Source organism: Bactrocera tryoni, chromosome 3 (genome assembly GCF_016617805.1).
Source record: "Bactrocera tryoni isolate S06 chromosome 3, CSIRO_BtryS06_freeze2, whole genome shotgun sequence".
In the NCBI taxonomy this organism is placed as follows: Eukaryota; Metazoa; Arthropoda; class Insecta; order Diptera; family Tephritidae; genus Bactrocera; species Bactrocera tryoni.
Window position 1 is genome coordinate 33833518 of NC_052501.1, and position 144179 is coordinate 33977696.

General features: G+C 34.4%; 3 protein-coding genes across 12 annotated transcripts; 1 reads left to right on the forward strand and 2 right to left on the reverse strand.

Annotated features, from left to right (window-relative positions):
- Positions 1-19929: 19929 nt before the first annotated feature.
- On the forward strand, positions 19930-84418 carry LOC120771833 (dopamine N-acetyltransferase). 5 transcript variants are annotated; one of them, XM_040100074.1, is made up of 4 exons: positions 19930-20115; positions 79648-79818; positions 82417-82569; positions 83307-84418. In XM_040100074.1, exons 2-4 carry the CDS (start codon positions 79687-79689, stop codon positions 83739-83741), a joined length of 720 nt encoding a protein of 239 aa, XP_039956008.1. In that variant the 5' UTR covers positions 19930-20115; positions 79648-79686; the 3' UTR covers positions 83742-84418. The 5 variants fall into 5 exon arrangements, with proteins under 5 accessions (XP_039956008.1, XP_039956009.1, XP_039956006.1 ...); XM_040100075.1 differs by lacking the exon at positions 19930-20115 and adding an exon at positions 20134-20157; XM_040100072.1 differs by lacking the exon at positions 19930-20115 and adding an exon at positions 42249-42271.
- Positions 84419-101351: 16933 nt separating this feature from the next.
- Positions 101352-102421, reverse strand: LOC120771377 (dnaJ-like protein 60). Of its 2 annotated transcripts, none has more exons than XM_040099338.1 (5): positions 102305-102421; positions 102129-102240; positions 101868-102070; positions 101668-101814; positions 101352-101609 (listed from the first exon to the last, which is right to left on the reverse strand). In XM_040099338.1, the coding sequence occupies exons 1-5, from the start codon at positions 102355-102357 to the stop codon at positions 101441-101443; spliced, it is 684 nt and encodes a 227-aa protein (XP_039955272.1). In that variant the 5' UTR covers positions 102358-102421; the 3' UTR covers positions 101352-101440. The 2 variants fall into 2 exon arrangements, with proteins under 2 accessions (XP_039955272.1, XP_039955274.1); XM_040099340.1 differs by having other exon boundaries at positions 101353-101591.
- A 3390-nt stretch (positions 102422-105811) lies between these two features.
- LOC120771125 (rho GTPase-activating protein conundrum) lies at positions 105812-140764 on the reverse strand. Of its 5 annotated transcripts, none has more exons than XM_040098977.1 (10): positions 140527-140764; positions 110306-110639; positions 110181-110248; positions 108450-108620; positions 108300-108388; positions 107882-108154; positions 107588-107822; positions 107160-107504; positions 106582-107100; positions 105812-106527 (listed from the first exon to the last, which is right to left on the reverse strand). In XM_040098977.1, the coding sequence occupies exons 2-10, from the start codon at positions 110457-110459 to the stop codon at positions 106303-106305; spliced, it is 2079 nt and encodes a 692-aa protein (XP_039954911.1). In that variant the 5' UTR covers positions 110460-110639; positions 140527-140764; the 3' UTR covers positions 105812-106302. The 5 variants fall into 5 exon arrangements, with proteins under 5 accessions (XP_039954911.1, XP_039954912.1, XP_039954913.1 ...); XM_040098978.1 differs by having other exon boundaries at positions 110306-110642; XM_040098979.1 differs by lacking the exon at positions 140527-140764 and adding an exon at positions 136202-136353.
- Positions 140765-144179: the final 3415 nt, after the last annotated feature.

Consider the following 144179-nt stretch of genomic DNA (forward strand, 5'->3'; position numbering starts at 1 on the left):
CACCGTTATCGAGTCATAACTCAAAATATCTATTTATTTATCTGTTAAACTAGAAAATCAATCATATTTGAGTGAGACGTTCTTAAAGAAGATTTTCAACATTATGGATGACTGTGTTTTGCTTCTCCTCAATATTTGCCATTTTTCGAGTTGTGACTTTTTCTGTAGTTAGTGTGCGATATATTGTACGTATGTATGAACCTACTTCATTTGGCTTCTTCGAACGTTGAGATATGTATGTAGTACTTGTCCAGAATTTCACGTTGCTAAATAACTATTTTATTAACAAAGCAATAAACAGTTCGAAGCCAACATCAGCTGATAAAAATTATTGCTTAAAATTACTTTTATTTATTAATACTATTCGGGGACTGTATCTTTCCAATTATGATATTTTACAAGATGACTCTGATGCAATTGCTTTGACTTTTTATCAAGGAAATTTATGAAATGTATTCATTTGCACATATTTTTTAGATGAAGTGTAGTAAAATTCCTTACAACGGACAGTCCTTCATACAAAACCATTCCTATAACCAGACATGAATTCGTTCCAATGACCGGAAACGGATACTATTTTGGTAATATTTCGTTCAATGTATCTCTGATAAGCGGACAAGATTATCTAAAATGTGTCAAAAAAATTGTGTACAATTTCTAGTTCTCTTTCTTAATTCCAATTAATTTGTGTTACTTTGCGATAGTTGTAAGGTGATTATTCGGTTTTGAGGAATTTCGCTGTATATAATAATGTAGTTTATAACTGCTTAAAATATATTAGCTACAATTCTTTAAAAACTTTCAAAATAGGCTCCTTCTGCGTCGATGAAGCGCTGCCAGCGCGATTTCCAAGCATTGAAGCCGTCACGGAAGGCATTCTCCGGAATAGACTTGAGAGCAGAGGTGTATGCTGCTTGGATTCCCTCTGTCTTGTCAAAATGCTTGCCTTTCGTCGGCCTTTTCGGACAAGGAATTCAAAACTTGGGGGTCACTTTCACACATGTTCAAATTTTCTTGACACACTTCCACTCGCCGCAATTTCTGGTCGTCAGTGAGCGCTTTTGGAACCATCAAGTGCTCCGTCACAATATCATGATCACAGATTTTGATACATTTAATATCTGGGCAATTAAACGAATACTTGTCGACGGTCTAAGTTCAAAAATTTGCGCACACGAGTCATATTGTCGGTGTTTGTCGAAGTCGCAGGTATCCCAACGCGGTCTTCATCAGCGACCTATTCCCGTCCCTTCAAATAGACCTGATGCACCACTCACAGAAACATGACGCGCAAAAATGTTGACGTTAAGATTGGAAAGTCATGGAGTATAATGAAATCGTTTTCAACAAGATATGTATATAAGTATGTACATTGTTATGTTCATTATCTCATTGTTAGGGCTACTCTTATTTCAGAACCTAAGTGTAAAATCTCACAATGTTTCGACACTTCGACTTTCGGCTCGCATGCATAATGTTGTCCAGTCGGTTTGTGTGCTAATTTTTTTTACGGTATCGTTATACTACCAGAGAATGTTAAGGGGTCAGTAGGGTAATCTGGCCTGTTTTTGGAGATTTTTTTTTTATAGAAATTTTTATTCTACAATAGAACTTTTTTCACATTTAATAAGGTATATCGTGGTGTGTGTAAACAAATTTTTTCGGAATTTTTTGATGACATCTGTCGGAGAAATGGCTGGGTGAATGAGATGCGTTCTTTCACCGGCGGACACGATTTCTCATGTTTGGATCATCTGAAACACAAAAACTCAATTTATTCTTGAAAAGTATGTGAATAGTTATCGTCCCTACTAGAATCATGAAAAAATTTTGATAAATAAAAAAGTAATTTAGGTTTTTTTTTTTTTAATTTTTTCCCATGTTTTTTTACATAAATTTTGTTATAACATTGTCAATAAATTATAAAAAATTATGTATTTAGTAGGGACGATAGTCAGGCGTTTTGTGAACATTTTAAGAAATTAAGCAAATCGGTTGAGTGGTTTGACCGGAATCATGTCCGCCAGTTTAAAAAGGTGTGTTTTTAGAAAAGCGCGTTTAAAGTTTGAGGTCTGCACTCCGAGTGCTCCGAACGTCGAGCGGTATTATTATTGTTGGGCCTTTTTCGAAACCTTCCAATGGTAAAGTGGGTTTCTGCATTAATTTTAAGGGTATAAGGGAACAGAAAATGCAAAAAAAAAAAATAATAATTGTAAAAAAAGATTACCCTACTGACCCCTTAATGAATATTCATTATCTGCTCATACATATACGTACAAAGTCATATATGACATATGTATACCCTTAAATATGTAAGGGCTATGTTCGGGTGTATCCGAACATTTTATACCCTTGCAACTTACAAAGGACAAAAACCTGAGATGCTGGAAAAAGTTTGTATTACACAAGTTTGTTTGCGAGGGGCAAGGGGAAGTATATAAGCATCAGAAAACGTACATTTATGAATTGATGAGTTGCTGTCGTATTTGTGTAAATACGCATAAATCATAGAAAATTCAATAAACCTAAACATATGAACATATTATTCTGTTATCTGTTAAGATTCCAATTAACAAAATAAAAGAAAATTTAAGTTTCATGAGTTTTAGGATTCGAACTTAAATGCTCGTATTCGCTTTGAGATTAACTCCGTAAGGCTTAAGACCTCAGCTACTTCAATAGCCGAAACGAGGCCGCTTTAACCACAGTTTTATTATTATCCCTTGTCAATAATCATATTGCTCACCCATCGTACATATGTACATGAACTGAAATATTTGTTTATTAAAATTTAATTTTATTATAAACTCTAAGATTTTTACCAGTAATCCTCCTGTTTAATTAGGCTTAAAAATCTTTTTATTATTATATCTACAAGGTGCGTTCCAAACTTTTTGAATCTAGCGCCCTACTGGTGGCGCCATCTATATGTCGACTAGTGCGTTAGAATCTGCTATTTTTATCGATTGTCCAGTGAGAATTTCATCACATTTCATTGATTGGAAGTGAAGTTATTGCGTTTTAAGTGTCAGTATGTTTGTGTGATCGGTGCGAAAATGAGCTTCGAACAAAGAGCCAACATTAAATTTTGTTTTAAATTGGTAAAACTTTTACCGAAACGTTTCAATTGATGAAACAAGTTTATGGCGATGATTGCCTATTCCGTGCCAGAGTGCACGAGTGGTTTCAACGTTTTCAAAGTGGTCGTGAGGACATAAATGACGATCAACATGTGGGTCAATCAAAATCCGTGATCACCGGAAATTCCATCGAAACTGTGCGTGAATTCATCAAAAATTAGCCGAAATCATCATTGAAATTCATGGAAATGGAATTAAACATCTCCAAACCTTCGATTTATTGCATTTTGACCGAACATTTGTGCTTACAAAAGGTGTGTTCCGCACAAATTGACTGGCGACCAAAAATTGCTCAGAATTCAACATTCGAAGGACGATTATTTGAAAATCACAAAATCACACTTTAACCATTAACCACTCCCCGTATTCGCTTGATATGGCACCTTTCGGAAAAATGCCTTTGCCAATTAAAGAAAAGCGTTATGCAGACGTAGAGGCCATTCAAAAGGCTTGCACCGGCATACTGGCGGCCATACCGGCCAACGAGCTAAAACACTCGTTCGACAGGCTTTTGGACCGTGCAAAAAGCTGTATTGAAGCAGAAGGAGACTATTTTGAATAAAATAAATGGAATTGGAATGAAAAACCATTTGCTCAGTTTTTTTCTTTCAAAGTCCTGTTTAATTTGTACATTTGTACAATTGTCAAATCATAGCAGTTTTAGGGTAAATTCTAAGTAGTCAAGCGCATCGATAATTCATATAAGAATATTCGTTGTGTCTATTTATAGCCTTTCCCCGTTTCGCTCATTGCGTGGTGTTTTTCCTTACGAAATTATTTTTTCGATGTTCCGTCATACGAAATTTAGTACTCAAAAAAATTTTATTTAACATTTGCGCCTTCTCTATTCTTTAACATTATCTGGTTCTACTTAGCTGACGGATTTGAGACCTATACGTGATGGTGTATTTCAAGGCAGCGTTATTGCTTACTTACTTAGTACAAATTAAATATAAGTTTCTTTTTTGTAATGAATTCATTAAAATAGATCGTGTTATATCCAAAAATAATTTTTTAACATTGTCTTTATTTTCAATTTTATCTGTACATATAATAACCTCACTTGGTATTGAATATAGGAAAATCGGACTAATGCAACCCACATAAAATAACATTAATTGAAAACAAGTAAGGAAGAACAGTTCGGTTATGACCGAACATTTCATACTCTTGCAAATTGCACTAACCAGTCTTAGGAATCTGAAGGTACTTCTCTAATTTTGGTTCTGACAATTTGAAAGAGTATGAAATGTTCGGTTATACCTGAACTTAGATCTTCCTTACTTGTTATTTAATATCTTCCAGTAATTTGACATGGACCAAGAGCAAGATAAAAATCTTCATAACACATATTTTTTCCAATATTACGTAACCGCAATTCGACTTGAGGGTTGTTCATGTCAAACAACTTAGCTAGAAAGATGATAGTAAAATCTTTTCTATTAGGTGGTTACTTGGTGGCCTACTTTTTCCGATTTAACTATACATATGATTAGATACCAAAAGAAATGCATCTACGAAACTTTTTATAACACTTTTATTAGCTCCCCCTGTATGTATGAATGTATGTTTGTAACTTCTGGCTGAGCAAGTGTTAACTTGAGTAAAAATTGATATACATATCTTGATGAAATTTCCTACATATGTATGTATATTCCCCCGTAATCAGATCACTGCCACGACAGCGAACCGTCATTAAACGATACCGAATTGTAATTTGGTAGAGAAAATCCCGAAAACAAGGGATACCTGTTGGCTGACATTTCTTTAAAAGTGGGCGTAGCTCTGCCCCCAAAAATGAAAATCCTTCAAACCACTGAAAATAATTCAAATCGCTGAAGGTGTTCCACATTTTTCGATAATATCGAGCTTACCAGTTCTTGTATGGAAAACTTTCACATTTGACAATGTATCTTCACCAAATTTGGTATAGATTATTTTCTAAGGCAAGAATGTAATCTCCGAAAAAATTGTTCAGATCGGCTTACTATAGATATAGCTGCCATACAAACTGAATGGTCGGAATCAAGTTCTTTTATGGAAAACTTTTGCATTTGACAAGATATATTTACGAAATTTGGTATAAATTATTTTCTAAGGCACCAATGTAATCTGTGAAGGGTATATTAGCTTCGGTGCAGCCGAAGTTAACGTTTTTTCTTGTTTTAATGGCCTTAAGGATAGGATCGTATTATATTTACATATAACATAACTGATGTTTCACAAATTGATTTCTAAAGTTTGATAAAGCGCTTGGTAGATTCCAAGGACAGTAATATGAAATTTCTTAAAGACAGACCCTTCAACCGATTTCTTAAAATAAATTGTGTACGAAATTAATTTCAAAAGGCACTTCCAAGATCAAGTGGTACTTGAGAGTTGAATTAGTAACATTAAACTGCTCGAATACGCAAGGTCTAAAAATATTTGTACAGAAAAAAGTTATGTGAATATTGTATACGAGTATTTATCTTTAAGAATCTCTCACTAAAAATTGAATTTGTATTGCTTTATTCTTTTAGTTAATTACTTTATACTTTTATTTTATTTGTCTAATCAGAAATACAATTCTTGTAATCTCCGCCGTTTGCATACGAGTACTGTTATCATGCTTTTGGCAACTGTAGTACTTTGTTAAAATAGCGACTATGGAAACAGCTAAGTTGCCATTCGATAACGAGTGCGGAATTAAAAATAGAAGACCTTGGCGTCGTTGTGAAAATCCACTTGCTCATTCCTTTATTATAATGTGGCTGGTGATGGTTAACATAAAGTTCTGAAAGATTTGAAAAAGTTTTTGAAATAATCAGTATGGCATAGTAACATAAATGCTGAATGTTGTCCGCCAGGCGTAAAAACAACCCTCCCCTGTCGGAGGCACGTTTTATATAAATTAAGCCAACTGATAGTTATTTTCCCAAGTACCAAAATGCATCAAACTTTCAGAGTTGGAGTGTTTTCGTCCATGCGAACGTCATGACCTAACCAGCGTAGCCGCTATCTGTTAATTCGCTGAACTATGTCAATGTCGTCGTATATCTTATCGTTCCATTGAATGCGATATTCGCCAAGACCAATGCGCAAAGAACCATAAATCTTCCGCTGAACCTTTCTCTCGAAAACTCGTAACGTCGACTCATCAGATGTTATCATCGTCCATCCCTTTGCACCATATAGCAGGACGGGAATAATGAGTGACACAGGTCTTATTCTGCGTAGGATTTCCAGGCTGACGTTATTGTTGGTGTTGATACTTTTTTCAAGATAGGCGAAATTATCTACGACTTCGAAGTTACGACTGTCAACAGTGACGTGAGAGCCAAGTCGCGAGTGCGACGACTGTTTGTTTGATGACAGGGGATATGTGTTTCGTCTTGCCCTCGCTCACTACCAGACCCATTTGCTTGCTTCTTTATCCATTCTGGAGAAAGCAGAGCGCTGTTGTTGAGGCCATGCGGATAGACGAAATTATCTACGTCTTCGAAGTTATGATTTTCAACACTGATGTGGGAGTCTAGTCGCGAGTGTGCACTTTTATAGATGATACTCGTAGTACCTTCCCTATTTAGTTCTGCAGCTCAAATTATTTTCTCCAAGAGCAGATTGAAGAAGTCGCACGATAGGAAGACGCCTTGTCTGAAACCTCGTTTGGTATCGAACAGCACGGAGAGGTTCTTCTCGTTTCTGACGGAGCTTTTGGTATTGCTCAACGTCAGTACACAGCCGTATTCGTTTTACGGGGATACCAAATTCAGATATCGCAGCATAAAGGCAGCTCCTTTTCGTGCTGTCAAAAGCAGCTTTAAAATCGATAAAGAGGTGGTGAATGTCGCTCCACTTTTCATGGATATTTTCCAAGATTTGTTCCTATCAGTTTGTTGACGGTGGCCTATAGTCTTTCACACAATACGCCCGATAGAACCTTTCGTGCGATGTTTAGAAGACTTATCCCACGGTAGTTGGCGCAGATTGTGAGGTCTCCCTTTTTGTGGATTTGGCAAAGCACACTTAAATTCCAATCGTTGGGCATGGTTTAGTCCGAGCATATTTTACAAAGAAACTGATGCATGCTGATATCAGTTCTACGCTGCCGTGTTTGAATAGCTCGGCCGGCAATCCATCGGCCCCCGCCACTTTGCTGTTCTTCAGGCGGGTAAATGCTATTCGAACTTTTTCGTGGTCGGGCAATGGAACGTCTGTTCCATAGTCATCGATTGAGGAATCGGGATCGCCTTCTCTTGGCGTTATACTTTCGCTGCCATTCACTAGGCTGGAGAAGTGTTTCTTACATAATTTTAGTAAGCTCTGGGCATCCATCACTAGATCACCTAAACGTAAGGATTTTGAAATGCCGCAGTTCCCTTATACCGAGTTGTTGACGAGTGCTCTCAGAAAGCAGAACTGCAAGTCGAGTAGAAAATCGTTCCTTGTGTTTGTTGGCGTGCGTTTTTTGCTGCACAGAAGCGGGTGCGTCTCTTGGCTGCAACAAGTTAGTGGTCCGAGTCAATGTTAGAACCTCGGAACGTCGCACGTCTAAAACACTGGAGACGTGACTTCCGTCTATCAAAACATGATCGATCTGGTCGGTGGCTTTTCGATCCGGAGACAGTCAGGTTGCTTGGTGAATTTTTTCATTGTGGACAGTGGCGTAGCCATCTAGGAGCTAGACGAGGCAGTGACGCGGGGCCTTCAAGCTCAGGAGGCCCTCGAACATTTACCAGAAGTCCCATAGAACTGAACTTTTAAAAATTTCTCCCATTTTCAAAATAAACATGACAGGTTGCAACCCCACTTTAATCATGACAACGCAGTTGAGAGAAATTCAAAAGTTATGCCTAGGGAATTCTTCTCAACTCTTTCTGTAGATTGGCAGTGTTGTCAATTTGACGGATAGTAATATGTATGTTTTATAATACTAACGGTGATAATTTTTCCTGGGATTCTACCTTCGACACTTGTATTGTTTAAATAAATTTCTCTTTGAAATCATGGATACTTTTAAGAAACCCAGTGGAACATTTAAACGTACCTACTTCTTGAGCACAATATAGTAAACAAAAGTTGTCCAAATTTTATAAGGTTTTTATTCAGTCTTCTGCAAGTACATCCGGTCAAAATATGTCTATTAATAGTGACTTAAATAATGTTATAACTGCAGTGTTGGTTGAGATTCGACATTTATCGCAATTGGAGGTACCTCCGCACACGTAAGAGCGGAGGGTTTGGAGCAACCACAGACCTCTTCATTTTTCGAAAATGTGTACGACAAAACTTCTTATGACTTGGGAAACTTTACGAACAAAATATCAAGCGATAACGAAAAACGTCAAATTCTTGATATGGGACCTTTGCAGCCTTTAGTACCTTTTCCAACAGACATCAACCAGAACAATAGGTGTTTTTCTAAATCGTACCACGTTTCGTGTTCTAAATATGGGCGAGTAAATCGTTGGTTGTGTTATTCCAAAATACAAGACGCTGCCTTTTGTCAATCCCGCTGGTTATTTGCTTCACAAAGAAATAATGTTTGGTGTACGGGAATTCGAGATTGGAAGCATTTATTAGATAGAATTAAACAAAACAATTGTTCGAGTGGCCATTCAGAACAATGGGCTGTGTATGAATTTTGGAAAAAAAACGATACTAATACTATCGACAAAGAACTTGAAAATGAAACTCGCAAAGAAGCATTATTTTGGAAAATGGTTCTTCAAAGGTTATTCGACATCAAACTTACCCTAGCAATGTGTTCTTTGGCTTTGAGAGGCCATTAAAACGACCTAAGTCAGGAAGGATACCACGGAAATTGTCTGTCCTTTTAGAGCTTGTCGCCCGATATGATCATATTTTGCGGCTAATTCATGCACCGTGTATTGAACAGCAACAAAGCAGCCAAAACTTTACAAAAATGCGACCTTCAATTTGGGTGAGGCAAGTAAAGTTTTAGCAGAGACCAAAGCAAAGTTGAAAATTTATAGAAATGATATTGAATTATTCAAGTGCAAAGCCAGTGAATTTGCAAGAAAATTGGGATAAAAGGCAAAGAAAAGTTAAAAACAAAAAACATTTTAATGAATTAGCTGCAGATCACTGTATTCCAAACAGAGAAAAATATATAAATTGATATTTTCAATAATAGTACAGACACAGTAATATCTTAATCGTTTTATTGGTATGACTGCAGTCTGTCATATATTCGATTTTTTAACACTAACATTTTTATTATTATGCATGTTGATGAAGCAACTTTATTACAAAAGTGTGACGAATTCCAAAAAAAATATTCAGATATAATAGGCCCTAGTTTTTTACTTCAATTTATTAATTTTACCTCAACTAACCACAAAATATGTAAGGAAATATTGAGCAAATACGGAGTGCTAGAATGCGACCTTGCGGAAGTATTTACAGTAATGTTATTATTCTTTACAATTCCTCTCATTTCTGCAGCAACTGAAAGGTAATTTAGCAAATAAAAAATTATTTAAGAAATAATATTAGTCAAACTCGACTCAATGGTTTTGTCTGGGTCAAATGCGACCTCTTTACAGTAATTCGATCCTACTTGACGCCAAGCGATAGCATACAGGAATTCCAAGTTCGACAATATTGAGGACATAGCCAGGAGACCTAAATTCCAAAGCCGTAGAGTGGGGTATGCCAAACAAGGACTCGAGAAGAAAGCGCATTCTAGAAATGGCTGCGCGCCTAAGTCTAATAGTGCTCAACACGGGAAATGCAACCACGTTTAGAAGACCGGGATGCGAGGAAACAACACCAGATATTACTATCATAAGAACGCATGGCAGGTTCAATAAAGAAATGGAAAGTCCTGGAGGATTACACTATCGATACTGGAACAAACGCTAACCAGTACAGGAAAAACACTGCAACACCCATCTAGCAGCCCCCCAAAAAATGCAAGAAAAATTGTCGAGCACTCAATGCTTAACATAACGAGAATCTGTCAAAAATCAATGCCCACAGCAAACATAAGGCAGCAGTTTACTGGTGGACTGAAAATATCGCCCAACTCAGACGCACATGCCTCCGACTTACCCGATTACCTCAGGCTGTGGTGTGGTGGTGGTATAAAACTAGAGAAGGGTCACGACAGATAGCGGTTATGTCAGGAGTAGCACAAGGATCCATTTGAGGCCCAGATTTATGGAACATTACTTATGACGCTATATTAAAACTAGAAATGCCAGACGAATCACATTTTATTGGCTACGCGGACGACATTGCGGCAGTAATCTCAGCAAGGGATGCAGAAGAAGCGCGAAGATAGCTGAACCAGGTCATACAGACACAAGCATGGCTCGACGCACACAACACACAACCTTCAATAAGCCCATACATCTCGAGATAAGCATGCACACAACTACGGATATTATTCACAGAAAGCAGTAATCTACCTAGGCGTAAGACTGGACCCCAGACTAACCTTTTAGTTACAAATTTTTCATTGGGGCAATTTTTACGTGGAGTCCCCAAACCCAACGCAAAACCCTATGAAGGGGATGCTTCGCCTTCTCACTTTAGCTCTCCTTTAAACGGATATTCTTTGGCTACCCAGAGGATATTTGGTCTAGGACCGGAAGTGGTGATCTGCTTGAGCTATATGTAAAATAATCATTTCTGGCCACTCCGAAGTGAATGGCAATCACAGAACTTTCCTCACTTGCGTGAACTTCTACAGGTGACTCCATCCCCCATCCTTAGGGTGATTCAGTTTTATTAAAAACACAAGCATACTAGTCGTACAAAGCCTTCAAAGACGGTCGAGAAATCGTTGAAGGACCACCTTGACCTCTTCAAATGATAAAAATATTAAAAAATTCAAAGATATGGTGCTTGAAAATCGTCAGGCAAGTGTTAGGGAAGAATGATTTTAATGATCCCGATAAAGCTAAATTCTTTTCAAAAAGAGTACGATTGTGACCGAATTTAAAGTCAAAGACGCAATGAATGCTATCGATCAATCACCGTTTGCAGCAGTTTTGGCTGCGTGTGTCGCTGAAGAAGCTAAAGGCCATCACAAAAAGTGCTTCGAGGACTGGAAAAATCGTTGGCATAAGCGTATTACATTCTGGTGGGGATCACTTTGGAGGCGACAAAATATATATTGATGAATGATGAAGTAAATATTTGGGGTTTTGTTTATAATTTCCGGGTACTGTTTTGTTACAATGTACAAGGGCTTTCCAAATAAAAAGGACTTTAACTCAAAAGTTTCAATTGAAAAAACAAGTTTATGGCGACGATTGACTATCCCGTAGCAGAGTGCACGAGTGGCTTCAACGTTTTGAAAGTGGTCGTGAGGACATAAATGACGATCAACATGTGGATCAATCAAAATCCGTGATCACCGGAAATTCCATCGAAACTGTGCGTGAATTCATCAAAAATTAGCCGAAATCATCATTGAAATTCATGAAAATGGAATTGAACACCTCCAAAACATCGATTTATCACATTTTGACCGAACATTTGGGCTTACGAAAGGTGTGTGCACGGTTTGTTCCGCACAAATTGACCGACGACCACAAATTGCTCAGAATCCAACATTCGAAGAACGATTATTTGACCAAAAATCACATTTTAACCATTAACCACTCCCCGTATTCACCTGATATGGCACCGTGAAACTTCTTCCTTTTCGGAAAAACGCATTGCCCATTAAAGGAAAGCGTTATGCAGACGTAGAGGCCATTCAAAAGGCTTACACTGCCGGCCTTACCGGCCGAGAGCTAAAACACTCGTTCAACATGCATTTGGACCGTGCAAAAAGCTGTATTGAAGAGAAGCAGACTATTTCGAATAAAATAAATTGATTTTGTCGAAAAAACCATTCGTTCTGTTTTTTTTAAGTCCTGTTTACTTTGGAACCCACCTTGTATATATAAACCTTGTTGTCTGAGCCATTTTATCTTTCATATCAATGTTGTACTTATTACTAAAATTAATAAATTTCTTGATATCCAGAAAAGAAACCAAAGCATTTGATCTTGAATAATCATATCACAAATAACTGGTGATACTGAATACTGCATTAAATCGATAATGAAATTTATTTCATTATTTTCATAATTTCGTGATTTGTGACGATTCGGCGCATATATTAGTACCATTTTATTCTTCTATTATATTTTTTTTTCTGGACACTATTTTACGATTTCTCTACTAAAATTACTCTATTGAATAAGTTGAATTGATCATAAATCATCACATACTTAATTCAAGCAACTGCATTTATAATCTTCCACTCAAATGACTAGTGTATTGAATGTGTTGATAAGAAAACGCAAAATAGTGTTAGGCGTTCAAATATATGTATTTATTAGCCGTTAAAAAAATATTACCATAAATATTATAACTAGAGTTAGTTTACAGATATAAAATTTAAATTTATGTTTAATAGATTATAATTAAGAAAAACTGATTTTTGTATGTATTTATCCGAACATTGGCCCGACATGGTTCTATCGTTTTTCTGGTTGCCTTGTTCTTGCAACTGTTTCCTCTCAGGTATCGTTTTCTGTTTTTTCCTGTTAGGCATATTTGGGTGAAAGGCAACACAAACGTTCATTTCGCCGGTATAATTTTTTATACGATTTGTGATCACAGCAGAAGGGTGAGAAAAAAATATTTACGGTTAAGGCTTTATTTCTTGTAGGACAGCACTTATTATGGTCCACACTAATAATGCGCTATTTCTCTTATTTCTAAATGCATACCTTCTTTACTAAGTTTTTAATTAAATGTTAAATAGTATTTCCTGTGAACTCAATTCCCTTCAGACGATTTCCGTTTCCTCTCAGCAAGTGCGCATGTCCAAAGTGCACATCCAATCGCACAAGTAATTTGAGTGAATTAAGTTGAGTGAAATTTTAAACCCTCGGAATTTGAAATGTAAGTAGTAGTGAATATATGTATATAGTACTAAATTATATTGTAAAGTTAAAATAATATGTTATGAACAAAAAAGTAAAAGCAAATAAGGAAGACCTAAGTTCGTTTGGAATCAAACATTTTAAACGCTCGCAATTTGCAGGGGCTGACAAAACTTTATATTAAACAATTTAGCAAATGAATTTCGTATTCGTTATTCGACGAATAAGAGAATAAATAAATAGATCATATTTGGTATAATAATAACTAAAAATATAAATCATATGCTCACATTGTTTGTTCAATAAATTTTGTTTTTTGCCGAGATAATTATACAAGATGCACACACATTAATCTAACTAACACATATCGCCATATTCATTATAACAGTGCTTTGTACATGCATATCAACATCAATATTTATACCCTGAACAGGGTATATTAAGTTTGCCACGAAGTTTGTAACACCCAGCAGGAAGCGTCGGAGACCCAGTAAGTATATATTTAAATGATCAGTATGTTGTGAATGGTATATTAGCTTCGGTGCAGCCGAATTAACGTTTTTTCTTGTTTCTACTAGCCATTGACAGAAAGCTAATAGAAATATTTTCGCTTAAGGGGGGATTCTTGTATAGGATTTTGATAAAATCGATTTTTTTTGCATATCTTGAATGTTTAGACTTTCAAAAATATGACCTTGGAAGGATTTTTCAAAATTCTACTTATTTTCGGAGATACAGCCGATTTTGTGACGTGGCGTCCGTGTTCACTAGAATTGTCTCCTAAACTTTAAACGCGTTTTCCTCAAACTGACTTTTTCGGAACGATTCCCACGATTTCTCAGGTGCTACTGGACCGATTTACTTGAAATTTTTATAGAGTCTTCTTTATAGGCTTGTCTATGGTTGGAACTAGCCCTTCCCCAAATTTTAATTTTTATTATTCTAGGTTAATTATCTGTTTTTTTTTTGGTTTCAGATAACTAAAAGGGTTGAAATCATGGGCATGGTCACGTGGAAATTTTTAGACCCCCCACTTCGCCAGCTCATAATTTTTGAAATTTTTTTACTTTTTTTAGTTTTAAATTTTTTTCTGTACTCTTCTAAAATTAACAAATAACTAATAAAAAAATGAATACTAATAATATTAATTGCCTTTTTTTTACGACACTTTAAAAATTACCTGAAACTCATGCTTCTAGACCAGAATACCCCCTTAAATTTATTGGGATATCTACCAAAGGGACGCCGATGCAGCGTCACGGAAAGCATTCTCCATAATAGCCTTGAGAGCCGAGGTGCATGCTGCTTGGATCCCCTTTAATCGGCCTTTTCAGACAAGGAAACAAAAAAGTCCGGGGGGGGAGGGCTCAATTTTTTTAGGAAGAGTAGCCCTCAAATGGGCTCCCACCAGACGAACACAACGTAGAACATTATTTGCTTGACTACGTTTTCGGTTTTCAGAAGACCGCCTTTGGTCCTTTTCCCTATAGTTCCTCTGTAGCAAAATAAAGTAACCGATGCCTTCATAACTCCTTCCTCAATCGGGGAACATCCTTTGTCGAAAGAGGGGAGAGGCACCTTTGGGATCTTATACGTTCTAAAATCATTTCAGTTTTATTAGGGATGATGGCTATGCCGTTTTTATTTACCTATGTTGAGCTACCCTTTGTTTAGCTCGCAGACGGTATTTAGGAATTTTCCTTTTAACATAAGAAAAACATCGTAACGACTTCTTTTAGTATGTCGTTAACCACTTAGATCCAAAGCAGTGGGGAAAGTATTTCACCTTGCGGAGTTCCCCTATTAACCTTTCGGGATATCTTTGCACTGCCCCAACCCACTACGACCGAGGACTCTAACCATCGTCGCCGGTCGTATATCGTTGAAAGCCCCATCGATGTCGAGAACTGTGTCTACAGCAAATTCCTTGTGCATAAGGATTCCCTCCAGCCATGACATTATATCGTGCAAAGCAGTGTTGACCCACCTTTAAGTAGATTTGCACATTCATCGTTTTCACTCTGTATGATGAAGTGTTAGAGAATTTCTAGCAAGTTAGCTGATATACTTAGCTCCAATAGTTTGTGAGATATGAAGCACACAAAGTCTACGCCCACTTGCTAAAATTGTTTATACCACATGCTCCTCAACTTAAGGACCAGTGAAGAACGAAGTTAACAGAAATTAATTCGTTTTCTCACACTGATCGCTTTGATATATAAGTATGTATGTATAGAAGTATGTATATGCCGATCAACTGAATATGTTCACATAATTTTTCTTGCATTTAAATGAATTGTTCATACATATGGAACACAAACGTTTAATAACTCAATGGAATTATACCAATAAACTTATTATTAGTGATGAGTCTTAAATCAAAGATTACGATCCGGAAACAGACGATAAATCGGGAGAATATCGTGGCAAAATTGAACCAAACTCCGGCGTGGTGAACTCCGAATTCCTTTCGACCGGCCAAGCTGTCAACAAATGTGCTACTATTTGAGTGTTAGGCCGGAATTGTCGACCAACAACTCTTGGATTTTGCCTGATTTAGCTCCTCGTGACTTCTGGCTATTCAGCAAACTCAAGCGACCCCTCCTGACCGTTTTGAATCAGCTGAAGGCATTAAACGTTAATAGCTACGCGCATTGAAAGCTATTCCGGAAACTGACTTTAAGAACTGTTTCGAGGGTGGTTAGAAAAAACGAAAGCACAATTGTATTGGAGCCAAGGCAGTTTAATTTGAAGGGGATGGCATATATTTTGAAGAACAAATTAAGAATTTTAAAATGATGATCAAAGTCTTACTATTTCGTGCTCTTAGTAATACATATATGTATATAGATATATAAATATATTTTTATACTCTTACGACATGTTGATAAAGATTATAAAAATTATGTTCTCCTAACTGTTGGATGGAGTCATGTGTAGAAGTTCACGCAAGTGAGGACAGCTCTCTGATCGCCTTTCACTTGGGACTGGCCAAAAACGAATCTTTTACTTATGGCTCAAGCAGCTCACGACTTCCGGTCTTTGACCAAGTATCCTCTGGGTAGCCTAAGAACATCCGCTTGAAGGAGAGCTAAAGTGAGAAGGCGAAGCATCCCCTACACAGAGTTGTGCTGGGCTTGGGACTCCCCACGTAAAAAATAATATGGCAATGAAAAAGAATAAACAGCCTCGGAAGAGACCCCCCTTTTGATGACGAACATGGCAAACAAAATAAGTACTGCGATTTAACCTGGAATGTCCGGTCCCTTAATTGGGAAGATGCCGCGGGCCAGCTGGTTGATTTCATCCACCCCGGTGGATGAACTTCTAGCCTCAATCCGCATCAAAGCGAAGTTTTTCACTATATCGCTGATCTGCGCCCACGCCGCGACGGAAGAGAAGGACGATGTGACCAAAGATGCTTTCTATGAGTGTTTGGAGCACACCTATGAGAGCTGCCCCCGCTACGATATCAAAATCGTGCTTGGCGACTTTAACGCCAGGGTGGGCAAAGAAGGTATTATTGGCACTACGGTCGGTAAATTCAGCCTCCACGACGAAACATCCCCAAATGGGTTGAGGCTGATTGACTTCGCCGGGGCCCGAAATATGGTTATCTGTAATACTAGATTCCAGCACAAGAAGATACATCAAGCTACCTGGCTGTCTCCGGATCGAAAAACCACCAACCAGAAAGATCATGTTGTGATACGGAAGACACGTCTCCAGTGTTTTGGATGTGCGTACACTCCGAGGTCCTAACATCGACTCGGACCACTATCTTGTTGCAGGCAAGATTCGCACCCGCCTCTGTGCAGCAAAAAATGCACGCTAACAAACACAAGGAAGGTTCGACGTCGAGAAGCTGCAATCAAAACAGATAGCTGAACGATTTTCTACTCGACATAAGGGAACTATAGGACGGCATTACAAGCTCCTTACGGACAGCTGCAACCGAAATCATTGGTTTTCGGAAAATGCAAAAGAACAGCTGGTACGACGAGGAGTGCCGTGTTGCAACGGGGAGAAAACAGGCTGCCTACCTCGCAAAGGTACGACCGACCACATGGGATAGATACCGAGAGTTGAAGAGGAAAGAGAGACGCATTTGCAGACAGAAAAAGAAAGAGGCCGAAATTCGTGAGTATGAAGAGCTTGACAAGCTGGCCGACAGGGTAAATGCTCGAAAATTATACGAAAAAATGCGGCGGGGAACAGAAGGTTTCAAGACCGGAGCATACTCTTGTAGAACCCCCAAAGGTGATCTAGTCACCGATGCCCAGATGCCGGCTATAATCGCGTAGGCGGTGACTACGCAAATAAAGAAGAAGAACTGTAATTAAGTTAGATAGATTTTGTATAGACATATGTATGTATATATGTAGATGCTCAGACCGATCAGTAACCGATGAATTTCGCCTGACTATCTGGCCGTCGGTCCGTGTAAGCTGTGACTTGCGTAAAACTTGAGATGGCGTAATACTCGACCAATATTAACTAAATTAGGTATATAGTAATACGTACTTTAATAGTTCTATCTTACAAGGTGAAAAGACCGAAATCTTTCATTTCCCAATATAAAAATCGAGAAGTAATTAATGTAACAAGATAAAATTTTGCACGAATAGGAATTGTCTTTGAAATATGCTACCTTAAGACCAAAAATTGCCCAAGTCGAGTCGAAATGCTAAAGCCTTTAGGTACCGAAATGTCTGAGTTATATAATTGAAATTCAAGGATAATCCTTTCCTGACAATGGCATGTCTTTGTGTCAAAAATGGGTTAAATCGGGTCAAGTACCCTTATCCCCATATAACTAATACAAAGATTTTCGAACATTGGGGGATTTCATACTACATACATATATCGGTTAATATGTGAGTTATCTCAATGAAAATGGGAGAGCATGTTTTACTCATAACAGTGTATTGTTGTGCTGAAAAAGAATAACTTTACTCTTTTTGATTGGTGATTGTGTGTGAGGTACTTTAATGAAGCCTGGTAACATTTTATTGGTCTGTGGCACTTTGATTGTATCTCAAAGAGGAATTCCATCTTTTCACCTGTTTACCATAAACCGTTCAAGTTGTTCAAAACTTGTGATATTGTAATGTATCTAAATGGACAAGTTTTCTTAAAAATTATGTGGTTTAACGCTGCATTAGAATGGAACTGGTCTATACCTTGGCCTAAATCTCATATCACTAAGATAACGAATTCCGAACCTATGGTTGACGTCTACCACGTCAACAACATTATGTTAAATTTAGCCTCTTTGGTCGAGTTATTAGCACATATTACACATATCAATTGAAGAGGTTTTTAATATAATTATAGCTTTCACGAATTTGATTTGATTCTTGCAAGATGCAAGAGTATAAAATGTTCGGATCCGATTCCGAACTTAGCCTTTTCTTACTTGTTATAAATATTTATTTGAAGCACACGAAATGTCCCGGCTCAAGATCCTGTGAGATACATACATACAAGGTCTGCCGCAAAAGAAACAGGACTGTTAAAAAAACAGCAAAAAATAAATATTTTTCAAAAGTTTTTTTTTTTTATTCAAAGTAGTTTCCTTGTGCTTCGACACAGCATTTAGCCCGGTCAATTAGCATTTCAAATGAGTGTTTAAGGTTATTTTTCGGAATGCTCTTGAGAATATCGGTCGTCGCCTTTTGGATAGCTGAAATGTCCTGAAACCAGTGTCCTTTCATGGGCGAATGAAGTTTTCCAAATAGATAAAAATCCCAGGGTGCCAGAACAGGTGAGTAGGGTGAGTGATTAATGGTTAATATGGAGTTTTTTGTCCAAAAAATCAGTGACAAGCGTCGAGCGATGACACGGCGCATTATCGTGCAACAGGCGCGGTATTGTGGTCGAGCACGACGAATGCGTGACAAAAGACGCTTCATAACACCAAGGCAAAACACAGCATTAATCGTTTAGCCAGGTGGGACGAACTCTCGATGTACAATACCCTCGGAATCGTAAAAACAAATCAGCATTGTCTTTATTTTTGACTTCTAAAGACGACCGACTTCTGATCGTCACAAAGGTCCTCACGACCTTCTTGGAATCGCTTAAACCACTCATGCACATTACTCCGGGACAGGCACTGATCACCATAAACTTTTTTCATCATTTGAAATGTTTCAGTAAACGTTTTTCCAAGTTTAAAACAAAATTTAATATTTGCTCATTGTTCAAAATGCATTTTACGACCGATGACCAAAAGCTGTTGTCACTTTTTGATCGATAACATCGATTGTAGTTATCCAATTGTCTTCAAATTTTTACGAAATGTCCACAAGAGATCAAACTTTTTATTTCATATACCCACCAATAGGTGGCGCCACCAGAAATAGTTGTATTTAAAAAGTTCTGTTTCTTTTGCGACAGACCTTGTATATACACACTTTCCACCAATCTGTATTACTTCTCGAATCACTTATCGCTAAATTACCTAACTATGAGAATTATTTTGCCATATGTATATACACAACACTTGAGCTTATCTAATGTTCACATTCGCTATGCTGATAAAATCATTTCCCTACACATGTTAAGTCTGTATGTATGAGTGAATTGTCGTGCACAGAACTTTTTGTCAACTTAAATTGTCGATGGCTTTCTTATCATTTAACATACTGGGGAATGCAAATTGAGTGAAGTCCGCGTTTTAGTGAGGCGCGTTCGAGCATTTCGAGAGAGCACTTGAGTTCTGCTCAATGTCGCTTGGGTGGTGGAATGAAAACTATGTAGTATACATATACAACCATTTCGTGCCTAACTTTACTATCAGCGCCGTAATCAGACATCCCTTGTTCTAATGGAGAATGCCAACTGCTGGGCCAAAGCTTATCACCCAGCCCGGCACTGCTTCATTTCTGTGAGGTTGAATTGGTTTGTTTACTTCACAAAAATTTTAGTATCAAACTCGGCGCCTTGGTAGTACATCGCATCGGTAGTATTTCTGAAATCTAATTGTGTGTTTTAAAGCTTTTTGACTTGTTTCGAAATATTTCGTTGCCATTTGACGCAAACCGTTACCTTTTCATTTTCATTTAAACAGTTATGTAAGTATTAGCAACTTTGCATATAGAATATTTTACGGACGGGTAAGTAGTGTTGACATATTTTGAAGTTTTTACGTTGATGAGTTGTTTGAAATGTTTACTTAAGTGCTACAAAGTGGCAAATTGTGTATGACAAAAGTGACAAATCATCATCCTCCAATTAGCGGTAATGTTTTGAAATATATAATAACTGAAATCATTAAAATGCTTACGTATCTCAGTTCGCAGCTGATAAATTCAAAATATAAGTGCATAAACACACATTTCAAAGTTCGAGGAAGTAAGCAATTTAACGGTATTGATTTACTGGTATATAACTCACTGACATTATTGGTAATATAAGTGCAAACGCAGATATTGTCTATTTATAAGAATTTATTTAATTTGCGACATGCTCGAAAACCGAAAAATCCAGTGAAAAATCGCAAACTTCAAAATCAGCTGTTCGACCTGCACTTTTGAAAGTGACCCTATTTTCTTAATTAATTTGTTAACATTGATTCGCCCAAATTTAAACGATTTTTTTGCTGTCAACTTTTCAATTAGTCGGCGATCTTACCTACATATGTTGCTTTGCTAAAAGGAATTATACTTTTCAGCAGAAGCTTTAACTTCTTTACCATGTCAAATCTCAATTTGCGCTCCCAACTTCTTTTACTTTGCTGAGTATTTTGCATATTGTCTGATCACCACCTAATTGTCCTCAAAGTGTATTGAAGCGAAACCATTCAATCGGGTCGAACTAAAAAACTCAATTAAACTAAGAATTAAAGAAAATATAAATAATTTGAACAAATAGCGCCGCTATTACTAAGTTCAGTTGAAATTGCCAATCTAAACAAGAAAAAACGTTAACTTCGGCGGCACCGAAGCTAATATACCCTTCACAGGTGCATTTCTTTTAGTAATTATGTGTTCAGTTTGTATGGAAGCTATATGCTATAGTAATCCGATCTGAACAATTTTTTCGGAGATTACATTGTTGCTTTAGAAAATAATCTATACCAAATTTGGTGAAGATACATTGTCAAATGTGAAAGTTTTCCATACAAGAACTTGATTCCGATCGTTCAGTTTATATGGCAGCTATAGTTATAGTGATCCGATATCGGCCGTTCCGACAAATGAGCAGCTTCTTGAAGAGAAATTGACGTTTGCAAAATTTCAAAACGATATCTTAAGAACTGAGGGACTAGTTCGAATATATACAGACAGACGGACGGACAGACGGACGGACAGACGGACAGACAGACAGACAGACAGACAGACGGACATGGCTAAATCGACTCAGCTCAACATACTGATCATTTAAATATATACTTTATAAGATCTCCGACGCTTCTTTCTGGGTGTTACAAACATCGTGACAAACTTAATATACCCTGCTGGGTTGCTAAAACCGAAAATTTAGTAAAAGTTTTATAAAACGTAGATTTTTTGTGTTGAAATAGTGCAGGGGTATATGTGATAAACAATTTTGGAACTCAATTCGTAATCAGGACACCTCCAATACCCCACAAGGCCTCTTAGAAATCAGTCGAAAATATTTCCTTCAGATTTGTTGAGTAGTGTAACAGCTGCAAACTTTTAAACGAAAAATTAATTCGATTCAGTTATTGCTCATGAAAAGGTGAATAAATAATAAAATTGAAAAATGTTATAATTTATATTGAAAGAAATCTCGTCAAATGTGTGGAAGGATCGAAAGTACCTCCTAGGTATGTTTATAAAAATTATGCGCAACTCCATTTTTTTAGTCGACGGTAGTTATCAATGATGCAGGCGAAATGTTTTTACGTTGGACTAGCGCAACCCAAAATGTCTATAGTTGCTAAGGTCGCAAATGACTGAGGAGGAGCAAAAGCTTCATTTTTTCAAAAAGTGCATTTCCACGAATTTCGCAAGATTTTCTACCATGCCGAACTGGGGTTTGCAGCAGCAAGGGGCACAGGCGGGCTAAAAATTTCGTTAAAATGGCCGTGGCCGCCGCCAACTGATAGGTTTAATGTACATATAAACCACATTGCTAAAGTTACAATAACCGAATTCGTTGAAGATAAATCCTATAAAAACGCCTACTTTTGTTACTACGAATAGCGTGATAATAAAATCTAGAGTCATAAAATTTTACACCCAGGATGATACAAGAGAGCATAATAGGTCTACTTTCCATATAACACAATTTTAAATTCCATATGATTATTTTACTTTCCGGTACACAAATCAAGCACCAATGAATATATTCAAATAAAAGTTCGAAAAAATTTTACTTTTGAGGTATGCTATGATCTAAAATTGTCAAAATCGGATTATTACTCTTAAAGCCCCCACATACGGAATATGGGGACCACAGTGCGTATGGTTCTTTTTGCCGTATATATCGGTTAATGTGTGAGATATGTTATTGGAATTCGGATAAGGTGTTTCTTTGATAATAATGTACCCTTGTCTAAAAATGGGATGAATCAGCTTAATACTTCCCTTGGTCCCACATCCTTATATAAAGAACTTCCAATGAAAATTTGACTTAGCCGCCATATAACTGATATTTGAGGTGTTTGCGTCCTTTCAAGTACAATACGTTCTATATGTACTTATAATGTTTTAGGTTGCTCAAAATATGTGGTTTTTAATGAAATCAGATTTATAGGTTTTCTTTAATGTTATAAAAATATATTAATGGTTTGGCGCTCAATAAAAAATCACATTGACTCTATAAATATAGCCTCTTCGTTTGAGTTATGTCCTAAACATATAATATTATTTGAGGATGATTTAAGTATAATTTTCGCTGACGAGAAGTAAAATGTGGTAATAAAACTTCCATAAGTGAGTTCAATAGAGTGATTCAAAAAAAAATTTTTTTTTTCGTTTCGTACTCGGAAAAATAGGTTCCTAGACACCTCTAAAAAAGCCTCTCCAAACATGAGTTTTTAATTGTAACGGGAAGGTCTTCCTACATACAGTTTTCTATTTTTTCTTATTATCAGATAGAAAAATTTATATCTCGCTTCCAATTACTTGAAATTGATTTGATTTCTTGTTCCTAAGATTTTGTTGGAAATTTAATGCTCTACAGAAAAGGTCTCTTAAGATTTTTTCGTAAACCCAAACGTTTAAAAGATATTTACAGTTAAAATTTGATTATTTTTGGGAAAATGTTTTATTTCTTATGAATTTTATAACTCAATGAAAAAAAATTATTATGAATGATGAAACTCATAATTCTGTAGGAAATTTACTGCTCTATAAAAATGGTCTCATATGATTTTTCGATTAAGTTAAGCGTTTACGAGATATTCATCGTCAAACATCAATGCATATTAAGGTGGATCAAAAAAAAATAAATTTTTTTTTCGTTTGATACTCTGAAAAATAGGTTCCTAGACACCTCTAAGAAAGCCTCTCCAAAAACCTTATTCATACCATATCATTACCAGTTTCAAAACTTCAACTTAAATGGAGTTGGTTTGTAAATAGGGAATCGAAGTCCTTTTCTGATAAGCATGTCGGTATGATATTAATAAATGGAAACAGATGATTTGGTTAAATTTTAAACTTGTTCTTTTTATTACGAAAGAAATTTGACTAAACTTTTACGGAGTCATGAGTGTTGAGCACATCGCAGGCAAGGTGGTATTGGGCAATTCGGAAACCACTAACAACCAACGCGACCACAACAAATATATGTACATACAACTCCATACACCCTCTTGCTATGTCCAAGTCTGGCGATATACTGTCCGAACTACAAGTCATTTCCGTATGATTGTTTATTTTTAAGTGTTGGGGAGAAATTATGTATACAGCAAGAATAGGTAGTGACTGTCAAGAAAACAATTCTAATATTTTTTATTAAAAAATATTTATGTTATTACTCTGTTATGCAAGTATTTTTTTAGAAAAATATCGAAAGCTTATTTTTTTTGGATTTTGGATTGAGTGAATACTGGCAATGCTTCGAACAGAGTGTTTGCTCCAAAGTATCGACCCTTGCGGAGGCAATACTTTACCTTCCTTGTTTACCATTATTCTTAAGATTTTGTGCCTTTGGTTTTTTCAAGCCTTAAAGCCTTTTTGACCAGCTGAAGGAACTTTTAATTTTGTACCACTCGTCTGACTTTAATAGCAACATTTCTGATACACATGTTTCACCAATATTAAAATATATACATATGTATGTATATACATACGCTAGCATTTAAACATACATATCAAGTGTTGGTTTTCAATTAATTTGTCGCTATAATGCAAGCACTTCGAATGCCATGTCCTTATACAGATTCAATCAATGCTCTTTTATTTATTAATTCTTTTTCACTCCGTCTTCCTCATCAATCTGCTACATTTCGATCAGCCATGCACGTGATTGCTGACCACATTGCACTCTCCCATACACACACGCATACACGTGCCAAAGTCATACAAGTATTAAAGCCCCTAAGAGAACTGTGACATTCATTGTATCGGTGATTCGACAGCCTCAGCTGAAACAATTTTGCCATTACTTGGAACAAAGTTTCTATCATTTTCTTAAAGGTAGTGTGCCAAAACTGATGTAAAGACACGTATAAATGTGTGACTTTTCATCTCTTTTTAACACATCGATATTTGGAAGGAAGCTTTTCGCTCGAACATCGCTGACCATAAATCTATTATAGCTGAAAATTGCCTGTTCTAACTGTACATTTTTCACAAATGAGTGTTTTTCGCTGTATATAATATAAATTTGATTTCTTTAATAAATGTAAAACTTTTGATTAAAATAAGTACATACATATGTAGATATAAGAAAACAATGCATCAAAAATATAAGGAATTTTGAAATAAAATTGTACTTAATTTCATGCTGACTGCTCCCAACAACCCTGAGTGCATAATACTCCAATTCATGAGTATTTCACAATTGAAAAATGCCTTAATAAAAATGAAAATTAACTAAAAATATTATAATTTAATTAAAGCTCCCATCTCACATAACCAATATAGGTGTAATGGTGAACCCATCAGAAGTTTCCTGTAGGGGCTCGACTGACGCAAATATTTCTATTTTCAAATAAGTATACATTCGTATATACTGGCTTGTTTGTACTTCATATAGTACATAATTAAATTACATACTCGTGTCCTAGTAGGGAAATTAATAGATTAGTATAATTCTCTCTAATCCAGAAACATTTTCCTATAAAAACTTTTATTTTGAATAAAAATATTAGTCGATATGGAATCTTAACCTGCACTCACATCCCGTACGGCATACATACAAGTACATACATACATACATATATGTATAGTCTAGTAGAAGTAGATAGCTAAGATAAGATTAGATTAAGTGTCGAGCTTTTTAGTGCGTCTGACATGGTTACAAATTATGTATAGAACGGTTTCCAATGAGTTATATTGGTCGGCTGATGTTTTTGCTCTAAAAATTTTATCAACATGTGTTTTGAACCGGTATGAGATTTATGGGTTTCTAACTGATAAAAAACGTTTTCTAACTATTTGAGCAAGAAAATGTATTTCTACTAGTTGTAAAGTAATCTAAAACTAGTTAATTTTACTGCGGCATATGTATGTATATACATACATACGTACATACCAGACACATGTATGTATGTAATATCCGTCATTTGAAGTGCCCAATCCTGGATTACAATGTTATTCCAATTATTTCACTTGGATTAATATTGTATCGAATAAAGCAGATTGATCCTTTGGAATGTGAGCTGCCAAGTGTTGAAGCTTTGTATGGGCATGGGTACATACATTTGTATGTATGTGGTTGTGTGATTTTATTTACTCGTACTTACGGTACCATATACATACATACATATGTATGTGAAAATAAATGGTTGCTTGTACACTTTCTCCACGGTTGGTTGCTTCCAACATACTATGTATATGTACATACATATGTAAGTATATGTATTTGATTTTGTGAGTTTGTAAGTTCATGGTCATTCACAGAAATAACCAGGGTCAACGGGATAGAAGAAGCAGTTAACTCTATTTGGATAAGCCTAATGAGTATATGTACATATATATTTTCAATCAGATTGAATACATAAATATGTATGTATGTATTGTATGTACATATGTATATCACTAAAATGACTTAAATCTCTGAGGATAACATTTGCTTGAAAAAATAGTTGAAGGTAATGTAAACAAGAAAAAACGTTAACTTCGGCTGCACCGAAGCTAATATACCCTTCACAGGTGCATTTCTTTGAGTAACTATATGTTCAGTTTGTATGGAAGCTATATGCAATAGTAATCCGATCTGAACAATTTTTTCGGAGATTACATTGTTGCCTTAGAAAATAATCTATACCAAATTTGGTGAAGATACATTTTCAAATGTGAAAGTTTTCCATACAAGAACTTGATTCCGATCGTTCAGTTTATATGGCAGCTATATGTTATAGTGGTCCGATATCGGCAAGTTGAATTCTTTCAAGATAGAATGCTGATACCCCTGTCGCTATCTTTAGTTTTTGAATATTCTAGATCGGTTTTACTATTGTGAATGGTTAAAGGTAAACAGAAGAAAGTACAAATTTACTTTTTTTATTTTAAAAACACAGGACTTAAAATCAATTAAAGTAATTTATAGAAAAATATTTATATAAAAGGAACGTTTTTTGACGCGAAATATTAATTTCTCCACCAAGAAAGAAATATTTTTATGGCACATGCGTTTGAAGACATGTTAGCGCAGGGTTGTATCACAAGTGCTTACCGTTTGTTTGAGTTTCTGGTAGAGTTGTACGATTCGCTGAGTGCACATCATAAAACGTACAATCATAAAACGTTGGACAAAAAAAAAGAGAAATGGAAAATCAAGGAGTAGGACCTTCAGATATTTGTTAAGCTTGTTGCGCTGATTTCATCCACTTTAGGCAAAAGGATAGACTGTTATTTCAAAGAGGCTCATTTTGTATTTCGTTGAAATTTCCGGAAGCTCTGAATGATTTATATTAGGTATATGGGGCTAAGGTAAGTATTGAACCATTAAAGACATAAGGGCATACGTCGTCATAAAAAATATTTTCCCCGAATTTCAATACTGACCGCTATGTTCGGTAGAATTCAGTCATATATGGGCAGCACATATTTGGTGTCTGGGTCCTTGAAAAGTTGTAGCCTGATTTCAACAATTTTTGGGGCGTGATATGATTCATACTTCATTATACGAGTAAGTAGAATACTTTGAAGGCATTATTTATGCATAGTTATATTCTGATAACTTTATATATATATATATATACGTATTTGATTTTCTAGTGTGGGTGTCTAATTATGACACCCGAGTCTATAAAGCTCTTCTGTGCCTCTTGGCTGCGTCCAGTGAGCTATCGCATTTTTAGTAGTCCTCAACAAAACCGTCATACGTACATACATACTTATATGCAGAGTGGTCATGGTTACTATTGTTTTTTACCCATTTTCACAGTGTATGAAGAAACGCTAAAAAAAACTCTTTCCAGCAAGTTTGGTTGACTTGGCTACAGGTAGGGTATACGCTCACTGTAAGATTTTTGACCAACAGTTGTTCCTAGATACATGAGTCCCCTCAACTAACGTACCTTAATTTTAAACTTAGTTACGACTCTTTGTAAGTTTTCGTTTTCTGGCATTTAGGTGATACAAAAGAAATCAAAAATAATTGGATTGAGGTTCATGCCGTACTAAATAGTTGTTAAATTACCTATAACGGCCTAGACATAAGTATGTATGTAGTACATATGTAGTATATTCTGATTTACAATTTATGATTGTAAATATACACATACATATACATATGTATGTAAATGTATACATATGTTTGTGTGTAATTTACTAAAGTGAGAATACAATATAAAACTCCTGACTTGTATATATTATATAAATGTATAAACAAATAATAAATTAAATTTTTTTCCTTCCAGATCAGTTAAATAATTTTACTGCATGACAACTTTCACTTTCTAAAAGGAAGTATTTGCTAAGAAATTCTTCAACTGAATTATTCAACTAGTTATAGTATGTACTTATGTACATATGTATGAAAACACCAAATTTGTTTACAATATTTTTTATAGTTATTGTGTCTCGCTTATATTATATTTATTTACATATACGGTATACATACATACATGCTTAATTATTCTTGGCAAAAAAAGAAACGCTTTTTTGACAAATGTATGTACCTACCTATGTATGTTTACGGAGGTGTGCACATATACAAATAAGTATGTAAGTACTATATGTACTATGTAGATGCAAGTAGTAAGTAAGCATGACTTATGTTAGTATGTATATTCGTAAATAAATTTAATTGTGCGAGAGTGTAAAAAAGGAATAATACATACATATAAATATGTCAGTTTTGTATGTTATGCTTTTTCCTTCCATTACAATTTAGTTTCTAGAGTATCACTTTGTAATTTATCTTAAATATGTACATATATATGTATTTATACCCTGAATAGGGTATATTAAGTTTGCCCCGAAGTTAGTAACACCCAGAAGAAACGGCGATCAGCATGTCGAGCTTAGTCGAATTAGTCCATGTGTCCCTCTGTCTGTATAATCGAACTGATCCCACAGTTTTTGAGATATTGAATTGTAATTTTGCAGCTTTTCTCTCCAAGAAGCTGATAATTTCGGAACCACCGATATCCGACCACTATAGGGTTTAGCTGACACACAAATTGAACGATCGAGAGCATGTTCTTGTATGACAAACTCTTTTATTTAACGACACATACTCACGAAGTCTGGCACGAATTATTGTTTATAGCAGCAGCCCAATTCCCGATAAAATTGCTCAGATCGAACCACTATAGCAATAGCGTCATATTAAATGATCGATCAAAATCAAGTTCCTATATAAAATCATTTGTATTTGTGAAGGGTATAATAGCTCCGGTGCAACCGAAGTTAACGAGTTTTAAGTACTAATAAAATTTCTAGCAAAATCTGATAAATTATGGAAAGATTTGGTGTCTTGCTTTAATATCTCATTAGTTTCACTTATCTTATCTGTCCTTGTCAACGGTTTTCGTTCGAAAAGATAGAGTTACTTTTTATTTAATGAAATTGATAAAAACAATTAAAAGTTAAAAATAGCTGTCTTCGATTCGGCAAACCTTACTTTTAGAGAATCGTTCAAATTATAGTACTTGTGGTGCAGATTTTCTCAAACGCATGCGCCATAAACCAGTGGGGGATCCAAGGGAAATAAAACTAGAACTAGTTCGTGGTGTCACCTAGCGTCAGTTGACACCACGAACCACAAAAAACATATAGACAAGATGCCGCTTGCGACTATCGAATGCCCCATAGTTTCGATATCGCTGCGGGCATACATACATATACATATATATGTCTCATACTGTACAATTGGTACTATTGAGTATAAAAACACTCGACGCATGGTGACGTTTCATTTAAATCCGTTTATCTCGCCAAAAACGCCTCAACTTGACTGTCCAATAGAATCACGCTATGCCCAGCTGAGCGGAATCATCTGTATAGTAACTATAAGTTGCCCAAGTTACCCATTTCATTTTCGTCAATTTTTGTGAAGCCAAGAAAATGGCGGAAAAACTGGATGTTGACGAAGCGAACATATGGTCGACAAACGAAACACGAAAATTACGACGTGAAAACTTGCGAAGATTACTACAGGGTCTCTGACATACCTCTGCTGGATACCATCAAAGAAGATTTGGAAGCTCGTTTTTCACAAGAAGTTTTGGATGGTTACCAATTGAGTGTGTTGCTCCCAGAAAAACCAAGTCTTTTAAAAGAAAACGAAATCGATGATCTAATCGGATGCTTGTTAGAAAGATTCGGGAATCTTCTGGATGATGAAAAAAGCGTACAAAAATTGAAATTCAAAGGTTAACTAAGCTACTGGCAATGTCACTGGCAGCAGCAACAAAAAATTGAAGGCAGCGAAATTCCAACTTCTGCACTGGAAACATTAAGAAAATGTGATGTCGACATATTCCCAACAATCCACACATTTCCGAGTATTCTGCACACTTCCCGTAACAAACGCGAGCTCTGAACGTTCTTTCTCTTATCTTCGCCGCATCAAAACATGGCTTAGGACGACCAAGCTTCAAGAAAGACTAGTTGGATTAGCGTTGCTTCATACGCATCATGACGTCGAAATCACCGCCGATAAAGGCATCGAAAGATTCGCAAAACTTGGCAGTCATCGTTTTGCGTTATGAAACACGCGATGTAAAAGGATTTTTCTGTTTGAATTTTTAATAAAATGCGCCACTATGTAATGCATGCATATGGTTGACTTTTCGATTATAACCACTTTGTTTACCTAAAAATTGGAATTGATAATTTTTGTTTCATAATTTGTATTGTATTTCTCTCGCAATAATAAGTTTGAAACCCAAATCGAAGGATAAATAAGTTTGCCACGAAGTTTGTAACACCCAGAATAAGCGTCGGAGACCCTATAAAGTATATACAACAATGTATATAAATGATCAGTATGTTGAGTTTAGTATGAGTATGTTAGTCTTAGTTTGTCTGTCTGTCTGTCCGTCTGTATATATACTACGAACTAGTCCCTCAGTTTTTAAGATATCGTTTTAAAATTTTGCAAGCGTCATTTTCTCTTCAAGAATCTGCTCATTTGTCGGAACTGTCGATATCGGATCACTATAACATATAGCTTCCATATAAACTGAACGATCGGAATCAAGTTCTTGTAAGGAAAACTTTCACATTTGACAATGTACCTGCACCAAATTTGGTATAGATTATTTTCTAAGGCAACAATGTAATCTCCGAAGAAATTGTTCAGATCGGTTAACTATAGCATATAGCTGTCATACAAACTGAACGATCGGAATCAAGAGCTTTTATGGAAAACTCTCGCATTTGACGTGGTATCTTCACGAAATTTGACATGGATTACTGCTTAAGGTAAAAATATAATCTCCGAAAAAATTGTTCAGATCGGATTATTATAGCATATACTTAGCTTCTATACAAACTGAACACATAGTTACTAAAAGAAATGCACCTGTGAAGGGTATATTAGCTTCGGTGCAGCCGAACGTTAACGTTTTTTCTTGTTTTTCTTTATGTTTCCAGTTACTTTATACAAGTAGTATGTGAGCTATAGTATTCGCTAGCAAAACTTTTTTCGTAAGCATATTCAATTCCCTTTTCCTATTAGGAGAATGCGAAACTTTCGCTCAAAGTTTTCGAATAAACTTTGCGTTTTCGACAAATCGAAGAAAGAATAAAAGAAAGAGCATGTTTCTTCTTTTGCCATTAGGCTAATGACTTTATATGTATGTACTTATGTTCATACATACCAATTAGAGCTGAAAAATTTAAGAGATTACATTCAGATGTATATAGACACTTATGTGTGTATATACATATGTATGTATGTGGTATATAGAATACTATTTGGATGCGAATTTCCGTTTAAAAAGCTTACTTTCCACTCTTACTATTTAAGTAAAATTAAAATGAGCCAATGTTCCCGCAAAAAATTGTCAATTTACATAGAAATACGCTCTTTGTAATACCTGGGCTCATCAGATAAGCATCAGCAAACTCATTACAAAAGCGCATAATGAAATATTGGCAAGAAAGCAATAACGGCTAGAATATAAAAAGTAATGAGCGTAATAATGCTGGGCGAAAGTATATATGGCACACCCCGTGACACAACTTTATCACCACTACAGTTGACAAATTAAAATACGTATTTTTTTTGTTTTCAACCAAATTTATTTTAATCTTAGTATTTAGTTGGATCTCTTTTATTTTCCAACAAAGCAGTAATCTTTGAGGAATGCTGTTTTTTAAGTTGTTAAGCGTATCTCTTCTGACTCTATTCAAAGCTCTCAAAAATCCATTCTTGCTCTCTAGGAAGGAAGCATTCTTCTTACGCCAAGTCCTAGCTGCCCTGCTTACATTAATAGTCGCGTTGTCCTCCTGGAAAAGCCATCTTTCTTCCCGTTTCTCTTGTAGAAAAAGGTAGGAGATTTTCTTGAAGGACACCCATATACTCTTCATTGTTCATAAATGTCCACTGGAAAACCAGTGGAAGCGTATCTTTACAAGAAAAATCATTCCACACCATAAGGCTGACGCCACCGAAATTTTAGAAGAGTAGATTAGTTCCTTCCGTAAGTCCCTCCAGTTGCATTGGAACCCATCTGAACCATCTTCGTTAAATTTTTTTCATCAGAAACAATTACCTGTAAAAATTTACTTAGCGAAATCCAAAGCAATAATTTTTTTTGATTACTTACCTGACCCCAGTTAAGCATATGTTTTCTCTACCCTATTCGATACGGGCAACTTTATGACCATTGGTCAACTTTGGAACTGCTTTTAATTTTTCGTTTTTAATGTTGGTTCACATTAGAGATAACCCTATTTCGCGGTACGCTTTTATTTTGTCCATTTCTTTCAAAGATATGTAAGTATTTTCCTCGGAGCATGTTCGGTTTTCTTCTTTTTTGTATACCACTTCACTTAAACTCGCTTTTTAAACTATTCAACAATTTCAGCATTCCTTTCAATTAAACAGCCAAAAAATCAATGCTCAGATGTTGGTAATACAGTTGCGAAAAAATCATGAAATGCATTTTTCTGGGAAATTCTAAAAAAATCATATTAATAATGCAAATCAAATGCTGTTTTTCGTTGCTAATTGTGGCGCCACTCATTTTGCAGAACCTTATCTTACCTTGCAACCAGACGTTCTGAACTCTTGGCTGATGATTATAATCTCGCAACTCGATTTGTAAAAATTCTGACATTGTTACATTAAATATTTAAGTAGTTGCCTAGTTACAACAATCACTTACTTGAAATCGACTTTAGCGGTTTTCTTGTAAGCACCGGTACGTATGCAAATATATTAATGTGTGTAAGAGTATGTACATATACGCATGTATGTACTTATGTATATATGTATATGAGACCTCGTAGAAACAGTCTACCGTGGCAAAAGAAAACATCAGATGCGCAATCTGACAGCATTTTTTGCGTTTATTCCGCACATCCGTCGTTTTCCTCTTTGCCTTTTGTGTGAAAATTTGCATAGCATTTTGTTGTTGGTAGAGAAGGCACGCTTCCCACCGGTGCACCGTTGGAATGAGTTGGTTGACTGTAAAAAAATCAATCTGTCAACATGTTTACAAAATACTTCCTTTTCGAAATTATAAACATCGTAATGGTCCTCCTCTAGCCTCTTTTTAAGCCTTTGTTGTTTTTGCTGGCTGCTCGTCTCGTTGCTGTCGGTTTATTTGATGATGACAGTTTATTTCTCCGGTAAGAGGGCGAAATGCAATTGCTACGTAGCAAAATTCAGCATGCTCTCATGATAGAACTAGCATTTAATGGACCACTCCCGTCGGTAAATATAAAGTGGCAACAGAAAACAAGTAACAAATATCAAAGATGAGATATTCCGAAGATAATTTATTTACAAATGCTAACTTTTCGGTTGTCACAATCGCACGAAGGCGAAAACGACCGCGAATTGCCTTCTCTGTTTTCGAACATAATATGCATTCACTTGTTGATAGAATAGATAGTGATAGATGGTACACGGATCAAAACACTGTGGGGTATTTTTTACCTTTGAATGGAAGAATGTTTGCCTGAGTGTTCAACCCACTGCCAACAGATTTTCACAATAATGTTTCGAATAGGAGAAAAGCCATTTAAATTGAATTGCAGATGGGGCAGAGCGCACTGGAGGTAAAAAATTACTTTATACGAGTTCGTTTATACTTTCTCTGCGTTCGATCTTTAAACAAACTCGCACAGCAAAGATGAGGTCTTACATACATAAAGATGAGATGTATACATATGTACATACATATGTAGTTAAATTGATTTTTAAAATAACCGCCTTTTTATTACTTAAAGTTTTGAATTTGTGGATTCACATTCAACATGAAATTAGTTTTTTTTTAATTATGAATGACCACAATTATAGCCACTGCATATACAAATAAGGACGAAAACGTTGTTGCTGCTAAAATAATGCAAGCGATTGCACTTAATTTGATTTTGAAAATGATTAATACAAATATTTTTCAATCGAAAAAATAATCAGTGTTCAATATCTAAATCGAATATATTTAAAACTTAAAACTTATTCATAGACATGGGGAAAGTCAAACTAGTGGGAAGCTGTAGTCTGCGTAGGCCTGGTTTTTTGTGACAAACTCATTTCTCTATTCAAATTGTCAGTCAAAATGGGTGCTTCAAGAATATTTCCCGTGATCCTTTTCATGATCAAAAGTTTTCTTCCACCTGCACCATCGAAAAATTTATCGTTGCCATTTAAATCTTGCATTGTTCTATGCAATACTTCGAGCGGTTGTTGATTTTGGCATTTTACTAATTTATTGTATTGACTTTTAAGGGGGTATTCTACTCCAGAAGCATGAATTTCAGGTAATTTTTAAAGTGTCGTAAAAAAAAGGCAATTAATATTTTTACTATCCATTTTTTATGGTGTTTTTATTGATATCTTAAGAATACAGAAAAACAAATTTTACAAAAAAATATGAACAATTAAAATAATTGCAGGTGGGGGGGGAGAGTCAGGTTTAAAAAAGTGGCGCAGCCTGGTGACATTGCTTCTGACTCTCCTGGTGGTCTGAAAAAACAAATCGAAGGAAATTCTTAATCAGTAAATATTTCGGGGAACACGATTTTTTTTTGTTTTGAAAAATGGCGACTGCCTGAAAATAAAAATCATTTTTTACGTTTTTTTTTTTTGAAATTCCTGAATTTTTTTTAAATATTAAAAATACAAATTTTAACACTATGCTTATGGGAACGATAAAGGATCATATAAAGAAGGTTCACACAAAATTTCAAGTAAATCGGTTGTATAGAACTTGAGATAATGCCGGCACCGTGTGGAAAAAAGTAGTTTCGTGAAAAACGCGTTTAAAAAATTCGATACGGCCGAACCGGGCTAGGTACTGCGTCACTAAAGTAACTGTAGCTCTTCAAATAATTTTAATTTTTAAAAATCCTTTGAAGGATATGTTCTTAAGAGTCTAAACTTTAAACATATGGAAAAAAAATCTAATTTTTCAAAATTCTAGAGTAGAATACCCCCTTAACATAATTGAGTTGCAAGCTATTTTATCTTTTAAGTTGGATCAAACGGAATACAACGTGCGAAAGTTTACTAAAATCGGTTCAGAAGTTAAAGCATTTACCACAGACAAAAAGTGACAAGTAAAACCTATAAACTGCCATTACTAATCACTAAATCAAAATAAAGAGCTGAAATTTTTCTAACATCTGGATTTTCGAATATACGGCTGACTTTACTCCATATGATTGGTGATGGTATGTACTGTACCTTAATGAAATCGAGGAGCATATAAATATGTAGTATGCGGTACTAGCAAAAATAGATAATATCAGGTGGTATCAACTCCCACATATATTACTACTTGTACATAATATAATGATTTTCGTTTTTCTAACACACCTTATGCCGAATGTCGGTCAGTGTATGAATTATACAAGTATAGCATCCTCTGGTTGACGTTTTCGCCCATTTTGCAAGTTGACTTTCTCGTCATCAGCAATAGACAAGCGGCTTGAACATATCGAAGGAACCGAAAAGCGAAATTATCTAGTGCTACTAATAATCTAGTTGTTAAGTAAAAATGAATGTACCTTGAAATAAACCATCTGATCAAATTTGACCCGGACTTGCCTATTTAAACTATGCATGAAAACCTAATTATTAAACTATTTTTCCAACTTTTTCTATGCTAAACTCGAATCAAAATTACGAGTGGAGGTCGTAAAATAGATGCTTGACAGCGTAGCTGAAGATCCTAAATTCATCAAACATATTACTAGTGGTGACGAGACGTGTATTTGTAAAGTTGACGTCGAAACTGTCCAACGAAAACGTGAGAAAACCGAAAACAAGAAAAAACGTTAACTTCGGCTGCACCGAAGCTAATATACCCTTCGCAGGAGTATTTCTTTTAGTAACTATGTATGTGTTCAGTTTGTATGGAAGCTATATGCTATAGTAATCCCATCTGAACAATTTCTTCCGATATTACATTGTTACCTTAGAAAATATTCTATACCAAATTTGGTGAAGACACATTGTCAAATGTGAAAGTTTTCCATACAAGAACTTGATTCCGATCGTTCAGTTTATATGGCAGCTATATGTTGTAGTGGTCCGATATCGGCCGTTCCGACAAATGAACAGCTTCTTGAAGAGAAAATGACGTTTGCAAAATTTCAAAAGGATATCTTAAAAACTGAGGGACTAGTTCGTATATATACAGACGGACGGACAGACGGACGGACATGGTTAAATCGACTCAGCTCAACATACTGATCATTTATATATATACTTTATAGGGTCTCCGACGCTTCTTTCTGGGTGTTACAAACTTCGTGACAAACTTAATATACCCTGTTCAGGGTATAAAAAACATAATTCGTTGAAGGCACTGAAGGCCATTCCAGCCTAGGCTTACAAATATAAGGGAAATTGGACTAAGTCTTGGCATGCATTGGCTTAGGAGCTTACTTCGAAGACGAAAATAAAGACTGGTATACAAATATGTACGTCATAATTAATTTATTTTTGGTTAGTTCAGGTTAAATTCGTATACTTCGCGTATATATCCATATACAATTGGATTCGTTCATACTGCTAAATTATTGTGTGGCACCAACACTTTTACCTATAAACAGTTTAAAATGGTGTTCTAAAAAAGCCTAAGAACTGATTTCATGAAATCAGTTAAGCCAAATCGATATCAAATTTTTTACAGTGTTTTCAAATTCACTACTATTTTAAACACAATAATCTTGATTTAAAAGAATCATATTATACTATATGTATTGTTTTATTTATGCATATCTAGACTTTGATTTTAGCTAAAATTATATACTTATTAAATTATAATACAAATTAATTCAAATATATTTAATTCGATATACATATTTAGAATTTCATAAGCTGTGATACGTATCACAGTTAATCTGCTAAAAAATTTAGGACAGCATTCAACATGAAACATTTTTGTTGCAATTTCATTGCTTTGATGAACAAATGGCAAGAATGGAATTTGCGATAAAAATTTATCTCATACCTACACACATTATATTGGGCTTGTAACTGCAAAAGCAAAACGTAGTGCTCGTAATACCTACATACCGCTCATACACAAATAAACTAAATAAAGGGGGCTTGTAATATTTACTAAATGTGACACGATTATGTCGGTCTGGGGCAATGCCATGAGCAGTATCAATTTCAAGTACAACAATAACACCAAACTCACTGTGTTGACTATCATGCCCTCCGCACAAAGTGCACAAACAATCGACTACAAACTTCCTTCCCGGCAATCTGGTGCAATTTTGTTGGCAGCAACAAGCAACAATAAACTTGAGTTGGCTAATCTGTGAGTAGAAGAGATGCTAAAACCAACAATGGCGATGAATTCACCGTAGGCTAGCACATACATACATATGTATGGATTGTGTACACATTCATATACTCTTATGTATTTATGTACATACGTATGTATGGACGAGTATAAATAAGCACTAACAATATTCGGAAATTTCGAACAGACAATGACGGTTTCAATTTAAAGTATCTGAAATAGCAATACTCGTATTGGTGCATGCACATCAACGTAAAAAGGGTTTCTGATTTTGTATATTATGTGTGAAAACCGATGTAAAGTTTTGACTAAATCTGACTCGACTTAGCGGTTATATTGTCTCACTATAAAAATACTCACGGCGAGGTATCCACACAAAGAAACTTCAAGTATAATCTTTTAACTAAATTAATAACGAGAAACCTCATCATGTACTGCCCAGCAGCTTAAGGTTGTTTTATACTTGTAATTCACATTAAAATGAGTCAGACTAAGCCTCAATTCTACTACATGTTTGACTTACCGATAAATTTAATTCCACTTTATTATGCCCTGAACAGGGTAGTTTAAGTTTGTTATGAAGTTTTTTATCCAGAAGAATAAATGGGGGTACTGTATATATGTACATATATATACATATGTGTATATAAATGATCAGAGTAACAGGTTGAGCCAATTTAGCCATATCCAGTACATACGTGAACTAGTCGTTCAGTTTTTGAGATATAGATCTGAAATTTTGGACATAAATTCTTTTTCCCTATGCTTTTTTTATTTCTCGGAACAGCCAATATCGGACCACTATAGGATACAACTGTCATACAAACTGATCGATCAAAATCAAGAAAAATATATTTATAAAACCTCTTTTTTATTTATTAAGAAACCGTAATTAGACTTTAAGGTTGTTTTAGAGTATTATATTTTCGGTGTAGCCGTAGTTAACGTTTTTTTGTTTTTATTCCAAATTCAAATGCACACAATATACAAGGTGCGTTCCAAAGTAAACAGGACTTAAAAAAAATACAGAACAAATGGTTTTTTCGGCAAAATCAATTTATTTTATTCAAAATAGTCTCCTTCAGCTTCAATACAGCATTTCTTGCACGGTGCAAGAGCATGTCGAACGAGTGTTTTAGCTCGTTGGCCGGTATGGCCGCCAGTATGCCGGTGCAAGGTCTTTTGAATGGCCTCTACGTCTGCATAACGCTTCTCTTTAATTGGCAAATTCATTTTTCTGAAAGGTGCCATATCAGGTGAATACGTGAAGTGGTCAATAGTTAAAATGTGATTTTTGGTCGAATAATCGTCCTTCGAATGTGAGATTCTGAGCAATTTTTGGTCGTCAGTCAATTTGTGCGGAACACACCTTTTGTAAACACAAATGTTTGGTCAAAATGCGATAAATCGAAGGTTTCCATGAATTTCAATGATGATTTCGGCTAATTTTTGATGAATTCATGCACAGTTCCGATGAAATTTTCGGTGATCACGGATTTTGATTGGCCCACATGTTGATCGTCATTTATGTCCTCACGATCACTTTGAAAACGTTGAAGCCACTCGTGCACTCTGCTACGGGATAGGCAATCTTCGCTATAAACTTGTTTCATCAATTGAAACGTTTCCGTAAAAGTTTTACCAATTTTAAACACAAAATTTAATGTTGGCTCTTTGTTCGAAGCTCATTTTCGCACCGATACACAAACATACTAACACTTAAAACGCAATAACTTCACTTCCAATCAATGTCATGAAATTCTCATTGGACAATCATTAAAAATAACAGATTCTAACGCACAAGTTGACATATAAATGGCGCCACTAGGGGGCTAGATTCAAAAAGTCCTGTTTACTTTGGAACGCACCTTGTATGTATGTTATTAATAAGGGTGATGGCGTATTTGGATTGGATTGGATCAGTGGCGTAGCTACAACTTCGGGCGCCCGGGCCAACGATGTTCTGCCGCCCCCCCTTTATCTATCTACCTACAAGTTTCATGAGGTGGTTCGAACAAAAGTGAATTTTTACAAAATATCTTCGATATTAAGTATATAAAATTTAGGAACTGGTGGTGGAACTTAGGTGTAGCTTCACAAACTCTGAAATTCCAAAATTCTCACAAAACGGTTTTTGAGGAAATTGATAGTAAATTTACAAGGCATCTTATTAAAAAATTTTGACACAATTTGCAGGAATTTTTGCCCGAATTGGAGTTTTTAAATACCATTTTTGAAAATTTGGAGAAATAAAATTATTTGTTACATTCAAAGCATAGGGTAACTATGAGAGTGACACGTCGCTAGACAAAGCTAGAAAAGTGCATCTTTAAGTTCTATCACTATTTTTAAGAAAGATATAAGCCAAAAGATATAAGACAAATTCAAAGACTGAAGAGTATTCGACTAAAAATTTATATTTTTCATTGTTATTCAGATTATTACATTGTGAGTGTACAACTCATTATCTTTTATAATAAATTTTGTAAACAAATTTGTGGAAGTATTTTTCTGAATATTAAAAAACAGCGAAGATCGTTTTGCCGCCCCCCAAGACGTTGCGCCCGGGGCGACGGCCCCCTTCGTAAAAAAATAAAGTTTCTTGGCGTAAAAACAGCAAAGTAAGAATATGTACCTAACATTTAAAATTTGAACATCGTTAAACTGAATTATTATTAAAACCCTCTTCAAAAAATCTACGCTACATTACTTCATACAGTGAACTATTCCAAATATATTTATAAAGATTTTTACTTAATTTTATTTATTTAAATTTTTTTTGGATGTTTTGGATTTCCATGTAATCTATATGGCAAATGAAAAGCCAGGAAGCGGCATCCTTTAAAGGGGAAAGGTGGATTTCAGAGGTTCGAAAAAAGGGTATGCTAACAGCAGATCACATATTTAAACAGTATTTCGTGAAAATATTATTTAAAAATTCCGAAAACACAGCCGTTGGTACCTCTTATTTCTTGTGTGCGAAATTTTAACAAAATCTCTTTATAAATTTTCTAAAATTAGTATCCACTGACTTAAAACATTAAGCTGCGAGATTAACTCGACATATGTACCTGCAAAGCGCTACAATGACGTATATCACTTATAATTTTACTCGAACCGATTTGATATTGTAACAGAATATTTAAAACATCTCGTGTAGTGCTATTTAATAAGACAAAAAATTGATATTTGAAATCTATCAAACCCCTTATAGTTAGACCAAGAAGTAAGATGAATCCTATTGGAAACGAGTAACAATTTATCTCGATTTCTTGTAAAACTACGAGTCCTATAAAAAGTTTGTATGACAATATTGTAGGTAAAGAAAAGATCTGTGGCTTTTGCATGAAGCCTTTTCGCATAATCAAATATTAAATTTTTTGAGTTTTTTATTTAAACCATCTTTTCCACCAGTTTCATCTCAAAACTATAGAAAAGGGATGCTTTGATGCTATTCCGCTTTTATTCAAAGTTTATTTTCATTTTGTTTATTGAAACTTAAAAGCTTGTAAGTATGGTGTGCATATGTGGAGGGTGATTTATTTAACTACAATATATGTGAGAGAATATTGAGATCTTTAAAAGAGTTCATGACCGTTCACAAATGTTCCACATGATACTTTACAATTAAAGCCAGGCAAAGCTTATGCCGCCCCTTCCATTGCTGGCCCTGCAAATATCGCAGCTTCGATATCCGAGAATTTTGCATTGTGCTGCCTTAACTGCTGCTTCCGTATGGGGCCTTGGTGATATCACATACGCATGCGCTTCCTTTACTCGTGTATCCACACATTCACACTTTTATGTGTGTGTGTGTGTACACACACAGTTTTCACTTCACTAACTTTAAAGCGCATACGGTGCACTGCAGCCGGTGCCTGTGTGGACGGACAGTACGGAAGAGCGGAAATTCCAATTTAGCCATTGGCGATAGCAAATTCAACTATAACAATAGCAAAAACCACTAAGGCAACAATGGCAGCAGCTGCTATTTTGGTTTTGTTGACACTTTTGTTGTTGTTGTTGTGCTTGAATTATTGCAGCCCATGTATGTGTGTAGAATGTGCATAAATGGTCCACCAACTGCGTGGTTCGCACTCTCGTGCTGTGTTATCACTATTTTGATGCAATGTGGACTGGATGCACGTTGTTGCGTTGGGGCCCTGCTGCTTGACGACGTACGGGTAGGTGGTTGAGTGTGTGGATGTGTGACTATATGTTGTGATGTAAACATTTTAATTGGTGACCGTATTCCCATATCCATTCCAACTTGCAAATGCAATTTATTCGACTGTTGGATATTTCAATCCATCTGAGTGCTCTCTGGGACGATAAAATGATTTTGAAGCGTACATATGTATGTATGTATGTATGAGAAAAAAGTTCGTACATACACACATACACATATAAATGCGCTTTATGAATATTAATCTACCTGCCGGTGCTATAGTGATAGCAGAAATATATACTTTTGGAACCTAAGTGGGCTACAGTCTACTAGCGAATAAATTTCAAAAGAAAAAAAATTAAACAATTGCGTTTGATATTTCATTTTGTTTTGGTTTAAGGATTCATAATTTGTTCCTTTCGGAAAAGTTTGTACGGCGTACAAGGACATATCGAGGTACAATTCCAGGAATGTTTAATGATTGATGGTTATAAAATTTGGAACTTATTTTGTGCAACTTAAGAGAATGCAAGTAAGTAGACATATTGAACTTTAAGCGGAAGAAACTTCAACTTGATGCGAATTAAAATAGGCAAACAGCAACGATTTTTTTTTGAAGATTTCCAAAAAAAAGTGACGATAGAAGCGTCCATTTTTATTCATCGAGGAATGAGTCGATGCAAGTATGTATCGAACAAAAACGAATTGACAGCAGATTTCCAAAACAAATTATAAAATAATTTTATTTTAATTTTAGTAAAAATTTTTGTTGTTTACGAACTGTAACACAGTAATATGTATGTATATGTTTTATACCATTAGAAAGTATGGACTTCCACGAACATACATATGTGAATCCTACCGACTTCTTAGGAAACTTTGATATTTTGAAAAAGGTTTTTTCGATATTATGTCAATATAAGGAGAACTAAAAAATATTTTAAATAAATATTCGAACATAAAAATATAATTTTACACCAAATTTCATGGAAGAAAACAAATGTTTGTAAAAGAGAAAAATGAAATATCAAAAAACTGGGTTATGTGAATTTTTCACATAAATTTTGAGATTATGTGAAAAAAGTCTATACAAAAGTTATAGATTTTTTCATTATCTTCAACATTGCCATTCAACTTTTTTCTATAGGACTCGTAGTTTCGCCGGAAATTGAGATAAATCACTCCTAGCACATAAAAAATTCAGCCACGCCTCTCCCCTTCCTTTTCCCGATCTCAGATTGCCCGTCAATTTTTTTTGTCAGTTATTTTATCTTTTGTTCCCAATGGGTTTCTATGAATTTCTTTTTTTAATCATTTTAAAAGGCTTCTGCATAAATCTATATACCATATCCTTGTGAATAATTTTTCTTTTATTTAATTGTTTGTGATTAGAAAAATTATACGAGCACTGTTTTTCTATTCTTTTACACACAGAAACACTGGTGTATATACTTTTTAACATTATTATTTGGTTTGAATCTGTGTCAAGATCAATAAAATCTTCGTGCAGATATTGATCTAAACGCTGCACATAATGCTCCGAGTTCATTTAGGAAGAAATGAAACATTTGAATTAGTTTTTCTATATTTTAAGCCTTCCCTCTCTATACTCTAAAGCAAGGATAAAAAATTTTTGTTTGTGGCGCGCTTTCACCAGACGCCAAAGTTGGTTTTTAAGTAGTAGTATTATGGGTATGGCTTCTCTCTCATGTATATATAATAATAACGGCGAATACCGAATTCTTATCGATTATTCATTACATCACATTAGCCTACACCCCCATTTATACAAATACGAGTAAATAAAGGCCCATTTATATACAACTTTCCTTGCTTTGCGTGAAAGTTCATACTGAAGCAACGAAATGCAGCAAACAAAGGATATGCCACAATGAACGCTTTACTTCCAGTGTTTCTCTGTAATAAAAAAGGCGATTGTTGCTGGACAAAGCGTATAAAGATGAGAGTTGCCCAACATTGTCTTTGCCGTCTCGTTGAAAACTTTCTATGTGTCTGACGCAAAGCGAAGCCAAAGTTCTATGTGAATTGACCATAAGAATTTTTTATACTCTCGCAACCAGTTGCTTCTGAGCATTATAGTTTTGTTCACCTAACGGTTGTACGTATCACCTAAAACTAAACGAGATAGATATAAGGTTATATATACATAAATTATCAGGTTGGCGAGAGAAATTGAAATCCGGTTGACTGCCTGTCTGTTCGTCCGTGCAAGCTGTAACTTGAGTAAAAATTTAGACATCATGATGAAACTTGGTATGCAGGTTCCTTAGTACAAAAAAATTTGAGTTCGTAGATGCCGTGCGAACAAATCGCCATTAACCGAAAACCTATAAAGTGCCATTACTAAAATTCGCTCAGCACGAATATTGCAAGAACTCCTAACGATAGTTTGAAAATGGAAAAAATTCGGATGGAAATCCCGTTCTTTCCCCATTTAACGGTACTGTTCAAAACTACTACTACAAAATCGCGAAAAATCGATAATTAAATGCGCCAGAAACATAAAAATTTTCCGCCGGGATAGCATGATAAGGCTTTATAGGAACCGTGGTAAAAATTGGACGATGGGCGTGGCGCCGCCTACTTTTTGGTGAAATTCCAAATCTCGGGACCCTACCAACCGATTTTAATAAAATTTGGAATCTGGCATTCTTTTCACATTCCTATGTTACGTTGTCAAAATTAGCGAAATCGGACAATAACCACGCCTACTTCACATATAGCACAATTTTAAATTCCACTTGATTCTTTTAGTTTCCAGTACAGAAATCAAGAAGCAACTAATATAATGGGGTTCAACTTTGCACAAATAATTCCTTCAGGGTGTGCCACTTTATGACAAAAAATTGTTCAAAATATCGGTCAATGTGTGATATATGCAATACAAATTCAGACTAAATCCTTTTCCTGCAGTAGTAATTCTGTGTATCCAAAATGGGTGGAATCGGGTCAATACTTCCCTGAGCCCCCATATACTTAATATGAAGATTTTCGAACTTCCTGGTGAATTTATGCTGGATGTATGGGCTAATATTTGAGTTATCTCAATGAAAATTTTATAACGAATTTGACTCATAACACTATATGTATCTTTGTAAAATGAATACAATTGGGCGAAAACTTCACCTAGCCTAAATATGACCATTACCTGGATATTTGAACATCCGAATACATATGTACATATATACATAGGTCAGTTTATAAGGTATATATGGTGTATGCACTTGTATATATAAAATTGCTTAGATTCCGATCCTCTGGTTGACTTTTTACATCGTAAGGTATGTATTTCCCTGGCTTTGATTCCAGCAAGTTGAAAGAGTATAAAATGTGCGGTTGCATCCGAACTTAGCCCTTTCTTACTTGTTGTATTTTGTTTAGTTGGATTCAGTGTGCGCACACAAACTTTCCAAATAAAATATGCTAATTTCCGCTGGTGTGCACTTGCAAAAGCTTTTGATTTACATTATGTAATTGAATGCAATTCAATTTACGACGTGTTTGCTTTTTAATCCCCACTTTAATTCCATTTGCATATTTATCATTTAATATTAAATGTAGAAATATCATCTGAGGTACGAGAATTAGAAGGAAATTTATTGAAATCGAAATATTTTTATACTGTCACGACAATAAAATATACTTAATAGATATGTTCACTTAACGTTAAAGATCTGAATTATAAGATGTATTGAAGAAGCATTCTATCTGTCCACGCATCCACGCCCCCGAGACTCTCTTCCTGGAAAACAACAAATAAACATTAAGTACGAATGAAAGGAATGAAAATGTAATCCAAGAAGCTATACCCACGATCATTTCAAATAATGTTATATAAAAGGTAAAAACGTAAGTGTTAAAATTAATCCACCTCTTAAAATAAAAATCTCATACCAATGCTAGATACTAATTTTTACTCATAATTTTTACTTAATGTTGTATTCCAATGCTGATCACTTCCAAGTAGACCTAATCTCAAACACGCTTCCCGATCAGTCTCGCATTCATTCTCATTGATAGTTTTTAAAGCTTTAAATGAAGTTTGGCCTTTAATTGTATGCAATTACAATCTTAGTACTAGCACACGTAAGTCATAGCATCTTGGGCGTACTCGTTCATATGACGAGGACTGCAGGTGTACGAACATAGCTGGCAAAATCACAAATTGGCCAATATTTGCCGCATTTCCATCATTATTAATCGCATCACGTTAGTGAATATATTCCTGGGCGCGTAGCTTTCGTTGATTCAACCGAATAAAGAGAAGACGTTCACTTTCAATTTTTGCGTACATGTCGACCACAAATTAAGGTAATAGTACGCGGCATTTTAACAAATGATTAAATTCATTTCGTCGGATCATAAGGCGTTAGTCATAAAAGTTCATGCAAGAAACTTTTTTTGTTGACTCATTATTTAAATTCATCTTCGCCACGTGGAAAAATAACTGATTACTGTAATACATCATATGATCGGTGCGTTTCCGCAACGCGTCGAAGGATGATGATATCGCGTCGCTCGAATTCTGTTACGACCATAACGTAATCCATAACCATAACCACTGCAACGTTGTCTTTTACCGGTGCATTAAATCGCCGCCTATGCTCCCCGAGTGGTGTTTTGTCTGCCCTGGTCTAGAGCTATTTTGAATGAGCGTATGATGCTGTTACGTTCATGAAACCTAGTTTGAAGTTCTAAGACGATTTCTCGTCTCACTTCAGTACTGAATGCCCAACGCCGATCAGCTTCATTACCGGTGAAATAAATTTGTAAAAACTTGGGATCTTCATCTTGAACTGGGTGCATCCAATTCTGTGGTAAATTTCACCTTGCACTTTAAAAGTGGGAATGTAACCGGCATTGTTCACTATGTTGGTTGCTCCAAAGGACGTCATTTTCAAGCATGAATTCACTTTCGGATGTTTTTAAAAAATTGTTTGGAAGTTGAAGTGCGCTTAGAAATATAACTTAGAATTGGCTCAGGTGGCTTCATTAATGGTGACAAAACAACTTTACCGTTCGAACAGCACATTCCAGGGGATTCTTTAGAGAACTTCAAAGCACCACAATGTGTACAAATTTGTTCTTTGCACCGATCACTACGTCCTTGTGATTTCTGTAATCATCATCTTTATGGTAGTTGAACGTCGCAGGATTTAAATCCATTTTTTTTTCGTAATTGAGCTATTCGGGTGGCATCACAAAGGACTAATTTGTTAGTCTACGTGGGATCTTTGATCAGCCATCTTACCTAACTTCACCTAACCTAACCAAACCTATTCGGTTACGATAGACATCAAGTCTTTGCGTAAGTTTTTGGATTGTCTCGGTAGCTCGCGATGAAGATTTTGTTTTCACTATCTTGTTGAGGCCGTGATTCATGCTCTTCTTTAGTTTCTATATTTCTTCTTGTAGATATTTTGTTACGATTTTTCTCAAGGCGTAACTCACGTTCATCAGCTGTTTTATTTGCTCGTTTTTCCTTAACATTCTTTTGATTTGGAGGTTTTTTACCAATACTTGTTTATTTTTTGGTGCCATTTTTTATTTATTACAATGATTATGTGAAGAAACATGATTGGTGAAGAAAAATACATTTTCCGTTGCAACAATCAATTGAAAACGCATCAGTAATTCCTAAAAATCCTTAATTATTTACTTTAATATAGTCCATTGTACTTAAATATGTTTCATATTGACATATGCATATGTATGTATATCCACAACGCATGTGTCAACACAAGTTTTGGTTATAAAACAATAGAATACTATCATAGTAAATATAAACTGTATTTGACAGTTCAAAAAGTGCTCCGATTGTCACCAAACTTACTCGGGATTACTAGTCAGGTCAATCTTAAGATTTCCTGTAAGTTTCATTGAAATTGGTCCAGTCGTTTCGGAGCCTACCCGGAACATACAGACATACTTTCTTTTATATATAATATAGATAGATAGATTCTAGAGTTGTTGTAGAATTTAATAAAAAAAACCGATTTTTTGTAACCCGTAAACCTATGTAACCTCTTAATATTTTCTTACAAAACCAATTCCTATAACCGGGAATGACCGGACACCAACACTATTTAGGTAATATTTCGTTAAATTACCTTTGATAAACGGATAAGATTTCATAAAACAATACATTCAGTTTTTGATTTCCCTTTTTTTTTATTTCTTATTAATTTGTGGAGTTGTACGACAGTTTTTAAAGAATTATACGCAAAATGATCAAAGCAAGAAAAATGACTTGCGCCGCCGTTTAGTTCGTGTTGGCTTAACGGACATTAATGGCATTGGCTCGCATTTACGAGGTTTTCCAATACGGATTATATGACACTCCGCCATGAAATTGGTCAAACCTTTCTTTACACAACTCATTTGCATAGTGTATGGGGGGCATTACGCCCCAAATACCGCATTCGTGTGTGTGGGTTTGTGTTCTAGGTGTCGTTCCGGTCATTTTTAATATGTATGCCAGGATCTGTAATTTTTTTAAATTGAATTCAATAATGTTTACAATTTCATCATTGAAAGATATACACAAGAACAACGTTTACAAATTATTCAATTTTATTATCAAAATAATATTTCTTCAATTGCAAATTGACAGTTTGGTGTGATTTTTGGTCTGGTGGAAACATCAGTCTGTACTTTATTCGAAATGAATCTGGTGACACCGTTATTGTCAATAGAGAGTGGTATAGAACGATGATAACTAACTTTTTATGGCCACAGTTGGAAGAAGTTGATCCAGACAACATCTGGCTCCAACAAGACGAGGCTTCGAGCCACACAGCAGTTTGGAGTTTCCATTATTTTCAGAAATTGTGATATTAAATGGTCTCCAAGAAGTTGTGATTTAACATCATTAAACTACTTTTTGTGGTGATATTTACTGGTTTTCAGCAATAAACTAGACTTTAGAAGATAAATTGAATGGCATACGATTTGATTTAGTGGAAAAAGTACTCGAAAATTGGGTCGATGAATCTTGTTCCTCTTAGTCATAGAGAAGTCATAGAGGCCATTTGAATGATGTTATGTACAGAATTTAATTGTATCGATTTTACTTCACATAAAATAAAAAAAACATTTGAATTCCATTAACGATTGCCGCCAGGTCTAATTACTGGTAGAACATTAGCATCAAGCTTGCAGTGCACTACATGGTGCTCATTTGTTACTGTTAATTATTTACATATATTTGCGAAGCATAAATTTTTATGTCGAACTTCAGCACGCGCAAAAAATTAGTCACAAGCTTGCTCCTAACCCATTTAACGGCACTCGTTCGAATATGTACAACTCGTGAAATTTACGACTTTCGAAATAAATAATGACAATCGAGCGAAAACAAATAAAAAGTGGCATTCAAAATAAGATCAATTTAATTTGTAACGCATTTGACTTTAGTAGATTAGCGTAGTCCGGTGGTCATGCCATTTTAATGGTTATCCAAACGTCACGACTATTTGCAACTGCAAAAACTCGCGTGTGCCCGGCCGTTTTCAAGAAAAGCTGCAAAACTATTTCTTCCGAGAGCGGCGACGTAGACGTGTTGTTATATATGTATGTGTGTGTAACATGCCCTGTAATGCTAGAACGAACTCGGTTGCATGTGTGCGTATGAACATATGCATATGTATGTATTACTCTATGGTAAACTCTTAGGATTTACCTGAACATGAACATGCATATGGGGTATTCCATACCAAATCGACCACTTTTCAACCCGACCCCTTTAGATTTTGCTGAAACTTATCCATCCTTTTCTACCCTTTGAAAAACATTTTTGGGAATTTTTTCAAAATTGTTTGTCCAACTTTAAAAAAGTTATGAATTTTTCAAAAAAATGGCTTTTTAATTTTCAAATAGCCATAACTTTTGTAGAAATTGACTTTTGGGGACCTTTTTTTTTAAATTTTTGCTTTTGAATGAACTTTTCGAAAATATATACGAAAAAAATGTAACACGATCATTTATATAAAATAATCGGTTTCTTTTTAAGTAAAATTGTCATTTTTTTTAAGTTCGCCATATTTTTAATTTATTTTTTTTTTCCCTCGAAAGAAACTTCAATTAATTTGACAACTATCCCTGCTAATCTCGGAGTGTGCCGATTTTTTTTTATTTTTTTTTTTCATTTTTGAAAATTTGACAATTCTTTTCAAAATAAATTTTTTTGGAAGTTCGCCACTTTTTTTTCCTCAAAAAAAACTTCAATTAATTTGACATTGTATTTGTTACACATTTTTTGGGGTAAGGGAGCGGACAATGCATTTTAGTTCATCGATGTTGTTGACACAGCAACGGTATATGCCACTTGAAGATCCCTATTGTTGTAGTCTTAAACAATAAACACTTTTTTCCTACTCTTGTAAAAAGTTGCTACAGAGTATTATAGTTTTGTTAACCTAACGGTTGTAAGTATCAACTAAAAGTAATCTTGATAGAGATAGGGTTATATATGTATATATAAATGATCAGAATAGCGAGAAAAGTTGAAATCCGGTTGACTGACTGTCTGTCCGTCCGTCTGTCCGTCCGTCCGTCCGTCCGTCCGTGCAAGATGTAACTTGAGTAAAAATTGAGATATCTTGATGAATCTTGGTATGTAGGTCCTTAGTACAAAAAAAAAATTCGAGTTCGCAGATGGGCGTAATCGGACTATTGTCACTCCCATATTTTTTTTTTTGAAAAAATGGGCTTGGCCCCGTTCTCTAATAAGTTTAATGTATATATCCCTTAAACTACTAAAGCTACAACAACCAAACTCGTACAACACGAATATCACAAGAGTTTCTATCGACAGTATGAAAATGGATGATAACGGATAAAAAGCCCCATATAACGCTATTATTCAAAACTACTAAAAGCGCGATAAATCAATAACTAAATGCGTCCGACAATGGTATGCTGTATGTCAAAACTGTTGGTTCGGACCAATATTGCCCTTAGTCTTCATATAACTAATATAAAGATAATCGAACTTCCGGGTGCCTTTGTACCACATATATCGGCCAATTTGTAAGTTATCTCAATGGAAATTACAGAGCAGTTTCACTCATAACATTATATCTTTGTGCCTAAAATAGATACAATTGGGCGAAAACTTGGCTTATCTTATGACTATGTAACAAATATCAAAAGGTTGACGTTTTACATCTTACGACAAACTCCACATAAGTACATATGTACAAAGCCGATATCTATGCACATATAGAAATGCATGTACATACATAAGTCCATGCCTCTGATTTGTACATATGTAAATAAGGTTTGTACATATACAAGTATACCCACATATGTATCATTCAGTAACTATGTAGTTACGAAGTTAGAACAATTAAAATCAGCAAAAGCAATGATGAATGTGCTCGACTCTCGATATGCAAAGATCGAACGATTGAGTGTAATGGGAGCATGTTTAGAGATTGAAGTTCCGGTAAACCGTTTGACAGTGGCATTGTTGCTGGGAGATCAGACATTAAGACTGCCAACATTTTATTGCATTAGTCGGAACAGTCGGCTGGTTATTGGGATGCTTTGTTGTTTTCGTTGGAGCTGTGTGGAGTCAGATGCAGTAGAACACCCTCTACAAGTCGTGTACCGGCTTATTCGCTCATTTACTGGTCACGAACTTCTAGTTGCCTTGGCAAACCGGCAGCACTGGCAAGGCAAACGGCACGTCATTACGGACTTTGATTTTATTCTAAACGTTTTACCTTCGTATTCGTACTGCACTCAAAGGCAGACCGTGGAAGGCCAGTGGACAATGTCAGTCTAATGTGTCAATACTGCACTGAACGAAGCAGATACTTTTACAGTTTAAATTAAGTTTGACATGTCATAAATTTATCGATGGAGTCATCAAAGAACCATTTGGAAGTTCATGCAAATGTGTGCATGCACATATTATACATAAATCCACATGCATAAAAATATGTATGTATGTTTTCATTTCCGACAGCTTTGGCATACATTTCGAGTTGCATGTATGTAAGTACTATACTTATTTGCGTCGGCGAAACTATCCACGATTGGAGTTTTGCTTTACCTTATCTACATAAATATTACTTTATAATAATATACTAAGCAAAAAAGTGTGTGTACAAGGTAACAATAACAAATAAGGAAGGGCTATGTTAGCGTGCAACCGAACATGTTATACTCTTGCAACTTGCAAGAATCAAATTCCTACCTTAAGGTGTAAAACGTCAACCAGAGGATCGGAATACAAGGTACGTTCCAAAAAACAAAAGAACAAATGATTTTTGTGGCAAAATCCATTCATTTTATTCAAAATAGTCTCCTTCAGTTTCAATACAGCTTTTTACACGGTCCAAGACCATGTCGAACGAGTGTTTTAGCTCGTTGGCCGGTATGGCCGCCAGTATGCCGGTGCAAGCCTTTTGAATGGCCTCTACGTCTGCATAACGCTTTCCTTTCATGGCCAAATACATTTTTCCGAAAAGGAAGAAGTCCCACGGTGCGATATCAAATGAATACGGGGAGTGGTTAGTGGTTAAAATGTGATTTTTGGTCGAATAATCGGTCACAAGCGTCGATCGATGAGACGCCGCATTTTCATGCAACAAACGTCGTCCGTCAATTTGTGCGGAACAAACCGTGCACACACCTTTCGTAAGCCCAAATGTTCGGTCAAAATGTGATAAATCGATGTTTTGGAGATGTTCAATTCCATTTCCATGAATTTCAATGATGATTTTGGCTGATTTTTGATGAATTCATGCACAGTTTCGATGGAATTTCCGGTGATCACCGATTTTGATTGGCGCACATGTTGATCGCCATTTATGACCTCACGACCACTTTGAAAACGTTGAAGCCACTCTTGCACTCTGCTACGGGATAGGCAATCTTCGCCATAAACTTGTTTCATCAATGGAAACGTTTCGGTAAAAGTTTTACCAATTTTAAAACAAAATGTAATGTTGGTTCTTTGTTCGAAGCTCATTTTCGCACCGATAACACAAACATACTGACACTTAAAACGCAATAACTTCACTTCCAATCGATGAAATGTCATAAATTCTCACTGGACAATCGATAAAAATAGCAGATTCTAACGCACAAGGCGCCACCAGGGGGCGCTAGATTAAAAAAGTCATGTTTACTTTGGAACGCATTTTGTGCAAGCAATTATATATATATATATAATATATAATTATATATACATATATGTATGTATATACTCATACACTGACCAAAATATTCGATATAAGGGGGTATTCTACTCTAGAATTTTGAAAAATTCGATTTTTTTTCATATATTTAAAGTTTAGACCCTTAAGAACATATCCTCCAAAGGATATTTAAAAATTAAAATTATTTTAAGAGCTACATTTACTTTAGTAATTTTGATTTCTTGACTAGAATACCCCCATAAGGTACGTTACATATACATACATATGTATATGCGGTACCTATATGGCAGTTGGGGGCAGTATCGACCTGATTTTAGCCAATACATACTACATACTATTAACATGTCACATTCTAATAAAATGTTCCTTGAGATTCAGATAGGTACTTACCATGCCATCACCAATCATATGGAGTAAAGTCACCCGGATGTTATATATTTGTAATATTAGGGCTAGAACAAGTTTTAGCTTAGGAAGTTCTATAATCGTTGCATTAAGTATATGAGAGTTAAGGAAATTGTGGAACCGATTCAACCCAGTTTTGACATACAGAATACCATTGTCTGGAAAGGATTTTAAATTTTCAATTATATATATAACTTACACATTGACCAATATTTGCGGTAAAAAGTCAACTATAGGTGCAGGGGTATATTTGCTATCTGGAGGCTTGAACGTTTTTTTTTTTTGTGTTTGTATTTAATACATAATTTGGATATTTATATTAATTGCGTCTTTATTTGTAAACTGGAAAGGTAAGAATCAAATGAAATTTAAAATTGTGTGACATGGGAATGTGAGAAGAATGTCCCGTACCAAAATTTGGTTTTGATCAGTCCAGCAAAGTGAGCGGTTTCAATCTTATTGTCCAATTGTCCCCGACTCCTATAAAGCCTTCTCATAACATCTCGGGTGTAAAATTTATGTCTCTTTTAGTAGTTATTAACAGTCCCGTTATGTGCCGAGTGGACGGGGTTATTATCCGATTTCATCCAGTTATAATGTGTGCCGATAGGAGCTCTTAATTGATTTTTTTAATTTGGTGCACAGTAATAGCATACTACCTATTATACTCTGTAGCAACATGTTACAAGAAATTATAATTTTTATAAAATTCAATTTATTAGATGTGCTTTATTATTAATCATAAATTCAGTTGAAGTTCCCTAACTCGAATCGGCATAATGCAAAAAACTTCGAGTTATGGAAGGAACGAAACATACTCATACAGACGAATAGAAAATCTATTAGAAAAAGCAACAACTGCGAACAAGTACATAAGTAGAGCAAATATATTCTTCTTAAGTTGACTAGGAAGTCCGATATCTCTTATGTTTGAAAATTGAAGCTACGGTCTTTAGCGAAGATTAGAAAAGATTGGAAATTTTTGTAGAAGAGACTTAAGTGCGTTCCGCGTGGAGTTTATTCTTGAGCTTAGGCTTTGAAATAATTGTGCGTTGGCGGATTCCAGGGAATCCCTTACGTGCTAATTAGAATTCATAACTGGTGATTGTGGTGGTGTTCGAAGCTACCTGGAATCATTGCAGAGTAACCATGTATGTCTGCTGTATGCTTCAAGTCGTCATCCTGTTTGCCTATTTACTGGATATACGAAGTTTATAACACCTAAAAGCAACCCTATAAAGTACATATGTATATAAATGATCAACATAAGGAGGTGAGCCGATTTAGCCATGTCCGTATGCCTGTCCGTCTCTATACTCGCAAACTCATCCTTCAGTTTTTGAGTTATCAATCTGAAATATTGCTTTGGCTTGCATTATTGCCTATTCTAATCTAATCTGTGGTGCAATCTGCGAAGAAATTGTTTAGTTGTCATACAAACTGACTGATCAAAATTAAGTTCTGGTAAGGAGTAATTTGCATTTTTGAAGGCTAATAAACCTTCGGTGTAACCGAAGTTAACGTCTTTTCTCTGTTTTATAATCATAAGTGAACGGTTGTTATTCAAAGTTTTGCTTAATTTTGATCGCAGTGGACCAAAAAGTTGGACGATTAAATTGAACTTGTGTAATGCAGAAACTAGGACTGAGGTATTACTAAATAAATGTGAAATAATCCTTAGCCTCAACAGCTGCATAAATAGCGTGATAATAATAAAAAATACTTATAATTTGTCAATATGCTACTATGACCTAGCATTATATACATAGCATGCATATATGTATGTATGTTCGTAGCATTCAAGCAATTTGCATAAACCTGGTCTGAATTTTTAATAGTAAGTCTGTTTGGAAAGAACTCGCCCTAATTGGCATGTGTAGATGTTTGTAAAAATCACGGAACTTGGTCTGTGCAAAAGTATACCTTGAGTTATAAATGTTAAAAAGTGATGGTCGTTTCGTCATATCCACACATACATATGAAGTCCTTATTGTAAAGCTGCTTTATTTGTTATTTACTTATGTAATAGATTTGCTAGATATTGAATCTCGCTGCACAAGATTGTTTGTTCGTATTCCCCGTCGCTTAAGATTATATTTATAAAATTCCACAACTTGCAACACCTTTCATTTTATTGAATTTAAAATTACATTTTATTAAATGGATTTGCCGCACCTTACTCGCACCACCTGTTTTGACTTTGAATAAAAGTTTGTATTTTTCCATGGGTGTAAAGCTAACAGCGAAAAAGAAAACTAATAAAATGTGTAATAACAATAAAATAAAATAACAAATTAATGTTCAGAAAATAATATACATTATTTACATCTTGACGGCAAACACCTGGCGTTTTAACTACCGCTTAAATACTAGTCACCAAAAACAGTGTTGCCAACAACAGCGTTAAGAAGAGTTTAAAATGTATACTACAATAAACGGAACATATAAATTTATAATATATATACATACATATAAAGAGAGCTCTTTTCCATTTAATATTGGAAGATGCGCAGTAAATTTTATTAAAATGTTTCACATTTGATAGATGCGTCTGGATATGTTTCCTTTATTTTTCGATCGCCAAATGTATGTAAACTGTTAGTTTTAAGTTTTCTGTAAATATTTTCTTTCATATATGTGACCTGGTCTACGAGAAGGGGGCTTAGGTGTCAAAAAAAAGGAGAACAATTAATGAGATAACGAGAAACTGACGATTATTTTTAACAGCTTTTCCCAGAAAACTAGTTTTCGCACGTTAGCCCACTTTTCGTAGACCAGGTCACATATTATTATAGTCTAAAAGATAGATTTGAACTCTCACTTGAACGTGAGCGTATATACATATAGTATAGCATAATGAATGATAAGGATGGATTAGACCAATAATTGTGGCAAGTTTGGTAGACCTTTCATGAAATTTTTGTTTGGATTTTGGTCCGAGCAATTGCTTTGTGAATTTGTATTTCTTTATAAATATGTTAGTTTTTTTAAGAGAATCTTTTAAGCTTTGAATATTTAATCTGATATTCGGTGGAATTCAACAAATCAAAGGTCATAAGAATCGATCTTGATCGTTGTGTTATTTATGTGGATTTACTAACATACGAGTATGTATATGTAAATACAAATCTACTAACTATATGTATATTATATAATATTTATTGTTATGACCTTTATCTGGCTTTGTAGTAATAACTTCTAAAAACAGTAAATTTAAATATGATGATAACGGATATTATGTATTTCGCTAAGTTACTTTTCAGAATTGATTCAACTTAATGACAGTTCTGTACGCCTTTCTCATTAAAATATAATATATTTTAAGAAAAATTATTGATCGATAATTAGATAACACACTTTGATAATCGTCTCTCCCTAATCTATCAACAACAGAATATGGCAATTGTTAATGGCGTAAAATTGTATTTGCATTTTACGACGGGTCGCTTACAAATTTCCATACCCTAAATAGTCCAAATTGGAAATTTCCGTATTATTTCTCATACGACAAAATTGCACAAAACTGGAACATACATACAAATGTATATGGAAAATGATGCGTAATCGGTCTGTAACAGCACTTGTCGCACATAAAAAAGTTTGTAGTACAAGTACTAAATAGCAAATCCTTTCAGCGAAACAAATTCAATCAGGATGGGGTATTTTAATACTCAGGCGCATATTTTCAATCTTTCCACTCTGCTAGTCACTGCTATATTTATGGTCACTCTGCAATCGAATTGACTAACGGACTCACGATTGATCACATGACTTTTAATATTACTAATATTAATGTATGGAATATATGTATGTATATTTTAATAAATGTATAATATTATCATGACCCAGCTGCTGTTATATTTCACGAATTATGATAGATATGCAAATACGTTTATTAAATAAATATGCAAAAGTCACTTTGCTGCAATTATATCGAACTTTTTTGCCAACTGAACTCGTAATATGCAGTTTTTATGGCAGTTAGTACTTCTTTCCAATTTAAGCTGTTCACATTTTTATACCCTGAACAGGGTATATTAAGTTTGTCACGATGTTTGTAACACCCAGTAAGAAGCGTCGGAGACCCTATAAAGTATATATAGAAATGATCAGTATGTTGAGCTGAGTCGATTTAGCCATGTCCGTCTGTCTGTATATATTCGAACTAGTCCCTCAGTTTTTAAGATATCGTTTTGAAATTTTGCAAGCGTCATTTTCTCTTCAAGAAGCCGCTCATTTGTCGGAACGGCCGATATCGGACCACTATAACATATAGCTGCCATATAAACTGAACGATCGGAATCAAGTTCTTGTATGGAAAACTTTCACATTTGACAATGTATCTTCACCAAATTTGGTACAGATTATTTTCTAAAGCAACAATGTAATCTCCGAAGAAATGGGTCAGATCGGTTAACTATAGCATATAGCTACCATACAAACTGAATGATCGAAATCAAACGCTTATATGGAAAACTTTCACATTTGACAATGTATCTTCACCAAATTTGGTACAGATTATTTTCTAAGGCAACAATGTAATCTCCGAAAAAATTGTTCAGATCGGATTACTATAGCATATAGCTACCATACAAACTGAACACATAATTACTAAAAGAAATGCACCTGTGAAGGGTATATTAGCTTCGGTGCCGCCGAAGTTAACGTTTTTTCTTGTTTAAATTTACACTTTGCAACAACATTGTGTAGGGCTTCTGAATGTTTTACATGCATGCGAGCAGGAGGTCTACCATGTAAAATATACATACATACATACTGCTGAAATTAATACCAATCAAATTCGAATAAAATTATTCAAAAAGAGATCTACACACCACTTAGTAAATTCAATAATTCAATGTGAGAAAATTTGCAATTTCAATAAGATAAAGAGTTATAATTAAAGCAGACCTATGTATTTCTCTCGGCTGCGATAAAGGGATATTATTCATTTATCAGATAGTTGTACCACAATATGTTAATTTTGTTTTATATTTCGAGTAACAGTTAAGATGAGAAAAAATTTGTTACATCAACTTTTTCTCACAACCAACGGTTTTACTATGAATAATAATCAAAATGCTAACTATTTGCTTTTCTCTAAAAATAGACTAATACTAAAATACTTTTGTCTTGCGTAATGTATGTTACGACAACTTTTTTTAAAATAAAATTATTGAAAAGTCTGTTCGTATTTCTAATCAAACTTCAACTTAGTTTTTTATATGTATAATGAACTTTGTGGTTCAAAACCATTTGATGATGGATGTTAAGTTCCTTAGCGATGTCATGGCTGCTTAGGTGACGATCGTGGTCAATATTTTCCATAATTTCATCAACTGTTTCAACGACAGGACGACCAGAGCGAGGTGCACCTTTCACATCGAAATTTCCAGAACGGAAGTGAGCGAACCATTGTTGTGCAACTCGTATACGAACTGATACAGCATTGTCTCCGTAAGCTTCACAAATTTCATTGGTAGCTTGCGTGGCATTCTTACCTTTGTTATGCAAAAATGTCCAAATTACTTGGTTATTTTCGCTCATTTTTGTCCAGATGTAACTTTTTTTCAACTTCCCCGAATTTAATTTTTTTTATTAAATCAAGCTTAACCTCATCTTTCCAACACTATATGGTATGATACAAAGTGATTGGTAGATGATATCTATTGACAAAATTCGGAAAGTCTTTTTCGACTAACCAATATTTAGTTCATATTTACGTTACTTTTGATCACTTCCTGCCAATCAAATAGTTTTCAGAATCAGCTCAAACATTACTTATAAACTAAGCATTTTGTACATACAAGTCTATGTGCGCCTAAAAAAATAAATATTCTGTAAAGGAGGATATCTGCCAGTAGATCTAGAATTTTATAAATATTTGTAATTGATTTTAACATTATCTGAAACCAATTCTTGTTTAAGCGAAATTTCTACCTTCAAAAAACTTTACTTCACTCAGCGGTTATAAATCGGAACCAACAGCAAGCATGTTTTAAGTATGCAAAAGATTCCACGTGACACCCATTTTTGATTCAAATACCATTTTATTTGAAAACATTAATTATACTTGTAGTAGAATTTACTACATGTTATGTAATAGCTTTATGGTTGCTACAAAAATCTATAATTGACTTTTACTCCAGCTAAAATACAGAAAAACTACAACCGTGAGCTAAAATAAAAAAAGATAATAATAATTAAGTAAAATTCTGAATGCTGAGCTGGAGAGCTGTCAAAAGCATGATTTACTAATAATGCTTACTGCTACTACACCGGACAAAAAATTGCTTCGAATTTACTAGCTGAAAGTTGTCTGTGGTCTGTGATAAGCACGAAATATACAAAATTGATTCCCGTTGCTTTGCGCTTTTTTTTAGAAACAAATAAACAGGTGTTGATAATTCCAAAATAAATTAAAATTTACCAATTTGTGAGCCATTTGCATGCCTTGATTGGATAAAGATGTGTACATACATATATACCTAAACATATGTATATGTACATAGGCACATGAGTCATTACGCCAATCGGAAGATTTTGAAGATTTTATGGGAGAATTTACATATTGGTTGTCAAAAAAGTCTTGCGGTATTTTCGCTAGTTGGCGCTGAAAGCGCGTAGTTCTAGTTTTATTCGTCGCATCGGGTCATGCTATACCTTTTTGGAAAGCTCATTTCACGCGCTAACACGTGTTTGATTGATTGTCGTTTCTTTTAAGTCGTTCGTGAGTTATAGCGTCGCAAACATGGAGCAAAATAAAGAGAAAATGCGGCATATTTGACAGTACTACTACGATAAAGGCAAAAATGCATCTCAAGCCGCCAATAAAATTTGTGCAGTTTATGGACCCGTTACAGTTTCCATTGCCACCGCACAACGATGGTTTCAACGTTTTCGTTCTGGTGTAGAGGTGGTCGAAGATGCGCCACGCTCCGGAAGGCCTGTCGTCGAAAATTGCGATAAAATCGCTGAATTGGTCGAAAGAGACCGACATAGTAGCAGCCGTAGCATCGGTCAAGAGCTGGGCATGAGTCATCAAAAATTCATTTCAATTTCAATAAAAAAAAATTCAATAAAAATACCGCAAGACTTTTTTGACAACCCATTACATCAATTATTTTCAGTCAAATTTTCAATGGTGTTGCCAACCCCAAAACTGAAGATTTGACAGATAATTAAACAGCTGAAAATGTTTAAAAAAGAGCCAAAACATTTTGAGACTGTGTTTTTTAGGCTGTTTCGTATTAATTTTGGATTGCTAAAACCGAATTTGATAGTAAAAATTTGCCAACACGTAGAATTAATAAAATGTCTAAAATAGCCGTACGTGATGGATACATTTCGAACTCAAATTCATAATCCTGGCACCTCAGATATCTCACAGACCCTTTAGCACATCAGTTGAAAATTTTTTTTTTCGGATTTGTTGAGCAGTGTTATTAAAAGGAACATTATGTTTGATTTATATATATAATATATATTATAAGACAAACATGTTATGGCCAAAACTGATATGCTGGGCACAAGAAAAAGCCAGTAAGTCAAATCTATGTGAACTCGTTAACAAGCCATAGTTTTACTGACAATTATATGGCTTTCAAATAGCATTTTTGTAATTAGATGAAAGAACATTACCACAAACTCTCCTTTTCCTGGCTTTTGGTAATTATGAAAAATGCATTTTAAATAAATTTAACTTTGGGCAGACGCATACGATATCTATGGTTGATAAGAAGGTTTTAAATGTTATGAATACCATTTTTGTAGCGTAGTGGCTAAACCACAAATAACTGAAGAGGAGAAAAACGTTTCAAAAATTTAATTTTACTCAAATATTTTTTACTATATCCCAAAAAATAGGAGATTCTAGCGACACTTTATGGTCAAAACGCTCCTTTCATTTTACTCTTACCAAATTGTAGCTTGCGTCTTCTAGTTTCGGGATTTTATTCCACGTTCTCAACAGAATTTTCAACTTTCTATGCATGTTTTGGTACAAAATAACTGATTAAAATAGTTTAAAATTATAAATACAATTTGTTACCAATTTTCCGTCTTCTATTAATATTTTTACATCTCTTCAACCGAAATTTCTTTTGACGGGTTGAGTTGATATCGTTAAAATAGAATTTCAAAATTTCAACCAAACTTCCTTCAGTTGGATTGATACCTCAATAGGTGCCACAATTATTAAAAAAAAATATTATAATTAGTAGTACAATAAACAAAGTAAATTATTTAAATATTTTGTTGTTAATTTGAAAAGTTAGACACAACTGTTTTATTGTTGATGGTCATTGCAGTGACCAGATGGGTTTTGATAGGTATCAATTAGAAAAACTGAGCTCCCCACTATCTTCGGGCACAGAAATTGTTTGCGTTAACCTTATTGCCATAAATAAATTTGGCACGATATGCTTCAATTCGTTTGAATAAATTTATTATAAAACGTGCAATGGTGTGCTGTTATGGGCAATTTTTCTGCCAATATCAATCCTCCAATACCTTTTTTTAATTTTTTACAATGTTAAAAAACTAGCTGTGTATGCAAGACCATGCAGCTGATCAATATTAGATAAAAGTCAAAAAGTTTTGGCAACTTCTTTCAACTGATCGTCTTATCTTTCATCGATGGAAGACAATACAGTATCAATAACGGCCAAATACTTGGAAATCAATTATAAAATTTTGCTTAGCATTGCGAATTGGCTCAACTTTCCTTTCATAACAGTTCTTCAAGGGAACTGAAATAAATTTAATTAAAAAAAATATGTAAAGAAAGTTTGTCAAAATGACGCCCTCAAATTCTTAGGCCCTAGGAATTGCCTAATTTGCCTATATTTATATCGATTAGTTTTAGATGATACAAACAACCGTTAGTTGAACCCTGTAGCAACATTTTTCGCGAGAATAAATATAAATAAATTACAAGATTTTTATATTTATGTATATTAACAAAAACTTTACTTTATATAAATACATACATATTTTCGTCGTATATGTACAGTGGCGTAGCTACAACTTCGGGCGCCCGGGGCCAAGGACCGGGACCTACAAGTTTCATGAGGTGGTTCGACTAAAAGTGAATTTTTACAAAATATCTTCGATTTTAAGTATATAAAATTTAGGAACTAGAAGCCACGCAAATTCTGAAGTTCCAAAATTCTCACAATACGGTTTTTGAAGAAATTGATAGTAAATTTACAAGACATCTTATTAAAAGCCATAGAAAAAACCCATTTTCGCCCTATATCTTATACACTTTTGACACAATTTGCAGGAATTTCTGCACGAATTGGAGTTTTTATATACCACTTTTGAAAATTTGGAGAAATAAAAGTATTTGTTACATTCTAAGCATAGGGTAACTGTGAGAGTGACACGTCGCTAGACAAAGCTAGAAAAGTGCATCTTTAAGTTCTATCACTATTTTTAAGAAAGACATAAGCCAAAATATATAAAAAAATTGAAAAACTGAAGAGTATTTGAGTGAAAATTAGTATTTTTCATTGTTATTCTGATGATTACATTGTGAGTGTACAACTCTTTATCTTTTATAATAAATTTTGTAAAAAAATTTGTTGAAGTATTTTTCTGAATATTAAAAAACAGCGAAGATCGTTTTGCCGCCCCCAAGACGTTGCGTCCGGGGCGACGGCCCCCTTCGGCTCCCCCCCACCTCCTAGCTACGCCACTGTATATGTATAATATCATAATAGTCAGCTTTATATGCTGTTGAAAAAACATTTAAATTTCTGTTTTTTATTAATGACAAAATGATACCATAACATCTTACTTAGAATGCCAAAAAATGTTCACCGATTTCAACTCAAAGTTAATTGTGCGAAATTAATTGCATGAAATATTTTAATAAAAAGTTAAATTTCAAAGTAATGTAAAATGGTGAATAGTGTAGTCACTGACAGTTTAAAGTAATTAAATATCTGTGACGACTTAAACATAACATATTAATTATACCCACGTAGTATAATTACGACGGTGCGAAAAAAAACACGCACCTCCATACGTATTATCATTAATTAATGTTGAAAACAATCCAAAAGTCGCACCTGGGAAGAAGTGGATCTGAAGCAAACTACGGATTAAATGAAACACGCTTCGCATAATTTGTTTACTAGTTCAATTTTAAACACATACTCACGCTAATCACTGAGGTGTGGAAAGTAATTTGCTACAGCAGCAATAATTTGACGTTTGCCGTTTTCATATTGACGACTTAATTAATCTTTGGCTGTCAAATTATCAAACATACATACGTTTCTTTACAGACAGCTATAAACACCCATTCAGTTGTACTTATTTATGGTAACATGTTCGAATTAGAAAATAATAGTAGGTATTATCAGGTGGCATAGCTGCCCATAGACTCATGAGCCATAACCACCATAATGCGCCTTAATACGTGATTTAATTGATGACAGGTGTCGAACACGCCATAAAAGCTAGCTATAGCCAATGGGACCGACGAACACATCACGCGTCATGTATGCAAATACAATCGAATTATTATATTAATGACTGTTCCTTGCGGTAATAAATTGTAGACGCTGAGTTTGGTCTGGTTTTTGAAAGCATCCGTAAATAACAGGAAGAATAGTCTTCGTGTTGCTGAAACAGATGTTATAAAAAGCATTTCAACACGTGAAAACATTTTCTTACAAATTATTGACCATTTAAACATTAGTTTCGAGAATTATGGTGCCTTTAGCGTCACAAGCAAATCCATTCAGAATGAACACAAACTGGAAAGCGTCACACACTAGGAAGGCACAACATCTCCATTCGCAGGATAACAGTAGCGCAAAAATTTCTAAAGACATTTTGGTATTATAGCGAGTTTTATGATTGCAAATGTATTTACTTATGCATCTTTGGTTGGCACTCGTAATGCCCTACAAAGTACAGTCAAAGGTGCTTATAGCGAATCTCAATTGGACAAAAGTAAACTTTGCTATACATATAAGAAAATTCGTAATGCAATTGTGTTAAAAGAATGTACAGTTTTATATAAAGTAATACAATAAATGGGATTATTTCCTCCATTTATGTTCAAGTGTTTAGTAGAATTGACTTTCTGTAGAATTGTTTGTGGTTAAGGTTATTACTTTGGTACACTTGCAGTGATATTGAAGTCATGTTAGGAGGAAAATAAGCAGCAAATACCAAGAATGGGGTGTATTAAGTTTCCAACGAAGTCTATAACAGTTAGCAGAAAATATCGCTAACACTATAAAATATATACGAGGGCTGCTATATATATTCTGGCCTAGGGCAACACTAAGTGTTGCCAGGTGCAATCTGACATTTCCATTGGAAAGTTTGACATTTTTTAGCATAACATCACTCAGAACGTTTTGTCATTTAATCGTGAATTGTTTTATTTACAGGGAATTAAAAAATTCATCTCGGCCAAAAAATGGAATTAACTCGTGAACATTTTCGTGCGATCATTTTTCACAACTTTCGACGTGGATTATCACGACAAGAGTGCATCGATGAACTAAAATCTTTGTATGGCTATGAAGCACCATCCTATAGCACTGTGAAAAACTGGTACAACGAATTCAATCGTGGCCGACGCTCGCTCAAAGACGAATTCCGTGAAGGTCGTCCAAAAACAGCCGTTGTGCCAGAAAACATCGATGCCGTACGTGAACTGATAATGCAAGACCGTCATGTAACATACCTTCAGATAGAGGCATGCCTATGCATTTCTCCCACCAGCATACATTCGATATTGCATGAACACCTGGCCGTAAAAAAGGTTTGTTCTCGTTGGATCCCACACAATTTGACAATCGCTCAAAAAGGGCTCGTGTGGGTTGGTGTAAAGAAATGCTGAAATAATACGATCGCGGTGCTTCAAAAGACGTTTATAAGATCGTCACAGGTGACGAATCATGGATCTATGCGTATGAGCCCGAAACAAAACAGCAATCGACAAAAAAAAAAAAAAAATAAAAAAACATTTTCGTTGATAAATATGCCTATTTACATTATTAGGCCAGAAATATATATAGCAACCTACGTATAAGTAAATGATCAGCGCGATGAGCTCAGCCAATTTAGCCACCATATGTGTGTCCGACCATATGTGTCTTTGCATATGTTTTGCACCTTTTATCTCTAAGAAGCTGCTCAATTGTCGAAATCGTCGATATTGGCAATTATATAGCATAGAACTGTCAGGCAAACTGAACGATCTAAGTCAAGTTTTGATTTCCCAATAACAAGTAATTTAAGCTTCTGAAACCCAGTCATATCACAATCAACGTTTTCAGTTGTGATGGTGACGATTGTATTAGGGAGATTGAAAACTTGGTTTTCGAGTTATGGGTCTAGAAAAAAATCGGAGTATAGCAAAATTCGGCGCAATGAACTTCGTTATAAGGAGAGCAAAAACTTCTGAAAACTAATTCATTATAAAGAAAACTTCGTTGTATCTAATTTCGTAATAGGGAAGTTAGACTGTATTAACGATTTTAAAATTTATTATTTGGTAAAAAATGGAAGAGACACCGAGTTTGTCTTATGCCTAATGTACAAGTAAACAAAAAGTAAATATAAATTGAAAACAATAACCTTATTATTCGAAACATAACAAATTGACAACTTGTACGATCAACTTTAAATCTGCTTTGCACAATGGCGATGGCATGACAAATGCTAACCGAGCTTTTAGCACTCTTTATTTAAGACCTGCGAAAGCGATATTAAAAGCATAATCTTGAAAGATATTAATTAATCGTATCTCACCGAACGCGGCTTCATTTGCCAGAAGTTGATCATGGACATATCTAATCGCAAACCTTGCAATTATTACAAATCAATTGTTCAATTTACCAATCGCGAAATTCGACAATGGGCAATATTTCTTGCATTATCGCGGTGTCCCATCGAAATTACCGTTGTTCATATATAAGTATGTTTGTGTCGCAGCTTAAACCTATGTTATTATTCCCCACAAATTAAATATACATATTATATATACAAACATATATTTACCTACGTACAAATGTACGTATTTGTAGATATATCTGTAAGTACAGTCGATTTGCATTTTCAAATAATGTGCAATTATTGAGGCAGGTAACAGAAGGCAACTGTCTATGTAGATTTTGAATTCCGTTAATGCTATTGTCATTTACTGGCATTGTCACCCGCAATAGTTTGCAGTGTTTGTCTATTAATTATTAACTTGATGTGTGGCACACCGTTGACTAATTATTTTGCCATGTCACCCTAGCATACGCATACATATGAGTGTGTTCGTACATACATTGGGCGCTGTCAAGTTGATAGATGACAGATCGCAGAAGTTTGCTTGCAAAAGCGGCCGCTCCACAAAGGCGGCTATAAGCAGTTGAAGGTGCGGGGAAACCGCAAAATATGACAAGATATCTGTGCGACCTGTGTGCGAGTGCATGCACTTCTATTTTGTATTTAAATTTCGTTAATGCCCAAATGAGCAAATTAAAGCAAATCTCTTACATACTTTGTGCATATGTAGTATGTATGTATGTGCCCGTCGACCGTGTCTGCGCTGGTAATGTCTCGTAAATAAGCAAAACTTGACAGTCGTCGTATCTGCACGCAACGAACAGCGACTACCCACTCTGTAACTGAATCTATGAGTAGAAAGAAACAACCTAAAGTATAGGGACATTGATCCGTATACATTATCCTTGTACTTGTTTTTGCAAGTTTGAGGTTGAGTTATTCAAATTCATCTAAACAGGTTTAATTGCAACAACCTGCAACTAAAAAAACTTAAGCTATTAAAAGACATAGTACTCTGAAAATTAAATCTTTTCATTCTTTTGAAGTAGAAATTTAACTAGAAAGCGGGTAAAACATAGAGACTTATGTATATATGTAATTAGGCACATATGTACATATTTCAAGAATACACAGTGAAATTAATATTATACTAAATTTCCGATGGCGCTAAAGAAAGTTCCTCTACTGCTGCAAGATGCCGGACATAAAAATTAAAAATTCGTTTTAAACGAAAAGATATTCTCCATACAATAAAAAAAAATCAGAAAATGGCAAAATTGCGGTGTTTTTAAAAAAGAATTTATTGCAATTTTAGTCGTTGTTGGGCTGGCAAAATTCGATATTTCAACAGATAATCAAATCGAAAGGGGGTTGTATGTAGAATTACATATATATAAAAGAAACAGAAAATAATTTCATGATTATTGGATCATTTGGCTTCGAGTTATCACTGCAGCAAATTCGAAAAATGCTGTTTCGAGAAAAAACGCGTTTAGAGATGAATTGATAGAGCTGATTGAACCGAGCGGCCAAACCAAGGACAAAGGGATGCCCAACTTATTCTAGTGGAAGAGCGCCTCAAAATAAGCGTTTTTTATATCATTGTAGCCAGATCGGGCAAAATAATGATTTTTAGGCATTTAAATTAAAACAGCCAACATTTATTACGATTGTAATTATTATTATTATACTATATATTCGACTTTTCATATATGGCGAAAGAACTTAAATCCTTTTTTATGATTTTATGGTATATCAAAACAACTGACTTTTGATCTTTCAATACTTAATAAGGTGAATTAAGCCTGCTAGTTCGCAGTTAATAAATGTTTTTAATCAATTGTAATTGAAAATCAATTCTAATATTCAAATCACTCCGTTTTTGGTATAATTTCAAAAGGCCGTTCCAGTCAAAGCAATTGCAAAACGTCAAAACCCACCAGAACCAGTCAACTGTCAAAGTTTGATGGGTGAGCGCTTCTTACATTTCTAGTGACAAGAAAATTGGGCATCTTTTTATCTCTGGGCCAAACTTTAGAAGGCTGCAGCACAAAAACTATTTGCGATAGGTGTGCCCCTAATGAAACAAATTCGATAATGCTCAGATATAGTATTGGAAATATGAGATGTATTACCCAAGCCTGATGTTAAATTTTTTCAAGAAGAAAACGGATTGTTACTGAAACTGTCCAAATGTTTATTTTATAGATAACCAGAGAGGTAGACCTGAAAAATTGCACTCCTTTTTTATAATTTGTAACGCCAAAGCAACGTTGTTACACTTTTGAAGAATGATTATAATCCTAAGGAACTCAGAAAAACTTAAATTTGATTGCAAAATACAAATTCAAGTTTAATTTTGAACAGCTTAGTCTAATTTCCAAAAGGATACTGATTTTTTAGGAAGACTTGAATGTAGAATTATATATAATATTGCTCAAGAGTAAATCAATACAACAAATAGTGTTCATCAGATCAAGAAACTAAGCTGAACACTTTAAAACGTCGCTGCCAATACGGTTGGCATCTCCATATCAATGGGATTAGTTTTGTGTTGTTTTATAACATGTCAGCGTACCTAAATATTGAATGTATTGGACCGATCAATTGGCGAGCCACAATACTTTAGACTAAATCTTCGGCGTCTTTATTTGGTTGGAAAAAATTATTAAAAGCTTTAGAATGAGTTGTTTGATCGAACCCTCATTCTGCGCTATATATGTAGGTATGTATAGAATACGAACACATTAAATAAGTGACTATTTGTACACATACAGTTACAATTACAATTTTAGCTGTTAAGGAAAAGTACACAACAAATCGAGCTGTTATATTAATCCACACACATATGCACATACACCGCCGATCCTTCTTCACATATTTGCATATAAACAGCATTAAAACTAGAAATTCATATTCTGTATGCGTTCCTTTATGTATAAGAGATGTATAAAAGAATGTATCAGAACCATTAAATATTCAGAATTGAACTTTGCAAAAAACCCACCACAAGCGACCTTGTTCCAATGTGGTTATTGTGACAATGGAGGCTTTGACATTTTATTAACAGCCGCACTGTCGAAAACCGCAGCAGAGTAAAATTAATATCCCATCACATGACTAGCCTGTACCGTTTTATTTTGTTTTGATTTGGCTGTTCGCTGTTACCTAATTTATTTTTCGTACCATTCTTAAAAACATTGCTGAACAACTGCACATACATACATGTGAAGATACATCTTACTTGAACCGCTTATTGCTTCCTTTAAAGCAAAAGCAAAAGTCAAAATATAAAACCGGAATGTTTGTAACAAAGGAAACGTCAGAGATCCCATAAAGTATATACTTATTTACGTTATATAAACGATCAATATGACGAGCTGAGACGATTTAGCCTTGTCCGTCTGTCTGTCCGTCCGGGATTAGAACAGAGCAATTATTTAAACACATTTAATACGACATCTCGTGAATGTTATAAAACAAGTTAATATCTGAGGTGCAAAAAACTTTTATTCTTGAGAGGAGCTCAATAATAATAGAAATAAACACTGACAATGCTTAACCCTCATCGAGACCCTCGGGTCTGGCCAGGCATATTTTGTTTTTAAATGCTATTTAAATAATATTTAGAGTGTAGCAAACGACTTGCGCTTCCAGGTAGCTTCCTAGAATTTTATTGTCTATAGAATTAGAACCATAGAAGCCGTTTTCGATTAGTCACTTTCTCTCCAAAAACTTTCCAGAGGAAGAAACACAATGTTATCTGGTTCAATTCAATACAAAATTAAACACAAATTTATTAAACTAAACAGTGGAAACTTTTTTATAACCTGCTCTTCTACTTCAGTGTGAGTTATGCCAGCTGTTCGTTCGGTGAATAAAATGGGGTTTCATACATTATGTTCATATTTTGTTAATCAATCCGATCAAAGGGGATTTTATATTACTTTTTGAGCACAATTTAGATATTATTGTTTCTAAATATTTAACGATATCAATGAGTAATAATAGAGCTTAGGAACTTCCCAAATGAAAGAAACGAAAGTAAAATACAATTGATTGTAAGTATATTTATTCATTGTATTATTCATTAAGTCTTGATATTTATGCAAATTTGTTTAGTATTATCATAATTTTACTTGCATAATAAACTGGTTCAAAGCAATATCAAGCATGTCATCCATTCAAATCTCACGTTTAATCAAATTACGACCGCAAGACTGATAACGGATTAGTGCGAAGATACATTGACTTTAGGGATTCCTTACAGGCATTTCGGTTTTGTATGCATACATTTTTATTAATTTTGTTTGCTTCGCAAATCAGTCAGTCACTTGTGCTTATCAACGAGTTTCATTGCCCTATATCCATGCACTTTTAAATTTGTTTTATTCAGATTTCATTAAATTAAATTTCTGGGCGATCAACATTTCTCAACTCGTTAGTCATGCGCCCTTTCATGATTTTACATTATTGCACCGAATCAATATGTTACTAATTTTGTTCAAGTCCATGACTACATATTAGTGCACTTCTTGCAGTGTGGTCTACACTTTAGAGTCTAGAAGAGCAATATTTAGAACTTTAGACTATCCTAAATCCGAGACTTTGATATTAAGAGGAGTTTCAAATGCGATTATATACACATGTATATTGTCAAGATCCAAAATTTCCGATTTATTCATTTAATTTGAATATGTATATTTTATTATAATTCTGCGGTCATCTTTTCAAACTTTGGATTGAGGTATTAGCGAAATAATTGATACTTTGGCCTACCCGTGAGTCTGCAATTCTACCGCGGCGCCACCTACTGTAATTTTACCAAACTGATGGCCCTCTACTAAGGGAGCACAGACAAACATTAATTTTTAATGAATTGACGTTTTTGAGCTTCATAAATACATACATATGTACATATTTTTATAAAATCACTAAGAAAATCGTTTGTTGGGTTATAGCATTATTTATGAATGTTATTTATTGAAAGAGAATAAGAAATAAAAATAAAGTCAAAAGAAGTATTATGTTTTGATAAATGGCTACAGCAAAGAAAAAACTAAACAAGTAAGGAAGAGCTAAATTCGGGTGTCACCGAACATTTTATACTCTCGCATGATAAAGTGATAATCGAGATTTCATTATCCGTCATTTACATATCTTTCAAATACCGTATTTGTGTAAAGTTTTATTCCGCTATCATCATTGGTTCCTAATGTATATATATTATACAGAGAAGGCATCAGATGGAACTCAAAATAGCGTTATATTGAAAGAAGGCGTGGTTGTAAACCGATTTCACCCATATTTCATTATATACCGAATTTGATTGAAATCCTGAGATATGATTTTTGGTCCATAAGTGGGAATATGGGAAGTAGAGGAAGAGGAAGACCTCCACCCCGTTGGAAGGACCAAGTGGAGAAGACTTCGCTTGGAATATCCAATTGGCGCCACGTAGCGAAAAGAAGAAACGACTGGCGCGCTGTTATTAACTCGGCTACAATCGCGTAAGCGGTGTCTACGGCAATTAAGAAGAAGAAGAAGTAGGCGACGCCACGCCCATTTTCAATTTTCAAAAAAAGGCCTGGCTGCAGCTTCTTTCTGCCATTTCTTCCGTAAAATTTAGTGTTTCTGACGTTTTTTGTTAGTCGGTTAACGCACTTTTAGTGATTTTCAACATAACCTTTGTATGGGAGGTGGGCGTGGTTATTATCCGATTTCTTCCGATCCTTGTGCCACATTTCACTTTAATATCTTTATTTATGGCTTAGTTATGACACTTTATAGGTTTTCGGTTTTCGCCATTTTGTGGGGGTGGCAGTGGGCCGATTTTGCTCATCTTCGAACTTAACCTTCTTATGGAGCCATGAAATGCCTGTACCAAGTTTCATCATGATATCTCAATTTTTACTCAAGTTACAGCTTGCACGGACGGACGGACGTACGGACAGACAGACATCCGGATTTCAACTCTACTCGTCACCCTGATCACTTTATTATATATATAACCCTATATCTGACTCTTTTAGTTTTAGGACTTACAAACAACCGTTATGTGAACAAAACTATAATACTCTCCTTAGCAACTTTGTTGCGAGAGTATAAAAATTATGATTTATTTTGCTTTGTGGTAACAGAATAGAAATGAAAATAAACAATTGTTTTGAGTGGAAAATAAACAAAATTCAATAACTGAAAAGTAGCACGCGTTCGTGGTCAACGTAGATAAATATGTGCGTGTTTGTGAACCTGAAGTCATTTTATTTTATTAGCAAACCCATAACTGAGCTGGTTATTTTCCACGTCGAACAGCTAAATTTAAAATTATTAGAAGACTAAAATATTTAATATCTAAATAGATGCACATACACACACCCACACATTTAATTAGAATTACATACACACATAAAGATATCAATCTTCCTTGTGCGAACACCTGTTGTAGATCGGAATAGCTCGCACCATTTTGATGGCGCTATTAGTACACTCGGGAGAAAAGGCAATAATACACCTGTACCTATTATTTTAAACCATTAATTATTATTAATAATATTCTAGATATGTATACTGCACCTAACACACATAAAAATTATGAACAGACGAGTACGGAAGCACCGAGTTCGGGTGAAACCGAACATTTTAAACACTAGCAATTAGATTACAGGCGGAGAAATACTCGCAGGTGTTGCAAAATTTTATATTAAAAACTGTTTCGAGAGAATGGTGAATGGATCACAATAAAATATATTCATATGTATGTATGTATGTTATTAACTTATATTAAATGAGATACATATACATACATACATATGTAACATAAATTCAACCCAAGTGGCTAAGTGTAATATCTTGAGTTGATATGCAAAACGTCAATCACAAGACGGGAATTCATTATATTAGAGATATGAGGTTTGGACCAGGGTCTATACCAATTTCATTCATATTCAGCGCTAAACCACATTATGGTTAATAAGTAATTTTATTGAAATATTACACATTTTGATCAATATTGGAGAGAGAAGAGTGTCTGTACACATATTTGGTATCAGGGAACTTGAAAAGTTATTTTTTGATCTCGTTTATTTTTGAAAAATTAAATGACCAATTTGACCAGCATTTGATATCAGGATTTAATTTAAAGTTACGAAGTGATTTTTTTTGCTGTTTTATAAAGTATACTCGATCATCAAAGTTTATATACCACGCTATCTACCGAACCTGTCCATCGGTTATCTCTCTTCGTCGGTTAAAAGGAATGAACCCCTGTTTGTATACAGTGTACCTCAAAATTATTTGTGTTGAATTTCAAATTACCCAATATTAAGAAGACTCCCTAATAATGCATTTTATTGAATTAAGGCGATGCTTAAGACGTTAACCCACAAATGGAGGATCGTACTAGTTTAAAGGGATTTCAAGGCTTAGTGATTATGTCGCGGCTGAAGCTAGCCGAAGAACAGTCTTTTGTACCAGCCTACAAAATGCTTGCTTGTGTATGTAGATACTTCCAAAAGCATCAAAGCTTACAGACCGAAAGTGAAATGCTAATCTCTCAACCGAGTTAATTCTCACTGGCTTAGCTGATTCGTCACAAAGATGTTTTCACATAAACGTATACTTGTGTAATATATGTCTACATATGTATGTATTTACATATTTACTTGGAGCAGAGCAAGTGTGCTTGTGTGGAAAACAATTGAAAACCAAAAAAAAAGTGGCATAAAATTGAAAGCAAAAAATTTAAAGTGAGAAATTGTGTTCAGCTTTCCTCAAATGTTAGCACTCTACACAGCAAACATTTACATATGAACATACATTTATACATTCCGAAATACTTGAAATCATAAAAAGCAGATATATTATGACTGAGCGTATATATTGGTCTGTGTATTTTAGAAATATCATCACAACTAGTTTTGGGCACATGATTGTTTGAATTAAATCGAATTAAATTCCGAAAATAAATAAACTATTATTTAAATGTTATTATGTTGGTGTGTTACTTATCCATTTTAACATTGTTAAATTTGTAGTTTTTGTAAAAATAAAGAAAATCCATATACTCAATGTTACTTGATCCAACCGCATCAGTAAAGATTTTAACAAATCTCGCGATTAAAAGATCTGATGGAAAGAAATCCAATTCTGACTATCGAGCATTTAGTTATACATTCATATGCCTATAAAAGATGCTGAATACGTCCAGATTATACTTAAATGTAATTCGTTAATTTGGCCACAATAAACTATGACATTCGAAGTTTTGGATTCAGTAGGTATTTTAAGCTTTTTACTGAAAAACTTACCAGGTGATCTCCATGCGCTGTACTCCTTTTATGTACGAAATTTTTACACAGTTCAAGTGCCCTTAGTGCAAAGTGACCAGTGCCCGACCTCAGTCTAACGGCTTACTTTTTAGTTTTTATGACAGTTATTATAATTTAGGAATTTACAAAACCATTACACCGCATGCAACTGGTTCATACCCCACATCTATCTGGCTTGATTACAAGAGTACTCTTCCTAACGGCAACTTCGATATTCAGATTTCTTAGTTACATTTGCAACTTTACAGGTAAACTCTAACCGCTAAGTAGCGTGCACATCTTATTCGTGCTCACCAGCCGTTGTTGAGTAGAGTTCGTAGTTGAGAGAGGTTCTGATGTGCTTTTGCAAAATGACTATGTTAACAACAGGCGTTTGGCTGCAGCCAGCAGGGACCGGTAACATAGCTGGATCTGCGCGAATTTTCGCTAAACGAATATAAAACCAGCGGTTGCGAATATTTGCCCAGTCGTCGATCGTTTTCAGTGAACCGAGTGCGCAAAGCGATTTCCAATCGAGCAAAATCAATTTACGCTAAAATGTTCTGTTGAATAAATACATGTGTACGAACAGACAGACATAAGCATAACTAAATTTGCTAAATTAAAAGGACATTCAAAAGCTTTTACGCTGCTATCCACTTCATTAGAGGTTCTAAAGATCAAAGTGTATTCAAATGCCGGTATAGTCGCGTAGTCGCGGGTGCGTGCGCGCATAAATTCGTGTGCCAGACAAAAGAATCGTATTAATCGTTTAAATTTAAAATAAACAAACAAAAATCTTAAGAAATTAAATTTTCGAAATTTTTCGTATCCATTAACGTCGTTGTGTGTGCCACAGTGATTTAGTGTTCTGGCTCTTTGACGCATCAGCACATATTGGAATCACCAAAAATCGGCGATAACGCGAGAATAGCTAAAATAGCAAAACAAATAAGAAAAACGCTAGCAAAACAAATCGTGCTGACATCGAATTTGAATAAAATACAGCCGCAGAATAAATAAATAAACATAACAAAATGGAAATACAGAATTTGCACGAGCCAACAATGTTGGGAAAGAAACAGAAACGGGATTTCGCGAAAAAAGACGCGATTATCCTTGAGGCGCGGTACACGGTAAGTGGTGTAAACGGCGGCAAATCTGAAAAATCAAACAAAATTAACCGAGTGCACTTAATTATTCAAGTGCATAGAAATCAATTTACATATGTACGTACTATGTATGTATGTAGGTACATGCAAATGTGTTGTCTAATATACGTAAGAAAATATGTAACATTTGAGGTTTTATCACACTCCCCTTGGTTCGGTGTGCAGAGCGTGTTGACTGCGGCGCAATGTGTTTATTATTTCATTTCACCGTCAAAATGTAAACAATTCAAATTAATTAGAGTATGAGGCACGCGGCACCTGTCGGCGATTAATTCAAGATACAAAATTTAGATTATATTGAAGATGATGTGAACATTAGTTTTTGTTTATGTGATTGAAAAACGAAAGTTTTTGAAACCGATATTTTTCTTGTGGCATTGGAAATTTAATTTATACATATGTACATATATTGAGATTACTATACTTACATATACATATGTGACCAAAAATATATACATATGTAAGTATAGTACAAGTCAGTGGGTGTATACATACGCTTTTTTGGTTCATAAGAAATATGGGAAAACCAGAAGTAATAGCTGCTTGCTTCATGGCGTTCGAAAAGGTATGTATCTATGTATGTATGTGCATATGTTTGCAGTAAAACAGTAAGCTTTCTACGATTTAAACAGCATTCTGCGAGATCCTTACTTAACTAATTAGACCAATACCGCAGTTGATAATGGAAAATATACGAAAATTGAAGTCGAAATTAGATAAGGAGCCTTTAGCTTTACAATACATACATACATACATATGTACATACAATAATACTGTGAGAAAATAAAATTAAGTTTGAATGTGTTTATACCAAATATACCATATTTGTGAATAAGTTACAATTTGGAGGTAATATGTACATTTATACTTAAATACGAATATGCCCACAGATGTGTGTGCCAAAGGAGATACTTTTAGCAAGAACACTATACATACATATGTATGTGTCTTTCATTTATGATTTACTTTGGTAGCAACGAAGCTAGTATATCCTTCACAAATAAAGAAGTTTCCATATAGGAATTTGGTTTTGATCGGTCAGTTTGTACGCAGCTATAAGCTATAGTCAACTGATATGTACAATTTCGTCAAAAATTGCACAGTTGCCTTGGACAAAAATCTATGGCAAGTTTTGTGAAGATAGCACGTCAAATACAAAAGTTTTCATACAAGAAATTGGTTCCGAACGTGCGGTTTGTATGGCAGCTATATGCTATAGTGAGCCGATCTGAACAATATCTTCGGAGATTACATTGTTGCTTCAGAAAATAGCCCATACCAAATTTCGTGAATAGATCTTTTCAAATGCAAAAGTTTTCCATACAAGAAATTCGTTCCGAACGTTCGGTTCGTATGACAGCTACATACATATATGCTACAGCGGTTCTGACAAATGAGCAGCTTCCTGGGAAATAAGGACGTGCGCAAAATTTAAGATCAATATCTCAAAAAGTGAGGGACTAGTTTGCGTATATGCAGACCCTATTTTATAGGATATCCGACCTTTTCTTCAGTCAGGATTTAATTGCACGAAATTATTTCGAGTATAACCGCTCTTCTAACGGACTTTTGTACAAAGTATGCTATATTTACTATAAAGAAGAAGAAAAAGAAAAATTCGTCTAGAAAGTGGTAGCTATAATTATGTGATGAAAGTTTTCTAGTAACCCGGAATTCCGAAATATTTTCAAAATACTGAATAAGTAAAAATTTCAAATTTTCCTTAAGGGTGTATTCTACTCTAGAAGCATGAATTTCAGGTAATTTTTAAAGTGTCAATAAAAAAGGCAATTAATATTTTTACTCTCCATTTTTTTATGTTGTTTTTATTGATATCTTAAGAATACAGAAAAAAAATTTACAAAAAAATATTAAAAATTAAAATAATTAGAGGGGGGTGAGACAGGTGTAAAAAAAAAATGGCGCTTCCTGGTGACATTGATCCTGACTCTCCTGGTGGTCTGAAAAAACAATCAAAAGAAATTTTTAATCAGTAAGGATGCTGTTATAGTCCCTACCTCAGGGAATACGAAAAAATTTTTTTTTAAAAAATGGCGCCTGCCTGAAAATAAAAATCATTTTTTACGCTTTTTTTTGAAATTCCTGAATTTTTTTAAAATATTAAAAATAAAAATTTTGACACGATGCTTATAGGAACGATAAAGGATTATATAACAAAATTTCAAGTAAATCGGTTGTATAGAACTTGAGATAATGCTGGCACAGTGTGGAAAAAAGTATTTTCGAGAAAAACGCGTTTAAAAAATTCGATACGGCCGAACCGGGCTAGGTACTGCGCCACTAAAGTAACTGTAGCTCTTCAAATAATTTTAATTTTTAAAAATCCTTAAGAGGATATGTTTTCAAGGGTCTAAACTTTAAATATATATAAAAAAAAATCGAATTTTTCAAAATTCTAGAGTAGAATACCCCCTTAATAAACTAATGTAATAAGCTATTAAACATTAATCTCTCACAGATGAAATACTCGACGCAAAATCATATGAAAGGTTTGAAACTGTTTGCTTTCTATTTGGTAGACTTTTTCCACATGAGCAATTTCGCCTGCGCTAAGTTTTGCTAATTTCATAAATTCATTACCTATCCAGTATGCACATGGTACTGGAATTGATTTTTGAAGGGAGCAAGGCGTGTTTACGTCTGACGTTGCATTTTTCTAATTGCATTCAAAGTTTCGATCACTTAACTTCATTAGTTGCTTACGCTAATACCAGATACATATGTATATTGTATTATAATTTGTGGTCGTTTTACATATAATTTTATAGGTACACCTAATATATGGAGGTGCACGTGTTTTTGTAAAAATTATGTACGCTTATTTCAAATGACAGCTTTTTATTTTATTATAGATTTCGATTATAATATATAATAATATTATTTATCGTAATTTACGAGCAATAAATGTTTGAAATGAAATTGCGGAATTTTTGCCCATTCCATTTTTATTATAATAAGTTTTTAATATTCTTCTTGTCCTATTTATTGGACTTTATAATTGGTTGTGTGTTTTGTATAGAAAAATGTTTTACCTCCCTATTATCTCGAGCATATGAACAAAAGCACGGGCCGACAGTCAGCCGCAACTACATCACAGTTTGTAAAGTCACCAGCAACCGTTAAGAGGAAAAAACAAGTGGCAAACATTTTAGTTACACTCTTCCTACACAGATTTATTCCCAGTCATAATTAAGTCTTACAAATACCGTTATAAAAAGTGATGGATGATTTACCGATTTTGTCGCATTGTGAAGTCTCATATAAGTACACAGTAGATATCAGTAGATATGTATGTATGTCACTTTGTTCACCGTGACATGTTAATTAATTTACCCAACAACAATTGTGATGGGAAATTATCCATAGATTACATTCATTTTTGTCATTATGTATATTACTATTATAAATAAGTAAAAACGTTGTTTCATAATTTGTTACTTTGCCTGAAAATGAAAACAGAAAATTGCTATTTTGAAATAATTCAATATCAAATATTTTGTATTTAACAAAAAAGTAATTTTATTCTGATATACATATGTATGTACATATACTATAAATAATAGTATGTAGCACGTGTAGGCATAAATTAAGTATTTAGAATGACATTTATGTATATAATAAAGAATTAAATAATAAGCTCACGAAATTTAGGTGTATATAGTATGTATGCGAATGTTATAAAATAAGAGCATGTGATACAGCATTGAACTTAAAATAGTGATTTACGACTGGCGGTGTGTATTAACGCAATTTCTGAGCACTTCAGGAATTTGGTGGTATACTTCAGTGCGAATGAAATTATGCGTGAAATTCTTAATTCAGGCACATTTTTGAATTGAGCTTTTCGCCAAAATTAATTAATATATTATTATATTATATTTCTATACAACACTTAAATTAAATTCTTGATGTGAGAAACTAAAATGAATATATTTATACACTAACACACAAAAATATAAAAACAAAGTAAAACATTTCAAAATTCAATTTTTATTATTTTAGTTGTCTGATCTTTACCCAATACGAAGACTAACGCAAAAGATGGATAATGTACTGAATGTAGCCGGCATAACGCAACCCAAGCCTCCAGCTTCAACTCCATACACAGTGGAGCTCATTACCGAGAAGGATAAAGAGGCGGTGCTGGCAATGCTTCGGAAATTTTTCTTCAAGGTATGTTTTAGTGGAAACATTATGATCCATTTATTAATATTTATTATACTTAATCGTTGACGATTCACCAAATTACTTGTGTCTCTACATGTGCGGTTGTTTTAAAGTTCTAAAATAGCTATAAGTCGGTAAATAATAGGAATTTTAAAAATTCCTTTGGGGAATATATTCTTAAAGGTCCAGTCTTTAAGAATATGCTAAAAAAAATCGATTTTTTCAAAATTCTAGACTGGAATACCCCCTTAAAGTTCTAGGAGGTGGCTAGATTAAGTTCGCGAAACCTCAAAGAAGTACACGGTTTTCCAAAAGGAGTTTTATGATTTCTCTTCACAAAGGAACACACTAATTGTTAATGAAATTCAAATGATTTCCATTGAATGTGAATGTGATTTTAATCAATACAATTACGTTCTAAATATAACATCATGGCCTCCACGACTTTTTTTACAGAAACGAATTCGATGATCCCAATTTTCCACTAAATCAAGTGCTATGCCTGAATAACGCGTTCAATATTGACTTTTAAAGCTTGAAGAGAGTCTTGTGTATTGCTCAACACCAATGACTTCAATTTACCACACAAGAAGTAGTTTAATGGTGTTAAATCACAACTTCTTGGAGGCCATTCAATATCACAATTTCTTGAAATAATTGAATCTCCAAACTTTTCTCGCAATAATTCGGTTGTTGCTCGTGATGTGTAGCACATAGCCCTGTCTTGTTAGAATCAGAAGTTGTCCAGATCAACCAATTGCGGCCATTAAAAATTCGTTATCATCGACCGCTCTCCATTGACAGTAACGATGTCACCAGATTCCCTTTTGGAACGAAGAACGGGCCATTGATTTCATCAGATCAAAAACCACACCAAAGTGTCATTTTAGGTGAATGTAATGGTTGTTCATGAATAATTTGTGTATCTTTTTCGCAACAAAATCGACAGTTTTGTTTATTTACCGCACCACTCAGAAAGTTAGCCTCAACGGAGATGATTTTCTTAATAATTTAATATTATTTTGGTAATATACTTGAATAATTTGTAAACTTTGTTCGTCCGTATATCTCTCCATGTTAAAATTGTAAACATTACTGAATGCAGTGAAAACATTTTCAGATCATGACATATTAAAAATGACCGAAGCGTCCCTTAGTAATAATGTCATCCCTAATGGAAACCTGATACTATTATATTTTACTTGCAATAGATTCTTCTATTCCTACTGTATAAAGAAAATACAAAAATTTTCCGTTAGTTTGTAAGGAAAAACCCATATTTTTCTATGGAGACATGAATACATATACATAGTACAGTAGAGGCCCGCTAATCCGGATCAATTAAAACCGGCCCCTATCTGGAATATAAGGAAATCCGGATTACCAAAGACATATCAGAACAATGTATTATGAAAAACTATTTATAAATTTCTGTTTGTTTACTATAACAAATAATACACATGTTCCAAAAAAACAAAAAAAAACTTAAACCAATAAAGCATAAAAGCATAAAAGCGAATGTAGTGAATAATAAACATGTGATCCGGATTAGAGAATACGGATAGAGAATGTCGGTCCGGATTACAAGGGACATAATAGAAATTTTGAGTTTTTTAACCCTCTCCGGATTACAGTGGAATCCGGATTAGCGGGCCTCTACTGTATAAGAAAATGGTATATCCTAATAAATATATGGATTACCTTTATTCGCAGATACATATGTACGTACATATGTAAGTATGTTAAAAACACATGTGTATTCGTATATAATTTAGCTTTCACGATGTGAGTGACCTCTGAGAAAACGGATGCGACTCGCTAGCTATTATGAGAGTGAAGGCGCAAAATTTATTAATTCTTTGGATAAATGTAAAAAGTTGGCTTATAAGCATCTCATGGAATCTATTTGTATAAGCACTTGCTTATAAAAAGGAAAGGTGTGAAACTTTGTATGCAAACGCATGTTTATAGCCAATAAAAAATTCGCGCCGCATGCAAATGAAGAGTAGAATGAGAATATTAAATATGCAATTACGTTCTACAACATACAATAACAGCAGGCGTCACTGAGAAGGCGGCAATAACAATAGTAATATGTATGAGGTACACACTAACATACATACATACATACATACATACTACATATGATCAAAGAGTTTTGCGATCTGCCATAAATATGTTCTTATGGTCTATGGTATAGTAAAATTCCTATTTCTTTTGTTGTATTCGCGCACTCGTCACGATCATTTCTTCACTGTTTCAACTACATAGCGTCCTTCTTCGTTTTGTGGCAGGCAAAAAGACATTTTCCCAACTTAGTGCTTTAAGCACTAGAATTATTGATTTTTGAAAATTAAAATAAAAAACGGTTTAGTCTCCAAAGCCCTACTTAGTGCTTTATTTTGATCTCATATATAATTAATAACATCAAATAATTCAAAATACAAGTATTTACTGTATTTTACACAGAGCTGAACTGAAGTTGGCTGGTTATTACATACATATGTATATTCCTACAGCATATCGAAAACTGTTAAACAGCAGATATACATAGACATATTTGTTTATTAGTCAATAAAGACAAATTGTCTCTTTTTACTCTAGGATGAGCCGCTGAATAAATTTCTGGATTTGGGTGAATGTAAGGAGCTGGAGGAATACACATTGAAATGTGTGAAGGATAACTGTTCTTTCAAAGCAGTACATAATAACGGTGATTTGATTGGCATTTTTCTTAATGGACTTCTGAAAAGACCCGTAAGTATCATAAACACAATAAATATTAAATTGGCGATTTTATCCAAACACATACCTAGACCTCATTTAGAGGTGTCTTCTGGAAAATTTGGAATGTATGTATCTGTTCTAGCGTGCCCACATAATATAAGATAAAAGGCGGTTAACCATCTTACTGTGTTTGAACCTAACGCTTTTGTTGTAATTTATGCAAACTGTACGCAGATTCCTAAAGCTTTATCTTATAAACAAATATATACCGTCTTTTAGTATTAACATCTGTTATTAAAAAAACAAACAAGATGTAAGGTTCAAAAAGTACTCTTCAACGAATATGACTAGAGTTGATTTATAAAGCAAATACATGGACAATTTTCAACGATCCCATGACCCTCAAAACAAACTGCATAGAACATTCCCCCTTCAAGCGATGGCAAACTTCACAGAAATATGATAGTAGTATTAATATAGAAAAATATTTCCTGTTAGCAAGAACCGTTGAAATGTATTAATCTTTAGTTACTATAATAAATAGTCACAAAGACATGAAACTGGCAATCTTAAGTATTATATCTAAGTAGTAGCTCTGATAAATAAATTTATTTTTATCTAGTCTTGAAATCCACTTATCTAAAATATCATTCTTTATTTATTTATTCCGAATATAAAAATATTCTGGAACTGTCGATTTTTCGAATAACATTTATACATATTTCGGATTTATGAAAGAATGTAATATTATCAATCTTCCGTTTCAGCCGCCATCTGCTGAACCTTCTGAGAAAGCGGCCGATTCATGCCAGCATGCGAAGTTCAAGAAGATACTGGCTCTTTTTGATAGAATTGAAGAGAACTTTAATATTTTCGATTTGTACCCAGACATCGACGTTATGGTCGACGGTAAAATACTTTCAGTCAATTCTGAATATCGTGGACTTGGCATCGCTGGTTGCCTGACTGAGCGTACACTGGAATACATGAAGGAGCATAATATTCCGGTCATGCACGTGCTATGTTCCAGCCACTATTCGGCTCGTGTTATGGAGAAACTTGGCTTCCACGAGGTATACAGACTCAATTATTCCGACTACAAAGTCAATGATGAAGTGGTGTTCACACCGGCAGAGCCCCACGTGGCCGCACGTATTTTGGTCAAAGAGATCGCAGATGTCAATCGAAAGAGCACGCTATAAATACTATTTCTAGAGTGACTGAGCAGTGTGGCCACTTTACTATGTCAATTGGTTGTAAACAAATTTTAAATGTGAAGAATAAATGTTATTTAGTATTAATATTAACCGTTCGGTGAGGGTGTAATTCAATTAGAAAAGTACAATAAATAAATGTTACTAACCAAACTTACATATTGATGATAATGTGCATCAATATCATTGGCTTTCCAATATCGTAATGAATGTACCTAAGGCCTTTCAGTTAATTATTTTAAAGCCAAGATTTAGTACCGTAAGTCAAGTTTATAATTAATTAATAATACTTTTTATTGTTTAAGATGTTAAACGTGTATTTGTACATATGTGTGTAGCTACATAAGTACATAAATCACAAAATTCGTAGAAATTAGAAATTATTAAAGTTTTTACTGAGTACATTCGATTCCTAATGAATTTACAACACACTTACAAAAACGTGTGTTGCACCCAATTAAATTGAAACTGTTTATTTGCTTTCTCGGCCTTGACATACCACATAATAAAATTTGTATTTTTTATTAACATATATGTTTTTATATATGGTATGTATCGTTATGGTGCCAACAATTTAATATTATGCAATTGATTTTTATTCTTACTTCTTAAATTTTATTTAACAAAAACCAATCGCCTGAAATAAATTGTTAAGTGAAAATTAATCTATGTGTTCTCTAGATTTTGTTTGCTGAGATTTTAGAGCATGAGTGGCATATGAATTTTAATATATAATTTGCTTTTTCCTTTAAGAAGAAACTATGTATACAAAGACTTTCGATTAAGACGTGTTGTTGTGCAGAGAAATACAAGAACTCTGATTACCTCTTACTCGTATTAACTCACTTCGATTACTCATTTTGTGTACTTTTAAAGAGCTTAATTGCGCACATCAATTCATAACTGACAAACATTCTATTTGTGTTATTAATCATTAATATTAGGGATCCTTAGATTACATTTTTTTCTTGATAAAACTATTTACAATCATTACGCAACTGTGATGTTAGAGGCTGTTTCTTGTTAATTTTGGGTTGCTAAGAATGATAGTAAATTGCCTAAAACGTAAAATTGTTTGTGTTGTAATAGTGAAGGCGTGTAGGGTCCAAACCAACACAGTTTACTAAAATGTCAAATATAGTTCTATGTGATGAAAAGCTTCGAGAGAACAGAACACCCCAAGTACCTCACAAACCTCTCGGCACATCAGTCGCAAATTAGTCCTTCAGGGCTTATACGTAGTTTGCTATATATACTTCGATTGCTGTTTTGTTTCGGGCTCATACGCATAGATCCATGATTCGTCACCTGTGACGATCTTATAAACGTCTTTTGAAGCACCGCGATCGTATTTTTTCAGCATTTCTTTACACCAATCCACACGAGCCTTTTTTTGAGCGATTGTCAAATTGTGCGGGATCCAACGAGAACAAACCTTTTTTACGGCCAGGTGTTCATGCAATGGTAGGAGAAATGCACAGGCATGCCTCTATCTGAAGGTATGTTACATGACGGTCTTACATTATCAGTTCACGTACGGCATCGATGTTTTCTGGCACAACGGCTGTTTTTGGACGACCTTCACGGAATTCGTCTTTGAGCGAGCGTCGGCCATGATTGAATTCGTTGTACCAATTTTTCACAGTGCTATAGGATGGTGCTTCATAGCCATACAAAGATTTTAGTTCATCGATGCACTCTTGTCCTGATAATCCACGTCGAAAGTTGTGAAAAATGATCGCACGAAAATGTTCACGAGTTAATTCCCATTTTTTGGCCGAGATGAATTTTTAATTCCCTGTAAATAAAACAATTCACTATTAAATGACAAAACATTCTGAGTGATGTTATGCTAAAAAATGTCAAACTTTCTAATCGAAATGTCAGATTGCACCTGGCAACACTTAGTGTTGCCCTAGGCCAGAATATATATAGCAGCCCTCGTAAGAACCTGAATATAACTTGTTATAGTTTACCTAAGTACCTTGAAGTTTCCTCAGACAATTTTACCTAAAATGATTGAAGTAGTCTTGATTTTGTTTTGAGTTACCTGTCAAAACTAACAATTATTTTTGTAGAAACAGAAATGGATATATGCTTTTCTATCTGATAATAGGAAAAAAATAGAAAACTGTTAGAAGGAGGTCCTTCGCCGCAGAATTAAGAGCTCATACTTGGAGAGTCTTTCCTAAAGGTGTCTATCAATCAATTTTTTAGAGAACGAAGCGGAAAAAACATTAGTGTTGACCCACCCTAATGTACATACTTACGTAGTTTTTCTGAGTGAAAAATGCACCCAAATACATTTGTTACTGGTGATAATGAAATTATTTTTCGAAATTTTGAAAAATTATTGTAATTTTTTTAAAACCGGTGCATATACTTCACGGAAAGAAGCAATCGCTATTATAACTGGACGAATTTGTTCCGAAAAAGAAGCATAGATATAGGTAAGGGCTACCATTTCCCGGGATTCAAAAAGAGTAATCTCCATCCACTAGATGGAGAAGGGGATAAGGGTCACAGCACTCTGCTATCCAGAATTATTAGGTCTATTTGACAACAAACTATTAGAAACAAAATGGTCTAAAAAATGATTTTCCACCATGAATGCACCAGTTCACATATCCCACTTTAATTTTGGCCGAAGTAGGCCATGAAGTGATGCCCCATCCACCGTATATTTCAAATTCGGCGATTCTGCTCACTTTTCACTGAAATTTCCGTTTTGAATATAATCAGAATATCTCTTTGAGCTCGGTTGCGCATTGATGAAGAAGTTTCAACAAAGATATCGAGAGGAGAAAAGGACGTTACGGAAATTTCAGATCGACATTTCAAAAACAGAGGAACTAGTTCATATATATACAGACAGAAACGAACACAGCTAAATTGACTCAGCTCATTAGGCTGATCATTCATGATGAGGTCTCGACATTTCTTTCGGGGTGTTACAAACTTCGTGGTAAACTTGATAACGTATCTTAGGATATAAACATTTTGATATCCAAAATTGACGAGTTCTCCTCTCCTCCTTTTCGGCTGACTCTAAAAAAATTAACGAGTTGGAAGTATTTTTAAAAAGAATTCAAAATTGGTCCGTAAAAAATATCAATAATTTCCTCATAGTCTGATTGCAATTCATGCAATGAAGATACTATTTTTTTAACTTTAATATGGAATGTATCGAATGGTTGAAAAGAATATGTTTTGTTAAAACAATTTCAGCAACACTTTTTAAATATTATATTTTGGATGACATTCATTCATAAAAAAATATATATTAAGTTTGTAAGCGTTGTGAGAGAGAAATCAGCTGCCACGTTTCTACGGCAAAAATCCAAATGCCGTGAATTCTCACGTCATCCCACATCAAAGAGAGAAGGGAGTAGCGTTTTTCACTGTTCAGTTACATTGCGCGCCCATAAGATAGGTCGTGCCAGCTGACACGAGCCATGATTCTACGTTTTTCACTGATTGTGCTATTATGTTTAATTTCCTCATTCCCTCATAAATTTCTTTGTATTTAATTCAAACTAAAAGGTCGGTACTACTATAGGATTCTTTTAAAAAATACTTAACATAACAATTGAGTAAAATAAATCAATAAATAGATTAAGAAAAAATTATTGACGTGATTATTTTCGCATTATTATTTTCTCACATCTAGTACTATGGGATCATCCAGCAACTTGAATTTCATTGACTTAGTATCAAATGATGTAACACGATCAATCGGCGTTGTATAAGTAATTGTTCGTCTAACAATGCAATTTGTAGGAATGATATTTAAATCAGAATTTTTATTGTTTATAGATTGACTAAAGCTGCAAATTTGAATAAATGTAATTTTATTATTTTTTTTTGCGTTTACTTTGGACTCATCAAAGCTTTCGAACTAGTGACAAGCGAGGTTGTACTTACGAGGTTTGACAATTAAGTAAGTGGTAAACTTGTGACCTTGAAATTCCCTTTCTCTTTTTCCGGCATCCCTCCCCTCTCCATTGATATACATATGTACCATCGCTCTAGCTTGTTTAGTACGCCTGCTGCGTCAAGTTGAGTAGACGTGTGTTTGTAGTGCTCGTCACGAAAATGGAAAAACGAAATCAAGAGCAACGCGTCGCGATAAAATTTTGCGCCAGATTGGGCGAAACAGCTTCGGAAACGTACGCTTAAATTGTAAGAGTGTATGGTGATAGTGCTCTTAGTCGTGCCCAGGTGTTCCGATGGCACAAAGAGTTTAAGGAGGGGCCCCACGCCCGAAAGAAGCTCGCATGAGCAAGTCGAAGGTGAAAACGATGATTATTGCCTTTTTTGATAACCGTGGAATCGTCCACAAAGAATTCGTTCCACCGGGGCAAACTGTGAAACAAGTCTACTATTGCCAAGTACTCGAAAGATTGCGAAAACGAGTCAACAGGGTGCGCCCAGACATCGCACGTAACTGGATCCTTCATCACGACAACGCGCCATACCACACCGCCCTCAGCTTGTCCCAGTATTTGGCCTCCAAAGGGATCGCCGTGTTGCAACAGCCGCTTTATTCGCCCGGCATGTCACCCTGTGACTTTCTTTTGTTTCCTAACACAAAATTGGTGGTCAAAGGAACCCATTTTAAATCGATTACGGACATCCAGGCGGCCGTGACGAGGGTACTCGCGGACATCCCGAACGAAGCATGGAAAACGCGCTGGAATTGCTGTATAGCTGGCCTAGGGGACTACTTGGAAGGGGATGGCAGAGTTGTAAAATAATTTTAAAATATACGGTTTTTATGGAATCAGTCTCATTACTTAATCCTCGTATTGTTCTTACGACTGCTTGAAATACAAAAGTCCTATACCAAAATATTCAAGGGTACGAGAACATCAAATTGCAGAAACTGAAATGTAACATATGCATACGGGTAATATGCTGGCAAAGGGTTTGCCCACGCAATATTTTCTATGGCGATTGAAAGTCGTTCCACCCTGCCGCAAAACAGAAAACTGGTTTAAGGGTTCGTGTCAGTGTGAGATTGACGTTAGACATGTTTTCTCCAAATTGAAACTAGATATCTTCAAAGCTCTTCCTTTAAGAGCGGAAACCGTTTTGTTAAACACCATTCTGAGAAAATCGCGTTTAAAGATTGAATCCCCTTTCTACAAGAAACACTGTAGCGACCGTAATAATTTTAATTTCGATTTCAAAATTTGAGAGAATGTTTATTACAGTGTATACTATCCGATAATGTAACAAACAAAAATCGATTTTTCGAAAATTTCACACTCAGACGGTCCCTTAACACGTTCTACTCTTCACAAGAGTGCATTTACGTCTTTAGTTCAAACTTTTTACCTAACTTTGTGCAAGAGATAACTTGCGGCTTCTCAGGAGACAAAATCTTGATGTGCTGATGGAAGATTTGAGGGTAGGTCACCAACTCCGGCAAGGAGGATGATAGCCAAAACAATATTCTCCAAATATGTAAATAAGTCCGCCGAAGACATATTGTACGAAAGGTTCGTAAAAGTTGGATGGGACGTAGGTTGCGTGTTCCTTCGCCTCAAGCATTGCCACCCGACCGAAAACAATAAAAATACGCTAATAGAGCGATAGGTGGAGAAAAATCCAGTAGAGATCCTGGTTGCCACACTGAAGCTCCAAGACGCTGGTAATGAAGAGCCGGAAATTCAACCTGACTCCCAGAAGAAACTCAAACTTAACAGTGAAGACTTTTCAAATAAATCTGCATAAAGGAAGGTCGCCTATGTTGAACTCATCTTCAATTTAAAGAGGATTGGCTACGATATGGCATAAGTTCAGGAACCATGAATGTGTAGCCACGCGAAACGTGGTATTTGGATTAAAGTCGCCAACATAGTTTGCATATAACAAACAATGTGAGAACAGCCATACTTGTAAAGAAAAGAATGCATTCATATGATTATCTAAATTTCTTTTCACGATAGGGGTATCGGAGATGTCAAAGAAAAAGGTGAGTATTTACTAAATTAATGATCCGCAACATAGCTGACCCGGTGAGAAAGCAACATACATATATTAGACCCACCTCAAAGAACTTACAGTAAAATTGTTTTTCGTCGTTTTTTTACACGATTTTGAAATAACACGGTTGGTCAAGAAGAAATTTAAAGTTTTTCTAAATGGCAACTCTACTTCGCGGCTTGTTTACTTTAAAGAAAATACCCTCTTTATTTAACATATCAGTTTGCTTGACGCAATACATAATTTCCATAAAGTTCTTAAAGTTGAAGTTTAAGTTAGTTATTTTTTATAAATTGAAGAGGCAAACAGTTTCATTAGAAACGAAAAAAAATCTAGACTGTCTAAGAAGTGGCAAAAGTTTGCATCTGTTGGCAGAGCTTTTAGTTTAAACGAAAATGAGATTCCATTCGACAATCATTAATTTCCGGGTCAGCACTTAGTTCAAAAAAACTTCTTACAGTCGAAATTCTACTTTGGAGTATGCTGAAAAACATATGGTGTTATGGATTGAAGATTTACAAGAAAAAATATTATATAGATTAGAAATTTATTAAAGAGAAAGCGCTTAGAATATGCAATCGACTTCTGGAGTTAGAACCATCAGTATCCCATCAGGGAACTAATAAAATTGCTTTCAATGCAAGTCAGTGGCGTAGCTACAACTTCGGGCGCCCGGGGCCAAGGATGTTCTGCCGCCCCCCTTTATCTATGTACCTACTTACAAGTTTCATGAGGTGGTTTGAACAAAAGTGAATTTTTACAAAATATCTTCGATATTAAGTATATAAAATTTAGGAACTAGAAGCCAAGCAAATTCTGAAGTTCCAAAATTCTCACAAGGTTTTTGAGGAAATTGATAGTAAATTTACAAGGCATCTTAATAAAAGCCATAGAAAAAACCCATTTTCGCCCTATATATTGTACACTTTTGACACAATTTGCAGGAATTTTTGCTCGAATTGGAGTTTTTAAATACCATTTTTGAAAATTTGGAGAAATAAAAGTAAATAAAGTTACATTCTAAGCTTAGGGTAACTGTGAGAGTGACACGTCGCTAGACAAAGCTAGAAAAGTGCATCTTTAAGTTCTATCACTATTTTTAAAAAAGACATAAACCAAAATATATAAGAAAAATTGAAAAACTGAAGAGTATTCGAGTAAAAATTAATATTTTTCATTTTTATTCAGATTATTACATTGTGAGTGTACAACTCTTTATATTTTATAATAAATTTTCTAAAAAAAATTTGTTGAAGTATTTTTCTGAATATTAAAAAACAGCGAAGATCGTTTTGCCGCCCCCAAGACGTTGCGACCGGGGCGACGGCCCCCTTCGTCCCCTCCCTAGCCACGCCACTGATACAAGTCATGATTTTCTGAAAAGACACCATTTTCAAAATGTAAAAATTCAAGGAGAATTGGCATCAGCAGACCAAAATGCTGCAAAAAAATGACCTGATAAATAGCAAAAATAATTCAATAGGGCAGATATACTCCAGATAAAATATTTAATGCCGACGAAACGGCATTGTTTTGGAAGCAAATACCAAAAAGAATATTCATAGCAAAGTCTGAAAATACAGTTGGTGACGTTGAAGCCAGAGATCGGATGACTCTCTTGCTTTGCAGTAACGCATCTGGCGATAAATGTTGAAGCCACTCTTAATCAACAAATCCCTTATGTCAAGAGCTTTAAAAGGTAAGGACATTAAACAACTTCCAGTTTATGTTATGGCGAATAAAATGGCATGGATTACGGTTAATCTATTTAAAGATTGGTTCAATAACTGTATTTGTGCCAGAAGTCCCGAAATATATGACACAAAAGGGTTTAGAATTCAAAATTCCAGTGCTGGTACATTCGAATATTTAGTTGCTTTGCCGCCTAATACCACTTCTCTGATTCAATCACTCGATCAGGGTATTATAACAGTGGAAGAAAACAGTGCGAATGCTTCCATAAGCATGAAAAAAGTTTAATATTTTGGATTGCATTGCATATGTTTCCTTTGCCATTCAACAGTTGCGGCAATCAACCTTAAATGCTTGTTGGAAAAACATTTTACCAACTTTCGTTCAAAGTAGAACTTCGGTGATGCAAAGAACAGAAATTTGTTCTAAGTTTATAAATTTTTCAAATAATATAGGTAGGGATGGGTTTGACAACATCCAAACGGCTGACTTCGATGAATTAATGCAAGAAGGTCCTATTGATGCTGACGACTTAATTGAAATTGTGGCTATCAATGAGAATAAAGATGTCGATATGAACGAGGACAAAGGTGCAGGTCAGGTTTTAACGGATAATTTAATTCGTGTGGGCTTGAAATTCGCTACAAGTTTGGAAAAACATTTTCTTGCTCATGATCCTGACATGGAGCGTGTGTTACAATAAACTAAAATCTTGTGTTGCTGGGTATCAAAAATTATCTAAACAACTGGAGAAACCAAAAAAACAACTTCTTTTAACAGACTTTATAACAAAAAAGCCTATAGAGGCCGATTAATAATGCAAATAATTCTGCATTAGAACAAAACCCAACAGTTTGTTACAACAGTGCTATTTTTAAGCCAGTCCATAATAAACGTGCACGATTGTTACCAACTAGCGATAACCAGTTGCTACAGACTATTATACTGCTGTTCACCTTACGGTTGTACGTATCACCTAAAACTAATCGAGGTAGATACAGGGTTCTATATATATAAATGATCAGGGTGACGAGAAAAGTTGAAATCCAGTTGATTGTCTGTCCGTCCGTTCGTGCAAGCTGTAACTTGAGTAAAAATTGAGATATCTTGATAAAACTTGGTATGTAGACTCCTTAGTACAAACTAGAACTAGAACTAGAGGAGCGGTCAGCCACGCTCACTAACTTTCTCAAAACGAATTGTAACTAGCGCCCTCCAGTGCATGCAAAGGTGGTGGAACAAGAAGCTCAGAACATGTAGGCATAATGCTAAAGAACTATTCAAACTGGACAAGATGGCCGATGAAAAACCCCCATGGCTCAACGGGGTTGAAAAACATGCATGTAAGAAGATGCTACTCTTGTAGAACTCCTAGTGGTTATCTAGTGTCTGATGCCCTGAGCATACTGAAATTATGGAGGGAAAACTTCTTCAGCCTGCTGAATGGCAGTGAAAACAGAACACCAGGAGATGGTGAACCCGATTCCACAATCGATGAATATGTAGCTCTAATAGCAATTACCCGTCTAAAGATAAACAAAGCGGTGGGGCCAATGGATTGTCGGCCGAGTTATTAAAATACGAGTGCAAGAACTGATAAGAAGCATGCAACAGTTTCTTTGTAGAAAGATGCGTAAGATTTATGGCCCTTTGCGCATTGACAACGGCGAACACTGCAGTCGATGAAACAATGAGCTGTGTAAAATATAAGACGACATTGACATAGTTCATAAAATTAAGAGACAGCAGCTACTCTGGCTAGGTCATGTCGTACATATGGATGAAAACACTCTAGCTCTAAGAATATTCGACGCAGTACCCGCCGGCAGAAGCAGAGTAAGAGGAAGACCTCCCTTCCGTTGGAAAGACCAGGCGGAGACGGACCTGGCTACACTACACTCGGCGCCAAAAGCGTAAAGGATGAACGACAGGCGCGCTGCTGTAAACTCGGCTAGAACCGCGTAAGCAGTGTCCACGCCAATAAAGAAAAGAAGATGCTAAAGTCTGCATGGTAGGGATGAGCGATATTTCAATACCGGTGATTTTTCCACTGTGATTGAAAAACGCGATTTTCTAAGAGAACAGTTTAATAGGGTTACTTGTAATCATACTTGTATTAGCAGAAAAGTAGCATGTATGGTAAATAAATATATATTAAATAAATTAATTAATATTCATTCTTCATTCAGAGGATGGAGTCATGTGTAGAAGTTCACGCAAGTGAGGAAAGTTCTCTGATCGCCATTCACTTGGGAGTACGATTCTTTTACATATGACTCAAGCAGCTCACGACTTCCGGTCTTTGATCAAGTATCCTCTGGGTAGCCTAACAACATCCGTTCGAAGGCGAAACATCCCCATAGGGTTGTGCGCTGGGTTTGGGACCTGCCACGTAAAAAGCTCACTCCAATGAAAAACTACCAATTCATTTTACTATTTGGTCTATTTTGCTTTGGACTTCTGGACATCACTTACTCTTCTAGCCATGTATTCTGCAAAATATTTTGTAAATTCTTGGGAGATTTTGCTCCATTCTTCAATCGAAGCCTTATTTAGGTCGTCCTTGCTTGAAATGTCCTTCTGCTTAATTTTTCGGTCAAGGTGCTCCTACAGATGCTATAACGGCCACTCAGTAGCAAATTTGGACTTGTGTTTAGGATCTTTGTCCTGTTGAAAGATTCAGTTTCCTGATGGGCCTAATTTTTCAATGCTTTGAGCAACGTTATTTTTTAAAATGATGAAATAATCCAATTTGTTAATCGTGGACTCATTCAAAACCGAATTCCCAACACCGGCTGCTGCCATACAACCCCAGTCCATAACTGAGCCTCCACCGTGCTTTACGGTGTTGCTAACACGGTTATCATAAAAGGCTTGTTTTTTGGATCGCCATATTTTAGGCGGTTTTTTTGACTCAAATATTTCGAATTTGCATTCATCCGTATAAAAAATGTTTTCCCAGAAGTTTGCAGCCTGATTTATATACTTTTTTGCAAATTCCAAGTTCATCTGTTGATTCGCCTTTGATGTATAGGGCATTGGGCGTAGTACTAGTCCATGCAAACCGCTTTTGTGCAATGTTCTCTTGATTGTACTGGCACTTACTGGTTTACCCGATGTCTCCGCTATATCTTTTGATATTAGAAAAGCGTTTGAAGCTGGTTTTGTTTTTACTTCTCATACTATTGATAGCGCAGTGTCAATAAGGCTCTTTGGTCGGCCCGGTCGTGACAAATTTTCAACAGTCTTATGTTTACCATATTTATCAATAATTTTTTTTATTGTGCAATAGTGTCTTCCAACTATTTCTCTGATTTCGTGCAAAGATTTACCTTTTTTATGCAAATCTAATATGATTTTTTAACCGTTTCAGTGGTTGTTCGCTTACCCATGACAAATTTTGATATTTTAACGACTTAACCTCAAAAAAGACAACAATGATATAAAAAAATATGTTTTACTACACTCACTCTCTAGGATAGTAACGGGTTTCAAAGGATATTTGGCGCTTCCCGAAATAAATATCAAAAACAAACAACGGTTGTTGTCATGTTTACTTTTTTTTTACGCGAAAAAATGGGAGAATTTTTAGTTTAAGTGAATTATTTTGGCTGTGTTTAGTTTTTGATTATTATTGATACTAATTTAAACTCTTATAATATGGGCATTGAATTCTTTAATAAAACTTTTATTATTGTATTAAAGATTGCGTTGTAATAAACACTTTAATTTTGATAGAATTGCTGTTTACTTATTACTGGAGTGTTGATATTATGATTTGAGATATACAAAAATATTTTCGAAGCATTGCACAGAGCAGTGCAATATTTAAACGGGAACGATGAAGTATATGCGTACAGCTTCAAACTGATCCTTCTTAAAAATAATAAAATTGCTAAACATTGGGAATAGTAGAATAGAACTGCAACCAAATACACAGTGCAATAAATTAAAACTGGCTCAGTAATCATTCGATGAATAATATATCACGTGAATCCCAAAAGACTGATAGCATAATCTTGCCAGCCGATTTTTTGTCTTTCCACGCTTGATTTCATAATATGCAGCCCACTAGGCTGACTATCGATTGGACTCGGTTGATTTCACTGGTGCACAGCCCAAATTCAACAGGATTTTTCCCCAAAAAACCGATGCGTTATTCACGCACGAAATACTTTTTGATAAATTTTTTTTTGTAAACTAACACAAGTTCACCAAAAATGCTACATCTCCGTAACTAATACAAGGTCCGTCGCAAAAGAAACAGGACTGTTAAAAAAAACAACAAAAAATTAATTCAAAAGTTATATTTTTTTATTCAAAGTAGTTTCCTTGTGCTTCGATACAGCGCTTAGCCCGGTCAATTAGCATTTCAAAGGAGTGTTTAAGGTCATTTTCGGGATAGCTGAAATGTCCTGAAACCAGTGTCCTTTCATGGGCAAATGAAGTTTTCCAAATAGGTAAAAATCACAAGGTGCCAGATCAGGTGAGCAGGGTTTTTTGTCAAAAAATCAGTGACAAGCGTTGACCGATGACACGGCGCATTATCGTGCAACAGGCGTTAGGACCCTGCCTCACGGTATTGTGGTTGAGCACGACGAATGCGTGCCAAAAGACGCTTCATAACACCAAGGTAAAACACAGCATTAATCGTTTGGCCAGGTGGGACGAACTCTCGGTGTACAATACTCTCGGAATCGTAAAAACAAATCAGCATTGTCTTTATTTTTGACTTCTAAAGACGATCGACTTCTGGTCGTCACAGAGGTCCTCACGACCTTCTTGGAATCGCTTAAACCACTCATGCATATTACTACGGGATAGGCACTGATCACCATAAACTTTTTTCATCATTTGAAATGTTTCAGTAAACGTTTTCGCAAGTTTAAAACAAAATTTAATATTTGCTCTTTGTTCAAAATGCATTTTACGACCGATGACCAAAAGCTGCTGTCACTTTTTGATCGATAACATCGATTGCAGTTGTCCAATTGTCTTCAAATTTTTACGAAATGTCAACAAGAGATCAAATTTTTTATTTCATATACCCACCAATAGGTGGCGCCACCAGAAACAGTTATGTTTAAAAAGTTCTGTTTCTTTTGCGACAGATCTTGTAGTCTTAATCTAAATAATAAAAATTCCAATATTCCTCAATATATCCAACATAGTGATTTCTAACTTACTTTAAGCCGATGTGATAATTACCGACTTTTCAGTTTACTTTAAACTGTTTATTAGGTCTGCACATTTTCTTAAACATAATGTGCTTTAGCGCTGAATAAGAATTAATTCGATATTGGCTAATATTCGCGCTTCCGTTAACTGTTCCTCTTGTTTTCAGTTAAAACAGAAATTAGTTCTCCGTTCGTTTCGTTTACTTAACGGTTGTTTGTAACACTTCAAAATAATCGAGTTATATATAGGGTTATATAAATATATAAATGATCGGAGTGATGAGACGAGTTTAAATCCGAATGATTGTCTGACTGTATTTTGGCAAAGAAGATCGCAGTAGCATGGGACACCTGTTGGCTGAAATCTTTGAAAATGTAGGCTTGACTCCCCGAATATGTGAACCCCAGTGCCTGTAGTTGAAATTTTACCGAAAATAGCGGTGTATATCGGCCAATATGTGAGTTATCTTTAGAAAATTGAGAGAGCGTATTTTTCTAATAACGGTGCATATTTGTGTTTACATTGAATAAATTGTGGTGAAAACTTGCGCTACACTCGATATAACTAACAAGCGTTTTGTACCTGAAGCTATTACCCTGGCTTTAGTCCTTCAAAGTCCTTCCTTACTTGTTAATTTTTCGTTTGGAGTATCGTTTTGTTATACAAATTATTATAGATTGAATCGGTATGAGTCTGACATCTTCCAATAGTAACAAGTGCCCAATAATGGCAACCACACTTCTTCCATAAAAAAAGTGTATACAAACAAATGACAGTGGTGAGAATAAGATAAGAAGTGGTCGTCCACAAAAAGTCTCTTTTATTTTTAAATAAACTAAAAAATTCACCAAAATTAGCTTATACTAAGTGAAAACAAAAGCCGCTTTCATTTAAACTTTGATACTAAAGATCCAACTTTTTTAAAACCTTTCACTATTTGAAATCCTGATACAGACCTCTTAGTGTACGTTTTTAATAATTAGTGTAATAATAGACCAGGGTAGATGATGTTTTAAAACAAAAAAATCATAATAATATGAAACCCATTGGATCCAAAACTTTCTGAAGTCGGAAAAAGGAAGGGGAGAAGCGTGGTTGAATTTTTAAAGGTTAAGAATGGTTTATCACGATTTGTGGCAAAACTACATACCTACAGAAAAAAGTTATATGGCAAAGTTGTAGGTAATGAAAAGGTCTAAAACTTTTGATTGTTGATTTTTTTCACAAAATCTCAAAATTTATGTGAAATTTTTAATTAACCCATCTTTTGGGTTTTATTTTTATCTTGAATAAAAAATCTTTTCTTTCACGAAATTTGGTGGAAACTTAAGTTCTTATGTCCAAGATACAATGTTGTTTTTATTTAAAATATTAAGAAAAAAAACCTTATTTCGATTTAAAATCGAAAAATAAAAACAACTAATCCTAATTTTCAATCAAAAATTTCAGACTTTTTAAAAAAGTCAGTAGGTTTTATATTTGTTGAAATCTATACTTACAGCCTATTATTTCTTAATAGCAGCTGTAAAAAAGCAGCTTTGTATCACTTAGGAAGGGTTCCTTTCTATTTTTGAGCAAATTTATCATAGTTATGTATATACATATGTATACATTTTTATACCATCAGAAAGTAGAGACTTTCATGAATATACTATATAACCAGACTTAAAATGAAATTGGGATTTTTTGATTGAAAATTAGAGTTTTTTTCGATATTACTTCAATAAAGGGAGATAAAATAAACATTTTAATAAAAAATGCCGTGTGTTTGGGACATAAGAAGGTAAGGTTCTACCAAATTTCCTGAAAGTAAAAAACTTTTTGTAAAGATAAAAATGAAAAACCCAAGAGATTGCTTATTTCAATTTTTCACATACATTTTGAGGTTAAGTGCAAAAAGTCTTCATACAAAAGTTATAGACTTATTTATTACCTGCAACATTGCCATACAACTTTCTTATATATATGTAGTAGTTTTTCTGGAAATATAGACAAGCCATTCTTAACCGTTAAAAACCAACCACCCGCCTCTCCTTCCTTTTCCGACCACAAATCACCCGGAAATAATTTTTGCTTTTATACATTATTTGCTATTTTAATTTAACGGTTACAGAGGTATTTGCCGATTGTTTTAACTTTTAATTTTGTTAACTTATTTTCTTAGTTTCCTTAAAGATAAATGATTTGGGGCTGTTTTCATACCGTGTTTTGGGACCTCTTCATTATTTGATGGAATAATGAATGCACAAAAATATGCGACATTGGTTAGCAATTTTTTAGCACCCCTAATCTAAGAGCGTCATACCATCGTACAAAAGAGCTAAATTTAGGTAGGAATCAAATCTTGTATAAAAATCTATACATTGTTGGTGTATATGATCTCATTCAGCTTGAATTTTTATTTTAGTTGGCTAATACATTCAAGGATCTAAAGATTCAACACTTTGATTGGCCTCGAAACTCGCCCGATTTAAACCGTTAAGTTGCTAAACAGCAAATATCAAATGGAAGTCAATTGATAAAATTTTAGATCTAGTTTTATATGGTACCGTTATAAAGAAATCAATTGATATCCTAGTGAATCCCATGCCTTCAAGAATTACGACAGTTATTGAGCTAAAGAAGGAACGACTCGTTATTAGAGAACTTATTTTGAAGTCTATATTTCTACCGTTAGTGGTGAAAATGATTTAGTCGCCTTAAATGAACTTCACATTGTATTCTTTTTATTAATCTATACTTTTGGGACTCTTTAAATGATCAAGATGGCGAGACGAGTTGAAATCCGGATCTCTGTCTGCCCGCCCGTCCGTCTGCCTACTGCCGTCTGTAACTTGAGATCGTATTGAATGAGTGGTACATGTGTTCCTTTGCAAAAAAAGGAGAACTAGTTCATAGAAGGACGTAATTCGACAACTTCCACGCCCACAAAACGCCATTAGACGAAAACTTATAAAAAGTCATAACTGAGCACTAAATTAAGGTATAGAACTGTACTTTAAGACAGAGAATCGCAGTAATAGGGGTAGCTGTGGTCTAAAAATTAACTAAAAGTGAGCGTGGCCTACTCGTCAAATAGGTTTAATGTAGATATATATCTCCTAAACCACTAAAGCTCCAACAACCAAATTCACCTAGAGAAAATATTATGATAACTCCGACCACTCCCCTTATATCGGTTCCGTTATAAAGTACTAAAAGATAAATCAATAACTAAATGCGTTAGAAACATACAATTTTCCCCCCAGATCATAAGAGAGGGCTTTAAAGGAGCCGAGGTCAAACTTGGGCGATGGGCGTAGCACCGCCAAGTTTGGTGTAGTATAACATTCTTCTTAGATTCCTATATTAATGTATTAAAATGAGTAGGCTACAACCACGCCTACTTCCAATATAACACAATTTTAAATTTTAATTGATTCTTTCACTGTCTAAATAAAGAAGAAATTAATATAACAGCATAAAATTTTGCACGAATAGTGCCTTTTAATTGTGCTACCTTATAACCAAAAATGTCCTAACTTTTTACCGAAAATATCAGCCAATGTGTGAGATATATGTACATATGTGGCCTGGTCTACGAAAAAGGAGCTAACGTGCGAAAACTAGTTTTCTGGGGAACACCGTTATCTCGTTATTTCTCCGTTCACCGTTATTTTTCGTTATCTCATTAATTTTGACACCTAAGCCCCCTTTCCGTAGACCAGGTCACATATGTATATTGAAATTCAGAGAGAAAATTTTAGTTTTTTCTTCATGGATGCCATTGGGGCGATAAATCTCGCAAGCAACAAAATACTTTTACTTAAATAAATTCACAATTACAGCTAAAGGCTTAACCAATACTTATATAGTAAGAATTTGGAGGCTCTGTGTTTTTCATTACTCTATAAAAATTTCGAAAAAATCGCCGTCACACGGGATAACTCCTTAATATTATCTAAGCTTGTAAAACGAGGTCTCTTTGAGGTTCTTTTTTGTTTCTAAAACAGTAAAAAGTCACACGGAGCCATGTCTGGCGATTTTGGAGACTGGGACATCGATACATCATAGTGTGTTGACTAAATACGGATTGACAAAAAAACATGTTACACTCAATTGCTCTTCGAGATGGTGTTGATCCTTGTTAATTGTGACAAAGTGGTATGCATAAATATGATGTCTATCTAGAAAATCATCTTAAAGAATATCGACTGTCTTCCATACCTCCTTTAGTTTTTCAAGCGCAATATCGTAAGTCAATAGATTCGGAAAAAGACTTGAGTATTGGCATTCAACGCCTGTACCTGATATGTAAGTAAAGTTCTGAAATATATTAATGAAATCCGGAGAAAATCTTTTCCTCATAATAGTGTGCCCTTATTCTAAAAAAGGGTAAAATCGGGTCAAAACTCTTTTAGCTCTCATATACCTCATTTAAAATTTTCGACCTTCAGGTTGACTTTATCTATACTAATATTATAATGAGGAAAGATTTCATTGAATGTTTGCTTGCATTGAATCCGAAACTGCTTGAACGATTTGAAAAATTCTTTTACTGTTGGGAGTCTACACTATCTGTGGAAAGCTAGGGATCCATACTAAAACTCTAATAATGTAAAACAAGGTGTAAAAAAATTATCAAAAAACTTTCTTAAATCGAAAACTATTGATTATAGAACAAAAAAATTTGAAAGTACAAAATGTTTACGTCCTTGATGTTTAGCGCATTGAACTAGAATTTTGTACGAGAAAATTTGATTACAATATCACATGTATTTTTTTATTATATAATATAAACAATTATATTAAAATATGTGCAGAATAAATTCCATAGGTCGTTGAACTTATCTTTCGTCCTTTGACATTCGATTCAGCATTCGCCGTAGTTGTTCTTCATTGCCATATTTTTCAGCGTCCGCACGAATCGCCGCATGATAAATCCCCGCTTCCGCTGATTTAGCATCTAATTTTTGGCGATTAAAAGTGAAGGAGTGACTGAAGAAATAATAAGTGCTATGTTATATATAATTGGTGGATTTATCATGAATGATGGATCTACATATGTTCTTACTTTACGGAAACAAATCCAAATATTGCCCCAGCAATTCCTAAAACTGCAAGAGCAATGGCTACTTTCAAATTAGATACTCGCTCTAAACCTTTCACCCCATAGTAAGGCCCGGGATTTGGGTCGAAGTTTGGTTTTATTTCCCATGGCCTAAAACGAATTCACTGGTTCTAGAGATGTACCATTTGGATATGTATACATACCTATGTATTTCAGCGGAGTGCATATTTTTTACAGCTCCGGACCTCGATCTTTGACCAGGCCGTAGCACACCTGCGTCCCATAATCGTTGGTCATATGCTGAACGTGATTTGGGTTTGCTGAGAATTTGATAAGCTTCCGAAATCTTTACAAATTGCGCTGTTTGTTTAGGATCTGGGGTGATCCCTTTGACATCGGGGTGAAACTGGAAGATATTTATATACATTATTATTTTAGAGATATATTGTATATTTTAGACGTACCTTTTTTGAAAGTTGTACAAAAGCATTTCGTATTTCTTGGTTACTACAATTTTTCTGCACTTTAAGTATGTCATAATAAGTTTCCCCATTTTGCACACTACTGTGCCGAATTCTATGTGTAAGAAAAATAATTTGAATCTGTTGCAGAAGTACTAAGTATATCTAATTCATCTTACGCAGTTTGTATACGCCTCCAATACGGGCTTTTATTACAGATAATATTTTGCATTTTATAATAAATAATTTCAAACTACTTGAAATTTTATAAAATTTTAAAGAAATTTAAAAATAACACATCCGTAACAAAATACAAAATTAAAAATAAAAAGGCAATCAGCTGTTACAGCAAACAGCCTGCTTTGCAAAAAATGTAAACAGTATATGCAGTGATGCCAGAAACACAAAATTTCAGCAATGCTTTAACATAAAGTACCTTTCTACCAATCTTGAATTGACATAGTTAGCTCTGAAACAATATACCGGGTTTTCCAATAGGGATGATATGATTTCTATATTTATGCATTAGAATCATCTTCTCCGATTACGATAACTTTCATCTGAGTGGTGCGGTAAATAAACGAAACTTTCGATTCCAGTGCGAAGAAAATCCACATTATTTATGAACAGCCATTACGTTTACCTAAATTGACAGTTTGATATGGTTTTTGGTCTGATGGAATCATCACTCCGTTGGAAGAAGCTAATTGCCAAGAACGCGGCGGAAAAATTAAACGCATGTTTTTAGATTTCGAATGTATTGAGAAATTAGATCTCTTAACAAAGATATATCAACATCGAGCAAAAAACGTTAAAATAAAAAAATAATAACATAAAATCAAGAACAATATTTTTTGTTGGTTCAATTACGTCAAGGTTGTCGTAACCTGATTTATGCATCACACTTTTTAACGAGAAATAATCAGTAAATCTGTTCCATTCTAATAATTTAGAATTTTTTTTTGTTGAACCGAGAGCTTAGACCATTTATCTTATGTGATTGACTGTGTTAAAAGCTTTTGACTAGTCAAACGCTTCTAGGATTAGCCTCTTACAGGTAACGATGGGAGAAAGGGAGTGATGTTCGACTGGAGATTGTTGCGGGGGCAGACATATATATGGAGTGTTGCTTTGCAAATTATTTTTTCAACTGCCTCTAAAGTACAGAACATAGCAAGAGATGGATGAATCAGAGAAGAATAAGGAATTAAAAGGCATATGAAGGCTAGGAAAAGCCATGAGGTGAGGTTAGACTCTGTCCGAGACTACATCAACAAATACCACGAAGTTTTGAACATGGTTCAATTTTAGAAGGTTGTGTCGATACTGAGCGTGCTTCCTCTTACGAAAAAAGTGTTTGTATTCATAATGTCAAAGTAAGTTTTTTGTTTTTACATTTTGATGATTTAGTGTTATTTACAATCTCTTCGTACACAGTTAACACTCGAAAACCATATTCATTGGTTGAAACCTTTGGAATAAATTTTTCAATAAAAAAAACAACACAGTTGATTTTGACATTATCAATTTCTTTTGACAAATTCTTGTGTTTGATCAATCGACACAACCTTATATAATTCAATCATGGTTTTGAATAATGAAATAGTTTTTTTTGACAAATTCTTTGTGATAAATCTATAAACAAATTTAACAATAATGTTCGTAAATCTTAGACTTGTTTCCTATGTTAATATGTACATACTAATGCTAAGTGAAACATTCAGTAAAAAAATGTTGTAAAATTATTCATTCAAAAAAATAGTATTTTCTTACAAATTTAAAAACAAACAAAAATTGAATATCAAACAATTTTTATTTATTCAAATACTTACAGCAGAGCAACTTTTCGAATAGTAATGATCGGGTAATATTCATACGAACGGTTACAAACCGGATATTCGAATCATCGGTTTTCAAGATATTCGAATAATTTTAAGAGTACTAGTACACACATAAAATAAACAAATAATCAGTATGTTGAGCCGAGTCGATTTAATTATGTCCGTCTGTCTGTCCGTCTGTATATATACGAACTAGTCCCTCAATTTTTAAGATATCGTTTTGAAATTTTACAAATGTCATTTTCTCTTCCGATATCGGGCCACTATAACATATAGCTACCATACAAACTGAACAATCGGAATAAAGTTCTTGTATGGAAAGCTTTCACATTTCACGATATATCTTCACGAAATTTGGTGTGAGTTATTGTTCATAGAAATAATGTAATATCGGAAGAAATTGTTCAGATCGAATTACTATAGCATATAGCTTCCATACAAACTGAATACATAGTTACTGAAAGAAATGCACCTGTGAAAGGTATATTAGCTTCGGTGCAGCCGAAGTTAACGTGTTTTCTTGTTCATTATAAAATTTGCATTTTTTCTTTGTCAAAATGTTTTTATCTTCACTTAAAGCGAGCGAAATAAAAAATAAAAACGGAAGGTTAAAATTACTTATTGCGTATATGTACATTATTTACTTAGTTTATTCTGATTAAAAAATAAACTTTATTTACATATTTGAAAATTTTTTTTATAAAACTCATACTAATGTTTTTCTTATCATATCTCACTCTATCCCCTTCTCTTCCTTTTTATAGAGTTCCGACGGAAAATCATTGGTAATTCATTATTTCTCTAAAAGTAAGTTAAGTCAATTATACGAAATGGCAGTGATTTCCTTGATTCATGTGATTTTCTTTAATTCCTCATAAGCAATTAAGGCCCCTATTACCGTTTTCAAACCAACTGTATGATGCAGAAGCATGGACTATGACAACATCTGAGAAGTCGACGTTAAGAGTTTTCGAGTAAAAGGTTCTGCGGAAGATTTATGGTCTTTTGCGCATTGGCCGCGGTGAATACCGCAGTCGATGGAACGATGAGCTGTAGGAAATATAGGACGACATTGACATAGTTCAACGAATTATTTACGAATTATTACCATAAAATTGAAAGTGTATTTTGGGGAACAACCGAACTATGCAAGTGACAACAATTGAAGGTTTCCGTACCTATTTGGAAATGAAAACCAACCAACCAAACACTGTGTTTACTTCTCTAAATGTATTAGAAAATTATATTGTAGAAGAAAAGCGGAAAATGTACTTCAAACCAAAATAACTGACTACTACAAATGAAAAATGTTAAAAGGAACAAAATTGATTTTTTTTTATATAGCGAATTTTCTTTACAGCGAAGTAAATATCCAGTCCCTTGGAAATCGTTATAGGGAGTTTCGACTGTATATCAAAACTTATTTCTTTTTTTATAATTATTCACCTTTTTGTGAGCAATAACTAAATTAAAGTGCTTTCATATTCTTTTAAAAATTTTCAGCTTATTAATTATTTGTCAAATCTTAATCCTTACAAGCAAATTGTAATTGAAAATCATAATGCGAAAAAAAGATTTGGGTTCAATTTAAGTCGAATGTTTCTCTTATTCGAATCAGAATTTAGATTCATTCGAGTCCATGACAGTTGAAAGTTGGTTCCAAAGCAGAACAGAACCGATGATTTCCATTTGGATTCGGGTTCTTGTCTAGTCAATGTAAGTCAAACCGGCGCCATTCTTCTCAATTATTTTGTAGATTTTATTTTGTTGGCACATTTACTATTAGAAGAAACACTGGGATCACAAGCAAACAAATTATTTAGACAAAAGCAAAATTAACGGCACTTTGAAATATTTACTCTTTTTTATTTTACGCGTACTGTGTATGTTCGTATTAATTTGTATTTGCATATATTATAATTTATAGCTTTTATATATGTATACATTAGAGCACAAATTATGAATTTTGAATATTCACGGCACAACATGCGGTGATGACTATTTTAATTGTGACAATATGTTGAATTACATGCAAACACATGAATATTATTGTGTAAAAGGTCCAAATATGTATATAAACATACAATTTTTGTTTTGTGTTGCACAATTTTTAATCTCGATGTCAAATACCAATAACTAAAATATATAATTTCTAAATAGTGGAAAGTAAAATGTGGCAAAAATTGATTTTTCTTCATATCTGTAAAGCTAATTTTAACATTTATTCCGATTTAAAAACTGAAATTTTTTCGTGTAATTTCTATGCATAGGCTTAAACTATTCCCCTTATGATGTAATACAGCTAGATCAAGTATTATATTCCTTTACCATAAGAATCAAATGATTAGACGATGTACATGACTTGGGTTTATTGACTGTTGACGTTTTACCGTGGTATTGCCATCCACTGTCACCACGTTAACAACATGACTACTTGGCTGGTGATGCGATTGCAAATGGGTATGATGGTGGCTAATGTCCCCAACAGTACTGGTGTTACTACTGCTTGGATGAAGTAGTGACGTTGTGGCTTTGACTCGTCTATGTAAAATGCGTTTACCCTAATAAAAAATTAATTAGTATACAGCAAGTAAAATCATAATACAAGAGTATACCTGTCGTGTTTTGTTTGATTTGGATTCTTCTATTAGACTATTTGGCACTTGAAATAACGCTTCTCCACGCGTTATCAGCATATTGGTAAGACGGCAGCACTGTGCAGCCATTTTCACTTGTTCCTCAATACTATTTTTGTCCGTTGGGTGTATGTAACGTGGCGGGAAAAAGGATGGTGCAATTATTGTTGCAACATTGTGCATATTCATTTTATTGTAATCTTTTTGTTCAATAATGTTGTTCAGAAAACGTATCAGAGTCCGCAATGTGTTTCGATTTTCATGTGGTAGCATCTGAACGACAATCGCCAGAGCTTTTGCTTGATCTGCTATTGGCAAAGCATGGCATTGATAGAAAAGTTGAATTAGTTCATTCGTGAGCAGTGGTTGAGGAAGCTCCCGTAGCCAACGCTTGAGTAGGGCACTTAGATCATGCACACTAGTTGAACTCAATAGTTGCGTGAACTTTTTCGGCTTCTGATAGAAAGTCGACTCTAGCTCATTGTAAAGGATTTCAGTCTAAATTTAAAATTATTAAATCAAATTGCATATAATATTCATCGGGAAAAGAAAATTACCTTTTGCTTGTGCCCGGCAACGCGCAGAATACCTTCCTCTTTAGCACCCCGCTTATTTAGTTCCTCTAGAAGGCCTTCTAAAAACAATGGCACCAACGTGGAGTCTCTACCTGTTATTTGCTGATCACGCCGTATAAGAGCATTTAAAGAAACGCCAAAGAGGTGACCCTCTTCTTTTCGACGTCTTTTAAATGGTTTCCGCTTATCAAGCGAAACATGATTTCGATCGAATAATGCCGCTAATTCTAACCAGAAAACAGCTTGAAGACGTTTCAAATCTGTTTCGTTAATGGTATCTATGTCTGTACAAAACTCCAATGAAGCGTCACTATTATCCACAACATCCTAAATAAAAAATAAATATTGGAGAAAATCAAATTATATGCTTTTCCTAAATTAAATAGCATTAATCTAGTTCAGCCACTTACCACTCCATCTTGACTAGAAGTCTCACGGAACATATTTTCAAAACTAATACCGTCCCTAGAAGATGGCGAGTTCTGTACACTTTGTGGGGGGGTCTCCAAGTGTATTTTTTGCGGAGTGCTCTCCGAAGAAGAAGAGCTCGACAGGCGCGCAGTATTAGATAGACATTCGTCACTCGATTCTCCTGAAGCGTTGGTATCACTGTTTGAATATTGTATAAGTTGACCGTGTACACGACTATAATGGAAAAGTTTCGTTTTTTAATTGGTGAATAAAAAGCTTCGAAATATACAAACCCCACTGAGCAGGATGGATCCGAACCAGAACGATTTCGTGGGATATGGATGGTGCCAATACGAGAAAAACCTAACAGCTCAATGCCCTCTGCAGCAAACATTGGAATATCACAGCGAACGTGTGAACCTCGAAAAATGTCTTGCGAACCTTTAAGTGGAGCACTTGGCGTCCGACGGAGTCGCTGTTTTTGATTTTTGCCCAATTGTAATGTCTGATGGCCGTTTCCTGAGTCTGCAACTGAGCCATGATCGAAAATGCTCACAAAGCTTGGTCTGCATAAAGAAATTAAAGATGACAACATTTTTTTTATTAAATTTATTAAAAATGTATGTATTTAATTTATACACATACGTATGTATGCTTGATTAATTTCGACATTCAAGACGTGTATTTTCTGTTTATTTAGAAATTACTTACATCGATGTGTTTCCCCAAACTTCGTCTCCGTGGATAGAGTCTAAGGAGTCAGGAGTAGCACTGCGAGATCGTGTTCCTGTACTGGATTCCTACAATTTATATTACTATTTTAGCAAAGAAATATACAATTGTAACATGTCTTTTGCTTACATCAAAATCTCGAAAGACATCCCTAATATCAGGTTTGCGTTTTTGGCGATTTTTCGTCCGACCTCTTACTGTGTGGTTCAGCGCCCGAACGCGCTGTTTTATTGCTTCGGCGTGAGGCATAGATAGTGAAGCTAATATCGGTTCCAATTCCGAAGTTCGTAACTCGAGACCCTTTATATTAAATATAAAACATTCGTTGCGTTATCAAATACTTATAATTTTACATATACCACTATATAAATAATGGCTTCCTCACATAAATATTTCCCGCAACCATTAAAAAGTAGTAGGAGACAATGTAAAATAATTTCTGTACAAATTTTTGTGGCAAGTGTTTTAAATAATTGGACGTAATATTTCGTAAACAAATTTAATTTAATCAATTGACCATAACTGATATGTGGATGGTATCAACGAAAGTCGATAAAAGATGTTTGAACAAGTTGCAAGCAGAGTTGTATTCTCGTACAGAAAAGAAACCTGCAGTAATAAGCTGATGACTATAAAATTATTACATTCCCTTCAATTCAATTACAACTAAAATTTAATGATGATAAATATAAATTATTAATACAAAAAATTGCGATTGTAGCTACTTATATCATAAGCAGCAAAATCGTCCCAAGTAGCAAAAATTGTCTTTAATTTACCGTGCGATTCTGTACTGTCAGTTAGTACAGTCTCAAGTCTCTAAATTTGAGTTTTTAATAGCGGGATTCTGTAACCAGTCTCTAGTTCCTATTTGAGACATTTTGAGGTAAAGTCTCAATTTGTGACTAGTTAGTAACTAACTACTCACTAAACAGTCTCTAGCATTAGTCTCAAACTATTGCCTCAAATTTGAGACCTGATAGTTAGCAGGTCACAAACTAAAAAGAACTCTTGTCGCCATTTTGAATATACTGAATAGAGATCATCACAGATATTAATCGATTATAGTTATTTTCTATTTTTAAGCAATTCAAACACGAAAAGGTTAAAAATAAATCAATTTTACATAAATTTCGTTAATATTATAAAACAAAGTCAACATATATTTTTATTTTTATTGATAATTATGTTTTTTGGCTATGTTATAGAAAATTTAATATTTGTTATCGACATATTTATTTTCATTCAAGTTTAAAAACATCTCTGAATAATGAAATGTAATAGATTTTGTGACTGTCACTTACAGAATAGCAAAATCGTCTGAAGTCTCAAAAATTGTAATAAAGCCAAAAAAAAAAAATTATTTGCGAATAAAGGCAAAAACGTTTTTGTTGGCATAAGAATCCAAAGGATTGTACTTGAAGTTTAAATTTGAATATGTTTGTATAAATAAATTTCATTGGAAAAAATAACGAACTCAGGGCTGCTTTCTCAATGTATGGTTACCAGCGTTTCTATCCGCTTAATAGCTTGTACTTAATAAACATCAACAAATTGTTGGACCGGCCAATGCACATCGTTAATGGAGATGTCCGCTTAATAGAGCTTTCATTGTATTTTTTATTTATGAATTGTTTTTACTATCCTATCTTCTAAGTTGGTTCGAACTGAACACAACGTGCTAAATTTTGCTAAAATCTGTTCAGTAGTTTAGGAGTCCATCGCGGACAAACAACGTGACTCGTAACATTTTATATATAAACATATTGTTTTTTATACCTTGAAGTTTTCTTGTTTTTTTTTTTACATTTTCATTGCAAATAAACTTATTTGGAGAATTTATTTAAATGGAGTTTTTACCTGCTCAAATGGTTTTATGAGCTGTGGAAAACCAGCGGCTACCAGCCATTCAGCTTCCAATTCACCCTCTATAAAAAATAGTAAAATAATTAAATTTTGTAATAAGTTTAAAAAACATAACTCACCTTCATAATGCGCCTCAGGTTCATTATGTGGCGAATTCGTCTGATACTCATTAAGAAATTCGCTGTAATCTTGATCGGATGTGTTGTCTAAAGATGTGTTGCTACTTGTCATTTTAACATGTTGACTTTTATTTATATTTGGAAAATATGGCATATTGTTGCTTTGATCACTTTAGCGAAGAAATTAGAAGTTTAGAAAATTATTGCACAGTGTTGGGCCTATCAATATTCCTGTGCCGTTTTATTTCTATTTACAGTGCAAGACACGTACAGTCTACTCCATATTGACAATGCTGTGTTCGATTTGGGTGCCGTTTGACGTTTAAGTAAACTGCTGCTAAAAGAAAAGAGTAAAATCTTCATTTAATCAAAATATTTATGTTTTAAGCACTATATATGTACATATCTATTTACATATATAACTATTTAGTACATACATTTATACATATTACAATTATACATATGTACATACGCAAGTACAGCAAGGTGTTTCTGATATAATAGCGTTTAAATGCTGAATATTTTTAATAATGCAAAGTAATATGTATGTAGTTATGAACGTATGCCACAACAACAGCAGTAATACTTTTCCAATACCAATCGGAAACTAACATGTTGCATGCGTATGTATGCATTCCAATATGCACATTTGCTGTCAACTAAAGCTACTCGACGAAAAAAATCTCTGTGGAGCGCAAAGTGTGTCTATAGGTTACACTTCCGTTTGCGACTAGAAATATCTACATACATACATACATATGTATGTGTGTACATACATATATTCATATGTGCGACTCATAATTATTTTACAACTAATTAATAATAATTATAAATAACTCATTACAAAATCGTTTTATTATTTGAATTTGTGTTTAGTGTTAGTCTGTCTTTTTAGGACTAGTCGAAAGATAGTACTTATAACCTAAAAAGATTTTCTTGGTGACTTAACTTTACGCTAGGGTGACAGACTTTTCAAACACTGATGTATGTACATACATATATGTATGTACATATGTATAGTATAGTGTATAGTGTATAGTGAATATACATACATACATGCATATGTATAAGGAATTATAGCGGCTTGATTTACAAACCTGAAAAGTCGCGTTTGCCAGATATGTTCTACGGATCATTCTAAATTTTGCCTAGGAAACTATGAGTCTAAAACCGGTTTTGAGGCAGCGATGTTTAATGCGAAGTGCTTTAGGGATCATAGAAATGATCAAAGAAATGTTCGTCAGTTTCTGAGATATCCGGATGAAATTTTATGCAAACATAGGTGCATTTCGATATTATATTGATTATTTGTCGGAATCGACAAGATCAGGCAATTAAATATTTTATATATTTGCTATACAACTGTTTATTCAGATTTTTTAAACTTAGTCTTAAAAGTCATGGGCTTAAAACCAGTTTTAGAACCATGGTCTCTTAGGCAAAGTTGTTTAGAATAATCCGTAAAACATTTTCCGCATACACGATTTTATAGAAAATAAATTTACCCGCTCTAATGTACACACAAACTATATACAAACATACCGACGTAGTGGATGCGTACTAATGCGCAATTGCGCCGTCGTAATGGTTAATTAGCGCTCTCCTACACTAAGTACATATATATGTATGTATATAAAGGGTTGTCAAAAAGGTCTTGCGGTATTTTTATTGAATTTTTTTTTTATTGAAATTGAAATAAATTTTTGATGACTCATGCCCAGCTCTTGACCGATGCTACGGCTGCTAATATGCCGGTCTCTTTCGACCAATTCAGCGATTTTATCGCAATTTTCGACGACATGCCTTCCGGAGCGTGGCGCATCTTCGACCACCTCTACACCAGAACGAACGTTTTCGTTGCGAAACCATCGTTGTGCGGAGGAAATGGAAACTGTATCGGGTCCATAAACTGCACAAATTTTATTGGCGGCTTGAGATGCATTTTTGCCTTTATCGTTGTAGTACTCTAAAATATGCAGTATTTTCTCTTTATTGTGCTCCATGTTTGCGGGGCTATAACTCACGAACGACTTAAAAGAAACGACAATCAATCAAACACGTGTTAGCGCGTGAAATGAGCTTTCCAAAAAGGTATAGCATGACCCGATGCGACGAATAAAACTAGAACTACGCGCTTTCAGCGCCAACTAGCGAAAATACCGCAAGACTTTTTTGACAACCTAATATATACATATGTATGTATGTAGGTATGTAAATAATTATAAGGAGTATGTGCATATGTATATGTTATGTATACTGACACGTCCTGAATGAAATTCCTATAGGAAATCGATTTATTGAAGAATTTTATCCTAAGTAATATTCATTTTATAAGTTGTTCTCGTTGAGAATGGATAAAATTCATGGCATAGGCATTGTTGGTTCATAGTATGGGCAGTTATGCAGAGTTAAATGTGCATATGAATTGTGTATGTATGTATGGTGGATATTTATGTAAATGTTGTCGGAATAATTAAACGAACATTGATGAATTATAACACAAATGTAACTATTACAACAAATTTTGTTGATTTGGCCATGGAAACCGCATCGCATTCGTAAAACTTTCAAAATTAGCCAAGGCAAAGATGTGGTAGCTCAAATAAAAAGAGAAAAAAAAATCCCAAAAGCTGCAATTTGTTTCGATTTTGGTTTTAATGTGGCGCTAATTTCAGTTCATATGCTTCGCCCTATGCAATTGTCACTTTTTTACTCAGTAATCGGATTTAATTTAAAAAATCAATTAAAACATGTATTTATTTTATGGGTAAATAAAAGGTTACGAAATTATGTTACCTGCTTGCTGTACATACATACATACATGCATAGACCTACATATGTACATACATATGTATGTACATATGTCAGTATTTTTGGTCAGATTTGCAATTCATGCGATTCATGCAACTGCGTTGCTCTGCATTGTTCGCCGTTGTCGAATGTTGAATTGCATTTTCTACATTTGTAAAAGAGCATTACATACATACATATGTGCATATATGGTACATAATACATCGCATACATATGTACATATGTAGGCATCAAATGGAAGTTTCAATACAGATTTTAGAAATTAGAAATTAATATACTTATGTACATACATACTTATGTATCTTTTTCCAGGGATAGATAGTAAAAGGTTGCCTAATGAAAGCATAAACTTAAAAAAAATAAAAAAAGTTTGGTTTAAAAGTAAGTTTAGTAATTAGTATTCCATCTTTGTTCTGATTTACTGCACGAAGACGTGTTGGCATAACTCGAACCAATAGACGCTTCATCTCTAAGAAAAATGATGGCAATTTTTTTGGCTGCTTTTTGGTATTTTGGAATCAAAAATTGACCACAAATGCTCGATTGTATTTAGATCCAGTGACTGAGCTGGCAAGTTCAGTTTTTCTTCAAAAAAAGCGAGTAGCCAGGCGAGATGTGTATTATCTTATTGGGAGACAAACGGCGCCAAATTCATTTTTCGCAGTTATTGTCAGATTTTCGCTAAGGTCAACATATGAAGCACCCGTCAATCGTCCGTCGATTTTAACTAAACTAGCCGCACCAAACTTTGAGAAACAGCACCAAACCATGAGAGAACTTCCTCCATGCTTCACTGATGATTATATGCACTGTGGTTTTAAGCGATCAGAAGGTTTACACCACACACGCGGCTTACGTATTTTTGAAATTCTTAGTTCGAATTCGGATTCACCGGACCAAATAACTTTATCCCAAAAGTTAGATATTGTTTTGCAAACTCTAGTCTTTTGTCCTATTCGCAATGGAAATCATAAGCAGTTTTTTTGCATAGTTTTCCAAACGAAATATTCGTAATTTCCTTTGCACTGTACTAAAGGAAATATCCAAACCAAAACTTTCGATCAACTCCCTCGATTAAAATTCAGTGCATTCAGCAACTTTTCTTCATACAAGTCGCTCAACGTGTATAGAAATTTTGGGCTTTGGACCCTCACCGTGTTGAGTCTTGCATGACTTCCTTTTCTTGAAGTTTGAAAAATCTTTTTTGCCCCTCCGATCGAAATGGAATGGAATTTCTAAGCCAAAAATTTTAAATGATTTTTACATATGTATATACATACATGTATAAATAATAGATTTTTAGGTCTGAAAACTCACTGAAACTGACATACATATCTAGTTCCTTAGTAAGAAAACTCTTGGGATTCGATTATAAAATACTATTGTTGACGATTATTATTGCAATCTAAATCGCTACTTATCGACAATATTAGTGCCTGCGACGCAAAATTATAGCTAAAAGGTAAACCCTAAGAACACTGGAAAATAAAGTGTTTCGAATCATAATTTTTTTTTCAATATGTCTTATGCTCTTCCACGTCTATAATATGGCAAGTAAGGTTCTATTTGCAGGCTAGCTCATTTCAATACTTTACTGTTCTTCGCGATGCTCTAATCATCACTATTGTCATTGTTTTTCGTGTTCTTTGGGGTTCTCAAATTCTTTCATCGATTTCGCTTGGTTGCCAACTAAAAATGCATCAGTATTCACCCATTCAGATGCAAACAAAATGCAGCCATCAATGTTGTCAACAAAAACAAAGGCAAAAGACATTTTGTAGCCTCTGGTTAATGCAAAAAATATGTCTTAGAATCTTTTGAAAGTTAGCTTTTACATTTTATATTTGTTTTTATTACATTATTGGCGCCGAAGCCCTCAGAAAAGTCAATAAAAGTAAACCTCAACTATCTTAATGCGCCGGAATACTTCGAATACATGCCTCAATATTCGCACACACGCATACTTGTACTTGGGTCTTCTCTGTTGCCTTTGCCACCCAGCTAATTTTACTTAACTCGAAGAATCACACTTTCAAAAGCAATAAAACGAGCTCCGGCACAATGACTAATCGAAATGTCGCGATGACTGCATAAGTGGAAAAGATTTTAGGGGACAACGTGGTATGTTAAATTAAATTTCCAGATTATTTTACGCATTATTACGTACACTTCATAGATGAGTGTGTTTCGTAGAGCGAATACTTGCCTTTATCTTTGTAAGAATATAAAATGCTTTAATAACTTTGGACTCCTGATTTTAGGTATGAGAATGAGAGTGAGAAGAAATTGTATAGGAGATGATCCATGAATACAGAAATTGTATAGGAGATGAGCTGAGGGGATATATATCGGCTGTCTGTATGTCGCATCTTAATGTCTTATAGCCCTGACAGATGAGCACAATTAATACGCATTTAGCAACGCTAATACGCTTTGCAATTTTATGGTGACGGACGGTAGACTTGTGCATTTAGACAGCTGATTGTGAAATTTGTTTATTTATAAAAAAAAAATGGAAAAAAAATTAATAAGAGAAATTATTAATAGAAATTTCATCATTTATAATAATTTTTTTTTATTGAGTTATAAAACTCATAACAAATAAAAAATTTTCCTAAAAATAATCAAACTTTAACTGTTAATATCTTTTAAAAAATCATGATAGACCTTTTTTGTAGAGCATTCAATTTCCTACAAAATCTAAGTAACAAGAAATTTTTTCAAGTAGTTGGAAGCGAGATATAATTTTTTCAATCTGATAATAAGAAAAAATAGAAAACTGTATGTAGGAGGACCTTCCCGTTACAATTAAAAACTCATGTTTGGAGAAGCTTTCTTAGAGGTGTCTAGGAACCTATTTTTCCGAGTACCGAACGAAAATTTTTTTTTTTTTTAATCACTCTAATGTATATAACACTGTGTCTACTTTTGCTTTGTTAAATAACAATATAAAAACATGTAATATAAAGAAGTTTGTCTTTTCACCATACAATAATTTGTTGAAATGTGTTAAACATCCAAACAAATAAGAAAATATGCCAGAGTTATTTACACACATGCATACATTTCAGCCGATGTTTTAACGGTATCTAAGGAAACATTTTAAACTGTTATTCCTGACCCACCCTAATATACATACATACATATATACAATACCAAATTACACGGAATATTTTTGAAAGTTGAAATGCATTTGTGATGCAAGAATGCATTAAAATGTTGAGAAAAATCTCACGACGCGGATCGGTTTGTCATACGACAGCGCCGCATGAGCGTTGACTTAATTACCCACAAACGAAAACGCCAAGCCACACGCGTGCACTTGGCAAGTTGAGGCCAATCGACCTGCCAGCCAGGCAGTTAGGCACACACACCTATGCATATGTACATGCTCACACCGACTCGCCTAGTTGGCTACTTAAGTTTTGGCCAAGCTAACTCCAACAGTGATATGCATATGTTCGGTCTTTAACGAACACTCCGAACATTGCCTTGATCAATAGGTTCGACATTTCACATCTACACACCTGTCTGCATACATACGCACTTGGGTATGTGCGTGCGTGTATGCAAAGTATGTGAGTGTCTATGGATTTTGTTAATGAACCAATGAGCACAAATCCAAACATATGAACATATTCTGGTAGATATTCGGTGTTTATGGCAAAATACCAGCTTACACGCTTACGCACAAGAAATTAATATACATATATGTATATGTGAATAGATGTATATGTGTGAATGTGTTTGTAAACGCTATTTTATCTGCTTTTTACCTTTCTACTGTTTTGAATATTTTCCAGTTGTTTTACCATTATATTCACTCTGCTGGCATGTTTTCGTAGCAGTACATTATTCATTTCATTTCAGGGCGCTACATATGCTAATGCCGCTTTCATGTTAACCGATTATGAAATTACAAATAAATTGAATCAAGTGAAATTTTGGTGACCCCAAAGTTTTGTAGATATGTATACGAGTACATTTAATCACATGGACATTCTCAAATTTGTTAAAATAAGTAAAGGAAGACACGAGCGGGGAGTTTCATGGAAATTCATGTGTATGTACGTACATACATACATACATATGTACATATGTTTGTATTCCATGATATATGCGTCGGCATTCCAGACATGACGTCCAGAGCGAGAAAATTGAAGCTTCCATTATCTTATACTTAAACAACGTGCTTTGATAAGTGCATGGCATATTCTACATGCCTTCACATTTATAATATGTACATATGTACATATGTATACAAATATGCGCAATCAACCGAAATCGCTTTAAAAACCGATTTTCATTTCGTGTAGTTGTTCAATTTTAACAAGTCATCCAATCATCCAATTGAATGAAAACTGTTTTTTGGGTAAGTAGAACTTTCTAAAAGTTATATATGTGTATATACATATGTATGTACATATATATACTTATATAAGTATATAGAACCGAAAAACAAAAGTAATAATGAAATCAGAACTGAATTTTGTACTGTTAACTTATAATTTTAGATAACAATTACTATTACAAACGCAACACCGATATACATGTGTGTGTGTGTGTGGATACCGATATGTGCAGAACGCCAACTTTTGTAAATCGATATTAACTGGAGGATGATGAAAGAATATTAAACTACCAACACATTCGTATTTACATGGCTTGCGCATCTGATCAAATTTGACCCGGACTACTTGATTAGGTTGCATTCAGTGTAAAGCCATCAAAAACTTGCCTCATGCGCGTCGTTCATCCGCCTTCATCTAATAATATAATGCTTGGAAATTATGCTGTTGGCATCAGATAGACGGAGCAGAGGATCTCAAGATCTCTAATGCATCGACTCAACAGATTTTGGTTAATGCTTGGGTATGAAGTGTGTCAGTGCTAGACTCAAGATGCTTGGCAACATAGAAGAGGACCCGGCGTCGAAACAATCTAGCCAATGGCGCTCAAAAAATGAACCAAAACCGACAGCTCAGCAGAGGCTTAAACAAGAGTATGCTAAGTTAGATTACTCATTGGCATTCTTGTATTGGTTCGCAAGCCTCTTATGTGTTAAAATACGTGAAAATTTCAGTCCGTATCAAATTTGTTCGGTGAATATATTCGACGTGAAACCATTCTTTCACAATTATATGGAAAAGATCGCATTCAAGTTGTTTAAATATGTCACTACTATTGTATCATCTATGTCCGATAACTGAGAATAAGTACTTTCCACAAGAAGAAATTTTCCAATGGAACAACTCAAACATCGGGAAACTATGATTTATGACTCTATAGTTCCAGGGACATATTGAGATCCCAAGGTGTGCACCATCACGGTCATTCTTCAAGTAATATACAGTGCTAATTAAATACTATAGATGGAAAGCCCTTAGAACGCTTAAAAGAGATACCGCTTTAGATTGGATAACTTTGTTGTGCACCTATGTGTTTCTTATGAAAGATTTCGTTTTGATTATCATTGCTCAACTCAAGAGCGGTTGAACTTGAACCTGCCCCCAAACCATGCAATGTGGTCAGCTATCGTTCGTTGTATTCAAGAATATTGCCAAATTAGGCACACCCAAACACTTTCGTTATCTAACCTGTTACAGTAATTCCGGCGCTGGAAGTGATATTAAGCATTTTCTAAGATTTTTTCTAGGAATGCGATTCCTAGCCCATTTAAATGTGCCCAATATTCCGCTCCTACACTTTTTTTGCATTGCATTCTGAGATTTAACATTGACTATTACATTGTACATGTATGTTTCTAGATCCGTAAAATTGTATATAAAGGAGAACCAATGCAGTGGCTTACAACATTTCACACAAAGATAATGAATTTAGACTCACCCAAGCGATACTTATTCTTTCAACGCTTTGACGCGAAAGTATTCATTCCGTCACCGAAAATTATTTAAACTTAACTGTGAGCCATTATTCACTCATTGTCAGTTTTAAGGTGAATGCTTCTTTCTTTCACTTGAAGAATATCTTTGTTTCGTTTTTCCGTTTAGAATTGTAAATAAGAAATTTTAACACTATTGTCATATACGAAAGCTTAAGCTTAGTGAATTCTACTAGTTGTTATTTATGAGGCTAAGTCGGGTTAAGGACAAAGATATATATGCGATGTAAAAGAAATACTGAATTTGTTGACATATCTATGGTATACTCATAATTAAATGTATATGAAAGCTTGACATCTTTTTTTTTAAGCTTTTGCTTCTGAAGCTTAATTAAGTGCAAATTTCTTTAGAGTTGCATAAATTAGTTTCTACATATTGCTGCCATCAAATGATAGAAATAGGTCGACTCTTTAATTTCAAATTGACCCAATTACACGCAAATGAAATGCCACAGCTTTTCATATAAAGCTAAAGCTTTCATAGAGATTTCCCTATAGTTTAGTGGCAGAATCTGTGAATGTGGGTTCAATAATATCATATAATTATGGAGTATTTTTCAAACCAGAAAACTGCGTTTAAGATCACACATCAGGGTGTTAAAACACGCATTAATAATTAGTCATCTTGAAAAGGGGATACTTTATTTAATCAGAACCAAATACACTTTCATAAAGGCAAAGGCAAAAATTCTTCATTAGCCTTTACTTTCAATCCAAGTTTCCACGAGATCAAGTTCATGATTCTATTATAGAAGGTTGTGTCGGTAGCACAAAAATAACAACTTGTCTAAAGTAACAGGATCCGTAATGTCAAAATCAACCGTTTTCTTTTGCACTGTTTCAAGAATAAATTTTTTAAAGATTTCAAATAATGAAAAGGCGTTTTTTGAGGAGAACTAAAGACGAATAAATAGTAAATAACACAAAGTCATCAAAATGTAAAGAGAAAATGCATGCGGAAAACAAATAACAACTAATTTTTACATTGTGGATACAAACACTTTTTCGTAAGAGGAAGCACGCTCCGCATCGACACAACCTTCTATAATTGAATATGCTTTGATTCAGTTCAAAGAAAATTGTAAAGACTACCTGTTCAAGTAAAAAATTTAAAATATGTACATATGTATATTCATATCTGTTAATTTTATACAGCAACAAAACAACAACAAATCTACAAAATTTAGGCTTGCGCAAGTCAAGCGTTGCGCATAGTGAGCGGTTGCAATTGCTAAAGTTGCCACCAAAATATAATTGTGCGCCGTCGCATAGACCAACCGACTATTGTTTGTACAAATGCATTTTATTCGTTTGCCACGGACTGGTGCATGTCTACACGGTGGAGAAACTTATCGAAGCAATCTGCAGCACTCACAGGGATGCACAAACATGTGTACTTATGAATATGGCAGTTAGTGTAATTTCAAAATTAGCCTAAATTCCATAACTAAAAGTTTGCGAAATCCTAAAACAATATTTGTACGAAATATTATTAGCACTAAAATGATACAAGTTGGGATATATGTATCTTTAAATATTTGCTTCTTTTAAAAAAAGTTATTGTCTACTGCGCTAAACATTAACACAATTTTCTCCACCGCTTGTCTGACTGGTTGTCTGACTGACTTCGTATGCTATTTAATGCGCTGACTAATTGGCAACATGCAATCGCATTGTGCCGTAGTATGTGAACCGATTTATTGGCGAAACATTTTTGGCAAAGAAACCAGAAAACATTGCGGTGCAAGACAAAATAGAGAATGGTTTTACTTGCAAAGATGGTTTAAAATGTCAAATATTCAAATCGTCCAAAATGTTTCATTACTCTTATTTTAAATTCTCGTAAACGTTAATACAAATGGAGACATGAAATATGGATCTTAGTTAACTGAATAAATAAAGAAATCATTATCACTTCAGATCAAAGATTTAGTTCGGGATTAAGATACGCACACTATTACTTAATTACGCATACTTTTGTAAAATAAAGTATGTACATAAACAAAGGATTACGTACTTAGTTTATCATAAATCGAGAACGGATATAAGCACAATCAGTACCAGCACCATGCTGTTATCCATAATAATCGAAATATTTTCCTGTACGTCAGCGCCACCTATCTTTCAAATACCTCTCGGGATTATTGCTATTTGAACACTGTATGTTATTGTATATACATTAGGGGCATCCCTACAAGAAACTGCTGATGGGTTTACGAATACACTTAAACCATGTTCAGACCGACACTTAATCACACGATTTCGGCTGTTGAGTGGTTTATCCCACTAATCTTATAAATTTATCAAGATTTCGCCATACAAAAATGACAGTTCGAAATCACTTCATCGGAGTGATTTGAAACTGATCCACGCTAAATCTTTCTGTGCGACTCTGATTTTGCGCAATCTACTTGTCAGCATTGGAAATCTATTACATATCACAGCTGATTTAGATACTACAAAGGGAAAAAATGTAAACAATCAAATTGTTTTTTTAAAGCAATGAATCTAATTTCACCCGAAAATCGAAATCAAGACGGCTTTTATTTAAAAATACTATATGAAAATGTTTTTTTTTTTTAATAAATATTAAGCGATGTGAATTCTTGAATGGCAAAAACAGCTGTTTTTTCATCTTTCCAACGGCAGTGAGATGGGCTGATTAGTGAATGTAATTAAATGTAATCTAATCCCTTTAAATTTTCGGCCTGAACATGGTATTACACCGTTCAAGAATTTGAGAAGAGCAACGGAATCTCGCTATTATGTACATATTTGAATTGTAATAAATTGTAAACATTATTCCTTTTGACGCTTTCAATTTCAAAATAATTTGATAATCGCAAGAATGCTCGCAATTGGTTATTGGAGATATCCTCCAGACAATTCATTGCAAAATAAGAAGTATCTTAATCCCGGATTTGCATTGCCGAATATTATGTCATCTTAAAAAAACGAAAAAACACAACAGAAATAACATAAACATGTTAAAAATCAAGATTTTTAAAACTAGCAAGCAGAACAGAAGCCTCTTTACAGAAGGTAAAATATATTTGTTCTTAACTTAAAGTGAACGCAAATAATTCAAATGAGATTGGAAACACAAATCTATTAGGAAACTAAACGTTATTAATGTTGCATTAATAACCAACGAATCTTCATACATATGTACATACATTTACACATGCATATGTACATTCTGACGACCTCCACAGCTAGATTTGGCATCTTCCTCCGCAACTGGGCTTACCATATGCAAGGAATTTAACAATGCCCACACTTATAAGTGCTTCTATTGAGGAAACACTAACTTTATTGGTAGGTATGTATGTATTTATATATGTACATATATTTCATATATGAATTTATGTATGTATATGTGCATATTTCATAACCTTGTGGTTCTTTAGATTTTATCTTTATAAGCTTGCATTATTCTCTATTCGCCTGTAAAAGTGTTCATAAACGCTTGTATGTACATATGTATGTAATTGTCGCGGGGTTGCTATTTATTGGCTTCTTAGCAAAGCACAATATTTCAGGGTTAAGAAAAACTGGCGGTAATTAGCACCGATTCATAGCGAAGCATTTGTGTGCAAGCAATGCTAATTCATACAGCTTATTTACACATGCAAATATGTATGTATGTATGTATATGTAGACACCTATTTATGTACATATACCCGCCCATACACGATTATTAGCAATATCAATATTTATATTGTGCATAACATACATACATATGTATGCATGAAGTTAATAGTTGACTCCGCCATTATTATGTACATGTGAAATTGTTTTTGTTTAATTACATAAAGATGAATTTATTTAAAATTTAATTTTTCTGTGATATGTATGTTTTATAACTACTTCTTGTTTATTTTGGCACAAATATAGATACATATGTATATGTATATACATATATAAGATATACTTTTTTTGTTTCTTGAATTTAGTAATTTAACAATAAAGATCGTAAATTAAAATTCATTAACCCTCACCGATTCTAAATCGAATCTGACACACACACACACACACAATCCCTTCAACTAACAGCCGTTTACCGCTTCAAAATCAACCCATACGGACGCACCATTGTATAAGGTTTTATATACTCACTTGTCAGTATGTATGTAAGCACGTCTGTCGGTGTGGCTAATGCCTGCAGACACGTTTTCGCATTTATTGGACTTTTTTCAGCTTCGGTTTGTAATGGCCATGCATCGGTGGTCTTAGTGCCACAGTAAGTTGGCTATTGGCCTAGTCACCCAGAAAGTACTTAACGCCGCCGCACCATTCAAGCTCGTCTTCGCACTTAAAGTCAAGCTTGTATTCGTGCAACAATAAAATTTAAGCCCAAAGTTTTTACGAGGCGTTTATTTGCCTTCTCTTACTGAGACTATCTTGTTGTGCACGAAGTTAAAATGAAAAGGGCAGACAAGAAGAACGCGCAAAGAGAGAGAGAGGCTAAAATTTTCATATCTTTATTTATTTGCACTTGTTTTCTCCGATTCTACTTTTATCACTAATGCCCTTCCCATTTCTTCCAGCTAAAGTTCCAACGCCAAACCTTTAATGGGTTGAATCCATATTATACATACTTATGTTTAGGTTTATACATACATATACTTATGTATAATGCTTGAAACCTATATTTTTGTGCATTGAGTGTTCACTTCATTTCTGCTTGTTCGATACTGTTAGATGTAGTCTCAGAGTGACACTCATTGCAAAAAGCTCCTTGTACAATGGTTTAAAATGCCTAACGGTTTGCGACCCCCACTTGCTATCACACATTTAAGATTGTTGTTTTCGTTGATCAACAAAATTAAACTTCTACATTTTTTAAGTTTTTATTATTGTATAAATCCAGTTATTAATATATGATCACTTCTTTGGCAAACGATGAGTTAATCGAATATTGAACTAATTTTATTTTTAAAATTCTAAGCATTTTTGTTTCTTCTTATCAAATATGAAATTAGAGTGATAAAATTTTGAATGTGGTCTTATCTAAACTTGGTTTGAAATCAGAGAGTTCTATCTTTAGATCAAAGCTACACTTTTAAACATTTTGTTCGACAAGAGGTACTTTATTGCCTTGGAATTAGTACAACCCTTGATAATTTTTTGTGCCATACTTTGCATTCATTAAGCATAATTTATGTATTAACGTAAATATGCACATTCAATTCGGGAAAGCAGTGGCAAGTGAGTTATTTACGAATTTCAGCACTTTCCATTTCTCCATATTGATTGCTTTTGGCTATGTGGCTATGTGACTATCCATCGCGCGATCTGCTCAGAATAGATAATGAAGCAAACAGTAGAAAAACTCTCTATAAAGTATATTTTGTGCCATTAAATACCTAGGCTACACGGTACCTAAAAATAACTAAAATAAAAAAATAGAGGCTAATATTAGCCAGTATTAAAGCCAATTAATAATTAATAAAAATCACATTTACTTGACAGTCAAATTCGGTTCAAACAGGCTCTCCGCCAAAAATGCACCCATGTGGACATGACAATGGTCTGACTGCACCCATTTGTAATATTAATCATTTTACGATGCCGAGAAACATATACATATACTAAGTTTCTTTAAGATATCTCAATTTTTATTGAAGTTATTCTATACACAGGCAGGCGGACAAACAGTCACACGGATTTCAACTAATCTCGTCAACCTGATCATTCATATAAATATAACTCAGTTTCTATATCGATTAGTTTTAGATGATAAAACAACCTATAGTGGAATGGAAGTATTATACTCTGTAGTAGCATGTTGCGAGCGTATAAAAACATGCAAACACACCAAATGGAAAGTTTTGTGTGATTCCGTTTTCTCGCCACACATGAATGCAACTGAAATAAGGAAATCAAGAGCCTGTCTGTATACTAAATTCTCCTAGGCCACTTCTGACATTTGCCGCCAAATGCGAAACCGCTAAGCTTTAGTTTGCTGTGGTCTCATCATAAACTCATCTGCGGAAACAAATAAAAATGGCTATAATTTTAGCGATTCTCTATTCTAAAACAAACACACCAAACACACTTATAAAATATGCGAAATATGTACATGTATGTATATGTATGTATAGCGGTATAAACGGTAAATGTGCTCGTATCTAGCCAAATTAACTTTGAATCGCACGCTCTTGACCAACTGTTTGCAGACAGCGTGCAGCTTTGAATTGGAACAATGTGTTATTATTGGCGCATGTGGCATGCAACTTGCGGTATTTTAAGCTGAATTAAAATTTTCGACACTCCAACTATTTATTTTTATGTATGAAGGAAATAACATTGTGGCATGCACTTTTAATTATAACTGGCTTTCTAGCGGAAAATGCTTCCGAACACATAAGTATTATTTATCTGACATTTTTTGCAAAGAAATACATATGTATATACACACAATACATATAAATTTTTTGTATGTGAATATATGGTAGTATTAAATTTTATCCTCTACTCAACTTAGTGTTTGCTAGTTTAAAGTAATTTTAGCATCAACTGCAAAGTTTCACTGATAAGAGCCAAAAACAAATCATAAGAGCAAAAAACTGGGCTTTCTTCTTTAATTTAAACTTTATCGGAAGAGGTTTTGCTTCAAACCTCGTCAAATAAAAAGTTGTCCATACACAGAATTGAGTTCGATCGATCAGTTTGTTTGACAGCTCTGCGGTATATTTGTCCGATCTGAACAATTTCTTAAAGGACAGAGGAGCAGAACCTTGGGTAATAATCTGTGGTGAAGACTCCTCGTCAAATTAAAAAGTTTTCCATGTAAGTTGGATCGGTCAGTTTGTATTACAGCCATATGTTATAGTTATCCGATGAATGAGAAAATGACCTGTTCGGGTATACTTATACAGACGCGCCGGACTTTGCAAAATGTGACCTGGTCTACGAAAAGGGAGCTAACGTGCGAAAACTAGTTTTCTGGGAAACAGCTGTTAAAAATAAACAACTCGTTTCGTCAGTTTCTCGTGAATTAAATTGATTTTTGACACCTAAGCCCCCTTTCCGTAGACCAGGTCACAAATAGCGTCTCCGACGTTTACTTTTAAAATCATAGTGGCAAATTTAATATATGTAATATAAATACATATTTTTTATTCGACCATATAAGACGAAAAGTTCAATAATTAATAAATTCTTGAACACTTTTTATTGTCGTAAGGAAATAATTACATTTCCATAAGGTGGTATTCTTCCTAAACTGTAGCATTTGAGGTTTTATGCATTGAGTTACACACGTCCTTTATAAGAGATCCCCAAATGCATTAATTATAAACGAGCTAGCATTTTACTAACTTAACCAACTTAACCAGTGGTCAAACGAGTATGGTTATGGTCGACCAAACAATAGAGCGTCGAGCGCAGATGATTCATCGCGTCTGTTTCTTTCATTTTAGCGGTTAGTACTGGCCAGCAGCCATCAGTCGTGTATCAGCCGTTAGCTGTCTGTCATTCCGAGCTATAAGTATTTTGCCAAACTAGTTTGCTGCACCTGCCTTCCTCCCTGCCAAGTCAAAGCTTACCAACTCTGTGAAACTTAAGCTTCGACAAACTAATTAAATATGCCGATTAATGTCGTTTTCGGGAAGTATACACACACATACCTAAGTATGCGTGCGAGTGTGTATGTACATTTGTATATGTTGTAAACTCCACGGTCAAAACTCGTTTGGTTTGCATACATGTATGTATGTATGTATGCGCATTTGTTCGACTTTTTGTACTGATTTAGCTGATTCGAATTTTTAGCGATTTGCAATTCTTCAATATTTATTAAATATGATGCTGACATACACACGTTAATATGTACATATGTATGTACATATATTAAACTTTGAGCATACATACAAATGTATATGTAATGCTAGCTGCCTTCGTATTCATAACAGCAAAATCTGCGTCTAAGAAGCAGTTGTTTGCGTTGCTAAGACATTCTGATTGCTTCACATAATTACTTTATTAAATATTTTATTTTAAATTGCATTAATGTATTACTTCGTTTCATACACAATTTTAAATACAATAAATTAATATGTGAACGTGGAGTGGAGCTGCAAGGGCTTTTTGTACAAAAAAATAATTTATGTACTTGTCGATCCTTTTATTTCAGTTTTGAATTAAAAGTCATGTAATTTATGGCCCGGTGGGAAATGCACAGTTCAAATTTTTAAAAGAGAAACTCGTTTTTATGTTTAATATATGCGTTGCGTTCATAAAAGTTGATTAAACCCTTCCAAAGCCAGCGCCAGAGCACTGTTAATGTGTTCATATGGAGCAACAACGCTTCAGAAATGGTCATTGGAATCGCATGTTGATATTATCACATGAATGCTCACGCTTTGGCATCTAAGCTGAACGGGAATTGTGATTTTACTTTCTTTGGTTGTTCAAAGTACGACGTGAATTAGACAAAAGTTCGTCACGCTGTTACTTGCTAAATTTAGATGCACGTACATATGTATGCACATACTATATAAACCCCATATCTGTTTGTACGTTTGTGGTAAAGTATCTCACTTTTAACCATTCAAGTGACAACTATCAGAGTTTAATAAAAAAAAATATTTAAAAACATTACAATAACTGCAATGCAATACTAATTTGTATATATTTACAGTTGTTTGTACGACAATAATTAATTCAATCTTAAAAATTTTAAGATTGATTTACGAAAATGTGAGTGCCGTAATTTCTCCACATTCACATAAAAATATGAAATATAGAGAAATTAACAAAAACAAAAATCGGAAACTAATTGCACCCAAATAAAGAACTTGTTTGTTTGCGATACTCATACATAAGTATGTACATACATAAATCCACACATATCCATACGTCAACTAAACTATTAAAGTATTAGGGAATCCGCTCACGTAGACTCAAATTGTGACTTCATTTTTGTGCGTATACATATGTACGTTTGTATGCCTTTATTTTTATTGTTCTTCTCTAAATTTCTCTTGTAGATTGCATGCTCCTTTTATAATTCACTTGAGAAATTTTGTTTGTATAGGTCTGCATACTGATGTGTAGTTGTAAAATTATTTACCCATATTTATTAGTTAGCTGCGCATAAGAAATGAAATACACGCTATTTCCTGATAAATGTCATTGGGAAGGTCGTTTCTTATCACCTGCCTTATTAGCTTAAACTTACGGCTTAGATATTTTAGATTAGTTGTTGTTGTAATCCGTTGTGTATTTAGTACAGAGAGAAAACAAAAATAAGCATTAAAACAAAGTGTTAAAAATGAAGTCTCGAAAATCTTTTTTTTTTTTGTACTAAACACATGACAAATGTTTCTCTTTGTAGATGTACATAATAATTCAAATTTTTATGATTTTATGTACACTTCTCATACTCTTTACAAAAATCGCTAATAATGGAGTTTTGAAAAGGCCGAAGCGGTCTGATCGGCTACGGGCGCGATGACTTCGCGACCCAAAATTGTTGATACGAATTTCAGGAGCTCGTGTGGACTGAGCTTTTAACGTGGTAAAGCATATAAATATTTTCACAAATCTGTAAATTGTACATACATAACATTTTTTACATTACATTTTTTTAATAACTGAAGAGTATACAGCACTTAAGAATCATATACTTTTATACTCGTGTACGTTATCATGATATCACGATAATATGTGGACTGCCAAACAGTCATTGGCGTTCAACGAGTTACACAATTATTTACAGACCAAACCGCACAATCTGTGTGGCAGCCCAAGTTTCAAGCAACTCTATCCGCACTTCCAAAAATTTAAGGTGCGTCATATGTTTAAAAACTCACATACATTCATACATACATATGTACATATTTATACTGGTCTTTTGAATACTGTCATCCGCACAATAATCTGAGAGTTGCCTTTTTTCTGCAGAAAACCGCAAAACCTATGCAAATTATATTTATGGGCTTTACTTGTGCTTCCCTCATGTGTGCGATATTTTTTATCTTATCTTAAAATTCTTCTTTCAATGTTTGAACGGCACACTGAACTTCTCGCTCACGAAATAAACAACTATGGAATTTAGGGTTCTGGACAACAGTGATAAAGTGAATCAAGCACTTACCGACACAATTTAACACCGTTAAATTAAAATGTTGCGTTAAGAGTTCGCGGATTCAAGAGAAATCACTCGTTTAGCATTGAAAAGTGTGTCGGTATTTCAGATGCAAAATCGCACGTTGCTTATTTACCACATTCGGATATCTTGGAGTGTTCGCAAATAATATGTACATATGTATTTGCAAAAATTTTTATATTTAATAATGTATTCATGTACATTTATATGCTTTAACCAAAGTTCTTTTGTCATAAATTTTCATAGTATGTGTGTGTCTGAGTATTCGAAATGTTTCAAGTAAAGAATTGGAATGTATAGTTGTATATCTTAAACATAACCCTAAAATAATTCGTAACGCATTTTATAATAGAAATTTTGAGTTTTTTAACCCTGTCCGGATTACAATGGAATCCGGATTAGGCCATGTCCGGATTAGCGGGCCTCTACTGTATCCACACTTTTTACAATATAGGGTAATTTTTTTCGTCACTTTCTTAGTTTATTAATTTTAGATGCATTTTTCTCTAAGCTACTACCGTACTCAGTGTTATTTCAAAACTACTTGACCGATGCAGTTAAAACTTTATATATATTTTTGACATATAAAATACCTCTCCCCATCGTTTAGTATTTTTTTTTTTAAATTAAGCGTGTTTTCCACCCAGAAAATGGCGGAACTTTTTAGTAGAAAGTAGCAGTTTACACTTTAAATGGCCGCCAAAATTTTTTAACCGAAAAAAAATATAACAGAGTACAAACTGGGGAAGATTTGATTATAAATTGACTATGTAATTTTCCATGGTTTTTTATTTTCGGATAATTACCAGCCGAGTTATGGTGAACACCGCAAAGTGTTTTTTTTTTTCTCAAGACATTCTGGGAGAAGCTCTGTTACCGGCTTATATGTATATTCCGAACGAAAAAATTACCTTACATTGTCAATAGTATGCTCAATAATGTACAAAAGACATTTTTTACTATAAAAACCTTTTTCACGAGAAGAGAGTAGAGCTCAAATAAAGAAAGAAAAGAATGGGCGAATCGAAATCGTAGACGACTAGAACTTAAGAAGCCCATGCACTACTATCAATAAACAATTGGAATCAAACATTTCCCAAGTAACAATTAATTAATTATAAAACAGCATGTCATCCAAATTACATTAAACATAACTGAAAATGGACACATGTGGGACTAATCTCAGTTCACCGATCATTTTATAACCATCAGAAGATCTCACGGGAACACGAAAGTGGGAGTCACGAAAATTAAATATTCACTGCCGCAAGTGTGCATACCTTTAAGTATGTACAATCAATATTTACTCTAATTTACGTTGACATTTTGTTCAACTGCGAATCGTGTGTTGTTATCACATTAAAAGTAAACATCAAATAAACGTCAAGCCACAATAATACCCGTCTGCCGTACTTGTCAAGGTCCTTTCTGAAATATCTCAATTGTTATTGTTATTTTCTGTTTTGCCGCAGCTCAGACTTGACGTTTTTCGCTATTTGTACACACTCACAGTATGAAAGTGTTCAATGTATGTATGTATGTATGTATGTATCAATTGAGTTTTAATTGGTTTTGTTTGTTTTCACTTGTTTCGCAAAAGATTGCTACTAAGCATTTGTTGGTAATTCATTTCTATTAAATTCGAACCAATTGCTACACCTGCGCTTGTTCAATATACGTATGTATTTATTCTTAGTATACGGCCGACTAGAGCCAGCTAGATGGATCCACCAACTCTTGCTTCTTCTTACTCTGAGACGGAAACGATTGAATATCTGTTCACATTTTCGAATGATACAATCGTTTTTAGTTTACTTTTGGTAGGAAAACCTTCCCTAGCTAATTCTCTGGACAGGTTTCGTATACTAACGAATGATGAATGTCCTGCAACAATTTTAGTTTTAGACACCTGAGAAAGCGGTACGTTGTTGTTGGATAGTTGAGCGTTTTATGATGTAGTTCTTTAAAACCTAGGTCTGATTAAGCCATAATTCAGTATACGATTTTATCTTGTTGTCGCACAGAATCTAACGGTTGAGTCCAGATAGTTGCAATCTTACACCTTCAATGGTTTTAATTAATATTCTGACCACATTTCAGAATTTTTCCTTTCTATTGGTATTCTATATATCGGTAGATTCCTACATTCAGCCACCTGAATGCGATGGGTTTCAATTCATTTACCGCACTAATATTTTTATTCCTACTTTTAATATTCAACTTTAACTATGTTAAAGAGCCATTTCAATTATGGGACAATCAACTGGACAACTGACACGAGTCTTATTACTAGTTATCATAATTTTCACGGTTCAACATCCTGTTGGAGTAATTGAAGCTTTGCAATCGAGTACATACTGGCTAACAGAGTCTTGAGCAGCAACCACTTGACGCGAAATACGAACCAGTTATGCACTAGTATATGTATGTCGCTATCAGCGCTTAACTTAATCTATGTTAAACAAGCCTTTAAGCTTCTACGTGTTTTCTTAAGATTATTTCGCTGTCGGCTCTCCCGCATATATCGACATGACATCTCCAAGATGAACTACTATTGGCAGCTACCTCCGATATTCGCCTAGTTCCTGTAATCCTGGTAGCTATCGACAACTACTGTAATACATATGTACACAACTCTCAAGTAGCTATCGATTGAGCGTAATTATAATTATGTTGTAGCTTTTCAATCCTCTGGGCAATGGACATATTTATCAGACAACGACAGGATGCGTGATTCGTAAGCAAGGCGTTGGAAGGGTTAGTGCAGTGGGCGGTACAGCGGATGTGGCATCGGCAACAATCTACTCAGCGGCATTGAGATGCAGATAAGTGGGCATCAACGCATAGCTAATCGCATGCGGCCTTGGGTACGCTGGCTGTTCGTAAATGAAATATGTACATCTGGCTGTCGTCGAGCTCTCTTCAGCGAACTAAACAGATTGTGCTGAAACCTTTGAGCAAATGGAAATATGAGTGTGTTTGCAAGTAGCATGATTCTCGATTAACACGCATTGTCTGCAACAAACTAGCTGCAGTCGTTGTTTTCTTTGATAAGAACGGAAACGTTCATTGACCCGTTTCCGAACATTGATCAGCCATATTTTTAGTTAATTAAATTGATTACTAGCTTTTCCCGCGGCTTCGCTCTCTTGAATAAATATTAAAGATTATCAATACATCAATACCAAATAAATAAAACATGGTATGTACACGAATACTATGTGATGATTATCTTCGTGGAGGTGGTATTAAACAAAATTTGTTTGATTAGCGCTTTTGATACATTTTTGTGTTTCAAATTTCGAAATTTATCAAAAACAGTGTGAAATCGATTTTTTTTTTACGAAGATATAGATATACATATATAGCTATAGTGACTTTTTTGAAATAGTACAGGCCCCTTTTTTACGTGTCATTTCAACTATTTATTTAACTATTACACACCCGATAAATTAACATAAAAAATCGTTTCGTATTCGTCATGAATGTATTTATTTATAAACAAAAATCGGACCGATTAGTTCATTTCAACATTAAAAAAAATTTACGAAAAACAGTGATTTTTCGGAGGGTCACACTGAGACGATCCTTAATTTTGAAACCTATTTCACAAATAGAAATTGAATTTAAATTTCTGAAATTACAAAATCGACAATGATTCTGCAAAAAAGGCTTCCTAGGCAAATATAATAACTAAAATTTTTCAAAAACCATTTAACATAATAAAAAGCATAGAAATGAAAAAAAAAATAACAACGAAGAAACAATACGACTTACATATAATAAAATATAACGATTTTATGATGAACATTTTAATTGCAAGTATTTGGTGTTTATAACAATGAATAGCAAAAAAATAATCCAAAATTATTTGTGTCGGTGAAGTTCTGTTTCGCACTGATTTTGTCAGCTACTTTTAGCTGATTTACTTCTGGCATCCAGCCGTTTTTGATATCAGGATTTCCTGATGCTGAATATAGAAACGCAATCCCAACAGCAAATGCCTAGTAAATTGTATGATGATTCTCGTTTCACTGGTTATTTTATACTCACATTTTATTCTATTGGATTTTGCAAATGACAAGAGTGCACAATGTTCGGTTACATCGAACTTACTTCCCCTTACTTGTTTATTTTGCGTATATTATTTGTTTACTTCGCCAATTTCGAAATGCGCTCACGTCGCGCCCATGTTTTTACGAAAAAAAGTCAAATACTAAAATGATCTCAATCTTCACACTCAATTTGATTGGAGAGTGTGTCGCAGTTTTTAACTCTTCAGTGTTCCAGATCGCCTACCAGTATCAACAATATCAAGCCTTGCATATTAAAATGAAAAAGGGGGATCGTTGGTGGGACTACGATAAGAAGAAATCTCGATCAGCACAATTTACGGTGAAAATCGGCAAGAATAACGACGTGATCGCTCCCCACTGAATGTGGGGCAATTAAAAGCTTTTAACACACTGAAATGAGCGTCCAGACAGTTATCTGTGCCATTTGGCTAAGTGGGTAAATATCATAGTGTAAAGATTCAAATTATAAAAAATGGTAATATTTACATCGTATAAGGTGTTGCCAAACTTGTAAGAATTACTCCTTACTGGCAAGTAGAAAGCAAAATTATTTGGCATTTTTAAGAATAATATGTGGAATTTGCAATGAATTATGTTTTGCTAAAGCAAACTCTCCTGTGCCCCAAAATATTATCCGCAATATCCTCAACATCCACAATAGAATTGCATACATATATATGTATACACATATATATGTACGTACCATGTGTATGATAAAATGTGTCACCTCGTAGCATTTATATGTACATAAGTATATCAAGATGTGCTCGTTTAGTCCCTTGACATTACTCACGTATTCCATTTTATATTATACAAATAATAATTTCATTTGGTACATGCCAATATTTGCTTTAAAATTATCAATTGTTTATCAACGTCCATTCACAGGTGTGTATAAAGTTACTTCACTTAGATAAGAATATAATTTAAGTAAGGTAAGTGATAGAATAATAATAATAAGCATAAAGATATCAATGTGCACATATTTATGTACTTATGTATGCATACATACTCGTATAGAAACAAAACACAATGATTAAAAATCAATTTTTACTAAACGATCTGTAGTTCATTACATGGGCGTAGCAACAGAGAGGGTGATTCGCCAAACACCTTCCGAATTAAACCGGTGAAGTACTAATGTTTAAAGCCTTTTCGAGGCATTTTATGAAATATCATCGACATTTGTTATTGGTCCTTAATATGTAACTCGAGGAAACTATATTCATTCAATATATGTATGAAAATTGAAAATGTAAAAAAGCTACCTCTACAACTGCCAACTTATTTATCCCTGGGTTATATTGCGAATCTCTTTTCGATAGTAAACAATATTTTTCGTATACAAGTTTTATTTATTTATTTTAAGGACGGTAATAATTCTATTAAATTTCATGTAAATACTTTCCTAAATTCGAAAAACAGCTTCCTCTTACACTTTAACTCAAAAAATCAAATAATTTTAGATCAAACCTCTTTTTAAATGAAATCATTCAGTATTTGGATAACAGATATTTGAGATTACAAATTATTTAATTTATATTTTATTTTTTAAAATAATGTTTACAGATGATAATTCTAGGAAATTTTCTGTAGTTATAGGGACCAAATTATAATCGGCTCCTAACGTTCTGAAAAATTTTTTCTCTAAATGGAAAATTCATGTAAAACTTGTTACTTGCTCCAGAGCTGTGTTGCGCTTAGCAATATTACTGTTCCTTGAAATAAAAAAGTAAAATATCTCCGCATTATTCTTGATACAAAATATAGGAAAATTTGCAAACAACACGTTTCCTATATATGTAATTAATAAAACGATTATTTTAATTGAAACTGCTCATTTTTAAATAATTTTTTCAACCTATAAGTTTTTATGGAGCGCCAGTCTGGGCCAATATTGCCAATTGTCACTTAAGAAAATTACAATCAAATTCATACTGAATCCAATGCAGTGCCGTAGCTAGGGGGGGCGAAGGGGGCCGTTGCCCCGGGCGCAACGTCTTGGGGCAACAAGACGATCTTCGCTGTTTTTTAATATTCAGAAAAATTCATCAAATTTTTTTACAAAATTTATTATAAAAGATAAAGAGTTGTACACTCACAATCTAATCATCTGAATAACAATGAAAAATATTAATTTTTACTCGAATACTCTTTAGCCTTTGAATTTGTCTTATATCTTTTGGCTTATATCTTTTAATAAGATGTCTTGTGAATTTACTATCAATTTCCTCAAAAACCGTATTGTGGGTATTTTGGATCTTCAGAATTTGCGTGTCTTCTGGTTGCTAAATTTTATATACTTAATATCGATGATATTTTGTAAAAATTCACTTTTGTTCGAACCACCTCATGAAACTTGTAGGTAGGTAGGAACATCCTTGGCCCCGGGCGCCCGAAGTTGTAGCTACCCCACAGATCCAATGGCACCATAATATAGAGCTAGTGACTTTATAAACTAACGGAAAATTATAACTCCAAAGGTTTATCAACACAATATAAATTGAACCTGTTTGATGACCTTAGCAAGCTTTATATATGTACGTATATATTGTTATTTTTTTCCTTCAAATAGGTTGTATTCCTTAATTTTGAACTCTAATTATACCATACATAGAAGTATATTGCCATAATTAAGTTCATATCAGAATAACCATTGTTATAATTAAGTAGATAAGACAATTATGTTTAAACTCTTATTTTAATTGTTAGTCGACATTACTTTATTTAACTTAAATTTTTCAATAAATAAATGCATTTTATTGTTTTGGTCTTCCGGGAAAATGTGTGAATATTTTTTACTAATACTTATACTAATGTTAAATAACTAAAAAATAAAATTTTGAATATCAAACAATATCACAGGTATTCAAGTATATTCCTTCACATTATTCATCATTTTGTGAAGAGTATATTGGAATACATACATGTGTATGTATATACATATAATATATACGGTTTTTTTAAACAATCAAATCGAATTAACATACCGATAACGCTGCTCTTTCTGCTATTCTAAAGCAAGCAGTTCAGGAATTCAAGAATTCTGCAGACAAAACTCGTACGACAGAAGTCTCTTAAACTCCGCCGTAGTAGATTTGTAATCGATTTGTTCACGATTCGTCTTTCTAAGAAATTGCAGCTAAGAATACGCGACTCGGTTGATTGTTATTTGCACTTGCCTTAGGGTGCCCGCAGAGTGAAAGCTGACCGAAGCCGAAGCTGATCTTACGAGAAAACAGTTTTGAAGCGTTTTTCGGCGCCGACTCCCGTTGAAACGGCTCATATATTATAAATTTTATATTGTATTTAAAAAAAAAGTTGCGATTGGTGTCTTAAATCTTAATAGAAATGGTGAAATTCGCCAAAATAATTTCTTTTGATATTTGTGGATGCTTCGTTTTACTTTTAGCACAGAGTTGGATGCAAATATCACTAGATTTAAAAAGAACGTAAAAGTTTAATAGCAACACACGCACGAAAACCAGCGCCGAACGAAATCAGCTTTGCGCTCGGCTCGACTTTGAGTGTCCACTCTGTGGGCACCCTTATAGTAGGTTACTGCTTCGTATTTGCTTTCTATGTTCTTAAAATAATGGCGAATTTGATTGGGATTGCATTTGTATTTGGATTAGTGTGCACATATCACGCGAAGTAATGAACTGCGAGGAATGAAATTGATTCCACTTTAATACAATGAAAACAAAATAAACAATATATAAAACATAGCACAGGCAAAGGTATAATTACATGCATACTTATATATGTACATTTATACATATGTATGTATGTATATGTGAAAACATATTCAGTCATATACATATATATAAGCACATAAGTATTACATACACACATGGGTGTGTTTATATTTGAGTGCAGAAATCAACTAGTCATAAACCACTCTAATAGGAACCAACAGCCGTGACGCCGTAGCCGCGAAGCAAGTTTGGAATATCGCGTGCCCAAATTATCGATCTCAACAAAGTCAGTCCAATGAGATATTGTGAAAAATACTCATCCCACGGTCTTTTTACTGGAAATAATGAATGGTATCTATAGCCGACTACATGTCTGATGTAACAGCTAATGAGTTTTTAATTGGTCGGCTATAAGTTCATCACAAGATGAGTTCAAAAATCCGATTCCGTTTTTGAAAAATGAAGCAATGAGCATACATATTTAGATAAAATTCGCTGATTGATTGGCAAGTCCAACTTGCCGCTTAAAACTTGATATTTCTTTAAGATTTATATTAAATACTGAAGTTGAGTTAAAGCCTATTATGGCTAAGAGAATAGAAGTAAATAAGCATGTGATTGGTACTCATATTTCACTTGTATATGTACATATTCGAGTATACCTACATATGTATATGCATAAATACATATGAACATATGTACATGTAAATAGCAGTTTCAAGTTTCAAAGTCCTGTAAACGATTTCATATTTATATTCAAAACACATGCTTGACAGCGTCGTCGCCAATATTCAGTATGAAGTGACAGCTTAGCCCAAGTCAAGACCCCGCATTGCTGAGCAAACAGCCAACTGGAGGCACATTGGTACAGTTCCAAGCAATATGTTTACATACAAGCATACAAACTTTTATGCCTACTTATGTAACCATATTATGATTGGATATACATACATATGTATGGTAAATAAATAAAATGATCAAATTTATGCATTCAGCAAAAACGAGTTGGCATTTTTTATTATAATATACATATATACACATACATATGCATATGTTATGTATGTATGTACATATGTATATAAGCAGATGGGGAAATGGATTTTCTCGCGCCAGAATTGCAGACAGAATTGCAACGAAAAAGTAGCAACTTAATAAGAGATATTAAAAATATAGATTTGAGGAGTTTTCAGGAATTGCTCTCACACTCAAGGACGTTGAAACTCTTGAAAACGCAATTCTTCATTGATGTCAAAAATAGCACTTGAGTGTATAGATTAGATTAACTACATTTTACTTAGATAATAGCCTTGACAGACGGCTGCGTTAATCCGGATTAACTGCGCACTTAATCAGATCCAAATTTGTAGGTGACAGACGGCACCTATGCGAGTTTAAAACTCTCATAAACAGCTCATTGTCCTTTTTATAATATTTTCAATGAAAATTGGTAGAAGATAAACATTACGGTTGTTAGCCGACCAATTTTTACCAAACCATTTTTTATTACAAAAACATATCAACACATTATTTTTAAAACTGCATCATAACATAGAAGTTTTATTGATATTATATTGAGAATTTGATAAGCAGCTGTCAGGGTTGCTTGTATTTCATTCACAATTGATGAAAATTGGCCATTTTTAACAATGTTGCCAACGAAAATCTCAAAAACTCCCTAAAATTTTTGAGAGTTATTTTTGGATTCAGCAACGGAGTTAGCTGTGGTAACTCCTGAATTAATCCCGAAAAATGCAATTAATCTGGTTTAACGCTGCCGTTTGTCAATGCTATAAACCTATAAGAAATTATGAAAGCTCAAATCACTTGAGGATGGCTGCTGACTTTAATACAATCATAGGAAAAACAAAATAACAGTTGCCTTCTCTGTTCACTCCATTTCAGCTCTGCTTTCTTGTGAAAGCAATAACAACAGTATAAACTGAAAACCTTAATTCTATTCTAACTCTATTTGATTATGTCAGTTATATGGTCAATTGATCACCCCGCGAACTCGATATTCGTTCTTCATATTGAGGGAAGAAAGGGGACAAAAGCTTCTGGAATATCAAGGCGGGCAAAAGGGCTTGAAACATTTATTTGATTTACAAAGCTTATGTACATAGCTTTTTAAAACGTTCTACCAGCGGGTAACCAAAAATCGTTGTTTCTCCTCATCGAACTCAATTTATGGTGTATTATTGCCTAATAACGCAAATGACAAATGATTTCATAAGATGCTATTTTGATTGTAATAAAGAAGTTAGTGCAGTTTAATTTCTGTTGCTGAAAATGTTTGCATATACTTACATACATATAAAGTTTAATAAGCACAATTTATAGAATGAACATTTACACATGCATGTTTATAGTATACACATACATATATGTATGTACATACATAAGTAATTAAAACTCTAATAATATTTTCATTGTTTGGCAAGTTTCTAGTTTAAAGCGACGCCAAGGTTTTCAACAGTACTTTAATTTTTATTTTACTTTTTCATTTGTACCGTGCAATGTTTCTCGTTTTCTTTTGGTTTTTGGTTTTTGTTGATTGTTTGATGTTTCAAAACGGCGAGCTACGAAAAGTGAAAACACTTTGGCTAAGCAGCAGTAAGTTGACAAGTATATGCTGATGTGTTTTTGTTGTTGTTCTTCATTTTCAACGCATTTTAATTTTTAGTTAACGTTTTCCCTTTTTGCTGCAACGTCAATTTTAACAACAAAGGTTACACCTTAATACCGAGCGATTGTTACAAAAACACTTTCACAAAACTATATACATATGTATGTACATACATACGACTGGCTTCACGGCGGGCGGACGGACGGAGATATACTCGTAATGGAGGAAAGAAGAAACACGTACAATAGATTAACACAAGTTCGAGCTATGTATAATTTTTTAAACACACGCATTCACCGCGCACACACTTCTGTACATATGGATATGCACACACACATGTATGTCTGTTTATAGAGTTTGGCTTCGGAAAATGTGTTTATTATCACTTTGTAAAACTTCAACTATATTTTGATAAGGCAAAAATTTTCAATTGCTGAAAGCATAGATCAACTTCAACACAATGCACATACATATGTATGTACATATGTACATTTATTGAATTGCATCTCGACTTTTTATGCAATTATGCGTAACCATTTAAGGCGAATCACTTAAAAATCTGTTGATAAGTATTGTTTGATTCGCTTCGTCTTTCAGTTTTTCTTAGCGCTAAGAACGGGATAAAGAATGGAGAAAACCAACGCAAGTAATACCAAAAGCGATGTAAGAAATATCAAAATCGCAATTTAGACACTCAATACAGCTACAAACACACTCAAGTATTAACACACGACCGCGCAAATGCCCCTGCATGTGTTTGCACATGTTCGTATGTATGAGTTGGCATGCTTAATTGTATGTATCTCTAGCAAGCAATCGTAGACTTGCTCCACAACTCTTTGCTTCGAAGTAAAACCCGTATGCGCTCATGTTCAGCTACTTATGTGTGCGTGCATTCACACATATACATATACAACACACAATTATAACACAGAAATATTTGTATGTACGTATGTGCATTAACACTTTGGCTTTGCCAGTTGACACGCACCTCACTTTGCACTTGTTGCAATTGCAATCGCTCTCCGTCGTTTATTTCCAACTCGTTTATTGTTGCATTGAAAAAGCGAATAAGCAAAATCAAGTTGTTGTTGTTATTTGCCTTTTGTTATACCATTTGCCGAAGAAAGGTAGTCGACTGTGCCACCGGCGGCACAAAATAAAATAAAATTTACAAAAGAAACACTTAACGCGCTACAAAATTGCACACAACCAAAACGATCGACGCTTCCAAGATGACTAAACTCTGATTTGCTTCCAAATGAGTGCCTCTACGGAGAGCTCTGCGCTAATGTGAGATTAGTGGAGTGCTGCAGTTCGGACTTGTGTTCGGTGAGAGGCGTTTCATTGTTGATTGGAGTACTCAAACTGGAATTCATTCGATCGTTTGGAATAACTCGTTCGGTAGTTAAGAGCATGAATGAGATACTTCGTTTCTTCTCTTAGGAATATGGTTTTGTTACTCCCACATTTTGAAAGGCATGCAAGTGATACGTTTATTGAATAAGTAATAGCGAATGCATGAGTGTAAAACCAATAAGTTTTCACTAGTCGCTCAGGTGTCTTGAGACTTTACTTCGCCCGTCTTGGTCTCAGGTGTTCAAGGCAATTTATGCTCGGCTCGCTCATTTATTCGGTTATCTTTCCAACTGGTAAAACGAAACGTTCGTTCGATAAAGTGATCGCTGCACTCATACTCACAGCCATGCGGCAGCAAAAAGAAGTTTGGGCACTTTGTTCAATTGCTTCTCTCTCAGATTCTCTTCACGCTAATGTTCTATGTGTTTATATTCAATAGTTGTGTTTATACGAGCACTTGTAGCACCGTTTCAATATATTTTTAATAAACTTGTACATATGTACATATACTTATGCACATATGTATATGAAATATCGTGCAAAAAACAAGACCTAAATCCGGTCATGTAAGAATTAGAAGCACTTAAAATTCGGAATTCGTACTTACATATAATTCTGTCCACCGACTCCGTTTCGATCAAGGTCACTACTTTAAAGCTGTAGAGAAAGATAGCAAAAGGATAGCAGTTACTGAAAGTATTGAATATTATGTTGTATTCCGTTGTGATCCACGCTTGAATTTGACTCACAAGAGAAGTTAATCAATGACACCGCTGCCAAACATAATAATATTTCGCTTTCGGTCTAACTATTTTGCAATTGAATTAGACGAGGACGGTAAAAAAACAATTTGAGTAGCAACTGTAAAAAAGAAACATATTAAGCAAAACTCTGCTCGGGCATATCTTAATACTAAACATGTAACACATAAAAGCTATTAAAATACTTCGAGATGGCTGATGGTTAGTTTTTGGATCAAGTCAGTTTATATAATAGTTACTGTAGTTAAAATGCCTACTTAGTTTCCACGCAATATCTTGGTTTCTAACCTATAGAAAAGTTGTTATAAGCTGGACTAATGAATTTTATCGAGGATTATTATCCTCATCCTTCGTTTTTTCAAGCTAGAAGAAGTAATTAATCATTGTTTGACTGTGTTTAAAACTGTACACATATTATGCTAAGTTCAGTGTCAATACCTTTAATAATTCTTGTCTATGCTTTCATTTTATGGGTGTGTACGATTGAATGCAACGAATATCAACCGTGAACCAAGTTTCACCTCGATATCTTAATTTTACCTCAATTATCGCTTGGTGATCATTTTGATATACATACATATGTATGTACATATATCATATAAGCCTGCATTGATTAGTTTCGGGAGTTGCGAGCACCAAGGCTTTGCTATGAACTTCTTAGAAGATAGAACTGATGTTAAGTGTTTAATCTGTACTACTTTATAATATAGAGCTTCATAGATATTTGTAGATACGATATGTAGATCTCACTATTAATAAATTTTCTCTGAAATGGTTTTCGATTAATAACAGTAATTGTCCATTAACTGGAAAAAAGGGTTCGGACTCGTAATAGCTGCATAAAAAATGTACTGACAAGTAAGGAAGGGCTAAGTTCGGGTGTCACCGAACATTTTATACTCTCGCATGATAAAGTGATAATCCAGATTTCATTATCCGTCATTTACATATTTTTCAAATACCGTATTTGTGTAAAGTTTTATTCCACTATCATCATTGGTTCCTAATGTATATATTATACAGAGAAGGCATCAGATAGAATTCATCAGATAGAATTCAAAATAGCGTTACATTGGAAGAAGACGTGGTTGTGAACCGATTTCACCCATATCCATCGAACATGTCATCAGGGTGTTAAGAAAATATTATATACCGTATTTCATTGAAATCGGTTTAGTAGTTCCTGAGATATGGTTTTTGGTCCATAAGTGGGCGACGCCACACCCATTTTCAATTAAAAAAAAAGCCTATCTTCCGTAAAATTTAGTGTTTCTGACGTTTTTTGTTAGTCGGTTAACGCACTTTTAGTGATTTTCAACATAACCTTTGTATGGGAGGTGGGCGTGGTTATTATCCGGTTTCTTTCATATTTGAACTGTATATGGAAATGCCTGAAGGAAACGACTCTATAGAGTTTGCTTGACATAGCTATAGTAGTTTCCGACACATATACAAAAAACTTAGTAGGGGGCGGAGCCACGCCTACTTTTCCAAAAAAAATTACGTCCAAATATGCCCCTCTCTAATGCGATCCTTTGTGCCAAATTTCACTTTAATATCTTTATTTATGGCTTAGTTATGACACTTTATAGGTTTTCGGTTTCCGCCATTTTGTGGGCGTGGCAGTGGGCCGATTTTGCCCATCTTCGAACTTAACCTTCTTATGGAGCCAAGAAATACGTGTACCAAGTTTCACCTTGATATCTCAATTTTTACTCAAGTTACAGCTTGCACGGACGGACGGACGGACGGACAGACAGACATCCGGATTTCAACTCTACTCGTCACCCTGATCACTTTGGTATATATAACCCTATATCTGACTCTTTTAGTTTAGGACTTACAAACAACCGTTATGTGAACAAAACTATTATACTCTCCTTAGCAACTTTGTTGCGAGAGTATAAAAACTAAATACTGGTAGTAACATATGGTACATATGTACATGGGGTTATGTAATATGTTATAAAATATAGTTTCATTAGTTCATTTATTTTGTTCGCTTTCTTAGTTGTCAAAACCGATCCTCAGTGAAGGCAATTCTACTAATGTCAGTCCGCGAACCTTGTAGTTCTGGATGTACTTATATCAATTGTTGGCGTGGTATTTGAAGTGCTTTTCCGGTGATGGTCATTTAATCATCATCCACCGTACGAAGCAATATGTAGTCATTGTCTTGTCAGAACTTGTCTACCTACATATACATATGTATGTACGTGAAATAATCACATGGGTTATGTACATTGGTATATTGCTTTGTTCCAATATTCCTAAGTCTAATGTAAATGTATTCTATGGTAAAAATTCAAGCAATTAGTCATGGGAAAAATTCGGCAGAGCGTGAAGGTTAGGGTCGCTTCCGACCCAAAGGCAACTGAAAACATGCTCAGATGGCCGAAAAGTCAACAGTGTGTGAAATAATATACCTATGTACATACATACAAAAGCAAAGAACTGTGTGCTGGGTGGTGAAGGAGTTGTGACGTAACCTCACCAAGAAAACGAACATCTTAAAGATATACAT

Coding starts and splice junctions, on each gene's coding strand:
- LOC120771833 (XM_040100071.1), top strand. CDS start 75,490: ATGGAAATACAGAATTTGCACGAGCCAACAATGTTGGGAAAGAAACAG. Junction 75,589..79,647: donor TCCTTGAGGCGCGGTACACG/GTAAGTGGTGTA, acceptor TTATTATTTTAG/TTGTCTGATCTTTACCCAAT. Junction 79,819..82,416: donor TTCGGAAATTTTTCTTCAAG/GTATGTTTTAGT, acceptor TTTTTACTCTAG/GATGAGCCGCTGAATAAATT.
- LOC120771377 (XM_040099338.1), bottom strand. CDS start 102,357: ATGCAAAATATTATCTGTAATAAAAGCCCGTATTGGAGGCGTATACAA. Junction 102,071..102,128: donor TTGTACAACTTTCAAAAAAG/GTACGTCTAAAA, acceptor AATATCTTCCAG/TTTCACCCCGATGTCAAAGG. Junction 101,610..101,667: donor TTTGGATTTGTTTCCGTAAA/GTAAGAACATAT, acceptor TATATAACATAG/CACTTATTATTTCTTCAGTC.
- LOC120771125 (XM_040098977.1), bottom strand. CDS start 110,459: ATGCCATATTTTCCAAATATAAATAAAAGTCAACATGTTAAAATGACA. Junction 110,249..110,305: donor ACCTGAGGCGCATTATGAAG/GTGAGTTATGTT, acceptor TATTTTTTATAG/AGGGTGAATTGGAAGCTGAA. Junction 107,823..107,881: donor GATCCATCCTGCTCAGTGGG/GTTTGTATATTT, acceptor TTTCCATTATAG/TCGTGTACACGGTCAACTTA.